Source organism: Megalobrama amblycephala, linkage group LG23 (assembly GCF_018812025.1).
Source record: "Megalobrama amblycephala isolate DHTTF-2021 linkage group LG23, ASM1881202v1, whole genome shotgun sequence".
NCBI lineage: Eukaryota > Metazoa > Chordata > Actinopteri > Cypriniformes > Xenocyprididae > Megalobrama > Megalobrama amblycephala.
In genome coordinates this window covers 9,393,069-9,521,709 of record NC_063066.1, presented here as the reverse complement: position 1 = coordinate 9,521,709, position 128,641 = coordinate 9,393,069, and the positions used below count along the sequence as shown (strand labels likewise).

General features: G+C 38.5%; 2 protein-coding genes and 2 long non-coding RNA genes across 4 annotated transcripts; 2 read left to right on the top strand and 2 right to left on the bottom strand.

Annotated features, from left to right (window-relative positions):
• Positions 1-14,008: 14,008 nt before the first annotated feature.
• Positions 14,009-17,987, bottom strand: LOC125259190. The gene is made up of 3 exons (XR_007182746.1): positions 17,856-17,987; positions 14,308-14,408; positions 14,009-14,226 (listed from the first exon to the last, which is right to left on the bottom strand). It is a non-coding gene; the product is annotated as an uncharacterized LOC125259190 (long non-coding RNA).
• LOC125259189 lies at positions 17,640-63,761 on the top strand. The gene is made up of 3 exons (XR_007182745.1): positions 17,640-17,783; positions 35,966-36,058; positions 62,624-63,761. It is a non-coding gene; the product is annotated as an uncharacterized LOC125259189 (long non-coding RNA).
• Positions 63,762-98,228: 34,467 nt separating this feature from the next.
• On the bottom strand, positions 98,229-105,273 carry zic6 (zic family member 6). Its single transcript, XM_048176660.1, has 2 exons — positions 103,042-105,273; positions 98,229-101,506 (listed from the first exon to the last, which is right to left on the bottom strand). The coding sequence occupies exons 1-2, from the start codon at positions 104,000-104,002 to the stop codon at positions 100,890-100,892; spliced, it is 1,578 nt and encodes a 525-aa protein (XP_048032617.1). The 5' UTR covers positions 104,003-105,273; the 3' UTR covers positions 98,229-100,889.
• Positions 105,274-109,267: 3,994 nt separating this feature from the next.
• zic3 (zic family member 3 heterotaxy 1 (odd-paired homolog, Drosophila)) lies at positions 109,268-114,592 on the top strand. Its single transcript, XM_048176661.1, has 3 exons — positions 109,268-110,858; positions 111,830-111,993; positions 112,273-114,592. Exons 1-3 carry the CDS (start codon positions 109,859-109,861, stop codon positions 112,453-112,455), a joined length of 1,347 nt encoding a protein of 448 aa, XP_048032618.1. The 5' UTR covers positions 109,268-109,858; the 3' UTR covers positions 112,456-114,592.
• The last annotated feature ends 14,049 nt before the right edge of the window (positions 114,593-128,641 follow it).

Here is a 128,641-nt window from a genome sequence, read left to right as displayed (position 1 = left end):
GAGAACAACATGACTATGCTGGTCCACCAGCTATACCAGCACTAAGCAGCATAAACCAGCCTGGACCAGCATAGAATTCATGCTGGTTTATGCAGGATTTTTCAGCAGGGGTTTGGGAAAATTCTTAAAAATTGAACTATAGGCAAACCAGAAAGCAGTGGGAGCTGCTTAGAATAGTTTAGAAAAACAATCCTTAAAAACACAAACTGATTACAGGCACTAGAAATTGGCTTTGGTTACCTGTTCATAAAGATATCATTCAATCTGTTCCTGTTTGCATTTGCAGGACAATCATATAGTCACATCTATATGGCCTGTCTAAATATTGCCTATGTTTTGAAGAGTGAATTACTGCATACATGTATACAGTCACAGGTAGAAGGTTAGCAGTATAGCCCTTTTGAAGAGTCTAGAGGCGATACGAGCACCACGTGTGATTAACAGTCGGCGCTTCTGTCTCTGTCAAACAGATGCTGTTTTTAGCACTACAGAATCCTTAATATTAATATCTGTCATCCGTTCTGATTTGTCCCCTCCATAGTAAATGAGATCCTGTAATGGGAATAATTCCACTGTCTGAACCATTTCCATCCTCCCTCTGTCAGCAGAAACAGATGAGGCCCTCAAGCCTGTCAAAGGAGGATGTTCAGAGGAGTGATTGTTAAGAAGACAGACACATGAGAGCTTAGGGATGCAATCAACAAAAATGTGATGAATCATTCTGTGCTCTAAGCTTCTTTACATGTTTGGATCACTATAGATATATCTTTGTTACTTCAGTGTGGGCAGGTCCCAGTGCTCATAACTCATTGCCTGCTTTAGCTGCAGAGAAAATCCACAACCAGAAAAGAAAAAGGAGCTAATTTTTAGGGAAAAAAAGGATTCATCTGAGATAACAGATTGTATATTGGTGGTCTCAAGGCAGCATAGCACTCCCACACAGCATGCTTGTCCACCTAGCAACCGTCTTCTCTGGCCGAGCAGCAGACTCATCCCCGACCGATATTAGCTTCTAATGAAACCAGGCAACGGGCTGCAAAATCCTCCTAATGCCTAGTATATGAATAAAGTCCAAATCATGGCCCGCCAATCAGTTACTATGGTAACCTTACTCGCACGCAGTTCACTTCTTGATTTCGCTTTAATGATCACACTAGGGAATGTATTGGAGGAATACAGGATGTACAAGTGTGAAAGGGAAAGAAATACAGGGAGGGAGAATATGTGTGAATGAGTCATTGTGCTCAAGCTGTTGAACAAATGCATTCAAATGAGCTGAACCGAAATTCTAAACAGCTTTTGAAAGACAAGCTGACTTCATTAAAATTACTATAACAATGCTTACAGTTGTTCTGACCCTGTTTGAATTTCTCTATCGAAACATTACACGAGAAAGAGAGTGAGAGACAGAGAATGAGTCACTGGCTTGAGCTGCTGCATGTGTAAATGATAAGCAGACAATGCAGTTTGTCTTTCCATAACCAGAGCAGCAGCACTATCAGAGAAACCACCTGTGCAATTCCTTTCCTCCCAGATTTATGTAGGTGAAACATTCCATATTTGGGTGTTCCTCCCCCACAATCCCCCTTTGTTTGTGCATTTTTTTGCCTTAAGGGTTTTTTTTATTAAAATTAAACAATTAATACTTTCAAAATGCATTTGTTTATTTGCTATTTTCCAAATATCTTTTATGTCTAGATTTATTTTACATTCAATAAAGACTTTCAGTTTTAAAAAATGAAAATCCATCACACAGGGTTCCTACACATTTTCCATTACCATGTTCATACAGCATTATTTTTCAGCATTATATTTGGTATATAGAACAGTCATCTGTAAATATTTTTATTTTCTGTTAAGTGACAACACGCTTACATGATAAGAAGAAACCACATCAGTTTGATACTGTAAATGTGGATTGATTTTGCATGATCACCAAACAGCAAAGTACAATCTGATTTAAATGATCGTTTTGAGTTTGAGTGGCATTTGAGTAAACATTTTTTTAGTGAAGTTCAAAAGAGACTCACTTAAAAGACACAGTTTTGCGTAATGAAAACATGTGCCTTGAATTCATTCAGCTCAAAACGATCAATAAAAATTTGCAAACCAAAAAATAAAAAGTAAACCAACTCAAATTTTTTAAGTTAACTAATTCAAAGATTATGTTAGTAGAACTTAATTATTTTGTACTACACACATAATTACAATTTAACTGAAATATTGAATAAACTAACTCATAATCTTTATGGTTAAGTAACAATGAATTGTAGCACATGAATTGTTAATCAACAGTATTTATAGCCTTGAAGTTCTGCAGCACATTCTCGACCTAACCGCAGGCACTACTCTTCACCACAATGGTAACCCTAAAATATTTCAACATAACAGAAACACTTTTAAATACCAAAATAACAGAGCATTAAGCAATAACACATCTCCCCCTATATTAATCTTGTACAAAATAACACTTAATTTTAACATTTATTCTCCTTACACAGCCTAACACAAAGCATGCTGGGAACAAGACATCTGCTGCAACTCAGTCAGTTTAAGTTCTGCTTACTAATATCAGATTTGAGTTCACATAACTATTAAGTACAATGAACTTTCAGTACACTGTAAAACAAATCCCTGTAAAATTGACGTTGCCAGAACTTTTTCACTGTTACATTTTAAAAAAGTATCTGCTATAAATTGTATTTAATTTTACCAGAGTTATATAAGTACGCATAAGCCAATTGTACTGTAACAGTTTAAGTCTGCTGTTGACAGTTTGTGTTTAGGCCTTTACACATTTTTGCTCCCATTTATCCTTATCTATCTTCAATCCGAGGTCTTGTTCCCACATAGTTAATCTGGATGCAGATGACTCCTGAGAACCTAATAATTGTATAAAAGAAATATGTGTGTGGTGCCAGAACTTTTACACATTATAAAATCCATTAAATTTATGGTAAAAAATACATATTTTGTTAACTACTAATATCTGTTTTGTACCTTTGTAATACACTGACAACCACCAAACACAGTGGTGATGAGAATCATTATGAACCAAAGTTCAACACAAGCAGCTTTTTCAAGCTGAGAAAGACAATATTAATATATAGAAGGTGCACACAGTGTCATTCACACAAACACTAAACACCATCATGGTAACACACATGAAATTTTAAAATTACAATAAACATTAATTTAACAACATTAGATGTAACATAAAACCCTAATGTACAGTTATTTCATCAAATGTGAAGTGTCACGCAGGTAATTGTGGGAGTCATTTTAAGTTTTTTCACTGTAAATTATACACTGACGTTATTTTTCACTTCCAAAAACCGTACATTTAACGGTACTTTACTGTAAAATTACATTAAATGTACAGTTAAATATATTACAGTTATTCACCGTATATAGTATGGAAACTTTCTGTTAACCAATTAACTGTTTTTCACTGTAGCATTTTTACAGTCGTTTACCGTTAAAATCACAGTCATTTTTTAGTATTTGAGTGAAACAAACTCATTTCATTTAATTAGTTTAAATGGTTTGGTTTTACAGTGCATTGCATATCTCCAGTTGATTATTACTTTCCCTTTTATTGAAAATTCATAGCTTATCATATTAAGATGCAGAAAGGCCTAAATCAGTGGCTGGTCCTTGTGCATGTTCTCTTTCATATTGTGATTTAATCATATCACAACCCATCCATCTTACTTCCAGTCGAAATGCTTTAGAATCCATGTGTCTTAAATAGACGAAAGTGACTGAAATGTGTTTGATGAGAGCTGTTAAATATCAACAAAGTCCTTAGCAAGTCAATACAACGCATGAATGGAGAATGTTTCAATAAAAGAAAAATGTGAAAATAATAGAATCATGAATTGTGCTTCTTAAGCTCATATCTCTCTTTCACACACACAATGCATTGTTCAAGCTGGTCAAGCACTTGCAAGTTCAAAAGTAAACCAACAATCTCCTTCCCATGTTCAACTCCTTCCAGTAAGGTCTTCTAAATTTGCTTACTGACACACCAGAGCACACCTGCCTCTTTCTATCATTCTCTCATATCTGATTACATGAACATGAGAACAAATACAGTCCTGCAGTGTATATTGCCAAATCGAGAGACCATTTAGAATCCATTTAAAGAGATTGATATGACTTAACACCAAGTGTTTAAGTGCAACTTAATCAAAAGTGCAACTGTCCCGTTCAGTCTACTTCTCTCAGTGGATTAGACATGAGAAAAAAGAGGTGACACTCATGAACAGTTAGCAGACTCTGACAAACGCAATTTTGAATTCTGGTTCATTACTGACAAAATTATGCACCATACTGTAATTTATTGGAAAGCTACAGGCACAAGACCTGTTGTCCTGGCAAACTGGTGCTGGTTTAGTCCGTCTGGCTTGCAAGTCTGTGTCTGGATGGTGTCCTTAGGATATGGTACTATAACAAAGCCAGTCATGAATTTGCCATAAAAATGCAAGCTGTTCATTAGTATATTTAGTCCCACTCTGTACAGACTTCATCTGGTAATTGAAATGCTAATTCAGTAGCGATGGGCTTATCATTGCCTGCTCAAGTAATGGAATTGGTCTTTTACATTTACAAAAGTATGAGAATGTGGACCATGTAAATGTGGAGCACTAGTACACAGTGTTATGGGTTAGTTCAGAGATTTTCAACATTTTTGACCCCCAAAGGATGATCCACTTGGAAGGGGCTCCCTTCCTAAAATATAAAGACAATGTTATGTTTTCATGTAGGCCTATAACAACCCATATACTGTGTGACAAAATACTAAGAGTATTATTATAAAGAAAAAATAAAATAATTGACTTGTCTTTGCACTATAAAGTAAAATATTATGGAAAACAGTTTTATATGTACCTTTATTATGTTTGTTTATGCTTTTTTATATGCAGATGTATATATTGTATTGTATATATATTGTATTTGATAATAAAAATGATACAAAATAGGCCTATATGATTTACTTCAATATAATATAATATAATATAATATAATATAATATAATATAATATAATATAATATAATATAATATAATATAATATATCAGTCTGATTACACCAGATGCACTCAAATAAATGATACGTTGGATTTACTTAATTTTGTTATGTCAACCGGTTCCACGTAATTTGGTTATGTTGAATTTAATTAACATTATTTATTTCAGTTAACTTAAATTTATTACATAAGATTAACTCAATGCCATTTAGTTGAATCAGGTTAACATTCTTAATTTTGTCCAAAACCATTAAGTCTAATTATCCTAAAATGAATATCATGCAGAAATTAAAAAAAATTACCCCAGTTTAATGGATTAGTTTATTTAGTGGATGCACTCAAGAACAATTTTTACAACATCTTTACTCTGTAAAGACTCTTATTGTTAAGTGTTAGCCAGAAGATGGGTTTATTCCATCTATGGCATGCCCAATATAGTTGTTTTTATTATTAAACAACTTTAGTTATTGTTAGATAATTGTTAGATAACCCAAGCACATGTTCTACACTTCACCAAAATGGTAACCCCAAAACTATTAACATAACAGAAACTTTTAAATACCAACATCTCTCCATTTTCTCATGTTGCTAAAAACTGCTTAAAATAACACTTTATTTCAACATTTACTCTCCCAGATCAGCCCCTTTGCAAAGCATGATGGGAAGTGAAAGTCCTGTTTGATTGAATCCTGGTTGAGTTTACTTGATTGAAACATGTTATTTTAATATGAAAACAGTAAGTAAAGTCAAAAAGTAATCGTTTTAAGTCAGTTTAACATGAAGCAATTAAATTTGAAACAGAAACCTAATACAATGGTGTTGAATCAAAATAAGTTGTTTTAAATAAAGTGAACAGCATCAACAAATCATTATTTTGAGTGTGTCAAGAGAATAAAATAATCACAATTAATCTTGGTTTTTTTTGCCTAGTCATTAAATAAGAATGAATAGTAATATCAAATTTGGTGAATTTGAATGTAAAAAATGCAATACAAACACTTGCACTATTATTAAAGTGCATCATTTGCTTCTTTTTTTATTATCTTACACTGGTGAAAACCTTTGGATGAGTTCATGCTTGTTCCTCCACTTTTTCAAATGCACTGGTGACTGTAAATGTTACCGTAACACTTCCACCACAAACATCTTTCAAAGTTCCACATGTCCACAAAAAAGCATCTCTAACATCTCAAGAGCATTATCTAACATACTTGAGTTGTGATGCACACGTTGATGAACAATAATCTTCACATTGCTGCGGGGCTCCAGACAGACCGCTGTCTCTGTGAATGAGGCTTGGTGCCATAAACATCTAACAGCTGCCTTCTGCTCATCACTAATGAACAGAATATGCATAACGGGGAAGACATCTGTGTCATCACTGATTTCTGGAAGCCTAATTATGATTACCATTTGCCCTCCTTCTCACCTGGGACATATAAGCTGCCATTTAGCTTTTTGCAATTTTCAGAGTCTTACCAGCTTATCAGCAGTCCTAAAAAACTGAATTTGCCATAGTTACTACTTTAAATCTCATCCAAAATGTTGTCAAACTGATTCGAACATTTTAAAGAATTTTTTTTTTAATGTTGTATCAGATATGAAGCATTTTTGTAGATTAAAAACAGTACCTAACATTATTATGTAACTTTTATTTATTTATTTTTTTGTACATGAACTTGCATTTTAAAAATTAAAAAAAAAATAAAAGAGAGACTATATGCTTATATAATGTCACAGCTTTCATGGCTCTGAATCTCAGGTCCTTATCATTTATTTATTCACTGCTGGATCACATCCACAGCATGCTGCAAGAGCCCTGCCACGTCACTGTTGACAGCGGCATCCCGCAAAGTTGTACAGAGGTAGGAATGTAGAAATGATAATGTTTTCAGTAACATCAGAACACCAAAATAAGCAGAACACACCAGATCGGACAGGTGATTCACACATTATAGGGGAAATACTCAGAAGTACTGACATTACTTTATGCTGACCCAAAAGAGATTTTAGCTCCATTTGTATGACATTTTTTTTTTTTGTCGTTTTGCTTACAGCAGGGCTTTTTTTATTATTATTATCATTGCATTACTTTTTAAACATGATGTGGTTGACATGGAAGAATAAACTCTCTAATGTGCTCCTTCAATCTGAGAGCTGTGCCAGGAACTTCCTCCCATCACACACACACACACACACCAAAGTGCTCTTTTGTACTGAAGTCATAAAATGTGGATACTGTCTCTATGCCTATGCTAATTTTAAATCCAACAAAATACTTTTTGTTTTTCTTCTCTCTGACGTTTGTGTTAGATTAATGAGTTCTAATGAGACACCCTCTGTCCTGTTTGTCTGATAACTTTATAACCATAAATGACTATTATAAAACTGGCATCTTAGAATGGGGGAAAGAACACACTGTTCCTCTTATCTGCTCATGTTTGGCTTCCACACTCCTGAAGATGTGAGTCTGGCAGACAATGGCTGCATCTTCAGCATTGTCTCTGATTGAAGGGATACGACTGACCTTTGTGTTTTAATTGGAACGGCTGCCAAGCTATTGTCAAAGCTCTGTTTGTAGTCATGGCTCTTCTTGAGAGTTGGTGGGAAAACGGAGATAGTAAATTAATATTCTATTTTGTCATTCTTAATTGACAATGTAATAATTTAATTTTAATATTGTGTAATTAGGTACAAGTAGGTTACACTACTGGTTACACTACTGTTCAAAGTTTGGAAAGTGACTTCTTTAAAAACATTTTAATCTTTCAAACGTTAAAACAGTAGTGTAGGGGAGAGTGGGGTGATTTGTGCCAGGGGGGAAGTAGTTCCACCCATTGTTTCTGGAAAACCATAGAAGAAATTGGTCATGTGACCACATAATTTTGAAAAGCCATCCATTTTACTCATCCTCCAAAGAAGAGAGACACATGGAATTAGAGGAAAGCAAATTTTAGCTAAAAAAACAGTGTAGAGTCTGAACAATTACAGATAAGTTTGAAAACATTTCACACGTTTTAGTACTTTAGCAGGCTACACAATGAGTCTATACAGTTAGCATGATGTTAGCTCTTAACTGCTGGATCATGCTAGTTTTTCAAACTTGTGGGTCCGGGGTGATTTGTGCCAGAGGGCCTGGGTTAAGTTGTGCCAGTGGCACAACTCACCCCCACGTATGATTATTTTCAACATATTATTAATTTGTAATTGTACATTGTACTCTTACATTTTAGCAGTTAAACTATGTGACATTCTTGATTTTAGACCAAAACCCATCATGCCACGCACTTATAAAACACACTTTCTGAAGATGAAAAGCATGAAATGTCCAATGTTGTGCAAAAGGCATGAAAACAACTAATATTGTGTGAAAACTGAATGGAGATTATCGAATTATCATAAGATTTGTGAGTGATTTAGAGCACAGCAGAACTCGGTCAGATAAAGGCTTATTAATGAAAGTTCCTGTCAAAAAAAATTAATTGTATTAAAAGGGCAGCTATAAAAAAAGCCAGTGTTTAGCAGCAAACAGGTATTTTCATCTTCAGAAAGATCTTTCTTCCTCCCCATTTTGCATGAAAACTGTGACTTGCTTAATAATGTGGAACAACCTCTAAGTAGGGTTTCCATAGACCTGGCAAATTATTTTGTCTGAGATTGATACCAGTTATAAGACATGGATAAATAAACAAACAAACATTTTCTTAGGAAAAACTAAAATCTGGAATGTTTGTTCTACTGAAATCTTACTGATATGTCACTTGCATAATAATTTGTAACATGGCGTATTCTTATGTTAAAAACTGGCACAACTCACCCCACTTTCCCCTACAGGTATTAAATGTATTACTGGATTTCTTTATACCTTCTCCTTAAATTAATGTTACTTGAACTATTTGTCAGATGCTACTCATTTTTGGGTATTTGAAGCCCTCTTAGAAAACAATAGTGGTAAGAAGATCAGGATCATTGTAGCTTATTCAAGAATCATTTAGTAAAAGACCATTTGATCAACATGTACATTTTCCAAACACAGTTTGTTCTCTTATAATTTTCACATGCTTTCAAGGTGTGGATTTATCTGAAATAGTTTATATTACAATAACAGACCAAGGTGAAAAAATTAACGTTTATGAACGGTTGTAAATGTAGTAAAATATGAAATGTTGAATAAATTTCTCCTGTAAACTGCATTAAGCCATCCAATCAAATTCAAACTGGTGATTTCAAACAGCTTTTGCCATCTGATGGTCACGCAAAAAACTCCTTTCCCTAACCAGCCTGATATGGTATAAAACGACTCAGTGACTCTTCATTCTACATGGCTTTGAAATATTTCCATTGATTTATTGCCATTTGATCCATGGATTTCCCTTTACCCTATCCTTAAACCTTCTTTTAAACAATCTCCTCATCTCTCCCATGTGGTCCATAACAGAATACATGGGGTGGGGGGGTGTATATCTATGAACCCCATTATTTTTAATCTATCAAATTTGTGCTGCACATTTATGATAGATGGTCTTGACAGTTGCATTACAGGGCTCCTGTCTAGTGTCTGAGTCTGAGAGAGAGAGAGAGAGAGAGAGAGAGAGAGAGAGAGAGAGAGAGAGAGAGAGAGATTACATAACTGAAGTCTGCTTTTTATGAGAAGTGAGAGAGGCGTGATGTTCCAGACTGCAGATACTGAGCTTCATCATCAGAAGGACCACTGGTAATCTTTCAGTCACATCAAGACCTGGCTTTCATGGCTAGTTACATACATGTGAAATGTGTATTCAGTGGAGATCTCTTCTCAAACAGAGCTCATATTCTCTGTACCGAGTCACTCCCACACCATTAAACAGAGCTGTGATCAATTTTCATGGTTTGTATTCAAGTATCCATGCTAGCTATTCATTTTGTTTTCCAATGCAGAAGTAAGCTATTTCCTGTGAATGTGTGAGACGTCCAATTCATTAGCTGCTATAAGTAAATAATGAATAACAAAGTGCAGTAAATGGTAAAAGTGTTTGCGCATAACAGACTGTTGTTGTACAGGTAAAATAACGAGGCGGAAGCCTTGTACATTCGAGTTCACATTCAAATTCATGGCCAAGCCTGCTCTTACATTAAAAATAAGGTGGATATTATAAGAAAACTGTGAATACAATCTGTCTTTCTGGCTACAGTTTAGATCATAAGTTTGCATTTCCATTATAAAATCTTTAAGGCCAATTCACACTGCACCAACAGATGCAGATCAACGCCGACACCAGTTTACAGCACGTCACTTCTCCGATATTCTAAAGCAGATTCAGCATGTTCAATCAGTGAAAACAAGCTCCGACAGACACCAACAGATTCCAACAGGGATAACACAATGATCCGACAAAAACCAACAAAGTATCTGTTGCCTTCTGTCGGTGCAGTGTGAATTCGCCTTTAAAGTGCTAAGCATTTTTTTTTAAAAAAGATAAAATATTAAAAAATAAGGCAATGTCTTGCTCTGTAGAAGCTGCATAACCAATACTTCATATATTCCACAGCAAAAATAAAAAAATACACAACTTGTCCTGTTTAGAAGTTTACATACCTTTAAAGGGTTAGTTCACCCAAAAATTAAATTTAGTACTCACCCTCATGTCGAAACCCGTAAGACCTTCGTTCATTTTCAGAACACAAATGAAGATATTTTTGATGAAATCCAAGAGTTTTTTATTTATCCCCCAAAGAAAGCACCGTAATTACCATCATTCAAGGTTCAGAAAAGTAGTAAAGACATCGTTATGACAGACGAAGACATGTTGAATAAAGTCGTTATTTTAGTTTTGTTTTTTTGCTCACAAAAAGTATTCTCGTCGCTTCATAATATTAAGGTTGAACCACTGTGGTCACATGGACTATTAGTAACAATGTGTTTACTACTTTTCTGGACCTTGAATGATGGTAATTATGGTGTGACAAAGATAAACAAAGGGTTTGGAAAGACATGAGGGTGAGTACTTAAAGGTCCCGTTTTTCGTGGTTTTTTGAAGCTTTGATTGTGTTTATAGTGTGCAATATAACATGTGTTCATGTTTCGCGTGTAAAAAAACACAGTATTTTTCACATAATTTACTTATCTGTATACCGCTGTTTCCACTGTCATAAAAATGGGCTGATGACTTCCTTGTTCTATGAAGTCCCTCCTTCAGAAATACGTAACGAGTTCTGATTGTGCCAGCGGTTCCTGTGTTGTGATTCGACAGCAGCTTAGCGCTCCTTGCCCGGAAAGGTCACGCCTCTTACCATAACGTGGAGATGCACGCGCTCAGTGTTATTGTAAACATGTCTTTAATTTTACCCTATCAATTTGAGCCAGAATCAGACCCGGTGATTGGACTGCGGGATGAAAATAACAGCGTTTCGACGACATGGCGACAAACACACTCTACAAACGCAACTCTTGTGTATTCCTGTGGGCGGAGGTTAGTCAAAAAACTGTTTTAGTGACGTCATTAAAGAAGGAAGTAGAGGGATGTAGTCCAAACTGGCCGTTCGATGTAGGCGACTTCTGTTAAATAAAATATCTCGCTTGGCATTGAACTTTGAGCTTTCAAATTTTACAGATTTTATTTATACTCTAACAACAACATTACACACTAACTAAAGTTTGAAACATGGGATCACGAAGAACGGGACCTTTAACTAGCTATGTTAGCTATATTGGTTAACTAAACAGGAGAAATGCCAAAGATAAGATAAGTAACAACTGATTTGTTATTTGTAATCCTGATTCCACAGCACTACAATGGAAAAGGCAAATCATTTGAACGTGATTTGACAATGTTGCTCATCTGGTACAGTTGTACTTCAGGTGTAAGCCATTGCAGTTGCAGCCTGCAGACGTGCAGCTCCAGAGAGCAGGTGGTGTGGGTGTAGTCTGCAGAGTTATCTCTCATCTCAACTGCCGGCTAAATCGAAAGTGACACTGGTGAAATTAAGACAATCGACTGCCAGGTGAGGCCAATGGCCTTGTCCACAGCATTTACTCATGAATCTTGGATGGATGGATTCATATGCGCTGCTTCCTCCATCAAACAGCACACTCTCACACACATAAACAAACACACACACACTTACATGTCATGTTGTAAAACTCCAGGTAATAACAAAAGCCATGGCTGCTTTTTGTACAGCTTGTGCCTGAAAAGCGCTCATCTGAGACCTGTCAATGTAATCATCCTACTGCAGCACAGCAATGGAAAAGCTTTACAACATTTGTGGTGTTTTTTTCCCCCAGTCCTGCCTAGTTTTTATTTTTTTTTTTCTAAATTTAACAGCGGCTGACCTAGGAGTCCGCGCTGTCGTGGTGACGCTGATGGATTTATGCAAATGTCAAAACTGGCTCTGTGCTGTGGCTGTAGCCTTTTGGAAAACATGTCTCCAGGGAGGGAGACTGGGACTTGGAATGCAGTTGTTTCATCTTCAAAGGCTCTCCTGAAAATAAGCAGACACACTAAATCACCTGCTGGCTTTATTTATTTATATGGTGATGTGCAGAACAGGCAAGTACAGAACTGAGGGCTCACGAGAGGAAGAGAAGGAGTCATAAAATGGTCATTTTTATGCTATGGCCTCCATATTTCAGCTGATGGCAACTATAAACAGCACGTTAGCCAAAGCTTGCTTTCTTTTTAAGTAAATCTGGTATAGTTAGTCACATATAGCTCTTAAAACACAGCAGTTTTACAACATTTATTACTGTTGGTTAATGTTAATATACAGTACAATATTGTTCAGTGAAGTTTCTGATTACCTTTTTAAAGAATACTTTTATTCAGCAAGGATGACGTAAGCTAGTTATTTGAATTTATAAAGTTTTAAATATGGATATTTTTCATACAAAAACACATCGCTTCGCCACTGGAGTCATATGGATTACTTTTTTTATGGATGGATGCATTATTTTTTACTTCAAAACATGGCCCCCCATTCACAATCATTATAAACCTTGGAGGACTAAAGATATTTTTAAATATATCTCTGATTGTGTTTGTCTAAAAGAAGATAGTCATATACACTTAGGATGGCTTGAGGGTGAGTAAATCATGGGATAATTTAAATTTTTGGGTGAACTATCCCTTTAAGCACCAAATCAGCATATTAGAATGATTTCTGAAGGATCATGTGACACTGAAGACTGCAGTAATGATGCTGAAAATTCAGCTTTGCCATCACAGGAATAAATTACATTTTAAAATATATTATAATAGAAAAAAAATATACTTTAAAAATTGTAATGATTTTACTGTATATTTGTTAAATACGTTTACTTTATCAAATAAATGCAGCCTTGGTGAGCAAAATAGAGTTTTTGTTTTTGCTCAATAGTCTATGTTCTACATACCAACAGCTACAATTTAACAGTTCAAGTTCTACATTAATAATACATTAGATAATATATTAAAAACAAACACGAATTAACAATGAACAATAGCATATTTATAAATGAACATTTGCCTAGATTAATAATTGCTTTAAAAAATAAGTCATGGGCAGCCAAATAATGTGCATAATAGCAGTCTGACTAATGTGAAACTGCTCACAAACTCTAGCTTTTATCACCAGAGAAGAAAACCCTGCCACAGGCCATCGCATGGCACATTCCCAGCCGACTAAGGGCTGATAGGCAGATGCATTATACACGAAAGGGTCAACACTGTACCACACCAGATAGAGATAGATGAAAGTGTCCTGGTACCACTAAAACATTCTGTAGCTATTATAAAGCTTCACAGTACGCTGTATTTTAGGATAACTTGAAATATTTCTTTCTCAAATGAAATCTAGGAAAGACCTCAAAAGGAAATATATTTAGCAAAACAATATTTTAATATCAAAAGTGTGATATCATCTAACTCCCTCTGCCATCAATATCTGTCTTTGTGCTTCAGGTGGAATAAGAAACTGTCAGTTGCTAGTCCTCTACATATTGGTTACGTAACGAACATTTCATTGAAATCAACCTGTATATACGGTAAGCTCACAATAACTGAAAATAGCCAACTTTGATGTGAAAGTTATTTTTTCACTCTTTATTTAAAGCACAAGCTAATGTTGACAGCCACGTCCAGATTTGAAAACCCTACTTTAACTCCAAAGAGTCTTCTTTAATCAAATCATTCCACCAATCGAACTGCTTAATCTCTCAGAGACACAAAGGAGAGGCTCCTGTAGGTATAAATATATCAGTCAGACAGATGAATTCAATTATAACAGATCTGACATGTTATAGATTTTTAAATCTCTTACAGTGACACAAGGGTTTGCTATGTGGGATCCCGAGAGCTACACTGCCACCTCTTGGTCAAATGAAGTCTGCTCGACATGATGATGTAAAGTAGACTGCTGGCCTTGTGTCAAACCAGAAGAGTCAACAATTAATAATGTGGTTATTATCATATAGGAACAAGTAGTCAGGAAATGGGCCAGTGAAGATGTTAATTTACACAGAGATCAATATGATGATGATGACGATGACTGACTGGAAGGATTAAAAGTCGTTAGTGTGCGTGCATGTGTGTAAAGGTGCACGAATTATATTCTCTGTCCATAAGCGATGATCTCATAAATGGTAGCAGATTGGAGAGTGTTGATCTGGACATTTTTGGAGGCTTTTAGGCTGACATCAGGGAGAGCGTGAGTTCCCGTCTGCCAGCACAAACAGTGTTTTTAATAGACAAGACTCTGGGGAAGCTGGACATTTCAGGGGATGAGAAAGCTGCCATTTTAGGGCTAATTTTAAGAGTGCAACATAAGGTGTAAATTGATCTTCTCCACCTGCGATGCTGAAGATGAAGTTAATATAGGACAATTAATATAAAACTGATACGATGTAAAAATCTGTGCCAGCATTATATGAGTTCAATTTTAAAAAAAAATGCTGCAATACACTTTGTACATAAAAACTGAGAAAACAAGGTCACACTTTACATTAAAGCACTTACAGTATATTTACATAAGACCCGAGTTACTTAAACTAATGAACATATAGAATAAGCTTTCAGTGCTGCATTTTGCTGCACTAATTCTGTTAAAAGTGCAAATTATACAGATAACATGGATAGAGTAATATAAAGTGTTAGAGAAGAACTGGTGGTTTCTGCAGGTGAAAGAGTGCAGTGATGCTTTCCATGCAATCAATACCGTAATTGCAGCTTCACTTTAGTATTTAGTTGAGCTTTTGTTATAGCATGGTCACCACTGAAGTACTTAGGGTTGCTTTTATGGTTTGAGGGCTTTTTTAGCCATGGGGGGAAAAAAAATATCATTAGTGGGACAATACTGCAGAAAGGCTGAACAGCAGCAGAGTAGGAGACATGCGGCACTACGGCAGGGCAGGACAGCAGGAGAACACAAGGATATAAATGGAGGTGTGCAGCCATTGGCAGGGCGGCTCAGGGGAGATATTGTACACCAAATAGGTTTGGGAGAGTGCAGGTTGAAAAGACGAAGTATGCAGAACGCAGAAGCCTGAAAACTAGACCATTTAGACCTCAATAATCAGACAGCTGTATATATATATAAAGCACCATACTTATATATTTATATTATAGATGATAAATTGTATTAAAGTATGTGAATTACTATAATTATACAATTATTAAAAATCATCTACACTCTCAGAAAAAAAGGTACAAAAGCTTTCACTGTTCTAATATATACCATTTAGGTACTAATATGTACATTTTTGGTACCAATATTTACCTTTGAGGTACTAATATGGACTCTTTAGGTACAAAGGTGTACCTTTTGAAAAGATACTGCCCCAGTGACAGCTTTTGTGCCTTTTTTTCTGAGAGTGTGCTGTACACTGTGTTCCAAATTATTATGCAAGTGACATATCAGTAGGATTTCAGTACAATAAACATTCAGATTTTAGTTTTTAACTAAAACTAAAAAAGAAAGTGTATGTTTGTTTATTTATCCATGTATTTTTAGATAACTGGTATCAATCTTAGACAAAACAGTTTGCCAGGTCTACTTAGGTAAATGGAAACCCTACTTAGAGGTTGTTTCACATAATTAAGCAAGTCACAGTTCTCATGCAACATGGGGAGAAAGAAAGATCTTTCTGAAGATGAAAAGCATGAAATGGTGCAATGTTGTGCAAAAGGCATGAAAACAACTAATATTGTGTGAAAAGTGAATGCAGATTATTGAACTATCATAAGATTTGTGCAGTGATTTAGAGCACAGCAGAACTCGGTCAGATAAAGGCTTATTATTAGGGAAAGTTTCTGTCAAACAAGTTAATTGTATTAAAAGGGCAGCTATAAAAAAGCCAGTGTTGAGCAGCAAACAGGTATTTGAAGCTGCTGGTATCTCTGGAGTCTTAAGAACCTCTCCATGCAGGCTGGCAGTTGTGTTTAAAATTGCATTTTAGCCACCACTAACCAAACCTCACAAATATCACACAATATTAATTGTTTTCATGCCTTTTGCACAACATTGCACCATTTCATGCTATTTACTAATGAAACCTTATTGTAAAGTGTTACCAAAGTTGGAGTGGGTGATATGACCAAAATATTATTTCACAGTATTAGAAATTTTATTTCGGTAGCTATATAGGCTATATTTCGATATAGCTATTTTTTTTAATAAATTTTAAAGCTATTTATTATCATACGAGTGTATGTCAGTCAGCGCGAGCATCAACTGCATGGAGTTCTTTTTCACAGCTTATTGCGCTTAATACAGTAACTTTATTAAACATCTTACAAGCGGCGTCTTTCTGTGCACGCGCTTCAGCTGTGCGTCAGTCAGCGCGAGCACCAACCAGTTATTTTTTTAACAGCTTCTGCGCTCAACATCAAGCATGTCACACTCTTTATTTTCTAATTCATGCATGTTTCTTTATCACTCTTAACTTTAAGTAGAAGCCTATTGTGCAAAGCGGATATATTTAATAAACGAAACAGTAAAATCTCTAAAGATAGACACTTTATTCATCATACAGCCCAGCCCTAAAACAAAGTAATTCAATATGTATGTTAAAATAATTGCAATAGGCTACATGTATGTATAATTAACACATTAACTTTGACAGTGATAAAATACATCTTAAAAAAAAAAAATTCTTTCAAAAATGTTTGACTTCCAAGGACCCACTTATGCCACTCCATCCAATACTAACCTATCTCACGCCATCATCAATGTCGTTTTTTATTGTGTAGCTCAATTTGTATTTGTCTGCAAATGATCATTTATTGCATTTATTATTATTTTAACAAAGCATTTATTTATTATATTAACAAAACATTTATTTAATCAAGCTCCAAAAACAGCTTTTTACATTTGCATATGTATGCCTCCAGAGCAAGCATCGACATATAGTTGATACAATATCGCACCATATGCCCCGCCCACTGGCACAGTCGCTTAACGGCTGACATTTGCCTACACTGAATGGATGTGTCGCGTGACTCGCGTTGCGTTAAAAGCAAATATAACCAGCAAGTTCAGTTTCTGATATACAACAGGACAAATGAAAAAGTGAAAGAAGGTTTGCTTTGATGTGTCTAGTTTAGGTCTCTGTACAGATTTCAGTAAGATCCCAGCGTCGGAAACAAACGGTTTATTTTAAATGGCGTCCCGGATCGCGGCGGAGGATTATGTTTGTTCTCAGCATTTTGTTTTGTTAAAGAGGCATGGAGAGTGTGCAAAGAAACTTTTGGTGAAAGTAGCCAACTGAATTGGATCTGACAGCAGCTGCATCACAAAACGTAAGTAAATTATTTTTTAAAAATAACTTTGTCAGTAAATGAGAGTTTTATATGGATAATGTTTTCACTCACCTGCAATATCAAGTGGCCGTTGATACTGTTTGAAATTAGCCAATCATAAAAGTGGTCGTTTATTGAGAAGCCTTAAAGGAGCCGCTCCTTAAAGGATTAGTCCACTTTCAAATAAAAATTTCCTGATAATTTACTCACCCCATGTCATCCAAGATGTCCATGTCCTTCTTTCTTAAGTCGAAAAGAAATAAGGGTTTTTGATGAAAACATTCCAGGATTATTCTCCTTATAGTGGACTTCAATGGACTCCACTGTTGAAAGTCAAAATTACAGTTTCAGTGCAGCTTCAAAGAGCTTTAAACAATACCAGACGAGGAATAAGGGTCTTATTTAGCGAAACGATCTGTCATTTTCGAAAAAAACAAAAACATGTATGCTTTATAAACACAAACGATGGCCTTGCAAGTACTTCCAAGTTCCGCCTTCCGTAATCGTCAAAAAGCTTATGCTGTATGTCCTACGTTTATTCAACTTCCCTATTCAACTTACGGAACGAACGCGGCGCCAGTTCCGTTTTTTCCGTAAGCTGAATAGGGAAGGCGTAGGACATACACAGCGTAAGCTTTTTGAAGAATACGGAATGGCGGAAGCACTTGCAAGGCGATCATTTGTAAATTTTTTTTTTTCTTTCAAAAATGACCAATCGTTTCGGTAGATAAGACCCTTATTTCTCGTCTGGTATCATTTAAAGCTCTTTGAAGTGCCACTAAGACTAATTTTGACCTTCAACCGTTTGGAGGCCATTGAGTCCACCATAAGGAGAATAATCCTGGAATGTTTTCATCAAAAACCTTAATTGCTTTTCAACTGAAGAAAGAAAGACATGGACATCTTGGATGACATGGGGGTGAGTAAATTATCATTTCAAATTTTTATTTGAAAGTGGACTAATCCTTTAAAAACAGATCATTTCAGAGGGTCAGAATGAAGGTTAAAAAATTTATCGTTTTCCCTCATATATAGCCTATCTGTTTTGTGTGTGTGTGTGTGTGTGTGTGTGTAAAAACCTTTATTAACATTACAAGTGATTATTACAAGTAACATTACAACATTACAACCAAATAAAATGTGTCCTCTAGCGCACCAGGGTACATCTCTTATAATCCCTGATGACAACACTAACCTGCACTGAAGCATGAAAACAGTCCTTATCGCAATTATAAAAACTGATGGGTGAGAGAAAATCTTGTCTCTGAGGTTCTCAAATTGCAAGATCAACTTCAGCAGTCTAGGCCATAAAACCGCACAAGAGTGTAGCAAAGTAAATAATAGTGATCTTAAAATCCACAAAACATGATCGCTTACAGTACCAAGACTAGACAAGACTCAGACAAGCCTAGTTCTCCTGTTAACTCTGATCAGCTTTAATAGTCCTGATTCTGATCCCATCCCATTAGCGTACATTCAATTAAATCTGAGCAAGTGTGCTCCCTGATATGTGTGAAAGCCCAGAGGCTTACGGAGGGGTAATTAATAAGAGTGCATGAGATTAACTGACTCCCCTCCTCACTGAGCCCAGCACTACTGCTGCTCTATTACACCACTAAACACATGCTCACATTCAAATGAACACTGATGGAGAATACGTTGTTAAATCCAAAGCAGTTTTGCATTGAAATCAGTGAAAATTAACTCACTACAACTCCAACTACGCTGAATCCATCTTTTCTAGACACAGTATGGTGACATTAGGGCTTCAGTAGATCTGAGCCAGTGTGTGTTCAGATCTGTCCTTGAGTCTGAGCATTATAGATGTCTCACAGAACATATTCTTCAAAGTGGAATCAAATACCCTTGATTAGAACATTAATATGTGTCTGAGAGGCTGAGTATACTTGCATTACACTTGAACAGACAGGCCGTGATTCACAATCTACTGCCGTCATCACTGCTGAGAACACTGAGAATCTCATATTGAAAGCAAGATCCCTCTTATGTCAAATAAGACAAAGAATACACTCACGGATATGTGTGCACTGCGCAAGCAAAACAAAGCATCAAATTAGGGAAGATTTAGTAGAAATTACTGTATTCAGTAATTTTTTACACTACACAATAGTCACCAGAGCTCACGTGTGGCTAATGCTAATGTATTGTTAAATGAAATTTCATAATCATAAATGAATTAAACATTCTCTGAGAATCAAACAAAATTTAACTGGCTAATCTGAAATTCTCACACTTTTTTTTCCAGAATTTCAGTTTACAGAGGACATCTGTGTGATTCTTTTGATATGTGCTTCCTCTTAAAAATTCCATTAGCAATACATTTGCATTCCTTTAGAAGTTTTTGACATTACACTGTTATGGTTTTGAGCGATGACCTCAGAACAAGGTGATCTTCTGAAGTAAGGTCTCTGATACTATCACTGTCTGTTCTCATTTGCAGAAAATCCCAAGTGTGTCCAACATTACACAAACTAAAGCGTCTTCTGTGTGCTCAACAGAGACAAAATCTTGGGAAAGAAGTGTTCTCTTGGCGCCCTCTAGTGTTCATCAGTGAGTGGACATTAAGTCAATAGTCTATGCCATTAAAATCTGAAGGAAAATATGAATAAATAGATAAATAAAAAGGAACGTTCACCATTTCAACTAATCTTCACTTTTTTATGCAATTATTGCATTCTCGCAATACTAATTTTGCGCTAGTTTGTTTTATATCTAACAAAATATTATCAGTGTGAAGGATGAAAAGATAAACAAATATTATAGTTTCAGATAGTTAATTTATTAAGTTTCCAGTAAAGAATATGCAATAAACACCTTATAGTTTTTGGTGCTTTGTGACATCGCCAAAAAATAACTTTTTATTTCGTTCCATTTGTGGACTGTTAAATTTGACCTGTACTCGAAGAGCCATTATGACCTTTGATGCAGCTTTAAATAGTTCTTTTGGAGTCTATTAATCAAATTTGGCACAAGAATACTTGCATATTTTAATATTTAGCCTCTGCTGTTTAAATGGAGCCAAAGGTACTTGAATGTAAAAACACTACATGGCAACAAAAACCACTACATCACCATCCTAAACATCTGTTAACAAACTGTTTGCAGATATGGATATTTTGTGACAGATAATCAACTGAGATCCCATATCAATATATTATGGATTTACAGTTGCAACAACAGCTGTATTAGTATGGTTATTTGTCAGAAATTATGGTTAAAATAAAGCAAAATATAATTTAGGCCCAATATGGCACATCAACGTCGGCCTATTCAATTTAGCAGGGAATTAATTCGAACCGACGGCTTCCATGTGGACGGTGACATGAACAAGGCACGATGTCTTTGAAGGCAACACAAATCCTATGAGCTGCAGGCTCTTACTTAAATGATGAGATGAATAAATGGGGTAAATTAATCCAGGTGACCATCTGCTTGGTGCTCACAGAAGTAAACTCATTCCAGTGGTGCCAGCATGTTTTGTCATCTTTAACATAAAATGCGCTCTGAGTTTAGAGGAAAAAAGTGTGTCGTGTCATTTCCCTGAACTCCTGATGAGAGTAAGACAGCTAAGGGGCTCGAATGAAGGCTCTCATTTTTAGCTGGGGTGTCAAAGTTGCCTGAATCCTGCGCTGGTTTCCACTCCCTCTTACATCTCTCCCTCCACTCCTCACAGCGCTCCTGTCATGCATGAACAGGCACAGAACACAGTAACAAGTTTGTCTCATGTCAGCTTTGAATAAACAGTGCGATAACGTCTCGGTTACAAAGGTAACCCTCGTTCCCTGAAGGAGGGAACGGAGACGTACGTCGGATGACCGACGAATAGGAATCTCGCTAGAGAGGCCAATCTACTTCGAGTGTAACTAAACGAGCCAATGCACATTGGCATGCAATCATATGCATCAGCTGCTCGCCTCGCAGCGCGGGTATATAATGAGCAGCAGGTGCGTTGCATCTTCAGGTTTTCGCTGAGGAGCCGAACCCAGCAGGTGGCAGCATCAGCAGGACAGCGCCTGTGGCGACGGGACGTACGTCTCCGTTCCCTCCTTCAGGGAACGAGGGTTACCTTTGTAACCGAGACGTTCCCATTCAGTCGGTCACTTCGACGTACGTCGGATGACCGACGAATAGGAATCCCTACCAAAGCGCCACAGGAGGTGCCCTCTTCCAGTGCTCTGTTGTGAGCCACCTGAACCCCCTTGCCTAAGGACGGTGGGACCGGGCTCACACAGAGAGGGTCGATCACTGTTGTTCCCAAAACCCACTCAGTGAGACTATAGATACCACTGGGAGCGTAACCTTACGTCAGATAAGGAACGCTGCGGAAGCCATATCCTTCCCCGAAGGAGTTATATGGATAAGTACATATGGACTAACCTTGTAGGTTGTACAACATATGGAAGAACTGGGGTGACTCCAACTTGGTGGGTTCTCCCAGAGGGAAAGACACGGGCTTCGATTAGGAGCAACCGTGGAAAGCCGCATATGGGATCCCCGTAGGGTCACACATATGGAACCCAGCCTAAATCCGGTTCTCAAGGATTCAACGGAGTAAGGCCTGGCGACCGACGCTCCGCCACGTCGGCTGCCGAAGGGATGTCGGAGGACTCGACAGGGTCTGCCTTGTAGGGACTCTCTGGAGAAAAGAAGCGCATGTCGCGCAGCAAGCGGACACTAAGCCGGGGCCTCTCCGTGCCTCTGACCTGAGGCGAGAACACGGGAGGAGACCGGCTCCACACGAAGGCTATAGTACCTAGCGAACGTGTTAGGTGTCGCCCAGCCCGCAGCTCTACAAATGTCTGTCAGCGAGGCGCCACGAGCCAGCGCCCAGGAGGATGCTACACCTCTCGTGGAGTGAGCATGCAACCTGAGCGGGCAGGGCACGCCCTGAGCTTGATAAGCCAGGGCGATGGCATCCACTATCCAGTGGGCCATCCTCTGCTTGGAGACAGCCTTTCCCTTCTGCTGGCCTCCGTAACAGACAAAGAGCTGGTCTGAGGTCCTGAAGCTTCGAGTTCTGTCTATGTACCGTCGCAAAGCGCGGACTGGACAGAGCAAAGCCAGGGCTGGGTCTGCCTCCTCCGAGGGCAGCGCTTGCAGGCTCACCACCTGGTCCCTGAAGGGAGTGGTGGGAACCTTGGGCACGTAGCCAGGCCGGGGTCTCAGTACCACGTGGCTGTCGCCCGGCCCGAACTCCAGGCACGATTCGTCGACCGAAAATGACTGCAGGTCCCCTACCCTCTTGATGGAGGCCAATGCAACCAGCAGCAAAGTCTTCATAGACAGAATCTTTAAGTCTGCTGATTGCAAAGGCTCAAAGGGAGCAATCTGGAGTGCTCTTAGCACCAGAGCGAGGTCCCAAGAGGGTATGGAGGGAGGTCGAGGAGGATTTAACCGTCTCGCCCCCCTAAGGAACCTGATGACCAGGTCGTGCTGACCAACAGATTTGCCATCTATGTGGTCGTGGTAAGCGGAGATAGCAGCAGTCTGGACTTTGAGGGTGGAGGGGGACAGCCTACGCTCCAACCCTTGCTGCAAGAAGGAAAGCACGACTCCGATCGAGCATCTTCGGGGGTCTTCTCGGCGAGAAGAGCACCACTCGACGAACAGGTTCCACTTCGAGGCGTAAGCACGTCTTGTAGACGGTGCACGTGCCGAAGTGATGGTGTTAAGTACCTCAGGGGGTAAGTCACCTAGAACCTCCGCGTCCCGTCCAGGGGCCAGACATGGAGTTTCCAGAGGTCTGGACGCGGGTGCCAGAGAGTGCCCCGTCTCTGAGAAAGAAGGTCCTTCCTCAGAGGGATGGGCCAGGGAGGGGCTGTCGCGAGGAGAGAGAGTTCTGGGAACCAGGTCCGGTTGGGCCAGTAGGGCGCAACTAGCAAGACCTGCTCCTCGTCCTCCCTGACTTTGCACAGTGTCTGTGCAAGTAGGCTCACTGGGGGAAACGCATATTTGCGCAGGCCCCGGGGCCAGCTGTGTGCCAGTGCGTCTGTCCCGAGTGTTCCCTCGGTCAGAGAGTAAAACAACTGGCAGTGGGAGGTCTCTAGAGAGGCATACAGGTCTACCTGAGCCTCTCCGAACTCTTTCCAGATCAGCTGAACCACCTGGGGGTGGAGTCGCCACTCTCCTGGCAGCGCAGCTCGTGACAGCTCGTCGGCCACACGGTTGAGCACACCGGGAACATGAATGGCGCGAAGCGACCTCAGATGCTTCTGACTCCAGAGGAGGAGATGGCGGGCGAGTTGCGACATGCGACGGGAGCGTAGACCACCTTGATGGTTGATGTACGCAACGGTCGCAGTGTTGTCCGTACGGACCAGTACATGCTTGCCCCGTAGCAGGCCTTTGAGGCGGCCCAGAGCAAGACGTACTGCCAGCAACTCGAGGCAGTTGATGTGCCAATGCAGATGGGGTCCCGTCCAAACCCCTGACACTGCATGCCCGTTGTACGTGGCACCCCAGCCGGTGGCCGAAGCATCTGTGAATACCACAGCATGCCGGGACACTTGTTCTAGGGGCACTCCTGCCCGAAGAAACAAAGGGTCCGACCACGGGCTGAAGGCTTGGCGGCACTCCTGAGTGATTGGCACCCGGAACGTGCCGTGTAGCCACGCCCATCTCGGGACTCGGCCGTGAAGCCAGTGCTGAAGCGGTCTCATATGAAGCAGACCGAGCGGTGTTACAGCCGCTGCGGCCGCCATATGCCCCAGGAGCCTCTGAAAAAATTTCAGTGGGACCGCTGTCCTGCCGTTGAAAGTATTCAGGCAGTTCAACACCGACCGAGCACGTTCCTCTGTGAGGCGTGCTATCTGTTCGACCGAATCCAACTCCATACCGAGAAAAGAGATCCTCTGCACTGGGGCGAGTTTGCTCTTTTCCCAGTTGACCTGAAGCCCCAACTGGCTGAGGTGACTGAGCACCAAGTCCCTGTGTTCGCACAACTGATCCCGAGACTGTGCTAGGATAAGCCAGTCGTCTAGATAGTTGAGGATGCGAACACCCTGTTCTCTCATGGGAACAAGGGCTCCCTCCACGACTTTCGTGAAGACGCGGGGAGACAGGGCGAGCCCGAAGGGTAGGACCCTGTACTGGTATGCTCGACCTTCGAACGCGAACCTCAGGAATGGCCTGTGTCGCGGAAGAATCGAAACATGAAAGTACGCGTCCTTCAGGTCGATCGCTGCAAACCAATCTCGGGGACGGATGCATTCGAAAATGCGTTTCTGCGTGAGCATTTTGAACGGTAGCTTGTGGAGGCTCCGATTCAAAAGACGCAGGTCCAAGATCGGTCGTAACCCGCCGCTTTTCTTGGGTACAATGAAGTAGGGACTGTAGAACCCTGACCTCATATCGGCTGGAGGGACCGGCTCGATCGCGTCCTTCGCCAGTAGGACTGCGATCTCCGCACGCAGGACAGGGGCATCGGCAGCTTTCACTGTAGTGAAGAGGATGCCCCTGAACTTGGGGGGGCGCCGGGCGAACTGAATCGCATAGCCGAGCCTGATGGTCCGAAGGAGCCAGCGAGACGGACTGGGGAGCGCTAGCCAGGCTCCCAGAGACCGAGCAAGCGGCACCAAGGGGACCACCGGCGTACCCGCCGCGGGGCAGCGAGGTGGAACGCAGGGACGCGGCCCGGGGGGCTCTCTGTATGAGGCGGCCCGAAGCGGGGTCACAGTGTGCTGTGCAACACTTACCTGCTTCCACAGGTGGACAGAGGGAGCAGTCGAGGTTTTGTCTGCCTGCTGCTCGCTGCTGTCCGCTGGCGACAGAAGAGGTGGATGAGAGTGGTGAGGTTCTTGCCCTCCCACTGCCCTCCGAGCCCTCTTCGGACCCGGAGATAGAGGAAACTGCTCTTTTATTGAAAATTTGGGTACCGCTGGTCGTTGGGCCAGCGGCGGAACAAAAAGGGGAAACAAAAGATTCTCCACCCGGCCCTCCTCCGGGGGAAGGAGCGGTGCGGTCACCACCTCCTGAAGAGCAGTCCCATCCATCTCCGGGTCGCCCGTCCTAGGGCCGCTTGGACTTGGCCTTGCCACCCTTCTTTTTAGGGGGTGGCGGGACGGGCTGGGCACCCCGCCCGCGACCGGCTCCACGACGCCGCTTGGATGGAGGCTGCTGCTGCGGCGTGGGAGCGGGGGCGGCCGCAGGGGGGCGCCCTCGGCGACGGGCAGACTGAGGTGCCGCCGGCGGTGGGGGTGCAGCAGCTGACCGCCTCGGCAGGATGTGACTAATGGCCTCAGACTGCTTTTGTACAGCCGAGAACTGTTGGGCAAAGTTCTCGACCGCGTCGCCGAAGAGGCCGGTCTGGGACACGGGGGAATTAAGAAACCTGACCTTGTCGGTATCCCTCATGTCCGCGAGACACAGCCAGAGATGGCGTTCCTGGACCACCATGGTGGACATCGCACGACCCACTGACCGCGCCGTAACCTTCGTCGCACGAAGCGCGAGGTCCGTCGCGGTACGAAGTTCTTGTAGAACTTGCGGATCATGACCACCCTCGTGTAGGTCCTTCAGTGCCTTGGCCTGATGGACCTGCAACAACGCCATAGCGTGTAAGGCAGAAGCGGCTTCCCCACAGGCCTGATAAGCCTTGCCGGTAAGATCCGACGAGTGCTTACAGGCCCGGGAAGGGAGAGACGGCTCCCCCCGCCAGGTGGAGTTAGGGCACAGTTGCATAGCAACGGCCCGTTCCACAGGGGGTATGCGCGCATAACCCTTCGCCGCTCCGCCATCAAGGGTGGTGAGGGAGGAGGACCCACCGACACGGTTTCGGGCAGTAAAAGGTGCCGTCCATGTGCCAGTGAGTTCTTCATGCACCTCCGGGAAGAAAGGCACTGGGGTGGGGGACTGAGAACCAGCCCTTGCCACCCCGAGAAACCAATCGTCCAACCGCGAGGGCTCGGGACACGGTGGAGGATTCCACACGAGCCCGACCCTGTTGGCGGCCCGGGAAAGCATAGCCATCATTTCCGGGTCTGAATCGGGCACAGATGTCACTCCCGAAGGAGGCAGCTGCGCCGAATCGTCATCCCCGAAAGTATCAGGCTCACCCTCCGATGCAGCGATCGACATCTGGTCGTCATGGGGAGCTCCGAAGGATACGGATGGTACACACCTCTGGGGTGGTCCACCGCGTTCCCCCGGCAGCTCTACTGGCTGCGGAGTGCACGAGGGATGAGGGTTCCTAGGGGGTTGGTTCCCCGAAGGAAGCGCGCTCACCATGATCCTCAAGTCACCAGTCCCAGCGCCCGAAGCAACCCTCTGAGGAGGATTGGAACGAGGCGCCGGGACCGGGACTCCACCCCTTTGCAGGAAGTGGAGTCTCGACCGCAACTCCGCGACGGTCATCATCCCACAATGGGTGCATGACTCGTCCACAAACGCCGCCTCAGCGTGCCTTAAGCCCAAGCACGTGATACAGCGCTGGTGACCATCCCGAGGCGCCAGGTAACGACCGCATCCAGAAACACACAAGTAGAACGACATCTTTAAAAAGACGCGAACTACTCGTGTAAGCTCTTTCAGGAACTGCTCTTTCAAGTGCCGAAGCACGCAGGGGAAAGCCGCTGCAGCACAGACAGGGAAATGTGCAGCCTGTCGTGTGCACTCTCTTTGGAGATGCCGCTCTTACCAGCCGTGAAAACAGCTTTTCAGCGCTCTTTAAAGCGCACCGTACCAGCCGTAAGAACGGCTTTCACAGCTGACACACAGCTTTCTTTGCTCAGTGGGCAAAAAAAGAAAATAAACAAAAGGAGAGAATCGGCCCCGCTGCTGTGCTGTTCCACCTGCACCAGACGAGAGAGCAGTAGAGAGAGCTGGCTCGTTCCTTTCACACTCGCTCGTAGATACTACCATGTGTAGTTCGGCTCCGAAGCGAAAAGCTGAAGATGCAACGCACCTGCTGCTCATTATATACCCGCGCTGCGAGGCGAGCAGCTGATGCATATGATTGCATGCCAATGTGCATTGGCTCGTTTAGTTACACTCGAAGTAGATTGGCCTCTCTAGCGAGATTCCTATTCGTCGGTCATCCGACGTACGTCGAAGTGACCGACTGAATGGGAACTTCTTTCCATCTATATCAGCTTCTCTCATTCTCTCCCTCCTGCTCTCTCATTTTGCTCACTCTGGGACCCCATGCTGATTGATAGCAGCTTTAAAACGTTGCATGTTCAAATAGACTAAGCTCCGAAAGCCTCGTGTGCAGAGTGGAAACGGGGAACAAAGCACCTCCACCTCCTCTCTAACCTGTCAGGTTTAAAATCAGGCTCTTATCCTGAGCGAAGAAGGGCATTAGATTTGAATAATATCTCTGTCTCCACATTAAACTTTTCTTCTTAAAATACGGTAACATGCACACTTGGAGATGCGTCACATGGTGCCGACTTATAATGATAAATGTAACTTGTTGTTTTCTCACTACAAACTGTTTATAGAAACACGAGTTCACTTAGCACGCTTTTATTCCGGGCCCAATGCGGGATAAAATGTCGCTAGAGTTAATAACATTTAATTTAAGCGGGAATGTGATTTAAATTTAGAAGCTTTACCACCTGCTGGAGTGTTTCGGTTAATGGTGATTCAAACTTTTGGCGTGTCGTTATCTAATCCTTATGCTTCTAAAACACTCCTGCTGGAGTCTGTGTTAAAGGTGTTAAAAGTTTTATGCAAAAAAATAGCACTTATGAGCAATATCATTAAAATGATGTATACTCGCATTAGATGGAGACTCTAGAAAAAAGCTATTTTATTCATGGGGTGGGTTGCCCCACATGGCGCCGCCATTTTGAGATCACATGACCAGCCGTGTCATAAAATTTACTGTCATTCATAACACAATAACAACAACAACAACAAGTGCTCAGGGAGCTTTAAAACCTAAACACAACAAGCAAACAAATGCAAAAAACACTTTATTCGTACTAAACATATAGCAAAAACTAATTAGTTAAACGTTGAAAAAAAAACGAATTTTAAGCAATAAATAAGCATTGGAGCAACAAAAGATTAATACTACTCATTTATACCCATAATACTGTCACATTGAAATTTGTGTGCAATACAATGACACCTGTCCAATTATTTTGACTACAAAATACTGTAGTTTAAGTTTCCTAAAAAGACAGAAACACTCAGTAGGCCTGACCCAAATTCATATGACTTAAGGGTATAAGAGACATGTCAATCCATTTTCATGTCAGTTTGTCACAGCCTACATTATGGATAAAACAAGCTGCCAAATCATCACAGTCAGTGAACAAATCCTTCACTCAAACACTCTTTCACTCTTAACAGCATTGTAATGAAGCAATCAGTATTCGATCTCCTTATGAAGGTACAAACTGATAAACTTTGAGCTCATTTACATTTCAGTGTAAAAAAAAAAAAAAAAAAAAAAAATTCTCATCTTTAAAGTGGAAAATGACAAAAAAGCCACAGGAGAGTGATTCAACACATTTCTACCATAACTCGTACAAACCAAAAGAGGGCGCAGCTAGCCACTGAGAAACAGTACACCTTGTTAGTCAGTCTACTCTAAGGCTCTCCTCTGCTGAACCACAGCAGCCATGAGTGCCGAGACCAGACACAGAGGACACAGTCTCTCCCACACACACGTCCTGGGTCATGGGACAATAGCACATGCTTGTTCTCGGCAGGGTTCCCTGTGTTCCTAGCAAACTTTGACCCCTCTCGTCTGTCTGGTGCATTACCAACACCTGCGCTGTGAGACTTCCTCCACATCTCAACATGTAGCTGCTTGAGATGATGTGAAACAACCTAATGCACTTTTGTTGTGGTTACAAGCGCTAAATAAAGCATAATTACACTGAAGGAGAATCGAGAAACCAAAATAACACAACGCATTCAAAAATAAAATAAAAGTCATTTAAATTACATTTAACATTTAAATGTATTGCTTATGGTCATGCATAAGACATTAGTGAATTAATTATATTATACAAAAGCAATGCCTGTCAAGAACATAAAGGGCGTTGTAAATTAGATGATAATCAAACAAAAACTAATTTTTCTTTAGTTTGAATATCTTTGCTCAGTTGATGTTTCATTTATATACTGATAAAACAATTTAATTATGAAGTCTTTGTTTATCTTAATGACTAGTGATACTCAGGGGTTTTTTTTTTTAGCATTTTGCATTAACATTCTGAGCATTTGTGCCCAGAATGTATTTGTTATTTATTTTGATTTCACAAACCCTATAATCTACTTCTTCCTGGTGAGCGCACCAGATCAAAGATGAAGCCAGGCATATCTCAGCACAGAATCACAGAAAAGCACAGTCTATCAGCCAGATTCCCAAATACATTATGTGGTGAAGATTATACCAGCACTCACCACATACCAGTGTATCCAAGTTGAAGGTAAATGTTATTCTGTGACTCCATAATTCCAAAAGCATTCCAAAAAAGAAATTTGTTTCAACAACTTTAACTTGTGGGCAAATTAAAGTGTGGTTGACTTACCTGTGTTTGTTTATATTGATTCAACACACCAACACCGGTTGTGTTGAATCAATGAGGGTGAGATTACACTGTGTAATTGCGTAATCAATGCCAGAGAGTCGGTCACAACTAAAACTTTCACCTCAGACTCACAGACCTGTAAACAGATGCAGCTGACGAGTGTCTCGGAGACGAACACGTCTAGAGCATGCGTTTCTGTAAGGATGTGCAGACGTTAAAGTTTGTTTGGATGATTTACGGCTCTGAAAACAGCAGGGACATAATGACGATGAGATTGCACAGATGGATTCAGCACAGTTTACCCTGACGCCCGACCGAGGAGCTCTCCACAGGGCCGTATGGCTTCAGTCTGATTTATAGCACGCTTTCAAAGGGAGTGGCACCCCATTTATTTTTGACTCAACTTTAAGATGTCTCTATTCAGATTGGCACTCAAGATTTTATGCAGGAGTCATTCACTACCAAGAAAGCATCAAATTTACAATACATCATTTATTTTAATAGTTTTGATTCTGATACTTTAGCCACTCTCTTTAGGATTCTTTTCATTTTCAAGTATAAATACATTAAATTACAGTTTAAGAGATGAAATTTCTGTCATCATTTACTCACCCTCATGTCTTTCCAAACATGTATGACTTTCTTCCTTCTGAGGAACACAAAAGAAGATATTTTGAATAATGTTGGTAACCAAACAGTTTTGGTTACCATTAACTTCCATTATATGGACAAAATAAACACTGAGACATGATATCGATAACCAATAATTCTTTATATTTGAAAGCCGATAACCAATATATTGGCCGATAAATCTAAATCCAAATTTGATATAACTTTTGAGAGCCTGATTACAAAAACAAAAGTTACACCATTAAAAGCCATGTCCCACGCACAAAATTATAATGTTCTCATTGTACTTTTATGTAGCTTGTATGACAGACTTGCGCAACTGTATTTTCCTTGAAATCATATTTCAAGCGATTCAAAACCATCATGGTGAACAGTGCGCATCTCAGCTGAAAGAAATAATACATTATTTATCGGCTTAAATACATCTGTCAAATTTACTTATTGGACCCATAACATTAAAAATGAACATATATCGGCCAATACAGATATGGTGGCCGATATATCGTGCATCCCTGCTCAAAACATCTTCTTTTATGTTCTACAGAAGAGCACTGTACGAGTTTGGAATGACATGAGGGTGAGGAAATGATGACATAATTGTCATTTTTGGGTAACCCATCCCTTTAAGCATTTGTCAGAAGCATTTACCTAAATCGACTTGTAATCGGGTTGTGAGATTAACATAAAAAGAAACTTAAGCTAAATGAACATTTCTGTTCATTTTAGGGATGCTACAGTATGATCAGTATGATCAGATCACCTCTAATAGTTGGTGTGTGGAACACAGTTTGAGATTATGCAATTATAATCGTGAATAGTGTGTTGCCGTAGACTACACAATGCATAATAATGACACTCTGTAATTAGAAATGCGTTTTAAGACAAGACGCATGGCAGTGTGCAACCTGTTCATCTTCACGGTGTTTCATTATCCTTTGCTAATTTACATCATTACTTTGCTTATTAAATATTTCCTCTCTCTGCTATTTAAAATATAATTGATGACTTTTGTGAACGCATTAAACTGTGATTGCAAGTTTAGAGGTTTAAACATTTATTTTTTGTGGTCTCTCCGCTCAGATCAAATGGAGGCAGGGAACCAATGTGTGGAGTTCTCAGGCAAGGAAAACTGGGATTGCATAAATATGGATTTTTAATCGCCTACCAGTGTTTATTTTTCCGCACGTCTCTCTATTTGATGTGCCGTCCCAGATGTGCGTAACGTCTTACTCGCTTTAAAGGCCTAAAGAGAAGCAGTGATTCAGAGCAACTTCTCGCCCCCTCCAACTCGTGATTAAGAGTAATGGCGCCCTTTAAGATTTGCATGGTGATGTTAACTAAGCATGGTTGTTGAAATATAATTGACTTTTCTCATGGACTCCAAAGACAAACAAAGACACTAAAGGGGGTCCAAGAGTGAGCGGCATAAAAAAAAATGGGCCAAGTGAGCTCCATCCAGCCTGATGAATAAGCATTGGAATTTAGAGCTGGAGGCAACGTTCACTGTTTTCTTTTTCTTTTTCGCCGCTTTTCTCCCTTTTTAGTCTCGCCCTTTGTGACCGCAGCCACATTTATTAATGGTCACTAAGATGTCAGCCATAGCCTTTACACATCAGTCACCGAGGGCTGTCTTATTTATTTTTACCGTTGTTCTCGCCTCTTCTCTTCTTTGTTTTTTCCTCTTTTCTTGTGTCAGGTATTTAAGCAGGCTGTCAGTTTTATAGGGCCTGGTGAATGGGGTTGATAGGGGAGACTCTCAAAGGACTGCATGTGACCCATCTGCCCACAACACCCTCGCACACACCCTCTCCCTTTTGTGCCCTTGTTTTTGTTTGTCTGGGAGAGCCAAGTGAAAGATAAACTTTACTAGGTAGGAGGTTACAGATCGCCGTCCCTATAACAATGCTAGGTAGATTACACTCCCTAAATGATTTTGAATTAGAAAGCTTAGTAAACTGGGAGAAAACACCAATACTAGCATTTGCCATAGAATGAAACATGACAACTTGCAGTGATACTTCCCTGATATGATTGAAAGCTGAAATAGCTTGTGCGCTCAAATTCTGTCACTCAAACTAGGATACCTGTATGCTCTACCCTATTTTTCACTCCTGACACACTGTCACGGTAAAGTAATCGTCGCTCTGTACTACATGCTAGTGGGGTGGCCGACGTGGCGTAGATGTGTGGAAGAGACAGGGGTTGTTGTGAAGTAAGTGAGCGATGGGGCTTTCACGCTTCAGCAGACATATTTGCTTAGAGCTGATTAACTGCACCCCAGAGAGGAAGAGCTGTAGTGCTCTGGCTACTAAGCTTCAGAGGGCGTGTGTGTTATACAACTTAGAATAACAATAGTAATTGTGTATAAATAGATATGTTAAAACGTACTTAGCTTTGATAAATCATTGCAGCTATTTAGACAAGATATATTAAAGGGTTAGTTCACCCAAAAATAAAACTTATGTCATTAACTCGCATGTGGTTCCAAACCCGCAAGACCTTCATTCGTATTCAGAACACAAATGAAGATATTTTTGATGAAATCTACATTTTTTTTAATCCCCCATAGAAAGCTACGTAATTACCATCATTCAAGGTCCAGAAAAGTAGTAAAGACATCATTAAAATAGTCAACGTGACTACAGTGGTTTAACCTTAATGTTATGAAGTGACGATAATACTTTTTGTGCGCAAAACAAAACAAAAACAACGACTTTATTCAACAATTTCTTCTCTACCCTGTCAGACTCGTACTTGATGCAGTGAACGCAGTTCAGAGCTTCCGTGTTTACATCCGAAGGCCGGCTCAGCATAGGCGGCGATTTATGTTTCTGCCTGTGGGTGCCCAGTGCCCCACATCACCCCCCTCCCCTCCCCCCAATTACATCCATATTATACTATAGACAAATACAAATTTCGTATTTCATGATAGTCTCGTGGTAGAATTTTTGTTAATAGAGTCAGAGGTCCAGCCGTGCTCTAATGATCAGTGATTCGAATCTGCCCTCATATAGTTTTTTTCCTCCAAAGTTCAAAGAAGTTCATTAATGTTTGTATATCAAGAGCAGGGACATGTTTGTGTGCTTTTTGTTAGTGATTTCCCTGGAAAGAAGAGTCAAGCGATAGATTATAGACTAACTTACACGAGCCACAACGTTCATCTGCACTAGTTAGCTTATTTAACGTCAACTGGATGTTTCATTTGCATTATATCCAATGATAATTTCGACCCCAAAACACATTCTTTTCACGAGTGTTGTCGCGAGTCGTGCTCTCGCTGATATCTGATGCAAGGAGAGTTTGAGTTTGAGCGCGCGCATGTATCCGATCCATGATATGATCGAGAACAGAGCTTTTTGTGCTCGCGCATCACTTAGATGCGCTCTCGACGTTTGAAACAGCCTTAAATAAACTATAAAAAGGGTGAAGATCGTGTCTGAAAACTCCACTCGATTTTTTTATTGGTTAAATCAATGGAGAATATATCGTATTTTTCCGTGGGTGCTCGACCATTTCCGTGGGTGCTCCAGCCCCCAAGCACCCACGGGATCGGCGCCTATGCGGCTCAGTATTGGTTCACTCCGTCAGATGCGTACGAGTCTGACAGGATAGAGAAGAAATTGTTGAATAAAGTTGTTATTTTTGTTTTGTTTTTGCACACAAAAAGTATTCTCGTCACTTCATAACATTAAGGTTAAAACGCTGTAGTCACGTTGACTATTTCAAGGACGTCTTTAGTACTTTTCTGTACCTTGAATGACAGTAATTACGTTGCTTTCTATTGGGGATAAAAACAAACTTCTTGGATTTCATCAAAAATATCTTCATTTGTGTTCCGAAGATGAACGAAGGTCTTACGGGTGTGGAACAACATGAGGGTGAGTACTTAAATGACAGAAATTTCATTTTTGGGTGAACTAAACCTTTAACTACAAACTGTACTATGACTACAACTTATGTATGACTACAACTTTTGTGTGTGGTAGATGCTGTAGGCTGTATATGTTGTCCTATTGTTTTTTTTGTTTTTTTCTCTCTTCCTTTTTCCTTTTTTAAATGTGGACCTTGAGTCTGTAATAAAAGATTGATTGATTGATTGATTGATTGATTGATTGATTGATTATGTATTATAATATCAGCGATGATGAGCTAGATCACTTATTCCAGACAGGAACAACTATGATAATGCTGATTATAAAATGCAACTTTTACGTTATTATTCATGCAATTAGCAGACACTTTTATCTAAAGTGACTTGCATTGCATTCTGGGAATTCAACACATGGCTAGCTGTTAGAGCTACAGGAACGCTAAAAAGAGAGGATCTTTTAAAAAGGAAGAGGGAATGTTTCTTATAGCTTTTGTTGTTGACATGAAATCAACAAACAGTATTTTGACACAAAAACTGTCAAATACAACTAATACAATATTAGGCTTAGTGTTTAGGCTGTTAAAACAAGTTTGTGTGCACTAAAGTTTGGGGTCAGTAAGACAACAATTTAATCAATTTATAAACATTTATAATTCAAATAAGCATATTAGAATGAATTATGAAATATCATGTGACACTGAAGACTGGAGTAATGATGCAGAAAATTCAGGTTTGCCATCACAGCAATGAAATCAGGGTCAACAATGAATTAGACAACAATAAGCATTTAAACTGCTTTTCACCTACTCAGAGCTCACCTGCACGCTTAGAAAACTGTAAGGCAGAAAAATGATGGGGTTTTCCATCACTAGTTGTAACAGCACCTCTTTGTTATGTCATTAAAACTGTTTAAGTCTGCGGTCTTACTCTCAGTGTCTAAAGTCTAGCTGTGTTTAGAACAAAGAGCAACTTGTATACGACAGGTTTTGCAGAAGCACCTCCCACACAATGGCCCCTGAGGAGGGACCCCCTGTAGCCGAGACCCCGGTGCCCAGACCACTCAACTACTTTTCCCGCAATTTTCCCCTCATGTGGCAGCCCCAGGCCCATGCTTGACAGTAACTTCATTAGATGCCTCTTTAACCTGGCCATTCTCCCTCTCATTTTCTCAGAAGTACCTTTCACCAGTTGACAGCCAAGAGGTTTGGGGTAATCAGGCACTGGCTGTTTGTCCTAGACCCTCAGGAAGGATGCGGAATGATAAGGTATGCACCATGTCACTGCTCAGTAAACTGACTGCAGACAAACAGCAAAATTATAACTACATCCTGTGAATTACACAAACACATGACACCAGGAATGGAAAGTTAGACAACTTAGAAACATGCAAAGTTAGTGTTTTTAAATATTAACTTGCATTCAATAGACAATTAAAAAAAAAAAAAACCTCAGCCCATAACTAATACCAATATTAAAATATTCTGCGTTCCTCCTTTATATCTCACAATGTGACTTTATATTTCACAACTGCAACTTTGTTTTGCATAATCGTGACTTTGTCTCGCATTGTACAATGTCATTTCTCATAATTACTACGTTAAATAAGAGTATGAAATAAACCCTAGTATAATTTAAAATCAAGACATGATCAAGTTGTCTTCACTAAGTGTAGACTGGGGCACTCAAGACTTACCCATGGGTTTTTATTAATAGGAGAAGTTCCTCCTTTATGTCTTTCATGTAATGTTCCTTTGACTATCAAGCATATTCTGTTGAATTGTAATTTTTATGACACTGCTAGAAAACGCTTTTATTCAGAAACATGTTTGCATGTAGCACCTGAATGTATTTTAGATTTTCTATCTTATGTCAAGTTGAAATGCTTTATATAATGTACATTTTATGGATGATACTGACCTTTTTTGCCATGTAAATAGCCATGATGCTAACATGGCGTAAAAACTTAATAAACAAACAAACTTTAAAATAAGAAATTAAGTTACAATGAGAGATATAAATGTTAGCTATCAAATAACCTTTGAGATTTTCTACTCTGAGGCAGAAAATGGGCTTCTAACATGACAGTTGTAAATAGTTGGAAATGATCATTGCTGTGGCCAAAATAATCTAGCCTCTGAATCATCAAATAACTATATGTATACATCACTAAACAAGAGCAGCATGTGTTTAATGTTAAACTAAAAATTAAACAAAGGTGATGCCATACTACTCATAAATCTTACACATAATTACTCATAACATTACTCATAAATGACATTACGACTGCCAGCTGAAAGATAATACTGTAGTTATTACAGCCTGACATCTTTCAAAAAAATCCCAAGCAATGTCTTTAGTGCCATAAAATGTGTCTTTAAAAGGAAGCTGCTGGCTGAATGATTCCTTTTGTGCTAGGCAGTGAGCCAAGCCTACAAAGTATTGGATGAAACGTGTATATTTGTAATTCGTAGTAAACCTCAGAGTGTGTAATTTAAAAATTCATGCTGCGATCCTTGTCGCTGATGAGTAGTGTGCATGCATTATTGCATTTGGCCCCAGCGCAGAACAGAATGTGTGTCTACTACTGAATAATGACTGTGAGTCCACTATGACACTGAGACGCTAATGAGCACGTAGCTTCAGGCGTAGTTAGAAACACTGTCTGCCACTGAGAAAGTCACACAAATCCCAGCAGTAAAAACTAAACAGCTGCATCATATCAGAGCGTTTAGCAGAGCCCACACGAGTGCGTTGCATCACGAGGAACATCTGTTAGGCTAAACGGCGTTATCACCAACCGCTTCTCACAGAGCTGTAGATCGATAAACCACAAGTACAAGTACAATGTTTAATAGGCAGTATATTTGAAAGTTCTCGATCGGCAGCGGAGAACGTGACCTGCCGAACTCCCATCCTGAATGAAGAGCTCTTGACACACCTAAACGCTCCATCACTTTCTCTTTAGAGCATCTATCTGTGAAGTTCCCCGAGCGTAGACGCCATGCAGACCCCTCAATGATGCCAACGTCAAAGAGGGGCTTGTCATTACCTCCCCTCATTCACATTTGTCCACTCAAACGTGGCAGAGGAAAAAAGGCACAGATGTTAATCTCTCTCTTATCCCCTCCTTTTTATTAAGGGAGATTAAAAAGAATAGAGTGCAATTTGGACGAAGGCCAAGGCAGACTAGATGTGCAAAGTATTTCTGGATTATTTCCACTTAGTACAGGCGGGGGCTGAAAGGACGGCTGTCTTGTTAGCTGGTGTGTCATTGAAGACTTCACAAGCCAGTTGGTCAACCGGAATCACAATAAACGGTGCTTGTGCCATGACAAAATTCCCATGGAAGTTGATTTGCACAAATGAAAGTCTCTTAAGTTAAATGTGATGATTTGAGACCAAGAGTTCTGGTAACAACTTCTTCAGAGGGTTCGCCTCACGACGGTTGCTAGAGACCCGCCTTTCATGTTTGCAGTTAAAAGAAATAGAAGTGGAAGCGTACCGAGGCTAAAAAGGACTGCTTCTATTTGTTAATCTTTCTTTCTCTATCTTTTCATATGGCCAGGCCTTCCTTTTTTGATTCCTTTCACCTCAAAAGAAAGAGAAAAAAGTTAGTCAGTCCCCTGTTCCTTTTGTTGTGCTCTTTCTTCTCCACACTCTTTATACTTTTATCCTAATCCCAACCATGCATGAGTGATCAGTTGTGTCCTGTTGTTTCACTGTTCTGCTAGTTTTCAATCGGTAGGGTTCCGTCTTTGTTCCCTTTCAGCGAGAAACACAGAAAAAGGTAAAGAGAGGGAAGGGTAATGAAACCTCCTCCGTAGACTTACTCCTTTGTCTTCCTGATCAGGTTTAGTTTGTTTTTTCTTTTAGAGATATAACTGACTGTAATTAGGAGAGATCGGTGCTGTGATGATGTGTTCTTTGCCAGCTCTTAGTCTTTGGAGAGGGCTAGAAATGCTGCATCAAAGCCGACTGATGAAGTCCAGCGGTCACAGAGCCGGAGCAGGTTTTGATGTATGAATTCGATATAAAGATCAGCAGATGTCCGGCCCCGTCCAAAGACCGTATACCTGACAGGTGAAGAATGCTCTCATCCAACATGAAGCAAACAGGCACGAGGACATCTAAAATTCTCCCTGAAACACGAACAAGCTGCACCATGAGGGCCTGGGGGTGTGTTGGTAGCTGTTTGGATGTTTGGCTTCTGTTTTTCCATCAGTCAAACAAGGGTTTTGATCCCTGGACACTCTGGGAATATACAGAAAGAGATGAATTTTAGCTATTTAATCAATAACGGATGCATCGACATCCTCAAAACATGGCGAGCATTTTTTTTTTTCTTTTTTCATTTCTGAGAAATGTGCGCTGCAAACATATGTGTGTCAAATATTTCTCTATTATTTTATTAAAAAATATGTTACAAATGCAATTCACTCATACAATTACTGGAATACATAGTTTTTTATTTCTGTAATAAAATTCATTTTGGGGAAAGGTTCATAAAATAGGGTAAAAAAATAATATAATAAAATAAAAATGAAATTCTTAAAAAGAAAACTTAACATCGTTTGGCATAATATTTTATTACTATTTTTATTAGAAATATATATTTCAACAAAATGGCTTCACTGCATAGTAATATTTGAAAAATGAGGAAATTATATCAACAACAATAATCCCTCTTTAGCTCCTTATGGCTGTGTCAAGGTCAATACATCAGTAAAATATAAAAAAGAAAATAAAAGATAATTTGACTTTTTGTCATGTGGTGTGACTCTTTAAAAACATATTTATGTATTAATAATTCATGATATTTGTAAAAATGCTTTTTACCTTGAAAAATATTTGAAAAACATAATTAACCAAAATAATTAAGATGTATACGCTCACATGAATAAATGATGTAAAGAAAATGTATTAATACTTTTAACTTGATTTACACCACATGACATTTTAGGGTCTCTAAATATAAACTTTTCATAACCAAACGTGAATATAAAGAGTGCATTTCTAAGAATTTGGCGCAAGATTTTTTCCCCCCTTTTCTTTATGGTGATTTATTTCTTCTCTATGCATGACTGTTATGAGATGCATAATAATTTGATTCTCTGCAGAGTAAAGGCTCTGGTCAGTGTGTCCTCTGTTCAAAGGGACAGTCATTGTTGCAGACTGATCCCTCCTCTCTGTGGTTGTCGGGCCTAATTAAAACTATTCTGGGGGCATGGGGTGAGCCGAGGGGGAGGGGCCGGCCAGCACTCCACAGGAAATTATGATCGCAAATGTCTTCCTGTCGAGTCCTGCACTTGGCACTATAAAGTGAGGCGAACCGGCATTACCTGAAAGGGCTGGAATCCGAGCAGACATCCACATCATCCCAGTCCATAGTCCAGCGGGGTCGCACACAAGTGGCCTTTGTGGCCGGCGAAAAACGGGATTAAGAAGGGGTCTTCAAGAGAATTGATTTTCTGTAGAGAACAATGAGCGGGTGAGAGGAGCTGGGGCCAGAGCTCTGAATCACACAGCCTCAGTGCCCCATGAAAGGCCAAAGCCGCACAACACTGAGATTAAAGCAATCAGGTTCTTTACCCCTTTACTGCTTCCCCACTCTCCCCCCGCCCCTCGCCGCCACATTACACACTCGGCTCACAATAAGCAGAATAGGCCCAAAAGAAGAGGGATGAAACGGACTGTTTGCTTTTGCCTTCTCCTCCGGCCCTCCAAACGTCGCACGGCTGCGCTGAACAGGTTGGCGGATTTCGTTAAAGCAACAGCATGCCGTAAATGTAGCATCCGTCCTTCTGGATGTGGCGGCAAGGGGCGCATGTCTCTTTTGGGACGACAGTGTCAGGGAGAAGATGACGTGGTGTGGTGATGGGATCAAGGGTTACACATGAAAGAGGCAGGCTGCTTGGGTGCAGCTGTGGGTGCCATTGTGGTCAATAATTTGCATGCATTTAGTCCAAGCCTGAAAACACTGAGCTGGCTGCTTTTGGAAAGTACGTGAACATTATCGTCATTAATACATGATATTAAATCTCTCATATACGAGTCTTAAAAGCAAACCCCCAAAAAACAGATGTAACATTCTTTAAAATATCTTCTTTTGCTTTTTGAAGAAAGAATTTTCATCTTTGAGAAATACAAAATTTCAAAAAACGCTGGAGAGGGTTAAGTGTTGTCTCTTCCAGAAAGGAGCTTCCCTTTCCAACCAGGGATCAGATTCATAAGGTCGATGAGCACTAAGCCTCTCTGCCTGTCCAGAATGAGGGTTGTGATCTCCCTTTGTGGCTCACTGGGAAGTGTTGGTGCACTTGCCGGCCCCGTTCCATCATTAAACAGATTGTGAGCAGGCTGCTGAAGGCCACGGCCAGGACTGGAGGAGCGGCAGCCACTTCATTAGGGGTATTATGAAGGAAAAAGGCCTTTCTTCTCTCTTCCATAGTCCAGAACTCTCAGGTCTGTTAAATCGTATAATTCTTTTCTAGCGAGGCCATGGCACAGCCACGGCACTTTAGACGCATGACAACTCAGAGATATTAATTACATTCATCTTCTGGAATATGCTCAGAATAAGAGGGAATTTGATATCGGCTGTCCTGTGTTATTTTCTCTCCTCCTCTTCCCTTCTCTCTTGTCTTTTTCCAGCTGGCGCTTTGAAGTGTTCCTGTTTTTGTTCTGGGATGGCTGCGCATCCCACTGCTCCGCGGGCTTTGATATCTCTGCTGGGGTGAGGGGTTACCAGGCAGAGGTCTGGAGCTGGGATATCCTAACTTCTCTCTCCAAGAGGGCTGACCTCTGCACCCGAGGGGCGGTGCGAGCGATTCCAAATGCACAGCTCCTTTTGATGTGCCCTCTTTCAGAGCACTTAATTAACCAGTGGATGAACATTTAGCTTGAGTGAGAACGCTTCCTAAAGAGCATATGTCCTTAAAGTCACTGACTGCCTTTTTGTTGTAAGTCAGAGTGTGGTAAGGGCCACTGAAACAATGATGCCTTGGAACACTAACTTGTTTGGACTGAGAATTGACTAAACCCACCTGTTTACAGAACACTAGTGGGTGAAAAGAATGAAAACAGTGTTCTTTCAGAAGATGAATGCTCTCTTGGCATTGCGTTGTCTTACAGGGCTGGCTTAAAAACAGTAGACTTTCAAAATGCCAAACTTACATTACTGTGCATAAATCATGTTGGATCAAATATGGCTATTTTTGAGCCTTAAGGAGATTCCTCAAAACAGTGTTCTGACAGTGATACAACCAAATATATTTACTATAATGTTTCAAGCAATTCAAAGTTCCTTCATCCGTTTTCTCAGGAATCTTCAAAGGACGATTCTCTAGTGATGGTACAGTAAACACAGCACAAGCACACAAATGAAACTGAACTGAACCATATTTTTGATGTGGTTGGATTAGAATACAAGATCATGTGACTGCCTTCAAAAAGTGTGATGTAGAACTACAATTAGAAGGTATTATGGCTGATATTGGTAAAAACTAAAAATTATTTTCGTGTGGATAAAATGACAACCGTTAAACAGCTTATATTAAAATTCTAATACTATTTTGTCATAAAAAAAAAACACTAAAAACTGAAATCAAGTGAATTTTGGCATCGAAATATTATATGAAAAACAGAAATTAATTTTGAGATTTGATAAAGATACACTTAAAAGGTTAGTTCACCCAAAATGAAAATTCTGTCATTAATTACTCACCCTCATAAGACTTTTGTTCATCTTTGCAACACAAATTAAGATATTTTTGATGAAATCTGAGAGCTCTCTGATCCCGCCATAGACAGCAATTTAATTACCACTTTCAAGGCCCAGAAAGGTAGTAAAGACATTGTCCATGTGACGAAGATGAACGAAGGTCTTGCGGGTTTGGAACGACATGAGGGTGAGTAATTAATGACAGAAATTTCATATTTGTGTGAACTAACCCTTTAACAGTGTTTTTAAAGATTAACTTTTAGTATATGCAGACAAATGTCTAAAATTTAATTTAAAAATAGTGGAAATGAGAATGAACACTTAAAAATTACAAATAAATATACAGATAAATTAAAATAAAAATATCTAATATTGATCATTAACCAATATAATGCATCCCTAACCACAAGTGTGTAATTCACCATTCCGACACCCCAGTATTGGCTGGAACAACAGAGTGACTTTGGGGTGGAGCTATTTGTTGCTCAATGGCAGACAAAGTGTGTTTGTAGAACCTGTTTGATATTTGCAGTTCTGTTTGGTGAGGCTGGTGAAAGAAAAATTACACAGTACAAGTACACAAGAGTATATATGTTTGAGAAAATCAGGGATCCATATTAATAAGCACAATTGTAAAAATAAATTAAAGTTAAAAATATTTTATTTTGCTTTGGTCTTATGAAAAAGCATCAACTGAACTTTCAGATCTCACTGTGTTGTAATTAAGACTTGAAAAGAGTCTGCAATAATATCTCAGGAAAGTAGTATAATTATGAAGCTGTTATTACTGAAACAAGACTTAACTATTCAGCAGTCCCACGGCGGGTGCTTTACCCTCTCTCAACAGCTCCTCAAGCCAGATAAACACTTACTCAAAAAGCCCGAGATCTTCATGTCTGCTTTAGAGACAGTTAACATCAATATATGACAATATGAATGTCATGAAGCCTGCAGCGAAAGGTAGGGCTTTTTTAAGGATCCAATTTCCAGTTTCTCCTGCTCTCAATGCCCATAAAGTGGGTCGCTGCTGCCCAGGAGAAGCAGCCTCAGCTGGAACATGCTGGATTCATCAAGCCTGGAAAATCAATTCTTTATTGCAGCACTTTGTGGCTAATAATTTCCCCGGGTCTCAGTAGGAAAGAGCAAATAAAGCCTGTTTGTTTCATTTTGGAGGTCCAGTAAAACTCCCCCATGCTGCTGGTCAGACTGTGACTCCTCTCCACACCTGACTAATACAAACCCGATCGGCTACAGTAAACTCTACTGCATGACACACTAGCGGCCTACGATCATACAACATAGAAAGCCCAATTATCCATTACAGAAGGTTGCATGAGTAATTATGGAAAGTTATGATAAATATATCTGCTCACATGTAAAGACTGATAATTCCCCTTAAGGTTTGAGGAATAACAATAGTCTCTCTCTCTCTCTCATTAGGAAACAAAATCCTTTTGACATCACACCACAGGCATTCGGTTTGAATTTCACTAATAAATTCCTTATGTCTGTAAAGCTACCAAAAATGATATAAACAGAATAGAGCAAGAATTAAAACAGCAAGAAGAAAAAACATCACCGGACTTCAGACTTTGCTATGACAAACTAAAAGACGTGCTCCCATAGCTAGATCCCTTTTGTCTTACAAGCATAAAAAGATTTTAGGAGATTTACTTGCTGCCTCTGACTTAAACATCAAGGCTTAACCTATTTCTTTATGAATAAGGAGTTGCAGTATCGCAGAAGAGCTCAGAGCAGAACCTGATGATTCAGGCTTCCACTCGCCCTGGCATTTGAGAGCTGGAGTCTTAATGACTTTGTTCCCATGCGTTTCAGTCATGCTTTGTGACATCTGATCAAACACTGTTGGCACACGCTCAGCAGCAGTTACTGTACATGGCCAGAGACCGAAAGACAGAACGGGAACATGTTGTTCAGCGAGAGGGGGGATTTGAATGAAATGGACTGTGTAGCCTCTGAGATCAACCGCTGCTGGATGCTGCGAGCATGATGGACGGATCTGATACCATTTTGTGGCCTAATGAGGTAGCAAATCAACTCCGGCAGGGAGAAGAAATGCCCTGTGCCTTTTTATTCCTTTCAAAAACTATTTTCTGAGTCGAACAGAATATCTTTTTCTATAAGCATTTTTCTCTCTGGTAAACATTGAGGTTAATATAGGAGTGTGTATGAATTTATATCTGTGTGTGTGTGAGCAAGACTATGTTGTTCCGGTGAGGTGTTTTGCAGTCAGCTGACGTTTGACAGTTCACACAGATGTTCTACAGACTGCCTACCTGTGGCTGGCCGATCGATCATCTCTGTGGGATTCTCCAACAATAGGCGAGGCCGGCTTTCTGTTCTCTACGGCTTGCATCACATTCTTTAATATCCCGTTAACTCTATTCTCAAATCCACTACTATAGACAGCATACCATGAACATGTTTATAGTGCTTCGACTAGACCTGTGTACCACCAAACAGAGGCTGACTCAAATACTTCTCAGTTCTTGCCACCCACGAAACACTTTAGTCATTCCAGCACTTTGGCTTTAAGTAGATTTCGCACACAAATCATAGTTCTGGACTAAGAAAATCTCAGAGTGTCAAAAACATAAGAAGCAGCCTTCGTGTTTTTCTAAAAATTTGCTGTAATATCACTTATCTACAGCTGTTCAATCAGATAAGAGGACGTGAAAGTGTGGCCCTGTTACAAGCAAGATTCCCTGTGAAACGTCCAAGCATAAGACAATTTGTAGTTTAATGTTTTGTTAAAATCAATGAGATAATATCTTGGAATGCACTGAAATTCAAATTCTGGGCAATACTAATAATTATTTTCATCTTATGGCTGATAATAACAGATAAATGGTCGATATTACAATTCACATTATTGTGCATAAATGAATCCAAAATGCAATAGTAAAAAAATCAATTTGATCAATTTGTTAAAGACTACAAAGGATGTACAGTATATAAAATGTATATAAGATATATAAAATTATACAGTATATACTTTTTTTTTTTTTTACTTTAAGAGCTAGGTCACTTGAGTACTAGACTAGGTTACCTGAAAGTTAAAATAGGAATAAGCATGCACAATGAAATATTGACCAATATTGATGAATTTTAAAACATCTGACATCAGCCAATAACCAATATGCTACAGACTGTTGTTAGGGATACCGTGCATCCTTAATAATATCACAAAAAATGGTGGTCATGACCCTGACATTAAAGGGATAGTTCACCCAAAAATGAAAATTATCCCATGATTTACTCACACTCAAGCCATCCTAGGTGTATATGACTATCTTCTTTTAGACAAACACAATCAGATATATATTTAAAAATATCCTTAGTCCTCCAAGGTTTATAATGGTTGTGAATGGGGGGGTTGCATTTTTAAGCCAAAAATAATGCATCCATCCATAAAAAAGTAATCCATATGGCTCCAGAGGGTTAATAAAGGCCTTCTGAAGCGAAGCAATGTGTTTTTCTAAGAAAAATATCCATATTTAAAACTTTAAAAATTCAAATAGCTTCCAGCAGACGACCGTACGCAGAATGCACAAGTCGACTTGAACCAAATAAATAAACCCCTGACGCAATGTATGACGCAGGATGTAGGAGTATTGTAAACGTAGACGTCTCTCGCGGTTCAAACAAATAGGGCTGTGCAACAAATTTAAGCTCCTCTTATATCGAAATCCTCCGACATTTCTCTTTAAAAATTATTGTTTTAGACTTATAATCCGTGACTGGTGATTTGTTTTGCTTTATCCTCTGCGCATCCGTGTTCGTCATTACGTTGTGCGTCAGGTCAAAGGATACTCTTCTGCCGCAAATTGACTTGTGCATTCTGCATACGGTCATCCACCGGAAGCTAGTTATTTGTATTTATAAAGTTTTAAATATGGATATTTTTCTTACAAAAACGCATCGCTTCGCTTCAGAAGGCCTTTATTAACACCCTGGAGTTGTATGGATTACTTTTTTTTTTTGGATGGATACATTATTTTTGGTTTCAAAATGTGGCCCCCCCATTCACAACCATTATAAACCTTGGAGGACTAAGGATATTTTTAAATATATCTCTGATTGTGTTCATCTGAAAGATGATAGTCATATATACCTAGGATGGCTTGAGAGTGAGTAAATCATGGGATAATTTTCATTTTTGGGTGAACTATCCCTTTAAGTGTCTTTTTGTATCATCCTGAAGCTGTTTATTTTGTGGCAATAGCTATATTTCCATCCACCTATTTTATGCACATTTTACGATATCACATTAAAAAAAAGAAACGCTGGATGGTAACGTCAATATAAATATAAATTCTAAAAATGTTTAAAAAAAAAAAAAATTCTCAATTGAGTCAGATAAAATTATCCAATAATAAAACGTGTATAAACTATGATGGAAACACATTTACCGAATAAATTCCTCGATGTGCATCAAAAAATACATCCAACTTATAACTGGACAAAGTGTTCAGTGTAATTACTTCACAGAACTGTCTTACACGACTGTTCCCAAACAGCAGGTATACGCCTCCGAAAGCAAGATAACTTTATTGCATTTCATCTGCGTGCTCTGATAATAATTATATCCAAAATTATTATATACAGTCCTACTGCAGAAACTTCCACTTATCTTCTTTCTAGTAAATTTGATCTGCATGTTAAAATGGAGAATGTATCTATGCTATAGTTAGCAGTTGATCTTGACTAAAAAAAATGCAGGTACAGTACACACCAAAACAGAGAGTTCCATGGTAATTCAGACCATCTCTTTACATGGAGCTTTAGCTTTATTTAAGACCTCATGTCTGCAGTGAACTACCAGTTCTACACTTCCTACTACTCTGTTCCCTGAGTGGTGATAAACACTCAACATATGGGAAATTACTGTTGGGTAATAAAAGGTTGTTGGCTTTTGCTGACATGTAATAAATTAGGCCGTTTGCATAGGAGAGCTACAACAGGGGCTCCTAAGAAACACCTATGTGGTACTTTTGTACATGCACACTGCATGTCTTCTTTGTTTTTACATTAACTCTGTTATACCTCTCGTAGTTGGTGGTAACACAGTGGGGTATATACACACAAATTACACGAATAAAACTCCTGAAGCCTGGAAAATATTTTAATAGATTCCGTCCCCCCGCCATAACAGCCGAGTGCCGAACGTGCCACACTGGTGAACTCCGTGAGTATTACTGGTGCAATTAAATGTGAAACGCTGGGAGGAACAGGAGGGAAAAGATGCCCAAAATGGCAGTAAACAAGGGAAATGACACTTGACAACTTGTAATTTATCGACGTTGTTTGAAAGAAAAAAGACTCACTGTTTTACAGAGAGAAAAGAGAGGCATGGGGAAGCAGGCGTTAAAGAAAACCATTCATAGAACACAAATGCATCAAAAGCAACCCAGAGCGGAGAGAAAAGAGAAAGGGAGAGATAGATAAAGCGACAGGGGGAGAGAGAGAACAGCAAGACTTCAAAGTCCATATGCAATAAGCAGTGCACACAGAAAGCAGAGCACATGATAGGACAGAGAGCAAGAAGAGCCCCCTGGAAGCTTGTGGGGGCCTCTCCTCATATCATCTCATCTCACAGAATGCCAGATTTCAGTCAGAAGCCTGCTGAACAGTGACCATTACACAGAATGTGGAAGAGATCATAAATATACTTACTAAAACCACCCGGCCCCAAAAATAAAACGAGCCCCAAACCGTGCTTTAAAACAGCTGCGTTCGAAAAAGGCGGCAAGTAAAAACCGCCAGTTACAAACATAAACATGCTTTTTTTAAAATATATAAAAAGCTTTATCTTGCATCAATGGGACAGTAGTAGCTGAAAATGTAATTGCATGTCACGTTCGGTGATAACAGTACAAACAACTTGAGCAAATCTAGATAATAAGTCCAATTAGGTATTATCTTGGCTGGGAATGAGAGGAGCTGCTTTGATAATGGTGTTATCAGTCCATTTCTACACATATGTCCATTACACCTCTGCATCGTGGTGCTATTAAAAGTGGCAGATTGATAGTCATTCTGCCAGTAAAATAACTCGGAATAGAATTTAAATTGTTCCAACAAAATGCACTGTCACCAATTTCTGCTAAAAGAAAATAAATAAATAAATGTGAATAATAACAAGTGCACTGCTTCAATTTGTGCCTGGCAGATGGGTAATGGAATGATTATGGGTATTGTGTGATAAACTGGACATGTGTGAGTGTGTGTCTGTGAGCGTGTGTGTGTGTGTGTTCCGTCCATTATCAAGCAGTGATATTGTTACACAAAAAGAATGCGCTTTTTTTGGAGTATTTACCAGAGAAGTGGCAAACTGTATGTTTTTTTCCCTCCAACATAATAGTGAAATCATAGGGAACAAATGGATAGTGAGAGGCTAATATGAACTGAGTCTGGAAGGCTATAACTTGCAATCATTGAGCAGCTAGTATTAGATCTGTGAGTGTAAATGCCTTGCCTTCCTTCATTTGTCACAAAACAACTGTGAAAAAGATTGTGTTAAAATGATTATACTATTTTTTTTAGATGCATAGAAATCTTCTGGGGATTTGAGCATAAAGTTTTAATTTATCCTTGGGGAAAAAAAACAAAAGAAAAAAAGTAGAAAAAAAGACCATGTTGTATGCTAGTTGGAGGCATGACACTCTTCAGCGTAAATGAGGAAAGCAAACGCACTACATTAGAGGTGGGGAATAAATATTCCAATTCCAGCCCAAAGTGTCTTTATTTTGACTCAAATGTGAGATATGCCGTTGCCATGGTGATATGGAGCAGGCTGCAGCCCTCTCCCCAGCTGTTGGGAGGTTTTGTCTGTGTGTGTGTGTGTGTGCGTGTGTTTGTGCAAGCCCAAGCGCGCACATTGAAGCCCCGCTCTCGTGCTGTGTTCCCCTTTCAGCCGCCAGAATAGAGTCTCAACTAATCCGTGAAAGTTGCGGTGCTCTGAACCGCCAGCCAAGCCTTTTCCCACTGAATTGAGGGCCGGGGGTCTGCACTGGGCTTTACACTTGATTGGTCTTCGCCGTGGCAAGACTCCCCTCCCTGCTGGGTGTGGGCCCGTCCCCCTCGCTGTGCTGCTCGGGTCTAGGCTAATCGGCTTCTCCCCGCCGTAATTACCCACACCCGGCTCGGGCATGCTGAAGCCACCAGTAGTCTCTCGGTCTCTTTCTTCATCCCAGTCCCTCACCAGTACTGGCACCTTGGACCACAGGCTGGCATCGGTGCCAGTGCCGGCTCAAGCTTGTGGGACCGGGTGCTGGGCAAGGGGACGGAGAAACACATACAATCCGAGGATGATGGGTTTATTTGGTACAGCTAGTCAGGTAATAGTTTGTCTTACAGCTACTGGGTCAGCTTATGCCCTGTAGAAACCGATTGGTGGTGTCGATTTTCATAGCGCCTATCTGTTTAGATGATAATTACAGGGTGACTCTAGTATACATGCATGTCAGATGCAGATGTCTGGTATCACACTTTTGGCAGAGCAGTAGTAAAAACAGCAAACTCTGTGACTGAGAATATTCTTTGTGCCCCAGATATACAGCAAGATCAAACAGCTCCTCTGAGAAAGTCTTCATTTCCATTCAGCTGGAGTGAGCCATATCAATATTGAGGTGGCCCTCTTAAGATCTACTACTGTCACATTTACAGAGCTCTGTAAAGGCAAAGAAGCAGATAGTTCACACAGATTACAGAGCAGTGCAGAGGATATAGAGCTTTTTGTGGGGAGCGAAGGACACCAGAAGACATGGAGCATTTATTGGACCCCCGTTTGCTGCTAACATCTTATTATGGAGATTTTTTGTCCCTCCAAATCAGTCGACAGTCACTCTCATAAATTCTAAGACCCTCACTCAGTGAGCAGATCAAAAGATAACTCATATTTTAAAATACGGAAGGGAAAAAAAGAAAGAGAGAATAAAGGACAACAGAGGAAAGAAGAGAGCCAGAAGGGGGCATACTGCTCTCTCTTTACATAGGCGAATAAAGCGTTTTAAGCATGCCATGTGTGTCTCCTTCCTTCTATCATTTTACACTACCAACATTTTTTCTCTTAAAAAAAAAAAAAAAAAAATCAAAACTAGCCATTGTATTTTTTTTTTCAGCCAAATTCAATTTTCAACTGCACATTATAAAAATAAAATAAAATAAAAAAAAAATCCCATAAAGAATCGGCAGTTAATGGACCGTTCATTGTAGGGGCAAAATGAAAGGTCTGGAATCTGGCTTCTAGGACGTATCGAGACCCCCTTGAAGCTGGAATGAAAAGTGTAAGTTTAGCCTCTCAGCTGTGTGTCTCAATCCATAATCCTGCCCCAAAACCCCAGCCGAGAGCAGCCTGACACTCCCATGGCGTTCCTGACCACTAAAGGCCTGGTCTGTGCAGATTTATGGAGTTCAGCTCCGTGCCTTCCTCTCCTAGTTGGGCTAAGACTTTGAGCCAGACTCCTAGAAGTTGCACGAGATTAAGAAGAAAATAGATCTGGTCTATTCTATTCCAGCAAGCTCCAAGCTACGCATCATAAACCACGTATCATACTGGAGGTGTATAAAGCAAACGGACAAGGTGAGTGTTCAAGTACAGTACATGTCAAAGTGCAGTAACCTATTTTATAAGTAACGTGTAAGGGTGTTCTTGCCACGTCTATCTTTTATAGACCTGGTTATGTGGTAATTTATATATCAGGGCAGTCGAATGGGTGTGTGAGGGTATCCAACGCCCTAATTGTGAGTTGACGTGGACTGGCGTTCTGGTGAGGCCGAAGATGCGTATGCAAAAAAAAAAATGGACCGCTGCTAAATTAAAACAATACAAAAGCATCCGAGATAAAAAAACAAAGCCTTTTATCCTCAACAATATTCACAGATCAGCTTTAAAGAAGTGTTTCTTGAGGGGGATTACATTACACACCCTATTCCAGGGTGTTCATGAGTTGCAGATGATGGATTTTCATGTTGCTGTGTTGGCAGAAAATAGATGGTCATATGGATCTTGTGTTCTCCTGTGAAAATATACTTAGGAAACTTCAGCACTGACCGGGCCTGTCAAGAAAACGAATTAAAAATGTATTGATTCTGCTAAAATATTCCTGAGATGTGGAGATGTTAAAAAGGCTATGTGATTTGGGAGCTCTATTATTAATTAAGGACATTATACATCTTCAAAGGGTTTTAAAGCCTTTAATTGCAAAAAAGTATCAAATTAAGTTAAATCAGAGTATTTTAAACTACGTGGGCGCTCGCATAGAGTTCCTTAGCTGTTTGCCAGCCTATCTTCAGATAAATTCAGATATAAAGTACCTGATTGAAAGACCTAATTACTCAAAGAAAGATTATATCAATATTTGATTAATACAAAATCTACTGCAGTGTCACTTGCTAGTTATTTACTTTACCATTTTTTTGTCCAACCTAGATTGTCTCTTCTGGCTGACTTTGTCAATTCAGGATAAAGTCACCTCTGGACAACAAGCTCAGTGTGAGAGCGAGCGCAAGTGTGTGTGTGTGTGGAAATGGTGGGTGGGGGAGCAGGTGTGAGATTGGCTCTTCAATGAGCCTCATCTTGTCCCATGTTGGGCGCTTTGGTGCATTTGTGTGTGTGTGTGTGTGTGTGTGTGTGTGTGTGTGTGCAAAAGAAAGAAAAGAAGGGAGGCATGTGGCTTAGCTATTACTCAATAGTGTCTGGAACATTCTGAGCAGAAGATGAGAATCATAGGCAGTACCACAAAAAGTGTTTTCTGTCAGCACCGGACAAAAAGAGAGCATGTGACATGAGCGTTTGGTGTGGCATCATAAATGTTGAATAAAATGAGGGTTTAGGTGTCATACAATGAGAATGAAGGCACATTGAGAGGGAGCCAGACAAAATGGCTGCCTCTTTGTGCGGTTGTGAGCGAGAGCTGTAAGTGATATGATATTTGTAGTAACGCAGCGCAAATCGCATTTCCCATCGCATGAGTAATCGCGCACGGATATGAATAGATCGTGTTTTTCTACATAATGACATGAAGATCTATCATTTCTTACTTGATTTATCCACAGCCAGGATGTTATTTCCCGCAGACACACACCCACATACCCCACCCACATTTTGGGTACCTTGTTTTCAGTGGGGGGAAAAAAAAAAAAATTGGTGATGTAACACTCCTCCATATTATCTTGCCCCGTTTTGAAACTAAAACTTTGCCACTCTTGTTAGATAATAGAGCATCTTGTCGCAACTCCATTTTATGTTTACGCAACTATTTCCTTTTCTGCTCACCCGCTTCCTAGCAGATCCATATGAACCTTTGTAGGGTTAAATCATACTGTACACCAAAAGGAGATGAAAATATGAGAGTTGACTTAAACCATAAACAATGCGGTTGCATCACTCCTTAGAAAATAGTGCATATATGGAGCACGTCTTTAAGGCTACAGAGATATTGTGGAATAATCAATCTCACACTAAAAAAGTAACTTTCATTAAGACCTATTTGTTTGTAAAATTTGACAGCCTCATATTGGAGTCTCTTTGAGTCTTTGTTCTTTAAAGCTTTTATAAAAAGAGAAGAAAAAAAGCCTCTTTATCCCATCCCCTCCCTTTCTTTTTCTCTCTGTATGTAAGGTTAACTTTGGGACCATGTGAGAGGTTTTTTTTTTCTTGTAATTTGGAATGAAAAGAAAGAGAAAGGTAACTTTCTCTCCTCCACATTTCAAATCTCCTAGGTCCAGAGAGTTTGACTGGAGAAATGGGAACGGCAGCACAGTAAGAGCTCACTGTTTGCTTTTGGACTTTTTTATGAGCGGACAGAGAAGGGACCCATTCCAAACACTACAAACGGCATGTGGACTTAATATGGAAGTGTAGTAATCACATTCTTTCATTCTACTCCATTCCATATATACTGCAAAAATAAAAAAGCATTTTATTCAGCATACGGGACTTTTTGAGTCACAGATGGACCCAGTGAGAAATTTCTTTGAATCTACATAAAAAAACAGAAATGCCCACAATAGTCAGATAGATTTATATAAACTATTTCATAAAGGAGAATGCTGCTGGTTTCTTATAGGATCACAAGCTCCCAGCATGCACTGTGGCAAGAATGAATAATGCGGTTATTCTTATGATTGTTGTTTGCTGACTTTCTGCTGTTGTTTATTTGTTGTGTGGTTATATTCGGAGCACATTTTTTTCCTTAATGTTGGTTGATTGTTGACGTTTTTGTCGTTTGTCTTAAATGTTGCTATCTGAGACTACTGCATATAATTTTTTTTTTTTTTTTTTGCAAGATAGTTTACTTTAAATAAAACCATGAGTAAAAATGAAATGATGGGGAATTAAATGAAATCTTATGTTGCCCTGAAAGGACTTTATGGACTGAATGAGACTGATTTAAGAAACTGTCAAAATCAAATTGGGCAAAAAGTGGCATTACTCGAATAGCTCAAATGCATATTGCTTTATATTTAAACATTTTCTCAACAACTTACCCTTTATCTAAATTACTTTTTTTCACTTGCATAAACTTTATAATTATGAACACACAAACAGGGAGACAAAACATGTACACTTTTTCTACCTTGAGCAGATGACAGTTTAGCATATCGCTAAATAGTGCAAATGTACTGGTGTGCTATAAAATGATGAAAATGAACAGATGAGTGTAAATATCAATTAAAAGAGATGGAGGTTGAGTGGCACTCGAGTGTAAAATGAGCTGATGACAGAGTCTGATGTCCCCAACACTGAGGAACATGTGAAAAACAGATGGTGTGCTTTCATTCAGCATTCTCCTAGTGTTTTCCTGCTCACACAGAGGAACCATCTGAATAAGAGAGCAGTTTTGATCAGGCCTGCGCCTCTGTCGATTCCCTCCTATCATTAAGTATGATTAGTTTATGACTCAGTATAAACCATTCATGACCACTCTCCTTGAAGAAGTAAAAAGCCTTACTGGAAATGAAAGAAAGTTTTGCCAATTAGATTCTGTCACGAAATACCTAATGAACCAAGCCAGCTTTTGATGCTGCAAGCAAACTTTATCAACTAGATAAACAATACAAGAAATGTGACAATGTCCTCGGTAACAGATGGAGAAATCAAAAAAATGCAAAATAAACAAGCTGAGAATGCATTAATGGAATTTTTTTGTTGATTTTCAAATAAACACTCATTGTTTAATCAAAACTCTTTTATGCATCTAAAGTTTCCACTGGCTGTAATATGAACAACAAACTTAATTAACTGTAATTAAAAACTAGTAAACATGCAAGGAAAACTTGCAATGCATGCAATGTAAAACTTTTCAAAATATTAGAATTACCCTCCGTTCAAATATTAAACATTATAAAACAATCTAAAAATAATAATTAAGTAAATTGATTTGTGTAGATATAACCCAGTCACACAGTCTCCATGCAGAACTTCATTAGGATTTATTTTATTCATTTAGGAAAAAGAGTATGTTTTGCGGTTTACAACATTTTGCAGCAAGCTAATTAAATCTTTTTTTTTCTTTTTTTACATTATAGTGCAATTTAATCTCTTTTTGTTTTTCAATTTTATTAGTATGCAGTGGTATTTTAAACAAAATTGTCTTTACAATCTTCCAAATACTTGACAACATTCAGCATTTTACAAATGATTTATTTTATATTGTTTCTGCAATAGCCGCTAAACTGTTTTGGAGTCATTTCTTTTATAAATTAATGTTGAAATACTGGTGTATTAGACAATAAGAAAAATATAACAGCATTACTATAACAGCATGCAAATTACTTACTGTTGAAAATTAACAATAACCGAAAAGATCCGATAAATCTAGATAGAGTTAAACAAATTTAAATCATTATTAGATATTAATTTTAAAAACATTTTTACGAACTCATCGGTGGGTTTAACATTTGCATCAATGTAAAGAGCACAAAATCATTTAACGAATGACATTTACAAAATAAATTAATTCACTCTCTTTGAATGTGTTTTTCTTTTTTTCTTTTGTAATTTACAGACAAAATAAACAAATGTTATGATGCCTTTGTGAGCCTGTAATTCTGTTAATTTATCTACACTGGCTTTGTGTATCTTATGAATTAATGTGCGGTGTTTCATAATCTCATATACTTTATGATATAATGAAACCTGATATATTACGGTTTGTGTTTTTTCTATTTTACAAGAAACCAAATCTTAAAAAAAATTTTTATCTTAAAAACAAAAACGAAAATAATTTAGGCAGTCAACATGAATATATATGTTAACTGACTGTTTACACATCATTTTCATAAAATTCTCAAACATAGATTATTAAAAATGTGAGTGCTATTTCAAGGAATAGCTTAAACGGCTTAAAAATAACAAAAGTGCTCAATTACTTACGGTTTAATACATAATCATTCGATGCTATTGTGATAATATTCAGACTTTTTTATTCAGATATGACCAAAGAAAACCAGACATCATTTAAAAAAAAAACAAAAAACATTTTATTCAATGTCTTGTGCCGTTTTATCAAAATAAAGTTGTTTTAATGTTTTATAACACTGAAAAAAACAAAAATATTACTGTATTTCTTATAAAATTATAATAATAATTCAAATACTAATACTAATTCAAACAGAAAATGGGAAATAAAAAATATGTATAAAAAAAAGAGTGTACATCCTTAGACTTCCCTTCACAGAAAGAGACAACACATACTCAAAACTAAAGAACGATTATGTAAAACACACACAACAACAACTAAATAGTCAACCACTTCACAAATATTTCTGATAATAACTCAGTAGTGTCTATTTTATTTTATTGCGTGTCTCGCTAAAAGTCAAAGGCAAAAAGTGTTGGCAGGACCACAGCCTGTTCAGCCATCTTAACTCTATTACCATATTTCCTCACAGCAGATGCTATGATTTGCCTGTAAGATTTGTCAAAAACACATCTCCCATGGTTCACTGTCGTCAAGCACTTTGTGTTTAGCAGGTGACAAGTCTGAGTGTAAACTGGCTGAGGGGAAGATGTTAAAGCCCCCTTGCAGGAAGAGGCATGTGGACCACTGACATGCAGGTTTACGACAGTACACTAATGAAACGAAAAAAACAGGTTTAAGCAACGTGTAAAACAATCGAGGTCGAAAGGGAATGAGGACAAGGGCTTACATCAGAGGAAAAGTAATGGGCAATGGAAAAGTGGGTGGGATATTTTGGAAAACTACATTTAAGGGCAACAAAAGTGGGTTATATTATTTCTACGTTTTTTCTACGACTCCTAAATTTGTTCACATCCCCTGAGTGAGGCCTGTGATCTGCCTTTGCAGAAAAGCAGGTCACATTATACAACCAGGAAGTGGCCTGCCAATGTCCTGCAGCTTGTTTATGGAGACATCTTGTTACCAGGGTGATAGGGTCCTGTCTGGGAGCGTCTTCATTAGTGGTCACACATGGTGGGCACAGGCATTCTGTTCATTCACCTCATGCCTGGCCAGGACCCCTAAAGCCACCCGTTCACCTAACACCATCCATCCTGCCTGAAGCTGACGGCCTCCCACCAAAACCACCACGCTCGTCTGCGGACACAGCTTTAATTGGGAACGACATGGACAAACTCAAAACCGACTGGAATAAAATGCAGGCAAACTTAGTGGATTTACTTACAGGAAAGGAGATTCCTATCTAAAGTCTGAACATTCCTGAAGAAACTCCTTAATTTTCCACAAACTACCCAAAACGGCAAAGCAAGAAATGCTCACATTTTCAAAAACAGGACGTTCTAACCTGTCAGAAAGCTTCACAAACACATTTGCGATTACAAATTGCATGAGCTTGGGCATGAATCTCGTCAAACTGAATTTTTCTGTACAAAAATCACAGGGAACTGGGAAAGACTGACCGCAGTCCATTTCGATAAAAAACAGAATGCGGAATGATCGCATTTTTCAACATGCTGAGACCGGCCATTCTGATTACCTTTTAATCTGAGGGCTGAATTCCAAATGTGCCCAAGTTTCCTCCGGGGGGAGCAGCAGGAGGCGCTGTAAAGCAGTTAGCCTTTTGATAATGAAGTGCCAGCAAAAACAAACATGGCTGATGAGGGGGGAAGGGTTAGCACTACCTTACAGTGGCTCGGCACGTTAATGCAAGATTAACATTGAATGAGCATTGGGAGCTCGTACCATTGATATCAAATAGATATGGGCTCTACCCACTAGACCTGACAACAAAGAAGAGTCAGCTATGACCTCTGCTCACACAGCAAAGTCATGCGCCTGGCTTCCACTACCGTGTAGTGCGAAGCACAATGCAAAGTGCCGCATCAAGGTGTTTACGGTAGAGGTGTGAAAGCACATCTATAATAAAAAGGATGTTTTGGGTTATTATCACCTTCCCTCATTGCGAACGTGGTGGCCTAAATACACTATTCACCACGGAGAGAGTTTGGTAATGTACTGCCGTATTCTTTTTTGCTTTGCATTGATGTAGTCTATGTTTGTTTTGATATTTTCCAGAAAAAACTATCTATACGGTGGGTCTCTTGAGCACAATGCGTGTTGTTTTAGGTCACTTTTATTCCATTACTTGTGTGGGAGACTTTTGATAGTTGTTGTCTTGGGGTTTAAAAAGAAAGAAGTTGGATTTTAATGTTTCGTTTGTTTGTTGTTTAATAAACTTTGGGACAGGACTTTACGTAATGAGCACTGTGACTGTGACCGATACTGCCAACTATCTTCAAAATATCAACATCCAAATCATAAAAGTGAAGAAACTGTGCTGTTAAAAGCTTGAATGCCAAAGTAAAGAATCTGACTAAAAAGTGTGAACCTGTGCAAGAAGGACAGATTTCCTTTACTAGGTTTTCCAAATTCTTTCAGATAGATTTTTTTTATTATTATTTATTATTTGATGAAGATATATACCATAAAATTGTGCTCCATGCGATGAGAAAAAAACAGAACAGCTAGTTTTCCCTTTTGCATTTCGTTAATATTACTCCCTGCATCTCACCTACGCTTAGACAGCTGTAATTTATGCGTTTAAAAAAAGTAGTGAAGATGCTATTCATGTTGTGTTTTTTCCCGCCGAAATGAACAAGAATATTATCGACCGACTGAACCACACCGCATCATAGTTAAATACAAAATTATGCATGAAAAATAATTATGCAGCTACTTATGAAAGAAAATATATGCAAAAATACATCAAGTGCATCTATTTGCCAAACCATTTTACCTGTTGGCTGCTTTAAACAGTTTGAACGATTGTAAATTATACAGCGTTAAGCATTTGTCATGTGACATGTCATGCAAAATATAGTTTACAGAAGAATTTTGTGCGTTAGACAAGCCAAACTAAGCTTCACTGTAATTTAACGGTACAGTGGGTCGGCCCATGTTCCTGTTCTATTGAAGTTAAACATTAAATCATTGCTGTTTTTCCTCAATGAAAATTTTTCAATGTGAGGTTAATTCACTGAACTAAAAGCTAAATTTAGACATCACCGTGATTTAGAAACCATCCTCAGAGTCTAAAGCAGCCCTTTTGCATGGAGCTAAGGACCCTAATGAATTATTAATTTTTAATCCACATGAGAAGTGCAGGCCTATGAAATATCACGTGAATCTCACTCTTGGACTACATTCTTCCTGTCTGCGCTGCTAAGGCAAGCATTATTTCTGACTTCAGCGGAGACCGAAAAACCAAATTGAAATGACTGCTGGGCCTGATAGACTGAGGGGGGAAAGGCACTGCCAAACCAAAATTGCCAAAGAAGCCTCTCCTTTCCATTCAGCACTGGTCTACTCTATAAAGACATCTGCTGATGACACACTTTGGGGAGGCCTGCTCAAGCAGAGACTGGTGGAGAATCGCTATAACGAGATTGAACCACATGACTGCTTGCCGAAGGAGCCTGAAGCAGGCTCCCACACAACCTGCTGCCAAGCAGGGTGCCACAAAGCCGAACAACCACCACAAAAATGCCCTTACACTATTCTACAAGACGCGGCCTGGTCGGCGAGGGTGGCAGAAACCTTTATAAATGAAATCCAGCTGACAGGTTTTTTCTATTCCCACTCTGGGCTGCTTTTCTTCCTAAATAAAAAGGGACAGATCATTCTATCTGTTTTCTACAGCTTTAGGCCAAAAGGACAGGACACAAAGAAAATCTTCCTAAAGGTCAGTGGGTGAAGTACTGTTGCCCAGACAGGAACACAGACAGGTATTTTCATTAGCTCAATGAATCCCCACAGACAAACAGCTGTGTGCTGAAATACTGAAGAACAGGATTTACAATAGAGTTAATCTAATTAAATCTAATCATGCAACAACAGCATATTATGAAACAAGTAGCATGACGAATGTCATCAGACAGGGCTACGTTTACACTGCGAGCCTTCCGATTTTTTTGCTCAGATCCATTTTTTTGTATAGTTATTCAATGTCAGATTTCAGTGTGAACAGATCATGGTCCTGGACTGACCTGCATGCCCAAAAGAACAATAAAAAGATGTCACGCAGCACGCTGTCATACAGAAGTAAACGCAGACCACATTAAAATAAGCGATTATGCATTTAATTATAATGTGATCTGCCGCGGAAGCCAGCGAATGTATGCACGGGCAATATAAAAAACAAGACGGGGATGCAAAAAAAAGAATTTATGACACGAGCCCTCATGTTTGTATATAGCTTGTATATAGAGCTGTCATGAGTTCTGCCACATCACTGTCCTTCCACTGACAACCTATCACAACTGTCTTCATAACTTTGGGTATGTAAAATCTTTGAAGTGACTCCCATGACTGCAGAATTGTGACGGATGTTGATCTAGAGTGATGTAAAAGTGGCATGAATTCTGATTTGACTGTTCAGACTGAGGTCACATTGCATAACATCTGACCTGTATCAGTACCACATATGGAAGTGAAAAGATCAGATTCCATGTGGTTTGTGCTGTTCATACTGTCATGAGAAAATCAGATTTGGACCACTTTTATCTGCAGCCTAAACGTAGGCTTGGTCTCATGAAAGCTGACAATGAAGTAAACGTGATGACCCAATGCAAATGTTGCCCCAAATGCAAAAATAATAGTAGGACTCGACAAATGCGGGTGGATTTCAGCAGTGGTGTGTAACACAGTCACTCCTACTAGCCACTTTGGCGGGTTGAATTTCATTTATAATAGGCCTATATACATTTTTAGTCTTTTAAAAAGGCATCTGAAATAATAAACTATAAGTGCAATGTAATGTTATCAAAAATGTCAACATTTTTTTTTTTGATACATATTGATACTGAAATAACTGAAACACTCCAAATACTCATTTTCCGCAGAATAGATGCATCATACCAGCTGTGCTTTCTCGCTCTCTCATCTCTCTGACAGCGAGTTGACACACAAACCCGCCTCCCCTCACTCACTTGTTTCATTTGCTCCGGATGAATATTATTGGTGTTACAGGGCTTGAATTTCGGTGTGGGATTGCGCGTATTGCGCGTAATTTTACTCATTCCCACAGATTTTGTGCTCACACATAAAGCCACCTCTCAGTACTAAATTTAGCTATTTTTCGCTGCTTATTGCGCTTAAACAGTCAAATACACACAAAATAATGTCAAAATGCCGGCTTTGGTGAGTATTCTCGTAAACATAGTCAGTTATGTTTTAAGTGAACGTAAAAAAGTTGAGAAAGAAAAGGCATGTGTAACAGTATAATGGATCCATCCGTCAGGTCTTAAAGTGACAGCAGCCTAATATAAAGCTGCTGCCAAATTATGAGATAATATTAAAAATATCTATATGGCAGTTTTTTCCCAAAGGTATCAGTTAAAATTGTGCCCAATAAAAATGAGAGGCTAATAACTTTGGAAAACCACTAGCCACAGTCACTGGTTAGCACAAAATGTTAAAAAATTATAAACATAAGCCTTCAACCACATGCCCTCTCACAAAATCCGACCTCACAAAACAAACCAAATGTCATAAAACCCAAATGCACATAATGATTGTGAAAAAAAAGAAAAAGAAGAAAGAAAGACATTGATTACTACTTCACTGACTACTTTTTGCCATTTACAGAGCCAACAGGGCTGAAACAGAGACAGGTATGATTTCTCAGAACACCCATTTCAGTGATAGCTGTCATGTATTAGGCACAAACAAATAAAAATAAATAATAATAGTATAATTTACAATAATATAATTTACAACAAAAATGTTAGCTTTAGTCAGCAAGAATCAATCACATTAAGGTTACTATTTTTTACATTTTTTAAACCTTTTTATTTCAATTTTCTTACACAGGACTCTCACAATTTTACAACTGTAAGACTTTAATATAAACTACACAAGTAGCTGAATGAAAGCAAAGGAAAACCGAAGAGGATAGAAATCAGAATGACAAAGGATCTTGGGAAAACCACACTTGATGTCTGACAACAATAAAGCAGAAGTAGGCAGTGCTGCAGACATTGTCAAACTATTTACATCACCATGAGTGAACGCTGACTTACGGCACCTTTGATTCGGAGAACATCACTACAGAATAAGGCTGAAGTGATGGATAACTGCATAACAGGTTTATGGTTCCCCTGACAGGCACACATGAGGTTCCAGTGAAGGAAGGATACATTAAAAGGTGTGAGAAAGAGTGATTAATTGTTTAGTTTTGAACATCCTTCTCTCACTGTCTGCCTTAATTAATTGCAAAATAAAGTGAAAAAAGCAGAGTCGCACCAGCAACAGTGGGGTTAAAATGTTTTTTTTTTCAGTACGTTTTCCAGATCAAGTGAACAATACTTTGGCTTTGAAATTTGAAAAGACTTCTCTCTCCGTAATGACTGAACTGGATAATTAACTATCATGGCAAATCAGCAAGCAGTCAATCAAAGCAGCAGTTTTTTCTTTCTTTTAACTGAGGTCAGGGGGCAAGTACAAAGGCACTGTGAACATTTCATGTGCTCCTGAGGAGCGATATCAGTTGAAAATGCATGTTACCTTCAGACGGTGTTTGGTAAATGTGGCCCATGTGTGATTCTCTTAAGCTTGCCCTCTCCTGCTGACCTCTCACCTCTGCTCTCTGTCTCTCTGCACTCCAGGTCGGAGTCGCGCGCAAACACAGATGAGGCGCATCACCTTTCGCGAGCACGGCACAGGTAAGCCTGGCCCCGACCGAGCTGCTGGACCAGGGGTCAGGCTTGTGGCCCAGCATGCAACTGGTCTCGGTCACATCAGTTCCTTACACCCCAGAGATGAGCCTGCAGACGGACGTCGTCTGAGACCTTTGATGTGTGGCTGCGAGAGGTTTTGTTACTGTGACTTTAATTAGGTCCAGCAGCTGCCCCTTCCTGGTCCGAATCTCCACTATCTGCCTAATCTTTTACAGGTGGCCATGACAAACACACCAAAATCAGCCACCACACTCAGGTGAGCGACGTCCAGGGTGGATCCGTCGCGTCATGCTTGCCTCTGTTTGGCACAAACAAGTCCGATGCACAGAGGCTGAGCTAACACAGCCCAGTTGCAGTGAGACATGGTTCAGATTCACAGTTCCATCTCTACGACCAGCATGTTCCCAGCTTACAGCCAAGCGGGTGTGAAATTATGCTAATATATGCTTCCCGTCTATCATCTTTTGGCAAATTTGATGGCCTAATTTCTTAAACATTATCCTTTAAAGATATATTAGTGGGTTTGTGTATAGTAAAAGTTGGGGCGAACGCGATGCATTGTGCTTCTCTATTCATTTCTTTTGTTTTTAGGTTCAGTTTAAGTTAAGCCCAATTGACAGCATTTGTGGTATACTGTCGATTTTTACCAAAAAATTATTTCCTCTTGAACTTGAAAAACTTGTGAAAAACAGTGAAGCACTTACAGTACAACTGAAGTGAATGGGGCCAATTTGTAAATGGTAAATACTCACTGCTTGAACAATATGCATGTTAGCATGATTTTAGTGTAAAAAAAAAATCTTAGTAACATTTTCTATTTTGTTATATCCAATTTTACAGCTTTTTTGCCAACATAATGATAAAACCCTTAAAATTATTGTTAAAATGATTATTTAAATAATAACTTTACAACGCAAAAAATGGACAAGTTTTAAAGGTTCCGTAGAATGAAAAATTGAATTTACCTCGGCATAGTTGAATAAAAAGAGTTCAGTACATGGAAATGACATACAGTGAGTCTCAAACTCCATTGTTTCCTCCTTATTATGTAAATTTGATTTGTTTAAAAGACCTCCGAAGAACAGGCGAATCTCAACATAACACTGACTGTTACGTAACAGTCGGGATTATTAATATGTACGCCCCCAATATTTGCATTTGCCAACTCATGTTCAAGGCATTACACAAGGACAGCCAGTATTAATGTCTGGATCTGTGCACAGCTGAATCATCAGACTACGTAAGCAAGCAAGGACAATAGAGAAAAATGGCAGATGGAGCAATAATAACTGACATGATCCATGATAACATGATATTTTTAGTGATATTTGTAAATTGTCTTTCTAAATGTTTCGTTAGCATGTTGCTAATGTACTGTTAAATGTGGTTAAAGTTACCATCGTTTCTTACTGTATTCACAGAGACAAGAGCTGTCGCTATTTTCATTATTTAATACTTGCAGTCTGTATAATTCATAAACACAACTTCATTCTTTATAAATCTCTCCAACAGTGTGTAATGTTAGCTTTAGCCACGGAGCACTATCAAACTCATTCAGAATCAAATGTAAACATCCAAATAAACACTGTACTTACGCAATTAGACATGCTGCATGACGAACACTTTGTAAAGATCCATTTTGAGGGTTATATTAGCTGTGTGAACTTTGTTTATGCTGTTTAAGGCAGTCGTGAGCTCGGGGGTGGGGAGCACGAGAATTTAAAGGGGCCGCAGCCTGAATCGGCGCATATTTAATGATACCCCAAAATATGCAGTTAAAAAAATGAATTAAAAAAAAATCTATGGGATATTTTGAGCTGAAACTTCACAGACACATTCAGGGGACACCTTAGACTTATATTACATCTTTTGAAAACACGTTCTATGGCACCTTTAAAGCATTAGTTCACTGATTTCACACAATTTCCGGATAATTTAATCACCCCTATGTCATCCAAGATGTTTAATTTTTTTCCTTCTTCAGTCAAAAAGAAATTAAGGTTTTTGAGGAAAACATTCCAGGATTTTTCTCCATATAGGAGACTTCAACAGTTACCAATTGGTTTATGGTCCAAATTGCAGTTTCAGTGGAGCTTCAAAGACCTCTACATGATCCCAGATGAGGAATAAGGGTCTTATCTAGTGAAACGATCGACCATTTTCTAAAAAAAAAAAAAAAAATTATATACATTTTAACCACAAATGCTCGTCTTGCACGGCTCTGTGCCACGCATTACATAATCACGTTGGAGAGGTCACGTGTGACATAGGAGGACCCTTATTCCTCGGTTAGGATCGTGTAGACCCCTTTGAAGCTGCACTGAAACTGCGATTTGGACCTTGAATCCACTGTACCCTGGTGAAGTCCTCTATATGGAGAAGAATCCTGGAATGTTTTCCTCAAAAACCTTAATTTATTCTCGACTAAAGAAAAAAAAGACATGACCATCTTGGATGACATGGGGGTGAGTAAATTATCAGGAAATTTTAATTCTGAAGTGAACTAATCCTTTAACCAAAGTTATAAGCTTTCTATTTCTGCTTTTAAATCATCCATTAATTTGCCCCATTCACTTCCATTGTAAGTGCCTTACTAACCTCCATTTTTGGAAAAAGGGAAAAGAAGGACAAATAATTTTTGTGGTAATTAACATCATGCAACAAATGCTCTCGATTGAGATTCTTATGTAAAAAGTTGTGCATGTAACTCAAAATTCATCAAACATTCACCTGCCTTTGTCACTCCCAAGTTAGTGATTCCAGCAATGAACTTGACTAAAGATGAAATATGCGAGGCAGGTTAGGCATACTAATACCCTGGATTCATTAAATTAATAGGGGTCTTATTCCCCTTGCCATGGGTTCACAGATGCCCTTTGAGTTTGCCGGGGCTAGAGGGTGCACAGCACTTTGAAAGCCCTTACCGGCATATCGAGCGCATTTTAATACAGTCCTTTTGAGGCTCCTGGTAGGATGCAGAGTAACTCCTCGCCTTTAAGTTCCCGCACCTCTCCATGTGATCTCGTCAGATAGCCACGACTGTGTCAGATCAGGCCCAGGCTGCACATACACTAGGGGGATGGGGAGGGCTATGCAAGGCAAATTAGACCAGCGGTGTTCGTTTCTAAGGAGAGGCCATTCTTTCCCGAAGACGTGAGTCCTTGAGAAGCAAGCGCTCAGGAGTGCTTTGATGTGGAAAGGTGCCCAGTTTAAGGCTCTGAAACAGGAGGCTTTGGGAGAGATTCAGTAGGATTCCCTTCGGTGATCAGCAGGGGAGGCTGCCCTCTCGTTGGTCAACTATGCATACTGTACAGATTTAATTACACCGAGAATGAAGTGCGTGGTCCAAAGAAATCCTTGATGCTGCCCGTTATGACTGTCATGCCATATTCAAAACCATCAAGCCACAATAGGAGCTGAGCATCGTGATCACAGCCTGCAAAATCAAAGAGGCTTCAGAAAACAACAACAACAAAAGGAAATGCTCTGAATGTTCTGGGAAAACAATATTGTTTTCCACTGCAGTTGCGCCTTTGCTAATCTTTCAAATTTTTGAATGCACAGAATCGGCACAAGGACAAATAAAAAAGGATTTCAATGACAGAACAACATATTCTACAGCTTGTTTCAGTCTGTGAGCTTCAAAAATATGTTTAATTACCAGACACAAAATATATCCATGGAAATATCCCTTTACCCAACAATAATACAATAAGCTTTTTAGCAAGACACCACATTATGTAAAATAGTGCAGTGCAACTGGTTCGTTGAAATGGGATGCTTTTACAGCACTTGGTCCTGTTTTAGCCTACTGTATACAATGGCTGGATTCACTGACATGATTCAGTTAAGTTAAATCAAATAAAACAACCAATTCTGCCACTTGTTAACGTGGTTCATGCTGTCACTCAAAAGGCGTTATTTATTTGTTTATAGGCCAGCTAGTGATTTTGAAGCTGAAGTGTTCTCGTTTGAATCAGTGCTGTTTGCAGCTGCAGAGATTGTGGCTTGGTTAGAAACCAGGCACACATCCCACCGACCCCAGCGTTTTAAAAGGGGCTTTTTTCCTTTGGTCTTTGCACAGTGGTGTGGCAACTATGGATCACAGGTGGGAGCCTGCCTCTACCAAATAAGCTTCCTCACTAAGGACCGGATTTGGCGCTGTTATTTTTCTATTAGGGCGGAATAATGCTAAGCCTTTAGAGGCCATCTTTGTGTTGCTATGGCAGCCTATATTTCCTGCAGGGTTGCGACCCTGAGTGACTACAGTGCAAAGCCAAATATCATAAACCATGTGAGGACCAGAAATGTGGACTTAGTTATGGAAAACAGCTCTGATATTACCGAACCTCTTTAAGACTGAGTGACAAGTTTATTGAGATTTTTTTCCTTTCTTCAATTCATTATGTCAGTCGGGAATTCAAAAATCACTTGTCACATCTCCAAGTACACGTCTCCACGCCCATCTGTTGGTTTATACACCAGTTGGATTTGAAATTTCTTTCCCTTTAGCCAAAATGTCTTTTTGAGAGGGAAAAAAACACGCTTACAGATATTTACAGATGAGACTCAAACTATGCTAATAAGACACACTATAGCCAAGTGAATCCAAGCACGCAAACACAAATTATGGACATCGCGAGACATTTCCGATGACTTACCTTGACTGAGGGAGACAGGAAAGTAGCTCGAGAACAACCGTTACCTTACAACAACAGGAAATGGCCGAAAATGTTTTAAAAAGTAATTAGTAGAAGCCTGTTTAAACGTCAACATTAGTATTTAGTGTTCATTTCTTTTATTATTATTTGATTAGAAGGCAAGATAACTGCATGTGCAACGAAAATACGTTTAAAAAAAAAAGTTTAGGACGCAATAAAAACACGTTTGTTTAAACGCTTGTAACTCAGTGATGTTTTTACGCTATAATATAATAACAAAAGTAGTTTAGATATCTAAAACATATCTCTAAACTTTGTGGAAAATAATATCACGTAGCCTACAAACGGTGGGCTTTGACACTAATAGCACGTGGGCGTTTTAAATGTTGTCTATTTACTGTGGTAATTAAATGTACTTTCCTGCATGCAGAATATTTATTATGCCACCCTCTAGCGCCATCCCACACCCAGCCAACTGTCATTTCATATTTAATATTTTAAAATAATAATAGGAAACATTTTATTCAGAAGTGATAATGGAAATTGGAAACATATGTATAAATAAAATAGGTGTTACAGTCACTCTCGCAAATGGCCTATGCACTGTCCTGTTTTGTGGGAAGTTCTTGCAAAGTATTACAACCCCATTGTCTGGTAGTCAGGATAGGCCTATTCCTATTTCGATTTAATTTATTAACAAATGAAAAGTTTGGGTTACACTTAATTTTAAGGTGTCTTTGTTACACTGTAATTATACATGTACTTACTATAGGGTTAGGGTAGGGTTTGGTTTAGGGTTAGTTGCATGTAATTATGCATAATTTATAGTTATTACTATAACTGCATGTAACAATGACACAGTAAAATAAAGTGTTACCAAAGTTTGTGTGGATCAAATTCATCATGGTAGCCTGCTGATTCAGATGATTTATGTCGTTTAACATCCATTAACATGATGACAAATCAAATTATAAACTCAAGAAAATGAAATTCTTTACTTCAAAATTCGTTTTCTTTCTTAAATCCTTTTTTTTTTCACTCAGACTTCTGTCACTTCGAGATGTGGTGCTCGTGCGTGATGATTTCTGCACCCTCTATAGCTTATTTCTAATCAATTGTTGGTGTCACATCTTTGAGTTTAGTCTTTCGTTCTTGGATATCCTTCAAAAAAATCATTTAAAATTGTTTTGTTTTTTAAACTTAAGTTTAACAATTGTATTGTGTTTTATGATTATCATATAGTCTTTCCAACTTTGAACCTATTTTATATGTTCTTTAAAGGCTACTTTTTTTTCCTCAGCCAAACTGTTTGTTTCCTCTCAGTTAAAACAAAATGTCAAGAGTTGAAAAAAATAAATAAATCACAGAGTTTGATCTTTAGACTGACAGCACTGAGCTCGCATCGCTCAACAGGATCCAAATGTGAGGGAGGAGAAGTATTTTGGGTAGGCTATCATATTGCGCCATGGAAAAGTTGCTTGATAGAACCTGTTGAACTTTACTCTGGGGGACTGTAAGCTATTTCCAAAACTTTAATGCTGCTTGGAACATTTACCCGTGAAGTCCTTTAACTTTGGATTGGAGATCCACAGTTTTAAACGATCAAATGCTCCCATTTATTTCTTACTAAGCACATCGAGATGCCCTGCTGTTAAAGGGGCATTTTTGAGCTACCGCTTAACCAAGATGCTCAGATTTTGCTTTCCTTAATCTCTTTTTCCTTACTGTGTCCTTATACCCAGTTCAAGTGCGCGCGTGCAGGACCGACGCTTGCTCTACCTGTGTTACGTTATTCGAATCCGAATCCAAGTGACAGTGATGTGGTGTGTCACCTACTGTTCGTCGAGTATAGTTCAGACAGTATGCGTAAATGCGACAGGATACCGCGCTTGTTCCTCCACACTGCGCTCAGGTGTTTTAAAGTCACAGTTTTCCATACTCGGTTTGGGTTGACAAAAATGACATTCAGGCTTTCAGAGTTCCGTTGTCAATGTAGCTCTTAAAAGTTCTCTGGGAGTGTGATTTCACCCGCTTTGATGTACAGGCCCCCAGAGAGCAGGTTTCAGCATTCTGCTCCTCCTAACCCCTTCTGCCTCGTGAGGAACCCCGTTCTGCCTGCTAATGAACTCCTTTTGTGACATCTTATTTCCCTGCTCGGCTTTATTATAAGTTTTTATTTGTTGTTTTATTTTTATTTCACACCATATAAAAAAACAATAATCGCTCATATTGATTTGTAGCTATAATTTGCTTTGGTTATGTTGTTATTGTTTCTATTAGCCTGCTGTCCAGATGTGCAAACTACTGAATCATGGAGCCAATTTTTTGGTGTCCGTGTGATTATAGATTATATGTTTATTCGTACTCATTTTATTTGAGAAATGCTGGTGTGAATAAATAGGCGCGTATTTAAATGTACTTACTTTTTGGCAACTTTACAGAAACGTTATCTGCATTGTGAAATGTGAATACATTGGTTAATTTAAAATATGCGTCTGAAATACAGAAAAGCCTGTGTAAAGTAATGATTTCATCTTTTATTTTTGTATTAATAAGAAGCGTGTCTTGCGCTCTCCCTCAGCGCAGCTCACCTGTGCGACCTGCGCCGCGTATAACCACTCTCCACCTGCATTAGTGACGATTAAAGGAGGACATTTCATTTGGGCATCTAAACATACATGGCAGAAACACAATAATAAGCTAGTTTTGTAGAAACAGGAACAATCTCTTTATATGAAAACTTAATGACAGATGTGTGGAAAAGCGTAATGAAAATTATGATGCAATATTTATAAAATCTGAAAAAAGACATCCTCTTTGGATTTTTTAAGCATCAAATTGCAATAATAATAATAAAGTTTAGCTATATATCTTTTATCTCTTTAATCAGTATTTGAATAGTTGATGTCTTTGTAAAACAAACTGATTTTCTCTTGATTTTAGTTATTTGTTTGTTTTTAATCAATATAAGATTTAGGTTTTTTAAATTGTCTTGTGTTTGATGCAAAAGGAAATTAAATAAGGAAATAGAGAGTGTCCTGTACAATTTATGTCTCTGGCTAGATTAAACATATTATCTTTATTTAATTATCTTGAGTTTTATTTAATTGTAATGTGCATCTGAATTGTTCCTTTTGAAATTGCTTGTTTGTTTTTTGGGGTTTTTTTGTTTTTGTGGAGGGGCTTTTGTTGGTCATCCATTTTGTAAAAATGTTACCATGCACAAACTCCTTTTGAAAGTGTGAAAAGTTAAATAAATATTCATACATGGTCGATTGTCAAAATATTGTAATAGCCTACTTTACCTCTCACAACAAGAACAAGCAATAAAATCGTATAAAGTATCGTTTTAAAGTTGATCCTGAAAACAAAAGCCAATAATCATAATACACATAAATCAGATAGCTATAAGTAACTAATAAGTAATTAGTTTTATGCTTTAATATAAAGTAAAATTAGTCGGACAAGACTGTTGTAATTTCCTGACACCTGACATGTGATAGATTAGTAAATGACAGATTAATAGTGATTTTTGATCATTTTAATATAAATAAATTATCATTGATAGGGTTTAGCATATCATATCATAACATATCATTATTAAATTCGCATTGCTAGGATTTAAATATATAACAGTGACGGCAATTTAATTATATATCTATAAAATAATAATATCTTGCTTTTATAATGTATTAATCACTTTGAAAGTTATGTAGTATTACATGTTATATGGTTGTTTTATTTAATTTCTTTTCGTTTCTCTTGGCACTAAACAATTTCAAATCACTTTTTTGGCACTCAGTGAGAAGTGATGAAGTGATGTTGATCAGGTCAGAGGACCCAGTCAATGACACTGCTTAAGAGCAAACCAAAAAAAAAAAAAAAAAAGAGAGTCTTCTGTCAACGTTTCGATTTAATAAGATGCTCCAATTCGGTAGGAGATAAAAGGCAAGGCCTTCTTTACACCATGTCAACACAGCCCTATGCATTGTATAAATGACTTGGATTATCTCGCCTTTGTGAGCAGAACAGTGGACCCTCAACATACACACAAGACTTAATTCAAGTCTTCTCTCAAGCCACTCGAGCTTAACTTCTAACACCAAATTTAAGGACATGTCACTCCCATTCATTTCTTAGACAACGCTGAATTGTAGCCTATAGACGAAAAAAAAAGTTACTTTATTTGTTGGTGACCGTCAGATGCTTGCAGGCTAATAACAGATTTATTTAATAAATATTTTACTTAATTTGTCTCAGTCTTGGCTACATCCAGAATATCACTTTCTGCGTATATCATTCAAGATTATCTCACATAATATTTGTTTATACTTTGTATTTACCCCAGTGGAATTACTTACTAAGCGACACTCAGTAAAGTTGTTTACGCTGATAGCACACTGACAACTGACAAATATTTGCTGTACGAATTGAACAGCTCAAAAGTTTTACGTTGTTTATTTAAATTTCCCTCGGGCTCCAGCAACCGAAATCCGGGTATGATGACAAATCTCTTCTGATTATCAAATACATCTTTATTGGCTTGTCAAATTCTGTGTTAGTTTGAAATCAATCATCATTTGAGGAATAGTTTCGATTACTCTGTTTTGTCTGGCGCATAATCACTAGAAACAAGCTGCAAAAAGGAATACATTTAAATGAAATATATATTTAGTCTTAAATCCACTCAGCGAAGCACTGATGAAGAGATCGAATACATGTTATCAATAAACACAAATAAGTTCATTGCAGCAGTATGGGCATCGCAAGCACTTCCAAACACCTGTTGGCAACTCATTCCTGAATCCTGCCAATACTTCAGGCTGTAGCCGACAAACTATTCAACGTAGCGTAACGAAATAATATAAAATAAAGAGAATTTGCATATTTTGTTAATTCAACACTGCTTTCTAATTCATTCTCGTTTGATATGTCAGTGAAATGTTTTGCAGTGTAAACTAAGTAAATTAATGAGTATCTAGTCCGCAGGTGTTGTGCCTGAATTAGACAGGGTACTGAAGGGGACGAGCATGGATCTGTCAGGGTCCGCCATAAACACTCGAGTGAAGTCCAAGAAGGTCCGCTAATTAGTAGCCTGTCTCTCTAGAGGATTTACACGTTCCGCGTTGCCAAATGTCTGTGTTGCATGTGTAGTTGTGGGCCTGCATCAATTCGATGAACATTTGAATTGGCCACAAAATGACTGTCCGCTAATGGCTTAACGCAAGAACATGCATACATCACAACCCACGGAGATTAAAGTAGTCTATACATGTATATATTGTAAACAGCAGTTTTTTCAGGAAAGGTCCTCATATTCAGGGTGCTTGTGTCCATGAGTGTGTGTGCGTGTACATATATGAGGACCTTTCCTGAAAAAACTGTTTGCTTTTTACTGGAATCATGTATTCTGTACAGGTTTGAGTTCCAGAGGTATTTTTAATGGGACGAAATTGGTCTTTTTATTAATAAAAGATGAATAAAAGCCCGTGTGAACTGTCTGTGTTTGTTGTTTCTGCTCATTATTTGCATGGACTGTCAGTACCTTCCATAGCCATAACTTTTTTTTATTATTTTTTTTAAGAGAAAAAAGTTTTTATAAGATTCTTTATAAAAGTCTCAAAGCTGTCTGAGGGATACTTACAGCTTTGAAGTAAAGCATGCATTAAATTGTGGCGTGTGTTTATAGATCTCACACCCTTGTTGCACCCTGGTCCACACATACAAATTTTCAAAGAGTTTGTCAACAAATGTGCTGCTTTAAATGGATTGTGACATGATGTTCTCAATCAAGTTTCATGCAGACTTTGGCTGTAAATGATTTGCAGTATTTTAACACTTCTGAAATGAATATAAACTGATTATGTAATTAACTTACCTCTGAATATGGCAATAGATTAGGTTGCCGTCAATTTAGAACAGTGCTGTTCTCATATCTGCTGTTCCTCTTAAACGTCCTAGATGTTTCTGTTATCGTTTTTAGTAATGTGTTTGAAGTCTCTGGTGTTTTCAGTGAGAATTTTTTATGTAAGACTCATTCTAATAATGCGTAAAAGTCATTGTCAGAGTGAAAATATTAAGAATTCATCAAAAAGTTGATTCGGAATAGTTTAATGTGCATCAACAGAACTAAGGACATGCCCAAGAGATCTCATGAATATGTTGTAGCAAATAAGCAAGCTGGAAAATTAACTGCTCTCTGTGAACTATACAACAATAAGCAAAAAGTGCTGTTATCAATTTACCTGCACATTGTTTAGTACAGATGTTGCAATATTTTGCTTCTTTTTCCCATTTCTCTCTGGTTGTTCAGATTCCAGCAACAACAATGCTGGTACAAAACAGATAATAAACTTCAAATTTTAAGGATTAATACATTGCCCATACAATGTTACAAAATTAGACTTTTATTAATGTTACAAAATAGACTTTTATTTATTCAAGCTTAAAATTGAGCGATGTGATAAACCAGGCTGACTGAGCTATTCACAAATCCACCTGACCCGTTCCACAGAAGACTTGGAATATCGTGTGAATGGACTATTCTTATGATACTTTTATTGTGTTTTTGTATTCCTATGGAAGGTTTCAAGCTTAAGTCCCCATTCACCATTTATTGCAATTGCATGGAAAAGAGTGACCAGTGCAGTCCTACAAAGGTCCTCCTTTCGTGTTATCCACCTTATTTTGCAATGCAGAAGTAAACTATTTTCTTTGAACTGATATGTATATAAAGTGCAGCAAACAATAAAACTATTTGCGCTATGAACCAATTTGTTTATGATTTTGATCATTAAAATAATATGATAACAAATACAAGTGAATGACACGAGAAGCCCTCGTACATTCAAGTTACAAATGGCCCCGCCTGCTCTTGTTAAAAAATAAGGTGGATACAGATTTGGAACAACTTGAGATGATGATGCATGATGACAGAATTTTGGGGGGAGAAAAGTCAGGTCATTCTTTGTTTCTTTCCTTATTTAATTTCATCACTCAAATGTGACCAAAAGAGATGAAAACATTGAAATGTCTAAACCCAGTATATGGTTTTGCATTTCAAAATGTAATATGGAGTTGATTATCAAAAAGTGTAATGAAGAACTTGCATGGAATAAAGTCCTGCTCTTTTCCAGTCATGTACAAGTTTTATTTCATGTTAAATTCTAATGTTTGTATGAGTGAAAACCATAAAATAAATCCAGCTTCCCTTCTATTCAAACATATACAGTATGTGTGTGTTGTCTTTGACCCCATTAGTTGGGTTTAAAGGTTTAACCTCTGTGTCAGGGAGCCACATCCTCTACTCACACCAGGCCTCATTCCTCCTATGGCACGTTAGTGTTTCATTTCCCCTCCCACACATTTGTCCTAAGAGGGCAATTAAGGAAACAAACGTTTTTCCCCAGATTAAGCGGCTGCCAGCTTTGCATACTAATGTAATGCCAAGTGGTAACAAATAGTGAATGCTCTTAATTACAGGCACTATTTTCAATCAGAAAGTGCTCGATTTCCCAGGATGAGGTCACCGTGGCAGGAAAAAACCCCTCTAGAACCTGAAAGAGCACAGAGACAGTCATCTTTATATGTGTGTGTGGGTGTATGTTTCATAGAGAGGGACAGTGGGGGAGAGAGATGGTGAGAGATGAAAAAGATGGAAGGGGGAAGGGACAGATTGAGAGAGAGAATAAGAATGATAGCAGTGTGAGTCAAAAAACAGAAGGGTTAAAGAAAGAGAGAGTGCTGAAATAACATATGCAGATGCAAACCCTTTTATCGTCCCCGGGCTTCGCTGTGTGAGTACAGAATGTGATGTGTAGCACTACAATTACCTTTCAATCACTGACCAACTGCTTAATGTATGACTTATATGCAACATGGCATTCCACATCCAGCTGGAGATCAAAAGCCGCCTCCAGTCGAGTAATTTAACACAATTACAGTTCTGTTACCATCTATAATGCAAAGGAAATCGGTAAAGCAATACTCTGACCACCATAAACTGTAATAGCTCAAGAAAGCTTACCACTGCTAACCACATATATCTTCCTCCATTATGAGAGATGAAATAATAATGAGCGTTAAAGAGATTTGTGCTGTAGTCTGTGAAAGTGAGCTGTGATTGATGGACGTGTGCTGTGGTTTAGCAGCAGAATTTCAGTATGAACAAGGTTAATACAGTGAAATAAGCTTTATTATTTCAGGATCTGGGATCCATCCAGCAGACTGTGAGACTTCCATGTGGGATGAAGTGGGTCTACCTCACATCCGGTTCGGAGAGGATGTACGGCCATCGTTTCATCACATCTAACTGGAAGATGCAGACCAGGAGATTTTTTTCATGAATGCATGAAGGATTTCGGCTTTAAAGGATTAGTTCACTTTAAAATGAAAATTACCGCAACATTTACTCACCCTCAAGCCATCCTATGACTTTCTTCTTTCTGATGAACACAATCTGAGTTATATTAATAAATATCCTGACGCATCCAAACTTTATAATGGCAGTGAATGTGACAACGAGTATGAAGCTCAAGACAGTGCATCTATCCATCATAAACGTACTTCACATGGCTCCGGAGGGTTAATAAAAGCCTTCTGAAGCGAAGCAATGCATTTGTGTAAGAAAAATATCCATATTTAAGAAGTTATAAAGTAAAATATCTAGCTTCCGCCAGACGGAATGCGGACCAATACGGAAGGAAGTCTGGCGGAAGCTAGATATTTTACTTTATAATTGTTAAATATGGATATTTTTCTTACACAAACGCCTTCCTTAAGGGACGTCAGTTACGCTTTTCTCGTAAGTTGAATACGTAAGGTGTAGGACGTAGTGTAAGCGTTTTGAACTGCGAGAGGCCTTAAGCCCCAGGTATACTTCAGCCGTCCGCATGACGTAATTTTCGTCATGCAGAGGGCTCGCAGCCGGCCGCACACCCCGTCCACACGGTGCGCGTGCAACAGCACATGTGCAAGCAGGACAGAAGAGTCCACTAGGTGGCAATACGCACACAGTACTGAGCACAATGTGGAGTCGTCGAAGAAGAGTGTGTAAAGAACGATTCAAAAATAAGACGAGTAAACTCAAAAGCATGCCTTCTCCATCGTTTTTGATTCCTGTTCTCTTGGTGTATCTTCTGAACTATGTTGCAATGGGGGCTGCACTATTTTTCTTCTCCGATCCTGCCCAGCGAATGCCATGCGTCGAACTCTGTCATCCGCGCGCATCCTTGGTTTAGTATACTTTGAAAGATGCGCGGACGCGACTGCGCGCCTGACGTGGAAAGTGAAGTATACCCGGGGCTTTACACTTTCTTCATAAGCTGAATAGGGGAGGCGGTCTGGCGGAAGCTAGATATTTTACTTGTTAAATATGGATATTTTTCTTACACAAACACATCACTTTGCTTCAAAAGGCCTTTATTAACCCCCCGGAGCCGTGTGGAGTACATTTATGATGAATGGATTCACTTTCTTGAGCTTCATACTCGTTGGTCCCATTCACTGCCATTATAAAGCGTGGACACGTCGGGATATTTATTAATACAACTCCGATTGTGTTCATCAGAAAGAAGAAAGTCATATACACCTAGGATGGCTTGAGGGTGAATAAATCACCCTCAGGGGTCATTTTCATTTTAAAGTGAATTAATCCTTTAGGATTAAACATGATTTGTTTTTATTTTCCAGAGTTTTCATGGGACAGTTCACCCAAAAACAACATGTCTTTCCAAACCTGTATGACTTTCTTTCCTCTGGTACACTTCTGCAGAAGTTATACAAGTTTGGAAAGACTAGTGGGTGATTAAATGATTTTCATTTTTGGGGAGAACTTTGCTTTGCAGACTGTTGCATCGAAGGCGATGATCCTTGTATTCATTACAACGCTCAGCCGATAACTGTGGATCACTGAAACAGATGCAAAGAGAGATAAATCCTGTGATCATTTTTACAGTACATTTTCCCTGCATATCATCCAGCCCACAACAGAGAGGAGAAGAGTAATGACAGATAAAATCACTCACAGTAGGAAGTAATAAAAATGACTTCAAAGATGGATTTGCACAGATTGTTCTTTTTATTATCATTAACAGTAATGTGATACACATGCCTCCGGTGACCTTTTCACAGTATTACATATTCCCAGCTGACTCATTCATTAGTATGGCAGCGCAAACAGAAGGCAGAACTCAGCCATCCATCTAGAGAGTGAGCGAGAGAGATAGAGAAACAGCGAGAGGGGAAAAGAGTGGTGCGCACGTGTGAGCGTGCGTGTGCGTGTGCGTGTGCGTGCGTGCAAGAGCTCTTAGCCCTGGAGGTTGGAGGGAGAGGCACTAAAGCGTTTCATTTGTGATTTGGCACATCTGACAAGATTCATCCGTGGCTGATCATATGCCTTCAATGAATACATTTTCCAGAATCAATGGGAGAGTACTGTAGAGCGCAATCAAAGGCACATTAATTGTCTGCTATCAAGAGCTCCATTTGGAAAAAAAAAAAAGAAGCCCATCTGTGCCTTTTGCATCTGGCTGACAGGAGGAACACATGGTCGTTTTATATGTCAACAGCTATTAGCGGTACATTTCAGCTAAATGACAAATAAAATATAGCGATAGGTTAAAATAAAGCTTCGCTGCTTTATAAAAGCACACTGAGACGCAGAACAGAAGTTTGTTGACTAGATATGAGACGTATAGTTTTTTTTTACTGTATATGCCAAGTACATCAACTTAACATACTTTCATTTAAAAGACGGAAAACTTCGGTCCAAACTGGCAGGGACTAACTTATCAGGAGCACAGGCTAATGTGGTGGCTAGCGTGACTAACTGCAAAGCTCATTTCTTCTGCCGCGAATGGATTCTACGCATTTTGTTTCCATGCCTTGGCCCCATGTTTACTCAATGAGATTTTACACTTGAATGGCACTTGGTCTCCTTTTCTCCACTGCAATATTTCCAGTCATGGCCCCATGTTCTCTCTCCCCCAGCTCCCAAAGCGTCCTATTTTAACAAGCCAATAAACTCCGGAACGGGTGACATACTAATAAAAATGTAAACTTCTGGATAGGTTACGGGTGACTGACAGTGTGTGAATGTATGTGTGCTTGTGTGTGAAAGAGGGAGAAAGACAGTGAGAAAGTGTGTGTGTGCGTGGCTCTATCCTGGTCAGATGCTTCATTTCGAGAGCAGTGGAACATACTCCTGAGCCTCCTGGTTGGATTTGTTGGAATGTGTGAGAGGGAGGATTTTAGCGCCATGAGCCCAACGCCAAAGAGATGCAGACTTCACGCCATCTGTCTCCCCCTTCACTCCTCTACTTGCCAAACTTGCCTTTTTTCTCTCTTTCTCTCTGTGTCTCTCATTGCATCCCCTTTCATCCCTCATCACACAAGTAAGGGACATAGAAGGATCAAGTCATCGACTGCAAGGCTCCGGCAGTTGAAGCGCTTCACAGCGATATTAAAAACCCCTCTGAGTTGTTCATTTTCATTAGTGGCCCAAAAAATGACATTTAATTAGACTGTATTAGCCTGTTCAGAGTATTGACAGCTGCATGAAAATAATTGCCTGTTCTTTCACCATATGACCAACATTTTGCTGAAGGGAGCCACAGTGTTCATATGGGAAACGTTGCATGAATAAATATATGTTCCACAATAATTGGCTATCTACTCTCTGCTGAAATGAAACATTTTAAAATCTCACAGAATTATAGTCATTTGAATTAAAGGGATAGTTCACCCAAAAATGACAATTCTGTCATCATTTACTCACCCCCATATTGTTCAAAAAAAGTGTATGACATTCTTTCTTCTACAGAACCAAAAAAAAGAAGATACTTTGAATAATGTTTCAACTGTTTTGGACCCCATTGACTTTCATTACACTGAAAAAAAAAGAAGTTTGGATTTACATGATTTAATTTTGTACATCAGTCCCACATGAATCAATTAAGTTAAACAAACATAATTTGTTCATGTAACTTCAACATCATGGAATGAAGTCATTTTAAGTGACCCAATTAAGTAGACTCAAAGTGAATTTGATATGGCTCCCTGACATGATTCTAAATTCTAAGACTTTACTAGCTAGTTAACAAACTTTTAGCTAGCAATAGCATACATTAGCATCTTAAATGCTAAGCATTAAATGCTCCTTCAGCAAAGCAGTGATGAAATTAGCTGTATCAGCCCACAGCCAAGGCAAATGCTCCACTCTTCTCCATGGTAACCCACTGTAATTTAAATTTGTTCTAATAATTCCAACATAATTCCTCATCTTGCTCAAAAATGCATAAAATAACACTTAATTTCAACATTGATGGAGCCATATGCAAAGCAAGCTGGGAACTAACAAGCCCCGCCCAGTTTCGGTTAATGCAACACAAACTTAGTAAACTTCAGTATATATATTTAAGTGGATTGAACACAATCAAATTAAGTTATGACAAAATGTACAGCAATTGTGTTGCTTTAGCTCATTTTAATTAAGCAATTTGAACAAGCAGCAAAAATCTTTTTTTTTTTTTCTTTTTTTTTTCAGTGTACATTGACCAAAAAAATATTTTCAAAATATCTCCTTTTATGTTCCGCAGAAGAAAGTCATACAGGTTTTGAATGATGACAAAAAAAAATCTTTTTTTCAAGTGAAGTCTATTTTATTCTCTTTACATGAGGAATTATTGCATTTTACACCACTTAAGACACCGCTTTAAAGTTTAAACAAAAACAATGTGAATATGCAACATGTATTTGACATGAGTATTAAAATATACCTGTAAATGTCACTCCCACTGCATCCTGTGATTGGAAAGAAAATCACAGCATTATGTCTAGTACAATCCGCACATTAGGTCTGCCTGTATGCGTAAAGAGATGTGGAATCAGTGTTGCCTCATTAAAACCAGACCAGATCCTCTCATCAGATGAAGCAAAGTGCTCTGATGGGCTTGACCTCTGGCCCTCTCCCCATGTGGGCTGCTGGGCCGGGGCAGAGCCAGCTCATACTCTGCCCTGGTCCCAGTCAGCATACCCAGCCAGCTGAAGGGGAGAGGAGGCAGTGGTGGCCCAGGCGGCCCATGACCCTCACTGAGCTCCAGGTGGCAGCGAGACAAGCGGGGGGCCTTTGATGCTGACCTCTGGTCATTCTGCTCGAATGGATCTTACCATTGATCTGGCCTGCCATGGTAGGGAGGGGTGCCAGGTGCCCCCGGTGCAGTAGAGGATGAAGCGCAAGCTGGAATAGTGCTGGAGGTACACCGACCCCGCAGTTCAACAAGGCCAGCGTTCCGCAGCCAAACTGGAACGCCTGCCTCATGGCAGACGGACACGGGAGAGCTGGTGGATCAAGAGGGGTAAAACGATTAATCTCCACTGCAACTTCTACTGCTGCTCTGCTATTTTATTTGATACTTATCTTACACAGGTACTGAAGATGTCTATGAGCTTCAGTTTTGAAGAACAAAATGGGAAACAAATTTGCTCTTAATATTGAAATGTAAAGGGATAGTTCACCCCAAAATGAAAATTAAATAATTTACTCACCCTCATGTCATTCCAAACCTGTATTACTTTTGCTATGCAGAACAAAAATGAATATAATTCAAAATATATTTTTTGCCAGTCAAGTCAAGTCACCTTTATTTATATAGTGATTTTTACAATGCAGATTGTTTCAAATTAATCAATACTGAACTTATTTAAAGCTGCAGTCCGTAAGTTTTGCCTCGTTGTTGCCATCTCTGTTTGAAACCTGCAATTGCAGTTATTTGCGGAATTATCATTTTTACGTGGGTTGTGCATCGAAACGGCTCCTCAGCGTGGATGAATCTAGTTTTTGCTGTCAGTCACCACATTGGTGTGGATACTGTACTTCAGAATCACAGAGTATGACCAAAATAAGAATTTTCACTGGAAAATGTCTTCTGAACAAATACGTAACAAATCTGCCACTTTTGTTCTGACCAACTGAGAAAAAAAGAATTACAAAGAATCGCACTGCCAATGGTGATTAAATCTAACATTCGCTTAGCTTGGATCACGTCAAACCATGCAAATTATTAATATTGTTATACTTTGTTCTCAAATTGTTGATGTTAACAACATTGCTTGACTATGTGTATTTAGTGTGTATTAGCGTTACCTGTAGATTTCAATTTCTGTAGCTACTCCACTGTCCAAAGTCTTTTGCTTTTGACTATGGGTTAATCTCCAGTTGTCACTGATGATTGTCAATTGGACCTTTCTGGATTACAATCCGCCTTCAAAATAATACGTTTAATTATTCCAGCTGCTGTGAGAAAAGGCTATCTGCCGCCTACAGCATCCTCACATGTCATATAGCCTACTAGCTGGGACTCCTTCTTTATGTAAACAGATGTGAAGTAATGAGGCAAAGATGAATGGCTGCATGCTTGAAAAACCCACCAGTACCGATTTTATTATAAAACATTATTACAAGCTTACATTTTTAAGCAAAAAAAAGTACAGACTGCAGCTTTAAGATGGACAATGACACTATTTTCTTCTTGAGCTGCTGTATAGCCAAAATACAGTGGTTGTTTACTGCAACCACTGTAAAGCTGCTTTGAAAGTCTAACTGACTTTCAATTTTAGAAAAAAAAAAACAATTGAAACTTTCTTCAAAATATCATTGTTTGTGTCTTGGAATGACATGTGGGTGAGTAAATGGTGACAAAATTTTAATTTTGGGTGAACTCTGCCTTTAATCCAATGCCATTTTAAATGCTTAAATAGAAAAATGTATCTTTTCATATCTAAATACAAAAGACACTTCATCTGATCTGCATTAAGATACAAAAGAGAAAACATACAGAGACAAAACAATTAATCTATCTAAACTAAAACAAACAGTAGAGGAAACAATAAAAATGCATGCAAAATGTTTCACCCCAGGCTATGTAAGTCTGTATTTGCTACATCTATGTTTACACACACCCACACACACATCAGTTCATAAGCACATATTCTGAACAGGGTGTAAAATCCTACCGTTCCCCCTGGTGCTGCCACAACACTGAGAAAAAGCAGATTAAAAAAAGACAACAACACAAGAGACAGCACAAGACATGTCACCTGTGTGCTTCAGCATCTTTTTGCACCCTCATCTAATAGTATATATGCCCTCTAATCACCAGACCATAAACACAGCCCTGAAGACCTGCATTAAAGACTGAGAGGAGAGTGGAGGAAAACAGCATCCAACGAGTCAGAGGTAGCCTGTGTGGTATTATTAATAAGGCATTAAAAAAGAGAGCACTTCAAAGCATACAGGAGCCATGCTATCGTACATGAAAGTTACATAGTATGGCTTAATGTCTCCTAAGGCGTCTTATGGTGATGCAGCTTTGATTTTAAATGCATTGTGTGGCAAATGGATTTGCACTAGTGGAGAGTGGGGATGCGGTGTGGGAACATGCCATAATTTAAAACCTGACCTCACAAGCTCTTCAAAGCATTCGTGAATGAGGATGTTTGGAACTCGATGATGGGGTTTCACTACACAAACAAGACCTCAGCACACTTGGAGGTTCCAGTGTTGTTGTTGTTGTTGGGATTTTTTATTTTTTTTTCTCAGAATGCTTCACTTTCCCTTTAGGAAATAAGGACCAAAAGAGAAGCTGAATTGTAGTTTGTGAGGATAATGTATAACACTGAGGAGAACATTCAGAATTTTTAACTGTTAACAGGCAGATGTGTTTCTGTTTTTTTGGGGATTTTTTTGCATCCTAGCCAAAATCATTAACCACCCAAAATCAAACCTCTGCCTTAGCTTAGCGCTAGCAGAATAGAAAGGCTCCAGGATGCTACAGCACCGCATGCTGTTCTGACAGAGGATGTCTTAATCACTGAGGATAATCAGGCTTATTTAGCTGCTGAGAATTATGGGCAGAAATTTTAAATGATAAGCAAATGAGGCTGTTGACAATCTATGTCATGGAGGTGGCGCAGCAGTTTAGCCCACTAGCGCTTTTCGGCATGGACAACGCCAAGAGTAGAGGGTCATTCTTCCAATAGGACTCAACTGCTGGTTGACAATACTAAATGTACCCACCTTGTATCTTGGAAACAAGATGCTTACAGACGGATTGGGGGTGGGAATTCTGTCTCACGTTTGCTTCCCCTGGCAAATGACACACTTCATGGTTAAAAAATGTTGGGTCCCTGAACAGACTTCACAGTTATATAAATAAAATGTGTGGCATAGGGACAAAAATGGTCATATTTAATCCCACTTTGAACCCCAAAGAGGGAACTGATGAAAGCCTTCCCACCCCCATGCCTTCTGTATCATAATTGTTTTCTCTTTCCTAAAATGTCATGTACACTAGTTATAAGTAAATCACCGCAAATGACCTTTCGCTTATTTGTTCATGTAAAATTATAGGACTCACACAACGGCAAAGCACAACGTCACCTCAAACAACACAAGAAGAAATTAAAAAGGTACCATTCAATGACAAAAAGGTCTGTATGCCTTTGCCAAAAACAAAGACCTAAAGAGACCAATCAAAAAAAAAAAAAAAATAGTAACAGATTCAGGCATCACACTAACCAGAAAAACCAAGAGCGACATTAAAGCAACTTAAATGACTATGTCTCTGTCGTGAATAGAAACATCAGTTACAGCAAATTACACCAAAACAGTGTCGAGTTTGTTTTGATTTTTTCCTCTTCGTCACGTATATTGTGATTCCATTATTTTTATTTTCCATGTAAACTCAGCTCTGTGGGATGTTATAATATTGTATAGCCTACAGATATTGTTCCTGATATCCCTGCTTTTGTTTACTTATTCTGTCGGAACACACTATTTTTTTTTCACACCACAGGACATACCAGCAAAGCATTATTTCTCTGTGAGCATTAACTTCAAAATGTTTTCAATACACATTTCACTTTATGTAAAATTCTAAATAAGACAGCTCTGTGGGTGCCCCATGACCCTGAAAATCCACTGCAGCTCCATTATTTGTCTTGCAAGCTGCGGGCGTCCCAAGTTTCTTAGGAGATAAGCAGTCCTGCCTCTATCAAAAAATACAAAGCTTAATGTGTCAGAGAAGGATGAAGAAAAAAGCAAAGTGAGGAGATTTGTGCAAATCAAAATGAATAAGACAGAGAAATGAAGTTGAAAAAAACAGGATAAAAGCAGACGGTACACTTGCCGGTAACCCCAATAACACCAGGGTAAAATATGCCATCCTGTGTATCCAAAGCAATAAAATAATTTCTTTTTGCGCTTCACTCGAGCTAATACTTTTTAAAGCATATTGTCAAACCTGACCAAAAACAACAACAACAAAAAACAATGTGCTGATTCAATGAAACGCTTGGACATGGGCGATTAAAAGAGGTGCTAGCTTTTCGGGGCAGATGAAAATTGGGGTATTTTGAGGAGCTTTGGGAACAGGGAGGGAGATAGAAGGAGGGGGAAATGAAAGGAAAATGCCAGTAGTGCCCACTCAGCTATTTTCCCAGTCAAGATCAAAGACAGCGCTGGACTGGCCGCACCGCGGGAAACTTGAAATGTGCCCTGCCTTTGTTTGCTGTTGCTAGGAGACTTCGAGACAGCCAAAAGTGTTTTCAGAAAGCTACAGGATCAAAAACATTTCAAATATAAATTTTTAAGACTGTCATGTTTGAGACATGTTTTGTAGGCCATTCAACAAGCACAATAAAGACTGATTTATCTACATAACGTGTATTGATCGTATAGAGGAAGCCATTTTCTTTTTTCCCCTTTCAGTAAGAGAAAAGGCTGGTAAAATGATAGTACTATATGTACGTAAGCTATCCTGAACTCTAATACACAGTAATACCTATAAAGCTTGCACTATGTGTAGTTTTATTGTGTGCGAGAGAGAGAGAGAGAGCAAGAGCGAGAGGGAGAGATTAATCATCAGAGCATGTATATTTCCTCCACTTAAGCAACAATTCCATTAATGGGTGTCTTGAGTGCGTGTTACTGGGAGCTCATTAGCCATTATTAGTCTAACACTCAAATAAATGTCAGAATGTGCTGAGCAAGAGCTGCTGGTAATAGGCCCTGGGTATTATCAAGACTGCTCATTTAGAAATGTGTGTCATATCTGATAAAGAAAAATGTGAACTGCAGTGTGGTGATCATGAGCCCCTTTTATATTTACTGTACTGTGGAGTAATTAAAGCAAAGATGTGCAGGTTCAGTCTGACGCCATCTTGAGTGTGGCACGCTCAGTGCTCAATCCCATTGAAATAACTAGATTGGCTCATGAAGAATAAATAGCCAAGTAAGCGTATGCATTTAAATCCTTGCAGTTACTTAACCGGAATACAATATATGAGTGTGTTGAGCCCAGGCTCGCACAAGCAGGAAGGAAATCTATTCTGTCACTGGACTGCATCCATGCCCTTGAGTGAGGCAGTGTACTTGGGACACATCACCAATCCTCTTGCACAACATCGCGCCCCACTCCAAATGAACTTCGACTTACTTGGCTTACTGTAAATCACCTGTATTAATGCGTGTGAACTGATGACTTGCTTTATGTTGTCAGGTTGTGCACATTATTAACGTACACAAACTTTGCATTTTATCAATAACAATTCCCATACATCAAGCTGAGTCTGAAGTTCACAAAACAAACTCGTATTGAGGGCTTATTTAGGGACCCAAGTAGCCTACAATGCGCCTGGGACACTACTGTTTTTTGTTTTTGTCCAGGGTATTTTTTTTTTTTTTAAGCTGAATGTACAAAACAAAATCATAAATGGTATAAATATTAAATTTGGACTGAAAAGCCCAAAATGTAACATGCTCCTCAGGGAAAAAAAGGGTGTATGACTTGGACCATATGTAGTGCTATAGAAATATTTTTAGCTATGTTTCATGTGTCATAGAAACAAGGGTTTCATAACTATAGATTATTAATAATCATAATTATAGTTTGAACAGCCAATTAATAATATTGTTTTTTTTTTTTTTAAATGTACACTCTAAAAAAATGCTGGGTTAAAAACAACCCAAGTTGGGTTAAAAATGGGCAAACCCAGCAACTGGGTTGTTTTAACCCAGCGCCAGAGTGGTAAAGTACTGAGTAAATGTAATTAGTTACTGTACTTAAGTATCTTTTTGGCTACTTTGTAGTTGTATTGAGTATCAAAGATATTGGCAACTTTTACTCTCTACTTGACTACAGTTTTGAGCAAGTAAATGTACTATTTACTCCACTACATTTGTGATGAGTAATGCAATTACAAATTACATTTTTCATGGCAGCTAACTTTTTCTGCAACAGTTTGTTTCTGATATAAAGAAGCGATATCGCCATCTAAGGGCATTGAAGGTGCTATATCTTGTGCATTTTGCCTTTACTTACCCAAAACTTTTCAACAAGGCTACTTTACGTGAATGTGAGTGCATTAGCAGGTAGTTGCTGATCGCAGGTGTTTGATTTATTAGATGAGGAAATGACTGCAGCTGGTGATGAGGCTCAAACCAGCACAAACAGTAGACTTTGAATATTTAATTTTACTTAACATTGTTTTATTTATCCGCTATATTGACAAGACCATTCTGAAGGGTATTGATTTGCTTATGGCCACTTGAACTTAACTGAGACTTGAGAGTTTGTAGACGTTTAAAAGGTTGTTGTGTCGACCTTGATTCATTGCAACATTGAGGTGTTCAGTTTTATTTTATTTTATTTTTTGAAAATAAACTTGATTCCTCATCTTACAAATCATTTGTTTCTTATTTTCACTGGCACGTCTCTCAGGACTGGTGCATCTCTGAGCCTATATACATTCAGCATGAGTAAAATACTTAAGTACTGTTAAAATCAGATACTTTAAGACTTTTACTTAAGTTGTATTGGAATTGGTTACTTGTAACATGTAATTGAGTCATTTTCGATGCAAGGTATCAGTACTTTTACTCAAGTATGGTTTTTAGGTACTCTTTACACCTCTGCCCAGCGCTTGAGTAAAATGTTTGCCCAACCTGGTGGGTAGTTTTATTTAACTCAACCATTGTTTAGAAATTACTGTACTGCTTGCTTAAAATGAACCCAAATTATGTTGGAAATTAGCATTTATTCATATGTTTAATAAATGAACAAAAAATTTGATTAATTAAAATAAATTGATTATTAATAAATGTTCACCTTTTGATTATTTTGATTATTCACCTTATTTGTCTGATTTTTAAATTCCAACCTTTTTTGGGTTCATTTTAAGCCAGCCATATAGTAATTTTTAAACAATAGTTGGTTTAGCACGTTAGGAAAACATTTAACCCAATCGCTGGGTTTGTGCATTTTCAAACCAACTTGGGTTGTTTTTAACCCAAGTGGAATAATCCATGAGTGGAATAAATAATTTCGATAAAATTTAGAGCATCACCGTGCGGACACTTCATGAATTTGGCAGGGTTTGCCCAGTTGGTGGCGCTATAATAATAATAATAATAATAATAATAATAATAATAATAATAATAAATAATAATAATAATAATAATACAAATCTTAAAATGACTCGAGCATTTTTATTTTATTTTATAGCGCTTTTCACAAGATTGCTTCAAACCAGAGAGGACGCTTGCATATTTTTAATGTTTGCCATCAACAGCCAATCAAATTTTAGCAGTAAAGAAGTTCATTGCCGCTTGGACAGAAGGTGGCGATGTAACAGTGAAAAAGCCTATAACGTTACCTACCTACCTACCTACCTACCTACATACATTAAATTTTAATATCATGTAATGTAAATAAAAAGGACATTTTATCGTTTTAGATTGCTAGTAGCTCGTAGATAGTGCTAAAGTGATTATTGTGATTGGACCCCTATAATTTCTGCTTGCAGTTCTGTCTGTTATTGTTCACATGAGCGCAGTTGATATATTAAGGTTGTAGAATCGACGTTTTACTTAATGGAAGAAACAACAGTGTGAGCGCCATGAGAGTCCAGCCGAGAGTGACCTTCGTGTCTGGAACGATTAAGATTAGAATCGTGCAGCGTCTGCCTCTTGTTTTCAAGAGCTTGAGCCAACTGGCACAGGCAGAGTGTTCTCTCCCAGCTCTCCGTCTGCCGCGGCGACAATGACAACCAGTTACCGCATGGCGTGCAAAGATGACAAAAATACTTTGACGCCAAGGGATTTTATTCTGTCCAGGCAAACATCACGCGATTACCGAGAGCCGTCCACTCTTGTATAAGATAATTGTTTATAGCATTGAGTAGCCTACCAATTTCAGGTTTTGATCTTGATCTTTGATTTTACAACATAAACAATTTTAATGAGCGCGTGAGTATGTGTGTACTGACTTAAGATCTTCTAAAGCTTTCAAAGTCCATAGCATTTGTATGTGAACTGTAGAAGTTGTTTAATATGCTGCAACTGTTGTCCGACGTGTTGCCACCGGCGCTCAAGTCTCAACCGAGAACATCTTATTGAAAAGCAAAAGCTATGCTCCATTTGTTTACTACTTTTTTTTCTCAGCACCATTTCATGGCTGTCTCTTTCAACGGGGCGTTTAGTCTCAATAGGATAGAGTCTGTTCTGCTTCATGCACTTTAGTTTGGATCCTCCCTGCAGTGTGACATCATCTGTTGTACCTACTTTAAGGGTTTCTAGTGCCACCTCTCAACAGTAACATCACTCACCTGGAAAACACGCCAAGAGACGTTCAGAAAGCACTGGTAACAATACTAGAAGTCATTCAGAATAACAAAATGTGAGCAAAAATATGTTTTGGTTCCTGCAAATCGAGGGGATTTTTGAACGTTGATGGATAGACTGTTTACATGTAACCGAAATAGGCTAGGCTACTTTTGAGAGCTTGGCATGCTAGGCTACACTCCATCTACAAGTAGCCTATTTTAGAAATAATTAGCTAATTATCTTATAATTATTATTATTATCTTATAATTATTATAATTATCAAATTATCTTAGCTCTTATTAATTGAGAAAATACATGAAATAGGCTACAGATAAACGCAAAAGAAAACTGTAGCCTAAATGATAGGCAAAACAGCGAAAAACCTACTGACCATTTTACAGGATCTAAATGATCCACTTCCCAGTGTAGCCTATATTTATACACATTTTTAACTACTGATAATGTTTTTTTAAGCTAGCCTATAATGTTTGAAAGTTACACCGTTTAAGTCAGACTTAACATCCCAAGAAAAACGCCTTTTGATATTTTGGCATGTCCCCATAGCCTATAGCCTAAACGTCAATTAAACTTAACTAAACTTTTTTTAAACTACACATGATAATTAGCACTTAAATAAATATTATTCTTAATCAGTAGCCTAAATATATTTACCACAATCAACCTAATACCTTCCATCACATAGGCTATTATGCGACGGGCCATATGATAAACTGAATAAACGAAAAGTAGTACGTCTAACTTAAAGAGGAATTACTGTTTGATTAGCAACAATTTTAGGAAAAAAACTTTAGTTTTTCTTTGTACTTTCGTTTTTTTGAGGGGCACCGAGAACAACTGGTTTATTTTTTCCAGCATGTGACCGCTGTCTGAACCCTGAACCCCGTGGTGACAATAAAATGTTTCGGTTCTTCGGGAATTCCATAAAAGCTCAAAAGTTTATAACGTTGCGAAGCAAAAAGTGGTGGAAGAGAGAAAGATTTAGTAATGGTAATTAAGAGATGGGATTCTTGACTGAAAGGTCACTGAGGCCAGAGTTACTTCATATAGTTCACAGTTGTGGGTTAATCATCGGAGCCTGAATGACCTGTGGACACATTATGTGTCTGTGTAAATGTTTTATTGAACAACGTCAAGGTGGCGATAACCATCGGTAAAGAGTGCATGAGTGATATAGAAAGCAAATGTTTAATATAGCCTATAAAAATAATTAAAAACACACACACACACACAAATATATATCTGGTCCAGTTTGTTAACTAGCCTAATAATCTTGGCATCTAGTCAAAAAAATCAGTTAGGCCTACATGTAGCAATATAACGTCTTTAATGTATCTAATGTCTTCGGTTCCTTGACCTCCATCAGTTCTGAAGTGTGAGATTTTCTTCTTAATATAAGGGTATTAAGAGGCGTAAAGCTTTGTAGACATAAGAGTGCAGCTGACGTCACAGCCCGAGAGTCACCCGCCGTGTGTACGCGTCTCTAAGTAAGGACTTATCTACAAAAAAGTTCTGGCTGACAATGTGGGTGGACAGGGCGTGAAACTACTATCATCATCAGTTTTGAATGAAAGAAAGAAAACATATATACAACAAAAAGGGAGGCTCATTCCAATTCAGCTGCGTTGTTAGGACAACGAGAACCATCCCTCAGATGATTAGTTCCACTTCAAAAGAATTTACTTTCCGGCGGTGAAAACGTCCCCCTTTTGTGTCTCTACACAGAGTTTTCACTCGCAAAAAGACGACGACTAGTATGTTGAGTCAGTCTGTTTATTTTTTCTTCTGTTCATAGTACAATTGTATTAAATAAATAGAGGAGTCACCACAATGGTCGAGAAGTTCATAAACATGTACGGAAGATTTAGCATTCTTTTGTAGGCAAAGCACAAAGCACTGGCCACATTCAAGTTGGGATGGGGAGGTGATGATAATAGCTAGAGCAACAAGTTTTCCATGTACAAAAGTTTGGTTCTCGGGAATGTATATAAAAAACATAAAATAAATACAAGACCTGTGCAAGCAGGACAATCCAATAATTAATCAATACTCATAAAAGGAACAGAATATCGGCCTATATGAAAATGCATGAAAGATATAAAACAGCAAAACAATCAATAGAGTTTGAGTCAGGTTTGCTTTCATCTCTCAAAGCTATGTCAGTAGTAACTGAAGTTTCTGTGTGCAAGCTATTTAACTCTGAAATACACTGCAGAGTGAGGCAAAGGCTGGTATCAAGACAGAATTACAGGTTTCTGCCCTCACTGAGTCCTCTTTAAAGCTATCACACCTTGCATTCCTGTCATGATATCATTTGACACTGTTCATTTGCCAAGTGACCCACATCAATGTGCACTTCCCTGAGTAAATATATCCACTAAACTAAGTTTAGCTGTCTCTCTTTGCTTTGAGTACAGCAAGTTGAGAGGATATGGAGGCATTTGCCATCAGGGAGCCTACATCTCAACAAGATTGCATTAAACATATCATTCAACATGTGGGCAAGTGTGAAGAGTTTAATTTTCACTTTGAGTTTATAACTTCATATCACATTTTCTAGTCTGTAATCCAAATCCTTTTATACAATATCTTCTGTTTTTTAGCCTATACATTTTTTAAGGGTCTACACTTTTATTAAAGAGCATGCAGAACTTGCAGAGTATGCAGTATGATCTCAGAATAAACAACCAAAATCTAAGAAAAGAGGTCTTGTTTATCGTTAGCTGCTTTATCATAAGTCTAATAATACAACATTATATTTTCATTGACATTTACTCACAAAAAGAAATCCAAGATCAAAAGAGAGTGAAGCGTATATAAATAAATATAATTTCATTTCATCAGTGTAAAGAAAAAAATCAAAGCATATTAGACATACATTTATTCCCTTACCCATTATGGAAGGAAGGTTTGACAAATGAAAAAGAAAACATTCTTGACTTGCGCACAACTAATTGCTTCTTTCATCTATCCAATTAAAGGCTGAAAATTAAACCAAATAGTATTGCATGTTTTGATATCTCATCACACGCTCTTGACTTCTAATCAACACAGAATAATATGATCATTACACATTAATTCCCAGTTTGAAAATCAGCATCTTGCAATTTTGGTTATTGATTCCAATCAGCTTCTCATAGGGTTCGGATAAGGTTCCTCGAAACTAGCTGACATGTATGAGAAACCTGAAAGATGGCGTAAAGCTCCCAACCAGATCCTCCCTACCAGCGGGTGGTAGACTAAGAGAGGATGTTTTTAGGATGTAAAATGATAAATGGCATTTAGCATAAATCAAATTCTGATGTGTGTAAAAGACCTTAAAAAGTCACTTCTAAATGCATGATTTCACAATGTGATCTCCATGCTTACATCATGGATCATTGCTTTCTCTTATTATCAACACTCTCAGAGCAACTACGCCTATAGGTGATAAAATGAGATGAGCAAAATGAGATGGTAGTGTTTTCATTTGGGAAATATACAGCCCACTTTAGCAGGTCTAAAATGAGAGCGCACCTCAAATGAAACTAATAATAGTGTCTACTACTGTACGTGTTGCAGCCTTCCTTAAAAATACAAAGTGCATTTCACATTGTAGATCTAATATGTGGGTCACTAGGATTTCAGAGAGAGGAAAAAAACAAACAACAAAACTGGAAATGAAAATAAAGATAAAATATGCAGTGCTGAGTAAAGATCTAAGGAACTCAGCTGCTATTAAGGAAATTATTTGGGGAAAATAACTGCTCTGAAGATTAATTAACAGAGTTAGTTTCAACTGATTGAAAGGAAGTATGGCCCTGCACAAGCAGGCCTAATTAAATTCAGCTCTTATTTGTCTTATAGGCTTTGTAAACAAAAATGCCACTGTCTTGTTCAGAAGGCATTGTTAGAAACAAACCTATCAATATACTTAGTTTCCAAAATCATTGCTTATCTTAATCAGAAAGATCACCATAAGACGTGCATATGCAAATTTTATGGCTATATATATATATATATATATATATATATATATATATATATATATATATATATATATATATATATATATATATATAATGTATTTAGATTTTACATAATGCTAGTTAAATTGGCTTTAAATATCTCTTGACCTTTTAACTCACTGGAGTTGCTAAGGTGGCAAGTATTGAGCCCTAACAAGCTGTAATTGTAGCAGTAAAAGCCATGCAGCAAAATCATGCAGCACTTAAATACTCACATGGGTGAACCTTTCACCAAAGCCCACCTTTATTCACTCTGGGCCCCTCCCTCCAGAATCTGCTCCACCAATCTCAATGTGAGACTGCAGTGACCTGATATCTTTCAAGGCAAAGGGGATCTGTGCTGTCTTCACATCACGGCATACATTTTCATGAGACATGACTTTTTATTCTTTTAAAATGTGTTGAGCCCCTTCAGATATAAAGTGAAATTACATAACTTACACTTATGTAACTGACAAAAAAAATTACAAGAGTTACATTTACGTTTACAACATTTACAATGCACGTTTATGCTAATGCAGGAGATATAGAGGATAAGCCAGTGATGGATGTGTTAATTACCTCGGTTCTATCCCTCTCTAATGTAGGGCTAAAGAATTCTAAGAAATACATTCAATCCTTTCATGTGTACTGATTTTTTGTTCCCCAAGCCAATCAATACATCTAAACCAGGATTTATTTAGCTTCATACAGTGAATGATTTAGCTACATCTTTCTTAGTCTGTTTTAAAATAGTCCATGATTCAAGACACAGTGCAAAATGACCTTCATACATAAAGCTTTCAGTGAAATTTGAGCATGTTGAAGAGGGAAAAACATCATCTGACCAATATTAAAATCAAAGTCGTGCAAAGCCAATACGATAAGCCTAATTGATCCAGGCACTAGACTGATGCTAACCCAGCTAATGAGGTATTAAAATGACATACATATATATGCGTTTTGCTAAGCTAAATATATGTTACACAGTCTGCAGACTGACTAGTTGGTTTACAATATCTGTTGCTTCCTGAGTGGTACTATTGTACAACACAGGGAGAGCATATTTTGAAGTAAAGCTCTTTTTTTTTTTTACTGCCTCACTCTTCCATCTAGTTCTGCACCCTAGAGTGGCGGGTCAGCACCAAACCAAATCCGATTTGTCCCAACCATTAATGTCACGGCCTTTAAGCTACATATCATCACAGAGAGTACGCTTGCTCAATCTGTAATTGAAATAGCTTGGGGAGAAACGCTGAGCCCCGGTTGGCCCCATGAGCCTGCTTTATCCACTCCACCATCCATCACTGTTCACTATGGCCTCAAGGTGCTGGTGTAATGCTGTGAGGTTAACAGTGAGATCAACTTAAAGACGTCCACACGCTCTTTTCCCTTTACCTGGCCTACAGGCCCAAGCATGCGCACATGTGACATACACTCAGCTAAAAATACAGAAGCGGTGTCAGGTACTGTATACCTTAGTTCATGTCTTGTGCTATTTTGAAAGCGTCGATAGTTTCAGGCTCAGAGGATGGCTGAACTTCAGTTGGGGAAGTGATCAGAAGACCCATCTCTCCTTTAGATGTTGAGTTCACAGGATTGATTACAGATGCATCCTTCTACAGATAAAATTAAACACCCACTATTACACACTACTTTGAAACACCCTGGACCCTGATCAGTGCGATTCCAGATTCAAAACCACACTATAAAAGACAATGCTTTTCATTAAAAATTCAAATGCGATATTTTGCTGCTACTAATGAAAAGTGATGGTGCTGAGGGAACCAAAAAGACAACGTTCACTTTAAGTCCGTGAGTCTCTTAAATCCAAAGGATGCTGCTGCTCAGCCTGTTTAGATCAAAGCCACTTTTTGCAAGCATTCAAGATGGATTCTGTACTGCGGGTGGAAGTAGTAAAGAAAAAAAAGAAAAAAAAACTAATTTGCATTTTATAAATGTATGAGAAATTAAAAATCTCTTTGTTAAGGCTATGACACTATAAGAGTGGATAAATAAGCTCCAGTGTGTCTTTTTAAGCATGTTCAGCTGGCCTCTCACATACATGAAGGCTGCCAAAAATGCCCTTGCCAAGAAGTGGAGGACACAGTACGTGCTCTCCAAGTTGATCTTTACCGAAAAGGATCTGGAAGCGAGATCAGAGGAATTGGGTGATGGCCATGGTCACCCTTCTGAAAGCACAGCACTGGTGCTCAGAGTCAGGGCCATCCTCAAAGTCGCCCCCTTTCAAAAGGGGCAAATCCACAACACTTGCTAAAGTGGATTTAGCGACTAATAGTAAGAGAATGGTTCTCTTTGTTCTTCCCCCTCTGGAACATGGGTCGCTATGACCATGTCAGCTATTATTGCATACTGCCACGAGATAACCCAGCGCAAGCCACACCTGCAAGCTGATTGGCTGAGCAGAGACCTTTACTGTCTTCCCTGCTGCCCTGAGACACCATCATCAGAGAAATGTCTTATGTAAGGCATGGATAATGAATGAAAAGGAGGGTGCAAAAAGAAAAAAAAAAAAAAAAGTTTTTAAAGAAACGTCCATAGGGGTGAATTGCAATCCTAAAAATGCATCAAAAGGCAGAAATGCATTAGATATCGGGCTGGGCGGAGTTTGATTCCACTCCCAAACCGCAGCTGTGCTCAATGGAAAAGACTCATAGCAAAAACCCCACACACAACTGCACCATGCAGGCTCATTTTGGTGGACTTGCCGAGGTTTGACAAGAGAACGGAATGTCCGGCAAGTGAATAGATGGGTATTTAATAAGCTGTGGTACCAGCTGAGCTACACAGGGGGCTGGCACCACCACCACTGACTCGACAGCACTGCACTGCGGATCAAGATGGGTAAGAAAACCAACCGAACTGACTGCACCATTAGCAGTGCAAATCTCAAATGTGTTTTGATAAAATGCAAAAATCAAAAAAAAAAAAGAAAAAAAAGAAGGCCAACCATATTTTAATTATCTTACGATTAAAGGGATAGTTCACCCAAAAATGATTCATTTTTAAAAATATTTGATTTAGGATCCAGTGTTGTTTTGAAACCTTTTATTGAATGGCGAAAAGCTGAAACACTTTCAAATATATTCTTTTGTCTTCCGCATAAGAAATAAAATCACAATGACTTTTTTGGGGGGGGGTGAACTAACCCTTTAAAGTATTTCCTTTACACATGGTAATTGTCAAGTTAGCACTTAAGCATATCTTAATGTAACCTGGGAAACAAATGAGACAAATTATCTCACAGACATTCACAGGAAACTTGACAACTGAAAAGACAACACAATCTCCGAGTTCTGCCTCTTGTACGACTCTCATGTGTCATGTTTTTGATAGCCTCATTATAGCCTCACCTCTAAAATCAATTTGCCTGTGTCTGTAGAATCACTCTCATTACACACTGGGTAAGCAGGAAGAGCGTGTGCGCGCATGTGCACGCCAAAACCCTCAAAGCCTAACACACCCTGTTTGGAAAGAGATAAATGAAAGCAAGCCTAAGAAGAGAACGTAGGACTGCCGAAAAAGGCGACAGAGAGCTAGAGAGTTTGAGTGGACGATGGCGATTCTGTAAACGATCTGAAGGACAGAAGATCAAATAAGGTGAGTTTTGTGAATTGATGTTCATAAAACATTGTGGCACCCACCTGCCACAGGACCACACTACTGCACAGATTAAGGGGCCGGTATAAGGGAGTCATGGGAGAAGAGGAAAGCCAGGAGCACAGGCAGAGCAGCAGATGAGAGAGTGGAAAAGTGGGCTGCTATGTACAGGAGGGGGTTGGGATGAAAAGAAGCCCAAGTCAGGGAGCACCAACACCACTGGCTTGACCTGGGGACGACTGGAAAAGGCAGGAATCCAATTAAAATCACACCCCATCGGCCTGCACAGCCACCACCCCCTCACCAGGCTGACGCAACTTCACACTGCTCCTGCTAGATGTGTCATTTTGAGCAGGTGGAACGCAGCAGACATTGAGATCATATAGTCCTGGTCATGCTTTGAGGATGCAATGGTAAAGGAGTCTATGACACACTATATGTAACAGTAAACTATAGAGTGTGTAGATGCATTAAAAAGTTGAAGATACTCTAACCTGTCGCATATTATAGAGAAAAATGCAAACTAACCTTCGCCATACATCCTTGTTGCTAGGCAGAAAGCAGAAAGTGATAGAGAGTATCAGCGACAAACTGGTGAGAGGAATCATCTCATTCACAGTAAAGTAACCTTATTAAAAATCAGCTAAAGGGTGTGGTCATCCAGATAGAAATGTCATTGTTCTATACGATACTATTGGCAAAGCAAAGATTAACAACAGATATTAAAGGAGTTTAAGAGGGAGAACTAAATTCTGACTGATGAAATTGCACATCATCACTGCACATGCTAAACAAAGTAAAAACGGAACAGACTAAAAAAAGATGGGATATTTTCATGTAATAATCGTCCTGAAAGCAAGTGAATCTATAATGCAGGGAAATGAAAACCAAACAGTTTGTTTTGTTTATATACATAAAAAAGGAAAACTTGCTGTTTTTAGTGCAGTTAAACTAAATTAAGATTTCAGATGAAAGTATTTAAAAATGACTAGATTGGGTTGCTCTATATTTTACAGTTTTTAAATGACCAGTAATATAAGGTAACAACATGGGTTAAGGTAACAACATGGGTTAAGGTTAGGTTCAGAGTCGGTACTACTTATTATAGAAATTACAATAACTGGGTAATAAGTACATAGCATATATTCAAGCAGAACAGGACTGTAAAAGTGCTAGCATAGATTGCATGTAGGACTATGGGACTGCAAGAGTGTAAAAATTAAGCTAAGGAGGAGTTCAGCATAATACTGTGAGGTTACAAAGGAAGTGTACGATAATATACATACAGTTTTATCAATTGATTTCAATCACAGGATAGTTTGAGGAAGAAAAATGTCAAAGTGGACAAATTAGAGAGCAAAAGATATATTACTAAAAAACACGTCAAAAATAAAATAATTCTAAAAGAAATGCTAACATTTTTTTTAAATGTGATCAATAATGTGATTTCAGTTGTTTTCAGCTACATTTCTCAGCTCATTTTGAAGCCGTTTTGTTAATGACAATATTTTTGTGCATTTCAAAATAATACACACTACACATTTTATTTGCGCTGGAAACAAGTGAGATTAAGGTACACAAGACGATCAAGGTAATGATTTTTATGATTGCAATTACTCAAAACAGCTTGTAAGATTTAACATACTAACGTTTGGATAGGTATTATTTTATAGAAGACAGGATCAGTTCGGATGAATTATGACGTGTTTTTACACAGCATTTGATCTACACACCACATTAATGCAAGTATTTCTATGCGTTAAACATCCTCTCTAATGAAAATACAATTATTAACACAACTTTTATATTGTAAATTTGGAAATATCTCCTCAAAACAAGATATAAACAAACTTTGTCGCAAATACTACAACTTCCTGTTCTCTCTTTTCAATTTCCTGTCTCTCAATGATCCAGCAGTATTCAAAATAAAAATGAAGAATTTCTTGCAAACCTCACATTCACAACAACATGCTTTGAACATATCGCATCAACCCGGCACTGATGGTATGAGGTTTCAGTGGAGAGGAGAATTTACATTTGCCCTATGACCTTTCTAAAGTTATTCACAATAGCTAAGTGAATAAACTGAAAAATATGTTAGAAGCCCTACAGGGTCAAAAGCCTTGGTAGCCCCTTATCCAGTTAAACCAAGAGTCTCTTTTTCTCATGTCTTAAAAAGTCCCAAAAACACAGGTTCACTGTATTATTTGGTCACCCGATTTTTCACCAGTTTCTCTCTATAAGTAGGTTATAATGATTGGTGCCTGAGGCACCTTCCTTAACAGTGGGAACTGGGCTCTTAAACTATGAATGAAATGTATTATTGTAATAACCAACCAGGAAAGAAATGAGTCTTTTGAAATGCAATACATCCCGGTCATTAGTTTTAGCTGCTTCACACCCTATCCTATCTCTACCACTTCACAACACCATACACACACCCACAAAAATCCTGGCAAAACTAGTGCATAAAATAGTCTATAAGTGCAAACTATATGAGTATACAACAATAGTTATATAACAAACTTTATGACAACAGTTGCAACTCAATATTCAACAGTAGACCACTACCGAAGGCCCCAAGTTTCATTTTTCCAGCATTTACAGCATTACAGTTCAAGTGTTCAGATTTTTTCAAAATATTGAATCAATTCAAAAAATGGGGACAGTAACAAACGACTGAGGACAAAATGGAAAATATGCAATAGCAATTTGGTTATGTAACTGGTGAACTGAAAGTGTTGTGGACCTCAGGCTAACAATTTGGGTTTCAGTATGTGGTACCTTACATTACCTTGCATTAACCTAACATTTCATTCATCACCACCAAACTTGTGTTGCTTATTTTTTCCAATTCTGTAATTTTGTTATTAACAACAGAAGTGAGATTACAGCCGATTTGTACATGATTTGCGCTCATTTTCAGTTCTTGTACGATAAGTAAAAAGCTGTAGTCTACCGAAACCAAATGAAAACCTACACATTCGTATATTAAGCAACTTAAGTAAGTGCAGGTTGGCTTTTCGCTGCAGAGTGCGATCATAAGTACAAGGCCTATATCCTCGCTCACACCTTATTCATGCCCTGTCATATTGCACTGCAGTTATATAGCAATAAAGTTAATATTAAATGATATTATCGTAACGCAGTTCGCATAAAAGGATCCAGAGAGTTAAACGGACAAGAAAATGGCGATAAAATGGGCACCTGCTGGAGTTCATTTGAGGTGACTTTGGCCGCTAAATCGATTTCACTGAAAACAAAATAAATATTTTGGACACTGCACACACAAGTATGAAAGTCACCAAAGTATATATTTTTTTTCTTTTCTATTTTTTATTTATTTTTATTTTTTTATTTTTTTTTCCAAAAAACCTAAACACGTATGTGGTATTCGTAAAATTAAAAGACACGTATGCAGATACAATCCAAAAGCTTATACCGAAATCACGCACGTTTCCTTTGAGAAGCATAGATTTAAATCACACGCCTGATCAAAGAGAATAGAGATACTTTAATGAAACTTTGAATGCATAATTAATTGTACAGTATATACAGTACAATCTTAATTAAACAATTCTCATGAAGGGAACTGATGTCTGTAATAATCGCCACAGCATTATTGAAGTATCAAATAAACTCAGTAGTGGTGTGGTGAGAAAATCTTAAAATAATCTTAAAGGCCGCGTCCACTGATGAGTTCACCTTCACACATCACATCAAGACAAACGATACTTTTTAATTCTAATAACCTGCGACCTACATTTAAGCGTGACAGAAAATACATATAAAATTCATGTACTTTACAAAAGAGATTACTTCATGAATAACTTTTCAAGAGATAAATTTCCACTATACAACACATACGGAGGCCCTGCCTCTACAGAACCTCGAAATAATACGCAATTTTTTCCTGTGCAGAAATAACTTATTTTATTACTTCGAACTATATTCTACTCCATCTGTGGGTATCTTGTTTGCAGATATTTTATATTTGATATATGACTATTCTGGCAGCATATCAATACTTTTATAGATATTTAGGCAAGTGTTAATTAATCTATTTACAGTTTAGGAACCTTCACCGACGTCTCACCAATACAAGAACATAAAGTACAACAGATATAGCTCACAGTAACAAATTGCCTATTTAGTAAGCCTGTGGGACAATTTTACATGAGGAGGAACCCTTCGGCTGTCATCCGTCAGTGCTTTAACACGCCGAGTACAAGCCCGAATTACAGACATTATAAATCACTGTTACAGTGTTTGGGTGAAAAGGTGTCCACGGCGCTATGACAGGTGTACCAGCCATTTACCAGACTTTTTTGAAAAGGTGAGTTGGACGTAAAAGTTCTATGGCTAGGTGCGAACGTATGGCTTGGTTGGTTGCATGAGTATTGTACAGATTCGGGTCTGTAACTGCCCCGTTGTAGCAACAGAGGGTCCAAAAGGGACTGTGGCCTGTGCGCCGTATAGTCCAAACTGTTTTCAAAAGTGTGATGGAAACGTGACCTCATAGTCGACTCATTTCGCGTCTCAGGAGACAGAGTCTCTTGGGAGGGGGTCGTCATCGTTCGCGTCACTGTGGTAGAGGCGGGTGTGTCTTGCTGTTCTGCCACCTCAGGAGACCTGGCTTCTACAAGGTGCTCGTCGTCTTCGCCGATTTTGGCAATGTAGGCCTTGCAATGGAGTTTCATGTGTTTACGCAAGGAGCTGGGATGTGTGTAACATTTTTCACAGCCTCTGACCTTGCACGTGTAGGGTTTATCGCTGGAGTGAACGTGAGAATGCTTCTTCCGGTCACTGCTGTTTGCAAATCTCCGATTGCAGCCCTCAAACTCACATTTAAACGGTTTCTCACCTAAACGGGCAGAGGAGGGGGAAACGCGAGTTACGGGTGGGATGTACAGTCAACCATGGCTCATCAGTTCTGAGTGCATGGTGTCATGAGATGTGTTATGCAGGATGTTGTACCAAGTGTGCTGCTCCACACATTAAACTAAACTTTGTTTAGATAACACTCTTGTGCATGCAAAATGTCATAAATCGAAATTAAGCCCTATTTTTTCCTTTATCATTCTTAAAAAGAGGTATTTTTTCATTCAGCTGTTTCCATGCAGTGGCTGCTACTTTTAAAATAACGACTCACACTAGCTAAAACAGACTTAGCATTAGCTTAATTTAATGTTGAACCGCAAATACATATAGGCTAGCTTACCTCAAAATTCATTTCAGAGTAAGAAAAATTAAATTAAAAACAATCAGTTTAATATCACAAGTTGAATTAAGCAATAACCAACTGTTGGCTTCTAAGTAATTTATGGAATTGTGTCAGTGATTCATTTTCAAATTCTACTTAAATGCCTTCAGTGAACAATAATAATTCTTAATATGCATAGTCTGTTAGTCGACCTCATTCATATTTTTATATGCGTTGAGTCAAAGATTAATTACTATTTTAATTGATTTCTAGTAAAGAAAAAGTTAACTATATGGCTTTAATAATTAGAGTAATCGATACATCATTTTCATATGGGCTAAACCATAACTTATGGTTAAATAATATGAATAATAATAAAAAAGGGGGTAGTTTATATAGATCATAATATTCTAAGGATTAATGTGACGTCAGTTTCAAGTGTAGTGGTCTCAAAGCTCGCGGTGCGATGCACGAGCGGGTGCACTCTAGCATAGCAGAGATTTCAGCTGCGCCTTGCGTAAACGCTACGTCACAGCTCTCCGGTGCCCCGGAATTTATTATTTATTTTCACTGCATGAATGAGAGGCACCCAAACAACTGGCCTGTGGACTGATTTTTACCAGCACTAAAGTTTCTAAAAACGAAATCAAAAAGCATTCCACTAAAACGTACAACAAAGGATGGATAAAACAAAAGGCTACATTTGATATACAAAAATGCTTTAATCGCCGCCCAAATTAAAGCGTTGCATAGGCTGAAGAAAATTAAATTCTGTGTACAAAAATCTACACTCATTTATACTATGTCGAAACATTTTGAAAATTAATTAAGCATGATGAACACCAGTGTCAAAATCCGTGTTTATGTAGGCTACAGAAAAAAAATAATTTAAAAAATATTACCGTAGAATATTTTATAACGTCACTTTGGGAACAAATAATCAAACAGCATGATTTATCGAGTTATTCTTTCCTGGCAATTCTTCATTATCTGACTTTGTGTTTGGAACAATGTTAAGTAGCCTAAAACACTCCGAAAAAGATTTCGAAACAATTCCATAAGTCTGAAGCCTATCTTCTTCTTATTATTATTGTTATTATTATTATTATTATTATTATTATTATTATTATTATTATTATTGTTATTATTATTATTAATATTATTATTAATATTATTATTATTATTATTTAACTAACCTGTATGCGTTCTCTTGTGTATCTTGAGGTTTTCGGATCTGGCAAAAACTTTTTCACATCCATGAAAAGGGCAGGGAAAGGGCTTTTCTCCAGTGTGCACTCTGACGTGGTTGACGAGCTTGTATTTGGCTTTGAAGGGCTTTCTGTCTCTTGGGCAGTTCTCCCAGTGACAAACGTAGTCAGAGTGCTCCGGTCCTCCGACATGCTCAACCGTCACATGGGTGACGAGCTCATACATGGTCCCAAAACTCCTGGCGCAGGGCGGCTTGCCAGTGCCTTCTTGGCCGTCACTCCACTTGCACACCAGCTCGTGCTTTGGGTTCTGCCTGGAGCACCTGAGGAAGGCGTCACCCCCTCCTCGTTGCATGGCCATGTTCAGAGGCTTATAGAACTCCAAGAACTGAGTGACTAGCTGCTGGCTGTTGGCCCTGGGGCCATTGACCGATTGCCCATACGGGTGCGTTCGTGAGAGAAGATCTCCGGGAAGACCCAACATCATTTGGCTGCTGAGATCTCGAGTTGCGTCTGACGAGCCATGGGCCTGCTCTTGATACGTGCTGAAGAACGAGTGGCTCCTGCCATCCCTATAGCTGTGGAGGTCACGGTACCTACCAATATTGCCATGTTGGTTAGGTCTCGGTGCCAGCTGATCAGTTACTGGTGGCATGCCTGCTGCTGACAGATTTGTCCCAATGATAATGCCCCTAGGACTGGGTTCTAAGCGATGACTGATGTATCCAGTGTCTGGAAAATGGCTAACCGAGTGGTCAACATATGCACTGGCCCTCGTCTCGTGGTAGTCTCGCAAATTTTGCGAGGGGCAGAGTTTTAAGGAACTGCCAGTGGGGTGCCCCATGTGCTCCTCTGCCAAAGGTGGCAGCACCACGCTGGGTTCAGTATTGCTCTCCCCAGGGTTGACGCAAGAAAGAGGGCAGCCACTAAACCGCGACAGGCTTGTCATGTTTTGTTGCAAGCTTGGCTGAGGGTTTGGCAAATCAACCAACCTTTCACGTTTACGATTTACCTACAAAACTCTTCCCCATTTCCCCCGCTGTATCATCTGCATGTGCAGTTATTGCCCGTAAACCTCTCAGACGCAGGAATCGGACCCAGGTTCGTTAAGGTTGGTGTGAGTCCCATGCCGTTCACTTTGCCCTCTTGATTTGTGGCAATAACCGTGGTAGTAAAATGCTCCGAACCAGGCCATACTGCAATATAAAAGCACAGCAGGCAAACCAGCTTTTAAAAAACGGTGCTTTGGGATTGGTCGGAATGCGCGATGATTGACAGTCCCTGGATTTGTTTTAAAAGGGACACGCAGGCGTTCACCACACGACTCCGTTTTCAAATATCTCAGTGAAAATGCTTTGATATGTGCCGCTCGCGCACTGCCACATATTGGCTCATATGAGACTTAAATGCGCCAGAGTGTTGGCTAAAATATCGAAATGTTTAAATTACATGTATATGAATTATTAGAACGTCTGAGCTGCGAATGCTATGCAGCTGTGTGATTTCAACATCGAATAGAAATACAGGAGTTAAGAAACCAAATCAAAATTCTCTTTCAAGCCACAAGTCTCTCTCATTCAGGCAACTGTGAATGTCTGTATTACCATTTCATATTGTAGTTTAAGTTTAATTAAATAGAATATACTTGGGTAATACTCGGTCCATAATACTGGTGTTGTTGGTGGACACAATTTATTTTTTCTTTCTTTTTTTTTTTTACCACCAAAAATAAATTTTTGCAGTATGTTATAGCAAGCCAGTTGAGCGTCTATAATTTTACTGGCAGGTATATAGGGCACTTACTTATTGCAGGTAAAGGTAAATGGAACATAGAATCTAGATTGTTTTACTCCGTTTGACATTTTTAATGCAAAGAGGTAAACATTAAATAAATGGTTAAAAATGATTATTTATTTATTATTATTATATGCCATATTTTAAAGTATCCTTCTCTATGTGTTGGTCGGTTAGCTTAATTTATTTAGTTTGTTTAGTGAAGGAGAGATGCATTTTATGGAATTTACTTAGGCGTGAATATTTATCAGATATTTTTCTGGAGTTGCAAATCTGTGATAAAATTAACAGATCATTTTATTATTATTATTATTATTATTTAAATTAATAGATACATTACATGCATTAGTAATAAAAATCAACGAATATTAATTCAATATTAAATACACAAGCAAATATGATTTTAAAAATACACAAGTTAGCTTTAGGCCAAGCTACGGAGTTAAATAATACCTAAATATCGCATAATAGCTAAATATAACGTTATTTAGACATGTAATATGCAAGAGTTAATAGACTTCTGACTTTTGAGATTAAAAGAATGATAAAAAGTTATTAACCCCCAGATGATCTGGTGTCAATTTAGGAAGAAATTTATCCACTTGTTTTGAATTACTTTGCACCTGTCAATATAAAACTGACAAAAATGAAAACAGGATTGTGGTGTATTCTCACCACAAATTAATAACTAAAATGCTTTAAGAATGACAGCATCAGTGTGTGGACATCAAATTGAATACCTGGTAAAAGAGCCCATTCAAACATGTTTAAATAACCACACAAAATGTTAAGAACAGAATTTAATTATGTGAATTAAGTTTTAGAATCTCAAAAATATCTTTGATTATACATTCGGATTGCTCACTTCACAACATTTTGAAATCAAGAAAGAAATTAATATACTTCTTCTGAAGACTGTCTCCCCCCCACCCCCCACCCCCCTTTGAGTGGGCACAAGCTTGGGTTATTTACTGATATAATTCTTCCCACACATGAAGTTCTTGGATAGAGTAAACATTACAAGACAACAATATTTACTGAGGTTACAGTAACTGTATTCACAACAGTCAAAATTAAGGCATAATTAACAGTCAAAAAAAGCATTGTTGTCACTACATTAACAGAGTCAAATCAAACATAATACAAGAAAAGGAAAACCAGAACTGTTTACTTTTATATGCAATTTTATATATAATTAGTCGTAATACAGTTTTCAGATAAATGGCCCTGACCACGATATAACCATAAAAGTGACATATTATTTTGTGCAACAAAACGTCTTCTCCCACACCATGCAGCAACTCTTTCTGATTAGTCTTCTTATTCATTTCTTTCTTTTTTTCTTCATTACTAGAAAAGACAAAAGGCATTTCTACAGATTTTCCTTACATATACAACTTTCACTGGCCAATAAATGGGTCAGTGCAAGAATATTTAAATGAGAGAGAGAGAGAGAGGTACATGAAGAAACGAATGATCATAAGAGAAAGGTGAGTAGGTAAAGTAGAACACTATATATTGCTTTTTTGTGCTCCATCAATTCGTAGGCTAATGGTCACTAAATGACATATCTATAGTTCACAAAGGTCACAGACTGGTCTTTGCTACCCACAGTGTACAAGCTACATACCCAATAGTCTATTATCAATCCAATGCATGCTTGGTAGCATGGTGGTTTACAGATATCTTAGGATAACTCAGTTGAGAGGTGAGCTTATTATGAAACAAAATTATATATGCTTTATCTAAATATACCATAAGTACATTTGCAAAAATGTAAACTGCTTCTCTTCCTTGCATACCTGCATTAGGCCTATGTTTACTTTGTAATCAGGCTACAAATACAATGTAGCCTTATCTTCATTTCCATCCAACATTTCCACATCAAGTAAAATATGGTAATAAATTCTAACTGAATATACAATATTGGGTTGAAAGCTACAGAAAGTTTTCCCCGTTGCAGTGTTTAGCTTAACAAGTTCAGGGCTAAAAGTCGAGAATAGACAAACTGATAGTGATAGCTTATAACCAAGCTATAAGATATAGGCCTAAGCAAAAAGCACCACACACACACACACACACACACACACACACACACACACAAGTACTCCACACCTTAAAATACTTTTTTTATTATTATTATTTTTGGGGTTCGGCATAGCACAACAATCAATCCTGGTAACGGAAGTTTGCATTTACTAATAAGTAGATGCGTGACGCCTCGACAAATTTAATTTATAGTCATTTATGCTAAACAAAGTTAATAAATGTTATATAGACATGCTAATGGAAGGTGCCACAGTTATCTCATTACTTATTTCTGATTAAGTGTTTGAGATAAATAGACTCACTCCTCCACAAAGCTAACAGAAATCAGACTAAAGACTTTTCTATATACGGAAAAAGATATAAAGCAACATGTCCGCAAAAACACACAGAAAGAAACACAGCTAATGTCTCAGGGGAAGAATCCCATTATAAACCACAAAAATAATATATAAAATTAAACTATTAAATAAAATAATTTCCCTAAAAGAAAGAATGACGAATTGGTAGGTAGCTAAGCAGAGACATTTTTTTGCATTTTTATTTTTATTGCTAGTTCGTTTTTATGTAGCCTTTTTTTAAATAAATTAAATACATTTAATGTGAGATTGACAACTGGAAAATTAATCAACAGGAAATGAACTATATAGCAGTACATCAATAATTATCAACGATTCTATGATTTATATAATATTATTGATAATTGTTTAGCACGAATAACCACCTATAAGAATTCAGTGTGAAGTTGTTTCCAGGTAATTCTGCTCTAACTAAAAAATATGAATGCCTGGTCTAGTCAAGGGGGCAGGATATATAGAATTATCGCATTATTTTTGACGAAACGTAATTTAACTCAAATAATCGGTCGAAATATAGCTCTGTTCCGTGCAATTATAGGCCTATAAGTCCCTTTAATTTTCTTTGGTCCAAAGTAAAATAACGCACGAGGCCCCCCTTGAGTTAAAAGCGCATCTTGCCCTCATTTGTCTTTTGGTTGGCATCAGAGCTATAGCCTAGTGCCGTAAAGAAGTTAAGTGAAGTAACTGAACAATTCCGTGCACGGAGAAAGCAAAGAACGTCCTTAAGAACTTAGCTATTTCCTAGCCACGCCCGGAAATGAATATGTCACATAATATATTAAGTACGTCCACATTTAAACAGACAAACTATAGGCCTACATCTAGAGTGGAAAGTAAAGAAACCGTAGCCTATCTGACTGCAGAAAGTGAAAACTTTAAAAAATCGCCGTATATCTATCCGGCGCTACAGAATACTCACATGTGTGCTCGTGTACGAAAGGGAGAGTAAGAAAGAGGGAAGAAAGAACAAGACATAGCAGAAAGGAGGGGGGGATAGAGCTTGCTGGATATCTATTTCGCTTGCAATCCCCTTTAAAACTTGTGTGTTTTTAGGTGCATATAATATATATATAGGACACTTAAAATATATACACATGTATATATTAGTAAAAAATCTTTGGAGAGACAAAAGTGAAATGCATATGCTATTCTAATGACAAGACAAATAACCATTAAATATTTACTAGGCTACTGCATTTTATTAAAAATGTATTTATTAGAAAAAATATAATTTTTTTTCTAAAACAGGCACGATTTAGTATATTACCTAAATACAACATGAAACTGATCAACAGGGCACTTTTATAATACATCTACTGAAAAATAAATCACTCACCTTTAACTAGACAAGGCCTAATATACGTTTTTTTCCCTCGTAGAAAATGTGCTGAAAGTGAAAGCGTGGTAGCTGAGGACCAGAATGAGGGTCTCATTTAAAGATTTTTTTTATTTAATCTCTAAAATATAAAAGGAAGCTCCTTTCGAGGAGAGATTGAAGGGGAGAGGGAACGTGAAATGGCTTGGAGGTATAAAAAGCGCTGCTTGAAACACTCATCGCGTCTCTGAACTTGATCAGATTTTAAGTGTCCTGCAGCGAGTCACCAGCAACCCTGCGAAACTTCCTCAATAGCAAGAATTTTTGGCGCCGTGAAAAAAATCCTCGGCATAATATAATTATCAACATATTTCTTTCTCTTATTCTTGGGTTCTACACTCTGTAGTAGTATATATGTTTCACTATCTTACGGATTCAAGAAATTCAGAACTCTGTGCATGGAACTCTATGGATGCATAAATGTACATATTAGATAGATAGATAGATAGATAGATAGATAGATAGATAGATAGATAGATAGATAGATAGATAGATAGATAGATAATTTATCTTAATTAATCCCCCCCCCTACACACACACACACACACACACACACACACACATTTATATACTAAGTCACTTTTCCCCTTTTTCTTTTAAGTCTTTATTTTCAAAGAGATTCTGTTTATTTTAAGTTTAGGCTATTTTGAGAAACAAATTGCCAAGAAAATCCTGAAAGTTTATGTAACTTTGGGAACAGCTGACATGCTAAGCTCGGCAAATAAACAAGCCTTTCTTACTGAACCGAAATAAAGTCCCGTTCCTTTACCTGCAAATAATGCCAACAGCAACCAATCAAATCTACTCACTGAAACAAACTGCCATTTTCAATACTAAACCTTGCCAATCAACGAACATGCAGCCAATTATCGCCCTTCCTATCCGTCACGTGACTAAGAAAGAGCTGTCCTTTCATTGGACAGCGTAGAGCTGCCTCCCGAGCTCATTTATGTGCAAGGAGTGAGTGATTGACTTTATCAGTCCAAGGACATCATTCGTCTGGAAAGGGGGGGAAGTTTGATCCTCTTTCTCACGGATCCCAGTTACGGGAGTTTTTCTCCCGTTTACCGAGACCCGGGATTACCATTTCGTTTTTCAATTCAAGATTTCTTTATTCAAGCTTACGTGAAATTGTGCTCAGTTTACCGTTACCCACTTCACTCCACTAACCTGGGGTTTCTCACGTTTTTTTTTCTTTTCTTTTTGGCTTGCTTTTTCTCGATTGAGCCCAATGACTATGCTCCTTGATAGCGCTCCTCAGTTCCCGTCACTAGGAGTAGGGGGGTTCGGAACGCCTAGACACCATGAGTTGGGAAACCGAGACCCCGGGCTGGGGCTTAGTCCCTTCGCAGATTCATCTCACTCGGCTGCCTTCAAGATAAGTCCCGTTACTCACGATATCGCCTCAAGCCAGACATCAGCGTTCACCCCACAAGCTACTGGATACGCAGCCGCGCTCGGACACCACCATGGAGGACAAGTTGGTTCTTACGCCGGTGGAGCATTCAATTCGACCAGGGACTTTCTCTTCAGAAACAGGGGCGCAGGCATCGGAGAGACCGCACCACCGAGTGCCCAGCATGGAATCTTTGCCGCTTCTGCTGGGAGTCTACACGGCCCCCCCGGAATTTCAGACAACCCGGGACATCTGTTGTTTCCTGGACTTCACGACCAGAGCGTGAGCCACACTTCACCAGGAGGACATGTTGTAAACAGCCAAATGCACCTGGGTTTACGCGGGGACATTTTTGGCCGCCCAGATCCTTACCGACCTGTGGCGAGCCCTCGTACGGACCCTTACGGCACCGCTCAGCTTCATAACTACAACCACCCCATCAATATGAACATGGGGATGAACGTACCCACACACCACGGTCCGGGGGCCTTCTTCAGATACATGCGGCAGCCTATTAAGCAAGAATTGTCTTGTAAGTGGATAGATGAGAATCAGATGAACAGACCTAAAAAGACTTGTGACAGAACTTTCAGCACAATGCATGAAATGGTGACACATGTTTCGATGGAACACGTTGGCGGCCCAGAACAGAGTAATCATGTTTGCTTCTGGGAGGACTGCCCGAGAGAGGGAAAATCCTTTAAGGCCAAATACAAACTCGTGAACCACATCCGAGTGCACACTGGAGAGAAACCGTTTCCTTGTCCGTTCCCCGGTTGTGGGAAAATCTTTGCAAGATCAGAAAATCTTAAAATTCATAAAAGAACTCACACAGGTAAGGCATTCATATTCCCCCCATATTCATATTTTTTGATTACCTACTGGCTTTGGAAAAATAAACGTTTAACTGGGTTATTTATGCGTAAATTATGTATAGGCCTACCTTAATTGAAGTTATTTAATACATTTAAAAATATATATTAAAAATAAAATAAAAAAATAGTACATTTACTTTTAAATTAATTTTAAAGTAAATAGAGAGTTTAACAAACTGCCACAAGTACTTTAACTACACTTTAGGTTTGGAGGAATTAAATACATTGGTCAAATGTTTGGGAAGTACTCATTTTGATCTCATATAACACATTAAGAATTTCTCCTTCTCTCTTATCTTTTCGATTGAGGTAAATATGTTTTTGTTCAAATGTAGGCTATACACATTGCAACTCTTTGAGGATGCAAATCTACATGCGTGGTTGTGGAGCTAAATTGTGAATGGACTGTCCTCTTTCATTTGTGAAACTATTCTGGATGCTTGTGGCTATAAAGTTAGTAATTGTGGGGATTTCTGAATTGTGGATGCATGGATAAAATGCTACACGTTGGTCTAGGAAAGTATGAATTGGTCGAAGTGTATTGAGTCTGATAGCTGGATTTGTGCCTAAAAATGACCCCTTTCGAGATACACATGAAATATAAAGCAAGCTGTTGAACAGTCTATATTATACTTATCAGATAAGAACCATGTGCACAAATTGTTAAGCAATTGCCATACAATTTACACGCAATTTACACGAGGATGCATGGCGTGTTGGTTAAAGATGCCTGGGAAGTAAAATAATAATAGATAACAGCACGGATTCTCAAGCAGCTTGATATATGGGTAACTAAACCATTTGGCGTGAGCGCTCCATGGCCTATTATTTCGAAAGGCATATTACATAACTGAAAGTTGTTCTCAACAGTCGCTCTATGAAAAAAAAAAAGTTATATTGCTAAAACCCCAGTGTTTGCTCTCACTTGCAGGTGAGAAGCCATTTAAATGCGAGTTCGACGGCTGCGACAGGCGATTTGCGAACAGCAGCGACAGGAAAAAGCACATGCACGTGCACACATCTGACAAGCCATATATCTGCAAAGTGTGTGACAAGTCCTATACACACCCCAGCTCTCTCAGGAAACATATGAAGGTAAGGGACTTTTTCTGATATTGCAACCAAAAATAAATCATACAAATAAATATGTTTTTTTAAATGTTGTAAAGAATAAAACCCATTAGATAGGCCTAAATGTATTAGGCCTATGCATTATACGGAGAATGCGTTCAAATTAATTTTAAGCAGGTCTGGAATTGTTCTGTTTTGGTTCACAAATGTATTACATAGACCAGAATCCATAAAGTTTAACTATACCATGAACAAGTGTGTTATTGCCTGCATGTCATACATCTATGTACGTTTTAATTGAAGGTACACGAATCACAAGGCTCAGAGTCGTCTCCAGCTGCTAGTTCTGGATACGAGTCGTCCACGCCGCCAGTGCTGGTTTCTGCGAACACTGAAGACCCGACAAAAACACCCACGTCTGCGGTGCAAAATACATCTGCACACAGCGATGGACTACCGCCTAATTTTAACGAATGGTACGTTTGAAGCTCCAAGCAGACACTCAAAAGGTGGACCAAAAGGTTGAAGCAACCTTTAAAAAAACTATTTACGCTATGGCGTACAAAATGGCATTGAAACAACAGGAAAAGATGAGAGTGCGCCAACAGGCCTCGTCTATTCTCAGGATTCGAAATTTTGACTTTATTCCGAGTTCGAAGAAAACTAGCAAGGCATAAAATAACAAAATAACACTTTCTAAGAATAAATGGTTTTCCTTTAGTTTTCAGATTTCAGATGATTATTTTATTTTTCATTTTATGTATTTTCTGAAAAAAATATTTAAAAATAAATGGCAAAGAAAGAATATTTCACGGTGTTTTATATTAAGGTGACACTCACATCACCTTTGATTGATTGTTAAAACTTCAGACAGTCTTAAGAAACGTGCCAAAGTCTTTGTCTTGAACTTGAACAAAAAAATAAAACATAAATAAGTATATAGCCTACTCGTGAATGTATTTCCTTGTTTGATGGAGTCAAATCTGTTGTCCAAGTCCGTTTTCAGGTGGAGAATGTGGTATTAGCTTACGATTGTTACCTTTGAATATAACGTTGCCTTTGTTAATAATGATGTAAATACATATCCATGATGCCATATTTATCAATTTGTAATTTAATTATCGGCGAAATAGCCGAATCTTAAATGATATTTATGGAAATGTTTTCTAACAAGACTGTACAGTTTTGAGTCAATAACCAGTTTCAACGATGAAAAAGGGAGTCCGTTCTAAAGTTCCCACGATACGATTGTATCTTTTTTAACCAATAAATGTGTCTTATCTGGGTCGTAAAGTATTAATTATATTAATATTATAACATGACATGATCTATAGTTTCAAGTATGCATTTACCAACGTTAAGTTCATGTGAGGACCGGTCTAAAAAGAAAAAAGAAAAAAACAAAAAAACATTGGGTTTAATTTTTTTCTTTTTCTTGCCATCAGCCATATGAGCTAGTAGACTTTCTGGTTCTTATCGAAATTTTGTATTTTTGTTTTCTCTTACTCTTAGCATCAGAGTATAGACTACATCTCTAAGAAACACTTACAAATTCGAGAGGCCCACTGACCAGTGTTTTTCCATCGACACGCCACCTTTTGATCAGATACACCATGCAATAGTATAGCTTTCATTCATGCATCAACTTTGAACTCGTGTGACAGTGTAAAAGACATTAGCCTATATTCTTGGGGTTAAGGTACAGCCATTTGAATCAGTATGGTATTCCATTTTTGATGGTTCAAGAACTGTCTTTGTGGATGCAAATCTGTGTTTAATGTGTCAAAGAGGAGCAATGATCTGTCACAACATTCTCAAAATAAAACTTTCTGTCTGTCAGTTTGCATTGTTTTAAATGTAGTTCTTCTGTGAATATAGCGTGTTGTTTGTTATGAGTACTGTGGTATAACATATAGAAAACTTTGATTACACATTTGCTTGTTTTATGTGAATAACTTCTCAAGATGTGGAACTGTATGTGTGAATGAAATTTAGTATTAAGAGTACTAGAACTTTTAAGGTGGACAAGTGAGGGAATTATGTGTTCAGTGACACCAAGAGTTACAGCATTGCATTGTTACATATTTTTTAAGAGACTAAAATTATGCATATAAATATATTGTGCTTATGAACATGATTTCAAACCACCAGCACTACTTTTGAAAACAAACGTTAAAAAAAAGCAGTACCTCGTAAGTAACGGTGATATATAAATACGTTTATTTAAATAATTTAATGAATATATGTTTTATATACTATTTTCTATACGTTAAGTTAAAAGAAATAAAGATTTATTTCAGCCACCTTTGATGTATCTTCAGCCCTGATCTTGGACAGATCTAATGTACAAATGGAGCTTGAATGTGATTGTGACATTTTCTCGTGGAAATGGGTCACGCATCAAGTTATTCCTGAAAAGCACATGTTTAACTGATGAACTGTGTCACTGTGCCATTTTCGAGGCAAACGATGTTACTTCAACATACCCATTCAGAATTCAGCAAAATCTTGTACTTTCTTTCAAAGTAGGGTTATTGTTTGTTGGTTTGTTTAACAAACTATTGATGACAAAATGTGAACAAGTTTTTGACTGGAATTAAAACAAATCCTGAAATGTCACAAATGAAGACCTCAGTTTTTCCTTTTCATTTCTTTCTTTTGCAATTTTTCCTCTTGTTCTAAGTTATAACCTTGAACTTAAAGCATACGCCTTACTCCAAATGTAAGAAGCAGCAACACACTTGAACTTGACAGTAACATGCCGCCATCTTAGCATCTTGTTTCTTTGAGGGACGAAAAGTTCAGAATTTTGTAGCGTTAACGCAGCTTAACATACGTTTTAAGCACATGATTATCTTAGGACATTGGGGAGTACACATGCCTGAAAGCTGCTAAGTTTGTCTTAAAACTTTCTGCCGCGATATAACCTAACTAAGCCATTCTCAATGTAGGCTGGGCTCGGCAGAAACGTGCAGTAAAAACAATATTGCACCAGTGGCAGATTGTACAATTCCACTGCATTATACAGATAGCATAGGCTACTGATTATCTCAATCAAATTATTAAAATATATAGCCAAACATAGGTACAGCATTAACTCAGATATCGCTGCAGAATTTAAAATGTGTAGGCCTTTATAAACAATATTGTAATAGCCTATATATATATTTAGTCTATTTAGAAACATAAATCAAGGAAAGGATATGGTGTGAACACGCAATATATTTTTAAACTGACTCAAGTTTACGCTTTAAAGCTTATAAAAGGCAAGCATTATTTTTGGAGGACCTGCCGGGCTCTTTTTTTCTTCCTCGCTTGGTATGCATGTATTTTAGCCCAACCCCCATAGACTCCACCTTCATTTCAAACCCACCCCCACCTTCATATATAAACAGTTTTCCAAAATTCATTTAAACTGAATCTTTTCTGTTTTCTGCGCAAGCGCACTTCTATTTCAGGCAACATATTTCTCCTCGTGCCATCGGCTCGAGTCTATCTGACATATGTGGTGACGTAACAACATGGCGCTGGCTATTTTGCTGAGGCACACCGATACACTAAGCTTGACTAAATGAAAACACTCGTTTGGTCTCATTTTAAAGCTGCTGCGAACAACTAAAACTATTGGTGTTAATATAAGAGAATGTTTGGTCCTCGGAAAATACCAGCCTAAAGAATGACCGGCTTTTTCTAACGAAGAATGAAAAGATTAGAAAACACGTCGGCACTGCAGTCACGTGGCAGGAGTTTGAAGAGTAGCGGTTGTTAGTTGGGAGAAGTAAAACACTGAATAGCCTATCTGTTGTAAATAAAAGCTGGCTTTACACAAGCATATATGAGAAATGTGAGGCAGTGTTTTGGTTTTACCAACTATGTTTAAGTAATCTGTAATATAACAGAAAATGTTCTGAAATAGGCTACCGCTTGTTTTATTACTTTAAACGCACTGAGATAAGAATAGAAGTATTCAAGTGTTTATGGGTTTGATGCGCATTCCGGCTAATAGTACTAATTTAGGGTCCTTTCCCTAGTCCTCCCTGAAGCCACACTCAATCTCATAGCTTTGCTGGCTAAGCAGGGTGGCACTGTCTAAGAGGATAAACCGACACGCACCGGTTCCAAACGCTTTTTGTCACGCAACTGAGTGCGCGGTCATGATAAACTCATGAGATGAATTACCTTGAACATGGCGTGATGTAGTCTGCACCACGTGTTCCCGTGAGCTAGCATATCAGTTTAATCACGTGTTACTTTACTTTTAAAACATTAGAAACACCCAACGACGTAATCACCTCGCTTATAAACACACTACCAGCCCTCTTATGCAGACATGAATTAACTGCTATCAAACAACTTTATTCCATAAGGATGCTTTTTAGTCAAGGTAAACGATTACCGCTGTTGTGTAGGCTACTTTTTAAAAAACTGAAAATAGCCAATCATCAAAACATTTATTCGTTCAATTACCCTATAGCCTAGACACAAAAAATAAATGCATCTTTTTTTGATAAATGATCTTTGCCCTAATTTTAACTGTAGGCTAGGCTACTTGTAGGCTATTTACACATAAAAAAATGTTAGGCTAGGTGTGAAAATCTCCAACTCCAAAGCTTATGCACAATACGCTATAAAATAAGTGAATTGGGCTGTATTTGTGTTTAATTCGCTATATTTACCAAACAATACAACAGTGATGTGGAAGGTAGAGACAATTTGCACGTCAATTAATCCCTTTCAGTGAGCTCTACCAATGCTTATTCACCTGCAGGAAAAGCGATGAATATGCAAGGGTGCTCAATATGACTGTTAATCCAGGATGTGCCCTTTCAAAATCTACTTTGGATGTGCTGCAAGTCCATTATAATGTTAAAGCAAGGTAAATACAGCCATCGTTTAACTTGATGATTCGTAAAGTTTGCGTTTAAATTGATTTTACCCTTCACATCCCTGCTGGAATGGAATGGGGGATTTTTCTGTTACTTTAAAAGCCCAACAAGTGTCAGCTGTTTTTTTCCCTTCTTTTTTTAAAGCAAGTCTGTAACTTGGTCTTTCCTTGTAGTTTTGTTATGTTAGTGGACATTTTAACTTATGTAGGCCTATACCTTATTTGCAGCGGGACTTTTAACGCACAGAGATAAGAAGTATGCTACTGAGACGTCATATATTGAGTATGCGAAATAAAAGCGAAGTGAGAATGAATTCCCAGAGCCGGCTACTTTGCACACTCCAAACAATAATCTGAAGTAGGCTTACTATTCGCAAATTTACGTACCCTAGGTTTAAGAACGCTGCGAATCCATTTGCACCTTAAAAAGAGCGAGTATGTTATATGCAACATCACATGTTGTCCAAGTCTGAAGGCACCCCTCCTTTCAAATTTTGTCTACAAGAAAAAAAAATCAAATTATGAAAGCGAGGGAGACTGTTTCAGCGTGCTTTTTTTTTTTTCTTTTTTCTTTTTTTTTTGGGAGGGGGGAGATCCAGTGGAGCAATATACATTATAATGTCCGGCTTTGGAGAAAATACCCCGATCCATGCATTATGCATTTATCTTATCGTAGATGTTCATCATAAAAAAGATTGTAAAGACACATGGAATCAAATTAGCCTAAAAGCTCGGAAGTGACCAATATCATCATATAATAGTGTAGCAAATAATAAAGGAATTATCTTCGTTTGCTTTAGAGAGGAAAATCAAGAAATCACGTCAATCTATCCGCCAACAAATTTGTTCAGTTCAGCTGGACCTTTGGAAATGTGTCTATTAATGAAGTTCACATCACTAATGGTCATATTAATAATATAAGATATTTATAATAATATACTATATTAATCACTATAAGTTGATGTCCACTGGTTTGTCATTATGCTGAGTCACTTATCAAATTAACAGATCACTCAGGGAGTTAAGGTGGCCTGAGCTGTGCCATCATTGCATCAGTTAACACTTGCAAACTAGGGTCAGGGACTGCAGGGGGCGAGAGAGCAGGTGCTAGCGGTTGGAAGCCTATATAAATACTAAACCTAAAGCAACAAAATACAAAAGGTATAATCATTGGGTCAGAAAGTATAACTTCTGCTCCAGCTGACATTTATCACTGACTCTTAAAAACTCTTTCAGTCATTAATTAAAAACATGGTCTGAAAGATTACACATTATTTGATTGATCAAGTCACTTTTTTTTCCCATAATTTACTCTCTGATGATAATAGTACATGAACATAAAAGGTACCAGCAGTTCTTTATGGAAGATTTACAGTATAGCTCATCCAGGTAAGGATTTATTTCCTGAGGTAACTTCAAAATGGTTGTGTATATTCACATTTTTTCTTTGTCCAACAAAAAGTAATTATGCACACTTTAAAGAGTGTGTGTACATACAGGTATAGAGGCTATAGGGGGTAGGCGGCCAGGTGCTGTTGGAAAATTGCTTGGCTATTGCCAAAGAGACCTCATGCCAGGATAATGCAAGGTCCAAAGGTGCACCAGAGTCAATCCAACCCCTCTCAATACCCCAGGGCCAATCTCTTGTGTAATTGTTTTTCCGGTTTCATCTTTTCATTTTGAGGGACATTACAGAAAACGGATCACACACACTTTGGTTTCAGATTTTTTTTTTTTTTTTTTTTTTTTTTTTTTTTAAAGTGAGCAAAGACAAAGGAAGAGAGCACAAGTTCCTGTGAATATGTCAACCAATTGCAACCACAAAATCCAAGTTCACATCACTAATTTTCTTAAGGGTACATGACACTGTAATGATGTTTCTTCATGTATATTAATGTATATATTTAAAACTGCAATTCAAATAGAAGATTTAGTAATTATGACGATGAACAATTAGGTAAGTTAATTGGCTGCAAATTAAAATTAAGTTAGAGAATTGAAAGACAAATAATATACTTGAAAATTTGTTAATTTCCAAGTTCTAAAAGCACGGAACAATATCCTTATATAATAGGCTGGTGAAGACACCAGCGGTTTTTCTTAACACAAGACTTTTAAAAAGGGGTCTTTTGCATGAATATACTATCATATTTTCAATATCTGATGTGCATGTGCAACCCAACATAATCGCTATTGTAATGCAAAATAGACCGTTATTACGCTGAAAGACTGAAATATCAACTCTATCGCCTGCACCTTAAAATATGCGTTGAATTCAGAGATAATGCGATTTAATGTGTTTAACAAAACAAATAATTAAATAGCCGTGCAAAGTAAACGCTAACAACAATAATAATCGTACACACATTTTCATGCAATACACATGTACGTTTCACGTAGAAGCAAGCATTCGATGCACTGTTTTCTGTATAACTAAATAGTTCTTAAGTCAAGCCATACTTTGTCAATGTTTGTCATAAATGTCACAGGCAGTCTGGCTTAACCCCGTAATTCGCACGAAAAGAAAAGTCAGAGCATAGAGTTATTAACAATTCACTTGGCAAGTCCTTGAGAAACTCGAAATGACTGCCAAAGAAACTTCAATCATGCACTAGGTCAGATTGCTGCAATTTCCCTGTCTCAGAAAACTCGAGTGTTATGCTTTTTATGTGTATTGAGAGTGAAAACGTGAGGATAGAGTAGTCGTCATGGAGTTTAAAAAATTGCCAAAACGAATGTTCATTCACCTGCGGGCGTTTTGATTATTATCTTTCTTACATTAGTTTATATATTGTGATGTGATTTTTATTTTAAATCACTCAAAACGGACATAATTCGAGTCTTAAAAAAGCTAATTCTGCAGCATGATATTTAACCACTAAGTTAGGCTACCAGAACTGTTTTTCCTTCATGTTAGGCTACTGATAATCATAGTCTAATGATAATCAAATCTACAGATTTAAGTTCAAAGAGGAAAATGACCCGAACACTGACAATTTAAATAAAATATACAACGAAATTCGTAATATAGGCCTATTTCAGATGTGACCATTTTTGCAACAAAACGCGTTATTCCATCATAATCTCAGAAACGGTGTTACGTGTCTGCGTATTTTGTTTAATTTTGCCAAATGTGCCTGCGCCTTATGATTTTGGTACATCACCTAAATAAGGTGAAATCTGGGGCATTCGGGCTCAAGTAGACTGGTTGTCGGAGTCAGTGAAGTGTAAAATTGCAACACCAGACAGCCAGCATAATAGCTCAGAAGGGGGCTAATGTTCATGCTACATTCACAGAACATTTTTATAATTGCTAAAAATGAAAAAAGACTATATGTTTATACAACGATTTTTGTGCTTTGTGCTCTTTTAAATGAATTAGCATTTTACACTCTTAATTGAAATACCTAATAATTCTCCATTTGTTACTCCCATCAATAATATACAAAGCAAGCAATGCAGAATCTGTACACCATGCAGGTTTGTAGTACTGGGGCCTTTTGCAACCTCTCAGACATGCATTTCATTTTTGAATATGTGATTTACAAGTATCTATACCTTTTGAAGTGACAACACTGCCCTTTGCTTTAACAGAAACTTCAGGGTTTCTTCTCCATCCTCCTTAAACCCTGAAGAAACATTTTATTGAGAAGATAAGCTTAACACAGGATTTAAAGCATACCGTCTTTAAAGCATTACATTGTTTAAATGCCCACAGTTTAATAAAGTAACTTCTAAAATGATTAGTCATTTGACTAATTATAAACAATACTGAAAGGCAAAAACCAGAAAGAGATCATGGAACAAAAACATGCCTGATCTCTAAAGTTGTGAACTTTTAAATTTACATCTTAGACACTGGTGGGATTTTTAATACTGTGTCATGGACAGTTCAGCAGACAGACTACTGTCTGAACATGTAGACAGACAGACCGAACATGTAGATTAAGGATTAATCCATGTCAATTATTAATCCATGTTTAATTCCAGCTTCCCCCTGAGAGTGGGAGAGTGGGACCCTATTAAATAAAATCAGTCTCACAGTCAGACCATCCAAAAGATCTGGCTGAAGGAAAGCGGATGTACATTCTCTTGTCCACTATACACATTTTTTACAATTTTTTTTTTTTTTTTTTTGCTAGGGTACAAGTATAGTTGAGAAGCAAAAACAAAAAGAAATGTGTTGGAACACCCACCGTTTATCAGAACCGTGTCACACACACAGTCTTTATAAGCCAATAGCACAAAAATACAAATAAATACAAATTCAAATATTTCACTTCTTAAAAGCACTATGTTCAAATGCACTTGTTTGATAAAGCCTCATTTCTGACTGATGCACTTTATAATTCTGCATTTGGCTATGCAGAAACAAGAGATACCCATCACGCCCAGCAGCAAGACTACAGGAAAAATTACTATACACTTTAATAACATACATTAACAGCAGCTGCAGTCGTAGTAGCTTCAGTTCTCACTGGTCTGCATGTAACATGCACTGCAACAACCAGACTGCTACAGGGGCTCTAAATGTCACCTCACCCAAATCAGACTGATTATCTTCATCTAGAATATAGAAGTAATACTTCTATATTCGTCCTTGGGTTATTTTAAATGCTGGGGGCAGTGAGAGTAAGCAGACTCAGAGGTAAAAATGTTTAGTGCTTTAATATGTGATGGAAACAAACTGGACAGACTGAAGAGCCTCTACTCTGACACGGTTGTCTCTTTTTGTGCACATTTCAGTCATTCTGACGTGCATTCATATCTCTCTATTCCTGCCTGACACATTTTCTTTTCAATTAACCATTAGACCTGTCATCTCCTTTATTGCACACACATACTCGTTCTTTTTGGACAGAAAATTGCTCTCCAATTAAAAGTAATGAAAGGCTGATGAGTAAAAAGCCTGGCTATTCTCATGCTTTTATTTATTTATATATTTTTAAGCGATTTCTTCTATACTGAATGGTTTTTGATGGCCGCTGGATTGGCAGAACAAAGAAATTAATGTGTGATGTCACTATTTATTTATTTTTATTTATTTTAACGTCAAGTCAATGGCAAGTTGTTGCATCATGAATGGACGAGTAGGTTGTAAATTAGAGCTATCCATACAAACTCAACTTATTGCCACAGATATTAAAACGGCATCCTGCATAACATCCTCTCAATTCGAAAAGTTTGACAGCAAACCACAAAGTGATATGCTTTGAATTAATATGGAATGACATGCTCTCCATCAAGACCACTTTGGGACCTGGATAAGAGGCAGGGACAGCTGCGTAATTACTACTCTCACATGTATAGAAAGTAAATAATTTATTGCCTATAGTAGCCATTAACTGAACAAACACAATAAGCTCTATAACTAACCAGCAATTCCGTAAGTCTGTTAAAGACAGAGCATTTTACATTCTGCGGAGTCAGAAACAATAACTGGTTAAGGCGACTGTTAAATACAAGCTTGACATAAGTTACTCTCTCGGAGTAAAAAAAAAAAAAACTATATATATATATATATATATATATATATACACAACACACATTTTAAATTCACATTGTACAATTTATTCTGGATCGGTTTCATTGGATCTATGGTGGTTGGAGGCAAACAGCCAAAAATACACTAATGGCTGCCAAGATGCTCTAAAAGTGAAACATTTATGACCTCCAATAATAACATTAAATGTTCCTGTAATAACATTTTGAAAGCGATTTCTCTCTAGTGATTTACAATGGATTTCAGCCTTCAGCCTATAAATCAAAGATTGGCCATACCCACACACTTTTTACCTTGTAGTCAAAGACTGTATTCAGCAGCATAAACAGCTTAGTGTCAATTAATAATAAGTAATCTGTACTGGCTGAATTTCAAAATCCTTACATCTACAGAACACAGCAACTCGACAACAGCGCGCTGATAATTTGCTGTAACTGTACATGAACAGCATCCAGACTTCCCACGCACAATTATGCCTCATGGCATCTGTCTCTGGAGACATTATGGGGGACATCCTGGAGACAGGAGCTGGAGTTCAGACCTAACTCATCTCAACACTCAGAGTGCATAGATCATGACACCTCCATTTATTTTTAAAGAGAGCACACTGTGTGCGCGTGTAAACTTTGAAAGCTCCTAATAGATTTGTTCGAGTTTTAACCACAAGAGAAGACTGTTTCATAAGAGCGTAACTGTTCACACATTTGCATTTGACCTGCTCTCGTACGGGTCCTGGGAACAGTAGAGAGGTGTGTACAATGTGAAGTTTACAAGATATAACAGTTTTTTTTAACCCTGCCCCGACCACATGTGGAGTTATGAGATCTCTAGCAAGTGTAAACTCAGCAAGGAGTCTGAAATACGACTGTATGCGCACAGAGAGGTTCTGTAGTTACATTCCCTCATTTCTTAATGCCTCTAAAAGTGAAGTGCTAAATCCTGAAGAAAAAAATACAACTTAAAGGATGTGGAAAAGTGAACATATAAAATACCTGACTATATAAATAGTTTATATAAATTAACCCACACACGCACAGAGGTCACTACAATGGACAGCTATTCAAAAAGCATTTTCTTGCGTATGCATGAGTTTTGATGGCATAGTTGCACATCAGCCTCTACAGTGGACACTAGAGCATCAATCTATTCATTGCCACCAAGTGGCAAACCGTTGTATGTGGATTTTTTTTTCTCCAAACCAAGATGGCTGACAGCCAATCAGAAATGCTAAGTTGCTCCTGAAATTTCAATCCATTCCTTCTATCCTACACTCTAAAAAATGCTGGGTTAAAAGCAACCCAAGTTGGGTTGAAAATGGACAAACCCAGAGATTGGATTGTTTTAACCCAGCGGTTGGGTATAATGTTTGCCCAACCTGCTGGTTTAAAAATTACTGTATTGCTTGGTTAAAATGAACCCAAAATAGGTTGGAAATTAACATTTATTAATGTTTAATAAATGTACATTTATTAATACGTTTAATGAATAATGATTAAACAAATATTTATTAAATGCATTTAACCCAACCGATAAGTTAAAGCAAACCAATCACTGGGTGTGTCCATTTTCAACCCAACTTGGGTTGTTTTTATCCCAGCATTTTTCAGAGTGTAGGAGACTCTTGCAGGTAAAAAAAAAAAAAAAAAAAAAAAAATGTTGTAGCATCAAGTAACATCTCTATGGAGCCATATCATTGTTAAATTTTCCAAGTACTGATTTTAGATTGGTAGAAAATTCCAATTAATCATCTGTCCACTAAATTGGACATCATGCATCACTACGCTCTAAAAAATGCTGGGTTAAAAACAACCCAAGTTGGGTTAAATGTTTGACAAACCTGCTGGGCAGTTTTATTTAACTCAAATATTGTTTAAAAGTTACTATATTGCTCGCTTAAACCAAACCCAAAGTAGTTTGGAAATAAAAAAATCAGACACATAATTACTAGAGGCAAAAGTAATAATCAAAAGGTGAACATTTATTAATAAGCAATTTAATAAATATTTATTATTTAATTATTATTTATTAAACATATTAATAAATGTTTATTTCCAACCGATTTTGGGTTCATTTTTATGCGAGCAATATAGTAATTTTTAAACAATTTTTAAATAAATGTACCCAGCAGGTTGGGTCAAAAATTTAACCCAGCATTTCCGAAAGAGAAATTACACACACACACAAAGAATATTTTAAAATAACTCTTTTCTATTTTATTATATTTTAAAATGTAATTTCTATATTACTCCAGTATTCAGTGTAACACATCAATCTAAGTTCATTTACTGCTCAAGACACATTTCTTATCAATGTTAAAAATAAGTTGTGCTGCTTAATATTTTTGAGGAAGCTGTGATAATTTTTTCAGGATTTTTTGATGAATAGAAATTTTAAAAGAACAGCACACTTGATAAATTTAATGCATCCTTGCTGAATAAAAGTGTTATTCTCTTTCGGGAACCTGTACACCAAGATACTTTAGGGCTTTGCATCAATTCGACCATGCAACAAGTCTGTCCAATATTGGCAACATGTGTGCATGTCTTCACTCAGCGAGAGGTATGTCTCTCCTGCCTTTCTTTGTTACAGCCCCCATGCTTTGTGCCGTGTGTCCTGCATTTGGTCTCCCGCCTTTGCTGGGGCCACGAAGAACTCTCCAAGTTTCCATTCATGCTTCTCATTACTGGGCCATGTTGAGGTTTTATGGAGCCTTGTAAACCCTTGAATTACTGCACTTTAAAATAGATTTTGACACTATTATGTGACTGTGCTTATGGTGAAGCCTTTCATTGCTAGACAGAGGACTCATAATGGTGGACGACAAAAGAGCATGACTTGTTAATTATTTTTAACTGCCGGATAAAATGATTATGAACTAGGTAAAAATGCACAAAGGGCCTGTAAGGGGGTAAGACACGTAATGTTGTTTTGTCAAAAACATGATGGTCGAGGAAGCCAAGCTTCTTAAGAATTTTAAAAATAAAAGCAAATATCTTTATCATAGAAGCACAAAAAAAGACTCAAAATGAAAACAGAAAAAAAAAAAAAAACATTATTAAGAGAAGAATTAGCAAGACTATGACACTGTGGCATAACCTAACAAAACATTTTGTTTGCTGAGTAAGAGTCACGTGACTATCTGTCTGTGCATTTCTCCTCCCAGGCTTCTTTGAGACAGGAGCCGTCTGCTGGGCGGCAGAGTGGTCAGAATAGAAGGTGGCAGCCAGTCAAAACACTGCCTGTTATTCCAGCCAGGGCCCAAGTGCCAGTGAAGAGCTTCTTTTCATACGCCCTTAATGTGGTAAAGTGATCTGCTGCACAATAGGGACACTCAAGGAGGCCATCCCCAGCAAACAGGCCAAAACAAACAGCTCCCCTAGGCCTGGCTGCCTCACCCCTGGCCCCCTGAACACATCCCAGCACCTCTCAGGTCCGCTTCAGTGGGCATGCAAACACAAATACACTCACAAATACTGTACACATTCATTCCCATGCACACACACACAGTTAATGGATATGTGCGCAAATACAAATAACATCCACAAACAAATAAAGCACAAACACATGCTGCAACAAATAACACACCACATGCAACCACACATACTCTGAAAAAATATGCTGAGCTCACACCCTCATTCAGCGTTTAAAATACACAACAGCTCTGAAATCATAAAGAAAAATGCCTCCTGGTACTCTTCACGTGTTGGTCAAAAATGGCAGAATTTTCTTTTTTCTTTTTTTTTCTTTCAATAAAATGAATGTACTATATTTTAGTTCGATAATGTTTTTTTTATTTTATAAGGCTGTAGTTATAATCCATTTATTCACTTTTTGAGTATGTACCTGAAATTTCCAACTTAAACCGTCATAAATTTTGAATGCTTTTGAGCACAGACTTAATTTTGGTCTGTTTTTAAAGATGACACATGGCAAATTATTGCTGAAATGACAAAAGTTAGCTTAAAAAAAATTACAGAATGTTACATTTATTGTTAAGAAAAATGCACAAAAATACTTTTTTCAATTTTTATATGGAATATATATTTTCAAAAACACGTTTTCCTCTAAAACTGCAAGAAAATCAAAGCCATGAATCTAAACAAGTTGTGTTCCAAATTTAAGCTTGATATCTCAAAAAACGAGCTTTCAGTTAGATTTTGTTTTTTGACATTTGAATGTTTTCTTGTGATTTCTAACAAAAATAACAACTGCAACACTGATAACTGAAAAAGTTTTGTCTGCAAAATCAAAGCCATGTGTGGGACCAACAAAATAACAAAATAATGTGGTTCAACCAACATTCAGGGAAAGGAAAAAAAATAAAAATAAATAAAGGAAATGATGTAGACCCTGTAGACCCTCATGACTGTGTTTGAAGGTCAACAAGTCTTTTTCAACAAGGTTTGAAGGTCAACGATTAAAATTTCAAATATTTTGACCTTTTTATGACACGACAAGGTTAGTTCGGGTGATAGAATGTCTTGTTGTGACAATGATAGTTATGAAAACATTTTTACCTTTAAATGAGCCAAATTCTTACATACACCTAAAACGGCAATTTAATTCATATGGCTTTCAGCCATTCAAGAGCTACAATTGGAGAGGCATGCATCTCAGTAGACCGAGAGTGCTGTGACTGTGGCTTTGACTTTGTGTGGAAGCGCTTTCAATATTGACCACAGCCAGCATTTATGCGGAGGCCCAGCTGGCTCAGAGACAATTTGGCTGACAATGACAGAAGAATTAGCGCTCACTTTTACAAGCTCAGCCTCAAATTACTTCTCTAGCACTCTGCACTAGCTTTAGTAAATGAGACAAGGCAAATTCAAAAAGAAACTTTACATGCGGCCGCCCCATGTCTGTAATAAGCCCTCTCTCCTCTGATCCAAAGACATAATCAAGACAATAAAAGTCCAGGCGTTTACCGCACACCAAAGATCATGAGAATTATACAAGCACTACAACCGCTCCTGGAATGGGCCTTTTTCTAAAAGTGCTGTGTGTGAGGGAGAATGAAAGGCAAATGCTTTTCCCTCTTCTCCTCTTTCTTCACCCTTTTCTTCTCCCCTCTCCTCCTCCTTGTCTGTTGAAACATGTGGTCAGCTGTTGTGCTTCCATGTGGTCAGATGATCAAAGGCAGAGCGGGATAGTAATTGTCCCCTGCTGAAGCGCAGCTCGGCCTGGGATCAGGGTCCCAGCAGGTGGGGGGACAGCCATGAGAACGGCCAGAGAAGCCGGAGGAACGCGAGAGGCCCTGCCTGGCAGAAATAAAGACTTCCTAAGGGTTCCTCTCTGACAACAGAGCCGCTTGGGGAGAGTGAAAAATGAAGCCTCCACACATTTAGAGCTTTTTTCAGGAAGGGGGGAAAAGGGGCACAATTGGGGGGGTGAAAATGAATGCATAAGAACAAGAGATTATAATATTTGGAGAATGGGAAGGCTTTGATTGTGCGACTCTCGCCTCAGTTGCCGAATTTTAGCATCCCCGATTCACGTTTTTTTCTGGAGGAAACAATCATGTCACCTAGTTTCAGTTGTACTGATTATGCAAAATGCTTGTGCAATTGTTCGAAACCCAGCGTACATGAATCTCTGAGGGGATATTTATGAGACGGGGCAGTAAGAGAGAGCATACGACAGAAAGCGCAAGAGAAAGAGATACACCGTGGCTAAGTCAGTGTTTACCTGAAGACTAAAGGGAGCTGTGAAATCTCACAAGTCAGCCTACTTCACATATATGTGGGAGCCCACAAAACACTTTTCACTGCTGTCTGTCATTTTGATTGCCCAGCATGACTCTACCTCCCCCCACCACCACCACCACCACCAACCCCACCCCACCTCTTCCTCTGGCCAGATGGCTTTTTTTTAAACAGTCTGTGTCTTGCACCTCCACTCTCAATCCTTGGAAGAAGAGGGAGGAAAGGGCCAGCGGGGGACATTGGGCTGTGAGGACAAATGGTTTTGAGGTATAGCAGAGCAAATAAAATGGATTAAGGGGAACCTTTTCACAGACACCCCTCAAACTAGTTCGGCACTTCTTAGCCGAGGCCCTGATAAGCGCAGAGATGGTCCAATCCAGTTACAGAAATAAGAAAAAGAACCTTCTGCAAACAGAATGAAAAACATTTCCGCCGATCCTGATACTTCAAAGATAGGGTTTCAGGTTCCACATATATGTATTTTGATGCGCATAATGTAAGAACATGACCAAAATCTTCTCAAAGCTTTTTCTGAATCTCATAGATGTTCATTTAACATATAGAGCAGCACCTTCAATCATC

Excerpts from the sequence above, each read along its gene's own strand:
- zic6 (XM_048176660.1), bottom strand. The coding sequence starts at position 104,002 with ATGACAAGCCTGTCGCGGTTTAGTGGCTGCCCTCTTTCTTGCGTCAAC. Across the intron at positions 101,507-103,041 it reads ACACAAGAGAACGCATACAG|GTGAGAAACCGTTTAAATGT; the intron begins GTTAGTTAAATA and ends CTGCCCGTTTAG.
- zic3 (XM_048176661.1), top strand. The coding sequence starts at position 109,859 with ATGACTATGCTCCTTGATAGCGCTCCTCAGTTCCCGTCACTAGGAGTA. Across the intron at positions 110,859-111,829 it reads TCATAAAAGAACTCACACAG|GTGAGAAGCCATTTAAATGC; the intron begins GTAAGGCATTCA and ends TCTCACTTGCAG. Across the intron at positions 111,994-112,272 it reads CTCTCAGGAAACATATGAAG|GTACACGAATCACAAGGCTC; the intron begins GTAAGGGACTTT and ends TTTTAATTGAAG.